At 43.5% G+C, this 144,179-nt stretch overlaps 5 protein-coding genes across 9 annotated transcripts; 2 read left to right on the top strand and 3 right to left on the bottom strand.

Annotated features, from left to right (window-relative positions):
• Window positions 1-6,580: 6,580 nt before the first annotated feature.
• On the top strand, window positions 6,581-30,577 carry LOC106574424 (gamma-aminobutyric acid receptor subunit gamma-3). Its single transcript, XM_082962861.1, has 6 exons — window positions 6,581-6,796; window positions 8,711-8,793; window positions 21,697-21,834; window positions 24,066-24,218; window positions 27,462-27,670; window positions 28,820-30,577. The coding sequence occupies exons 1-6, from the start codon at window positions 6,642-6,644 to the stop codon at window positions 29,099-29,101; spliced, it is 1,020 nt and encodes a 339-aa protein (XP_082818987.1). The 5' UTR covers window positions 6,581-6,641; the 3' UTR covers window positions 29,102-30,577.
• A 38,054-nt stretch (window positions 30,578-68,631) lies between these two features.
• Window positions 68,632-89,821, bottom strand: LOC106574426 (cilia- and flagella-associated protein 221-like). Of its 2 annotated transcripts, XM_082962860.1 has the most exons (22): window positions 89,435-89,821; window positions 88,865-89,017; window positions 87,915-88,010; window positions 87,535-87,636; window positions 86,478-86,581; window positions 85,509-85,668; window positions 83,193-83,325; window positions 82,798-82,930; window positions 78,836-78,947; window positions 75,206-75,295; window positions 74,960-75,055; window positions 74,341-74,428; window positions 74,047-74,144; window positions 73,809-73,889; window positions 73,523-73,630; window positions 72,528-72,689; window positions 71,806-71,965; window positions 71,495-71,595; window positions 70,171-70,266; window positions 69,963-70,082; window positions 69,340-69,399; window positions 68,632-69,097 (listed from the first exon to the last, which is right to left on the bottom strand). In XM_082962860.1, exons 9-17 carry the CDS (start codon window positions 78,836-78,838, stop codon window positions 71,909-71,911), a joined length of 783 nt encoding a protein of 260 aa, XP_082818986.1. In that variant the 5' UTR covers window positions 78,839-78,947; window positions 82,798-82,930; window positions 83,193-83,325; window positions 85,509-85,668; window positions 86,478-86,581; window positions 87,535-87,636; window positions 87,915-88,010; window positions 88,865-89,017; window positions 89,435-89,821; the 3' UTR covers window positions 68,632-69,097; window positions 69,340-69,399; window positions 69,963-70,082; window positions 70,171-70,266; window positions 71,495-71,595; window positions 71,806-71,908. The 2 variants fall into 2 exon arrangements, with proteins under 2 accessions (XP_082818986.1, XP_045553596.1); XM_045697640.2 differs by lacking the exons at window positions 87,915-88,010; window positions 88,865-89,017; window positions 89,435-89,821 and having other exon boundaries at window positions 87,535-87,904.
• Window positions 89,822-89,933: 112 nt separating this feature from the next.
• LOC106574429 (secretin receptor) lies at window positions 89,934-104,918 on the top strand. 2 transcript variants are annotated; one of them, XM_082962859.1, is made up of 13 exons: window positions 89,934-90,189; window positions 92,330-92,429; window positions 93,216-93,311; window positions 94,217-94,314; window positions 94,481-94,590; window positions 94,787-94,919; window positions 97,712-97,865; window positions 98,035-98,095; window positions 98,196-98,265; window positions 103,454-103,545; window positions 103,798-103,838; window positions 104,017-104,058; window positions 104,208-104,918. In XM_082962859.1, exons 1-13 carry the CDS (start codon window positions 90,124-90,126, stop codon window positions 104,396-104,398), a joined length of 1,254 nt encoding a protein of 417 aa, XP_082818985.1. In that variant the 5' UTR covers window positions 89,934-90,123; the 3' UTR covers window positions 104,399-104,918. The 2 variants fall into 2 exon arrangements, with proteins under 2 accessions (XP_082818985.1, XP_014005787.1); XM_014150312.3 differs by having other exon boundaries at window positions 103,798-103,936.
• Window positions 104,786-117,511, bottom strand: LOC106574430 (acyl-CoA-binding protein). The gene is made up of 4 exons (XM_014150316.3): window positions 117,395-117,511; window positions 116,662-116,779; window positions 105,525-105,587; window positions 104,786-105,423 (listed from the first exon to the last, which is right to left on the bottom strand). Exons 1-4 carry the CDS (start codon window positions 117,401-117,403, stop codon window positions 105,350-105,352), a joined length of 264 nt encoding a protein of 87 aa, XP_014005791.1. The 5' UTR covers window positions 117,404-117,511; the 3' UTR covers window positions 104,786-105,349.
• A 151-nt stretch (window positions 117,512-117,662) lies between these two features.
• Window positions 117,663-126,199, bottom strand: LOC106574427 (metalloreductase STEAP3). 3 transcript variants are annotated; one of them, XM_045697637.2, is made up of 6 exons: window positions 126,092-126,199; window positions 124,951-125,450; window positions 124,103-124,630; window positions 123,721-123,885; window positions 122,277-122,327; window positions 119,041-119,178 (listed from the first exon to the last, which is right to left on the bottom strand). In XM_045697637.2, exons 1-5 carry the CDS (start codon window positions 126,129-126,131, stop codon window positions 122,322-122,324), a joined length of 1,239 nt encoding a protein of 412 aa, XP_045553593.1. In that variant the 5' UTR covers window positions 126,132-126,199; the 3' UTR covers window positions 119,041-119,178; window positions 122,277-122,321. The 3 variants fall into 3 exon arrangements, with proteins under 3 accessions (XP_014005784.1, XP_014005785.1, XP_045553593.1); XM_014150309.3 differs by lacking the exon at window positions 122,277-122,327 and having other exon boundaries at window positions 117,663-119,178; XM_014150310.3 differs by lacking the exons at window positions 122,277-122,327; window positions 126,092-126,199 and adding an exon at window positions 125,904-126,085 and having other exon boundaries at window positions 117,663-119,178.
• Window positions 126,200-144,179: the final 17,980 nt, after the last annotated feature.

The raw sequence follows: 144,179 nt of genomic DNA, 5'->3' as shown, positions 1-144,179 counted from the left end.
TGCTTATTTACTTAATCAATCTTATATGTAATGTCCCTATGTTTTGTAATCAACTTCATGCTGGTCTTGGGTAGTATAGTGTGCTGTTATTTTTCATTGTTGTGCAGTTCATTCAGGGCATACAGCCATTTTTTGTTTAGAATCAACAGCTACACCTTCTAGTGAGTCACCAGACCATCACATAACTGAACGATGTTCACCCCACCTTGGATTTTTACCTGATTATTTCAGGTACACCGTGATTGGTGAGTCACACAGATCTCCACCACAATGTAACTTTGGCTAGACTACGATAGCCTATAGGAGCATCCAACACCCTCCCTTAGCCCCGCCCCTGTAACTGTTTGTCCTGGCAACATTACAAAGCCAGGAAGAAAAGAAAAACAACAGATTTCTTCAGCTCGGCTTGGCTGCAAAACCCCGTCACACTTCAGTGCACACCGAGCATCACTCTGTGAACTATGGAGTGATCTCCCATGCCTTGAATGTCCATTTAACGCATTTAGATCATCAGAACTCTGTTTCTGGAAGACGAAGCAGCAGGTCAAGTCGATGGGTTGTATGGAACAGGGCATCCATATTGATCATCTACTATAGTTGTTACTTGTTCATATACAGTAGTGTTAGTAGTCAGTGGACTCACCCAGGTATGATATTCTATGGACATAGTTAGTGATCTAAGAGAATGATAATATACTTGCTATAATTTGGAACTTTGTGTGATACCCATCCGTACAATAAGACAGTTGAAGTCAGAAGTTTACATACACTTAGGTTGGAGTCATTAAAACTCGTTTTTCAACCACTCCACAAATTTCTTGCTAACAAACTATAGTTTTGACAAATCAGTTAGGACATCTACTTTGTGCATGACACAAGTAATTCTTCCAACAATTGTTTACAGACAGATTATTTCACTGTATCAAAACTCCAGTGGGTCAGAAGTTTACATACACTAAGTTGACTGTGCCTTTAAACACCATGGAAAATTCCAGAAAATGATGTCATGGCTTTAGAAGCTTCTGATAGGCTAATTGACATCATTTGAGTCAATTGGAGATGCACCTGTGGATGTATTTCAAGGTCTACCTTCAAAGTCAGTGCCTCTTTGCTTGACATCATAGGAAAATGAAAAGAAATCATCCAAGACCTAATTGTAGACCTCCAGAAGTCTGTCTCATCCTTGGGAGCAATTTCCAAACGCCTGGAGGTACCACATTCATCTGTTCAAACAATAGTACGGAAGTATAAACACCATGGGACCACGCAGCCGTCATACCGCTCAGGAACGTACTTTTGTGTGAAATGTGCAAATCAATCCCAGAACAACAGCAAAGGACCTTGTGAAGATGCTGGAGGAAACAGTCACAAAAGTATCTATATCCACAGTAAAACAAGTCCTATATCGACATAACCTGAAAGGCCGCTCAGCAAGGAAGAAGCCACTGCTCCAAAACCGCCATAAAAAAGCCAGACTACAGTTTGCAACTGCACATGGGGACAAAGATTGTACTTTTTGGAGAACTGTCCTCTGGTCTGATGAGACAAAAATAGAACTGTTTGGCCATAATGACCATCGTTATGTTTGGAGGAAAATGGGGGACGCTTGCAAGCCGAAGAACACCATCCCAACCGTGAAGCACGGGGGTGGCAGCATCATGTTGTGGGGGTGCTTTGCTGCAGGAGGGACTGGTGCACTTCACAAAATAGATGGCATCATGAGGGAGGAAAATTATGTGGATATATTGAAGCAACATCTCAAGACATCAGTCAGGAAGTTAAAGCTTGGTTGCAAATGGGTCTTCCAAATGGACAATGACCCCAAGCATACTTCCAAAGTTGTGGCAAAATGGCTTAACGCCAACAAAGTCAAGGTATTGGAGTGGCTATCACAAAGCCCTGACCTCAATCCCATAGAACATTTGTGGGCAGAACTGAAAAAGCGTGTGCGAGCAAGGTGGCCTACAAACCTGACTCAGTTACACTAGCTCTGTCAGGAGGAATGGGCCAAAATTCACCCAACTTATTGTGGGAAGCTTGTGGAAGGCTACCCGAAACGTTTGACCCAAGTTAAGCAATTTAAAGGCAATGCTACCAAATACTAATTGAGTGTATGTAAACTTCTGAAATAAATCATTCTCTCTACTATTATTCTGACATTTGACATTCTTAAAATAAAGTGGTGATCCTAACTGACCTAAAACAGGAAATGTCAGAAATTGTGAAAAACTGAGTTTAAATGTATTTGGCTAAAGTGTATGTAAACTTCCGACTTCAACTGTATGTATTGGGTTTATATAGTCAATGAAGGCTACTCACTCAGACATGATATTCTATGTTTCTGGCATGTACTCTACCGTAATTGTTTTTGTTTAAGCCATATATACAGTATAAGCCTAGTGTGTAGTCACCCAGACCTGATGTTCCATCGGCATTGTTAGCGATCCAAAGAGAAGGAGAGTCTTTTTTTGCCATCGGGGAATGGTTAGGGTTTATTTACACCGACGGTACTGAGTGCTCGGATGAGTCAACGTCACTGAAGCAGATATTAATCTAGGACAGAGTGTGATGGGAGCGTGTCTGATTAAGTACCATTAACTCAGAGCGCGGTGGTCATAGTTGCTGGTGCTATGCAGAGAAGATAGCACGTCGAATTAGTTGACCAAAAGAGGACACTATGCCAGAGTAATCTCGGCCTACAGTCCATCAGTTAAAGATAATGGCTCTCTCTCCATGAGATCTCGCAATGCTACAGTGCTTCATGGGGTGCCATTGAAAAATGATGGATATATGATGTTATTTGGTGCATTTTTTGCTGAGTGAAAACAGATTGTGTTAATATGAGGAATCAATATTCTTCCACAGGGCATGGTTATTTTTATGTTCCACGGGATTAGTGCCAATAAAGACAGAAATAAGATCTTCAGAACCTGTCTGATTGTTTTCTCTCCTCAGAATGAAAATAGATTGATTGAGTCTGCCAAAATGTCTAGCCCAGATAACAACGGGTTACATAATGTTAACTAGTGAGGAGCCACCCCACAGAGAAGAAGAGAGAAGTTTGACGACGCCATGTTTAAAATGGAGTACATCTAAAATGTGACACCAGGTCTCAGGGGAACAACAGTGGATCGGTGGGTAGTCTTTACTCGACCAACAGAGAACTCATTCTATTAAGCAGTCTGTCCAACCTTCAGTTTCTGATAGATCTCTAAAGGATTGCATCATGACATCTGTCTTAATATCCATATGATACCACTTATATTGACATTTTAGTCATTTAGCAGACGCTCTTATCCAGAGTGATTTACAGTAGCATAAGGGTTAAGTGCCTTGCTCAAGGGCATAGACAGAGTTTCCACCTAATCGGCTTCAGGATTCAAACCAGCGACCTTTCAATTATTGGCCCAATGGTTTTAACAACTAATATTCCTAATTTGGTGTGTATTCTATGCGGTGTGCTAGTAGGAACTTTAGACTTTGTCTACTCTCCTCCAGATTCCAATACATCGTTATTGGATTATATGGGACAATAGGATTATATGAAGTCTACAGGCCCAGATCGTATCTCTCCTTTCTAATAATTGGTGTCATCATACCTTTGTCATCATAGAGCAATGAGCATAGGAAATATTTTGTGTGTTGGATTCCATTAGCTTTGGTATCCAATATCCATACACATACAGTTTCACAGCTGTCAGCTAGGATTTACAGTTACAATTAGTGTAAAAAATATATACATATTATTTTTATCGTTAGCCAACACAGGAATGCAATGGCTCCCTTGGACTAATCCAATACCATCACTATAGTACATATCAGAAAAGAAAAATGTGAGACATTTCAAAAATGTTCATTGTCTTGTTTTCAACAATTGTTTTCACAGATTCTCTAAGTATCCACACATTCTGAGTTTCTGGATTGTAGACTTCAGCCACAATGACACTTGTTTAATGACACTGGTTTCTTGACGTACTCGTTGAATTATTGACACATTTTGTTTGAAGGGACATCTTCACAATTTTCTGCGAAAGGAATTGCTATTTTTAGGCTATATCTGGGAGGCTCACTCTGTGTCCAAGGCAACAGGGCTACTCGTAGCAGAAGCCACAGCCAGCCATACACAACATGCAAAAGTTCAAAGCTCTCTACAAGCAAGCTGCCCATTGTTGGCCAACCTTTTACACTGACCTTTTGGTCCCTCTCTCAATGTAAGCCTTTCTAAAAAATAAAAAAAAATGCTAAAAAAAGTTTGGCTTGACAATGACAGCAATGGAGTTGGCAAGATCAAACAGATCTGGGACCAGGCTAAATAAACAATGTAGAATAGAAATGTGTGTGGAAGCAAGTGTAATGAATCATACACAAGGCTGTGAGTACTTCTAATGGGTTGATATTGTGGATTCACAGATTGTGGCATTGTACTGTAATGCTGTAAGTCCTTGGAGCATCTTTTTTTTCGCTCACTTGACCTTTCATAATGTGGCATTTGATATGCTCATTTTAGTGCCTGCTGTTGGACTCTAAATTCATGAGGGGCACTTAGTGTTTGCCTGGATGTCGAGCTGTGGAAGTAATTCTTAGCCTTGTAACGACGGACAGAGAGGCCAAGACACATTCATAAGTTACATGTTTAATTTGAACCCACGTTCATCGTGGTAGGACTGTTGCTTTGCCTTTTTCTCGTCTTGTAGCGTCAGTCATTAAAAGTGTGGGCGTGAGCTTTCGTAACGATTTCCATAATAGTTAATGACACAGAACGAGTAAAGAGGATGTGGTTTTTTTCCATCCCTACATTGATAAGCTGTTTGAGCACAGCGTGTATTTTAGAACCAAATATGAATCGCCAGAGTGATGATTTGAACAGTAGTAATCATATCCCATTCATATCCCGCTGCTTATGGCCCTCATCTGAGGAAGATAATAAGGCTTTTTCTAAATTCTTTACATTTAGTGTAGAGATGGAATAGACTCCAGGGTAGACTTAATTTGGAAAACGTAGTCCCCTACAGGCGTGTTAAGACCTTAATTAGAGACCTAGGCTACTCGTGATGAGTGCACATGCCTGGATTGATTAGCTCTTCCCTAATGTGCACATTTTGTACTGGGATCCTAGGGACGTCCAACTCTGACATCACCGCTTTGATGTTGAAATTTAAAATGGTTAAGGTAAGGGTTAGGGTTAGGGTAATGCTAGGGGTTAAGGTTAGGGTAGGGACGTCCCAAGGATTCCGCATAGCACTAACCCTTGCAAAAGAGACTTGGATCTCAGTGCGTCTTCGCCGTGTACATAAAGGTTAAATAAATAAAACGTATAAAAGATACCCTGAATTCCTGTCTGATGACATAGTAGCCTACTGTACACACCCTCATGATGTAAGGAAGCCAGGTTTAACAATGGTTTAGGAATCAAGTAATTTTCGTGTGTTAACAATTTTTCAAGACTATGAAATGTCATTGCAGTCTTAAGGTTGTAATGAATTTACTGAAGTGAAACTAATTGTGATGCTTCTGAGGACAATATCTATTCATATTTATACAGTTTATTAACCTTCATCTTACATTTAAAGGGTATTACAGGACTACACAGAGGCTGTTAGAGGGGGAGAGAGCGGAATAAATGCATACTTGGTATTTGGGTTTTTTAGATTTCCTTAGAGATTAATCATTGATTTCATATCACATTCATCTTCATAACTTAGCTAGTGAGAAACTCATGGGTGAAATAACATAGTAAAATGTTATATCAGCATTATTAATTCAAATGTAGTCATCAGTAGTTAACTGATCTACCTTATCTGTGATACTAGCTTGTCTGATCGAGCCGTTTCACTTTATTTCTCATACATTAATGTATGCCTTTTAGCAGATGCTGTTATCCAAAGCAACTTGCAGTCATGCATGCATACATTTTTCTTAGGGTTGCCCCAGCGGGAATCAAACCCATAAACCTGTGCTATGCGCTATGCTCTACCAACTGAGCCAAACAGGACCTTATATATTACAGTGGCTATTTTCTGTGAGGCTTGAGGAATACTCTTTAGACTGACGTGTTGTGTGATTGACTGTTCTTTTACTCCTTAAGGTCATGGTAACAGCTACAGTCGGGCTGCTCCCATCACACTCTAATTAGTGCTGTATTAAAGTCAGGTCCCATGTGCCTGTAAAAGTTTCCAAAAAGGTCACCCGTCAGAATCAAGATGCGGTTTCTGGGGGACGTCAACATAAGGGATTAGGAAAAGAGAAATGCTTCTATTTTTTAGCACTTTTAAATGTTAAGGCAATTTATAATTTATGCTTGTCTTATCATATAATCATTTATGGTATGTTTTGTCTAAGAGAATAATGGTCTTGTCTCGTCCTGTTCGGGTAGACCATCAACACAGCCGATCCGCAGCTTCTCTCAATTAAAAGAAAATGAACATCTTAAAGTTAAATATATAGCATGACTGTGGATTGTAGATCATTTTTTTCTGCCGGAGTTGGGACCAAAATGTATCATGAAAGATGTAATAATATATGAAATATGTATAATATATGTAGGTTAAAGGTCAGTTTCTTCTGTTTTGTTACAGGAATATGAAATTGACATCATTTTTGCACAGACGTGGATCGACAGCCGTCTGCAATACAACAGCACTATGAAGATCCTGACTCTCAACAGCAACATGGTGGGAATGATCTGGGTCCCTGACACCATCTTCAGAAACTCCAAGAACGCAGACTCGCATTGGATTACGATGCCCAATCAGCTTCTGCGTATTTGGAATGATGGGAAGATATTATACACGCTGAGGTAAAAATCAATGGCTTTTCTTTATCAGATATCACAGACATTGTTTTTTTGAACAGCCGACTATCGTTCCATCTTTGTTCAGAATTTACAACTCAGCAAACATTGGGTTTTCCCTTTCAAGGAAAGATAAATAGACAATATAAATGAAAACAGTGTCATTACTACCCGTCTTTGTACTGAAGATCACATCTAGAATATTCTAACTTCCTCAGAACTCAGGTGGAGTTCAACACAGTGTAAGAAGGTGGCACAAACACACTGACATCTGTGCCACATACTGATGCTACACCAATAACCAAAAATAAAAATCTGTCTATTCTACGATAAGACTAACATTGTTTTGTATCTTTCATCACTGCTCTGCTAAGTGGGTTAGCACACTTGGTACATTCGCGTTGCACACCGTAGTACACTGTCTTCGGGAGATCATGCTTTTTAGGGCGTAAATGTCATCCTTTCAGTCCTTTTTTGCTAAGTTTTCAACCGTGGATTCACCTCCGCTGAGAAAAAGAGAGACATCACCCTGCTGTTTGCATAACTGACTGAGGTATTCCCTTGGCAACAGGCAAAGCGCAGGACAAAGGAAAAGAATGTGTGGGCAGGTTAATTATTGTCAGGACTGACCTGGCTGGCTCCACAAGGTGGAATCATACAAGATCCGACATTATCAGCCATTCTCAGTGAGCTTTATCGGTTAGTGTATGATCTTTGAGCATTATTGTTTAGCATTATACAGTACATGGGCATTATCACTGAACATTATTGTTGAGCATTATCACAGAGCATTGTTAGTTAGCATCATATAATGCCCAATAATGTCTATACACACCATCATATACATATACATTTATTTTTTGGACTCTGACATTGCTCATTCTAATATTTCTATATTTCTTCATTCCTTTCTTTTGTTTTATTTAGATGTGTGTATTGTTAGGTATTACTGCATTGTTGGAGTTAGGAACATGCGCGTTTTGCTACACCCACAACATCTGCCAAATATGTGTACGTGACCAATAAAATGTGATTTGTTTTATCGGTGATGCCTATTGTTGAGCATTATAATTGAGCATTGTCAGTGAGCAATATCAGTTTGCATTATCAGTGAGCCTTTTCAGTAAGTATTCAGTTAGCATTATTCATCAGCGTTATCACTGAGCAGATCTATAAATCTTCTTGAGTGGCATCCTGGTCTGATTAAAACAATGGAGTGAATCTAAGCTCCCATTAATTCCTCTTCACTGTGAACTTCAGTCAAGCCAACGTAAACAAGAGTGACATTTTATCAGGGAGACAGAGGAAGAGGAGGAGGAGAAGAAGAGAAAGAAAAGAGGAGACGAATAGGGTGAAATTCGGTCCGATGACCTACATAACTCCGGGACGAGAGCATTTCTAAATCCGTTCATTTTTCTTAACTAGTCTGTCGGAGTTTGTTACTCAAGGAAAATACCAATTTGCAGGGCTCACCAGACTCGGAGGCGACCAGCCGGCCGGCTGACCCACAATCTCCAGCCCCCTGGCACTGGCAGTCATGTCAGGATAATAGGTGACCCATTAGGTCTCTCACAGGCATGCAACAAGGTGCCAGTTTGTTAACCCCGCAATCACTCATTCTTTTCACACCAACAGAAAAATGGAAACAACATAGCAGCGAAATTCAGCATTATGGCTATCTGTCTCTTTCTCAGCATGTGCAGCATGTGAGAACAACATCAAGAGCCAGGCTTCCCTTATTTCACACCCTATGCTGTCTTCATCAATAAATGACACGTTCACATCACCAGTGGTGTATGTGTTTAGCGCAGCGGCGGTGGTGGTTGTTGTTGTAGCACTGCTCTCTCAGAGCAGAGGTGAACTGCATGTGAGAAACGACGGCAATGCTCACTCACGGCCTCTCTCTGACTCGTGCTGTAGGTTGACCATCAATGCAGAGTGCCAGCTGCAGCTTCACAACTTCCCTATGGATGAGCACTCCTGTCCCCTGGTCTTCTCTAGCTGTGAGTATTGTACGGCCAGGCAATAATGTCACCCATTCATATGTCATATATTTTGTATAAACATATCAAAAAAAAGAAATGGGGAAATCATATATTTAATATATGAACAATACATCAGGAAACATCATATTTAATGTAGATGTATGAAAAATACATGAGAAGAAGTCATATATTTCATTTAGATTCAATAATTGGCACCGCAACATACAATTTAATAAAATAATCTAGGGTAACACAATGAAGCTTGAAAGCGTATTTCTGTTGTGATCCTTTTGAAGGGGGAAGGGGGGCGTGGGGGTGCAGGAAGGTTAGGCAGCAATGGTAGTGGCAACAAACAATGACAGACAAAATTGTTGTTTCATAAATTGAGAAAAATAGTACAGTTCCATTTCCTACTAAATATCGCTGGACAGGTGTATCTCCCTTGTCTCACATACTCCTAATATAAACAATCAATGTCTTATATATGCACAAGACAATCACAGGATGATACACAATAGACACCATAGTATCCCAGGCATTTTCTTCTCCCCCACGTACTGTAGTCTTACAACTCACTTTTATATAAACGATGGAGGTACCTGCAATGAACGCCATTGGTCACTACAGGTCCATTGTACTAGATCCAAATGATACCGTGTGTATTCTGTCACAGTAGGAGGTCGATGCACATAAAACTGTTTTGAGTAGGAGGCTTGTTGGGCAGATTCTCTGAAAGGTATATAGGTGTGTAGCCTGGAAGAGAAGGATTGTCTGCAGCTTTTCATGAGAATGCGTGAGTCACCAATGTGAAAGCTTGATGCAAAGCTACTCTGTACCTCTATACCGTTCTTTAAAGCCACATTGAAAACCAGGCTTTCTGGGCCGTCCATTAACAACACAACAACAGCACGTCACCTGCAATAAAATGGGACAAAATTCAGTTCAGGCAGAATGGCAAGTGAACATAGAGCATTATTGTTAAGTGAAATAGAACACTGAATTTCTACCCTTATTAAGGGTTGGTGGGAACAGGATGTGAAAGCCATGCACGCTGGAGCTAATGGATTTCCAGCTGTTTCCCAGATAAAGACCTTGATCTTACTTCTATTCAGTCTACAATAAATCACCCGCCCCCCCGTGTAGGTATGCCCCCTCCATTTCCCCACCCTTCCAATGCAACACCACTGCTTCTCCACCCACAGCCAATGTACATCCATACAGTAAGTCATCCTCAAGTGTCACCTTCAGAAAATAGTCCTATCATATTATTATGGTTTGAATGTTTTTTTGTTGTTGTAAGTTAAACATCTTGGTCTGATTGCCCAGACACAGATGGAGCGTAGTCCTGGGTTAAAAAGCATGCTCAATAGAGAATAGGCTTAATCTCTGTCCTGGAAACAGGGGGTCTGAAGAGTTAACTTAAGCAAAACGGGGAAACTCAATCCATTCCTCCACACCACCCACCCACTGGCGCAACAGAGCCAACAGACACATCCTCGCTGTTGGATATTTTCACTTACCCCAGGGAAAAGAACATTGGACATGTGGCGTGCTGTGTTCCCATGGCGATAATGACTGCAGGTAGCCTAGCGGTTAGAGCGTTGGGCCAGCAATCGAAAGTTGCTGGTTTGAATACCCGAGCCGACAAAGTGAACGATCTGCCGATGTGTCCTTGAGCAAAGCACATCATTTGTTCTAAGGGCACTGTACTGCTATGGCTGAACCTGTAAAACAACACATTTCACTCACAGGAGTTTGGTGGCATCTTAATTGGGGAGGACAGGCTCGTGGTAATGGCTGGAGCAGAATGAGTGGAATGGTATCAAAACACATGGTTTCTATGTATTTGATGCCATTCATGCTGTTCCAGCCATTATTATGAGCAGTCCTCCCCTCAGTAGCCTTCACTGATTTCACTGCACCTTTTATTAGTTAATCAATGAGGACTTTCTCACCTTTCAGATCTTTAAAGGGATAGTTATGAAATTACATATTTGTTTCCTTACCCTGTAAGCAGCCTAGAAATGACAGCAATCCATGCTTTGGTTTACCTTTCCTGGCACTGTTTCCAAATGCTCATGTTTTAACATGTGTGGCACAAATCCCATTCAAATCACGGGACCGATATTACACTTTTTTGTACATCGTCAAAATCATCGCAAAGTATCTTAAATGTATTGTGAAGCTCAACAAAGTCACGTGTAGATGATTTGAACATGAGTCACGAAAAATGCTAATATCGGTCCCATGACTTGAAAGGGATTTGTGCCACAAACGCTAAAACATTAGCATTAGGAAACAGTGCCAGGGAAACTAAACCAAAGCATGGATTGATATCATACCTTGTCCATATACTGCTTACAGGGTAAGGAAACCAATGTAATTTTGTAATTTGGGAGGAAGTGCATCGTGCCTCAATCTAACGAAAAAAAGAGAATCCCAGATAAGAGATGAGTCATTTCTGTCCATTGAAGTGTTTATATATACGACCAAACCTAGAGCACAGTGGATATAGGCTGCTATACAAGGATTCATAGACATCTGTCCCTTTTACATTCTCTTTGCTTTGACCCGAGCTATTATCTGTGCAGAGGAGGAGAGAGGAGTTTGGCTGGGCTGTCTACCAAGGCTCGTTTCTATGTAACCTACAGTACAGAGTGGGATATGTCAATAACTGACATTTACCAGTGAAGAGTCAATCCTACCTGTGCACTGACTGTACTCCTATCATCTTCATTTTTATTTTATTTAATTTCACCTTTATTTAACCAGGTAGGCTAGTTGAGAACAAGTTCTCATTTACAACTGCGACCTGGCCAAGATAAAGCAAAGCAGTGTGACACAGACAGCAACACAGAGTTACACATGGACTAAACAATAAACAAGCCAATAACACAGTAGAAAAAAAGAAAGTCTATATACAGTGTGTGCAAAAGGCATGAGGAGGTAGGCAATAAATAGGCCATAGGAGCGAATAATTGCAATTTAGCATTATTAACACTGGAGTGATAAATGAGCATATGATGATATGCAAGTCGAGATACTGGTGTGCAAAAGAGCAGAAAAGTAAATAAAAACAGTATGGGGATGAGGTAGGTATATTGGGTGGGCAATTTACAGATGGACTATGTACCACTGCAGCTATCGGTTAGCTGCTCAAATAGCTGATGTTTAAAGTTAGTGAGGGAAATAAAAGTCTCCAACTTCAGCGATTTTTGCAATTCGTTCCAGTCACTGGCAGCAGAGAACTGGAAGGAAAGGCGGCCAAATGAGGTGTTGGCTTTGGGGATGATCAGTAAGATATACCTGCTGGAACGTGTGCTACAGGTGGGTGTTGTTATCGTGACCAGTGAGCTGAGATAAGGCGGAGCTTTACCTAGCATAATGGAGATGGGAGAGTATGTGGTTTCAATTGTGTATTGGGTATAGTTGTTGTGGGCATTTTAAAGAGTGTGCACAGACACTCCCATATATAGCGTGTCTGACCCATAGGTGTAAAAGTTCAGTCACCTGCCAACATGGCGTTTATGTTTATTGCCTGCACCATGGAGTAAATAGCCTAAAGTGCCTTTCCGCCTCCTCGTTATTGGATTGTACTTTCACTATGTCACGGACATACAGTGAGGAAAAAAGTATTTGATCCCCTGCTGATTTTGTACGTTTGCCCACTGACAAAGAAATGATCAGTCTATAATTTTAATGGTAGGTTTATTTGAACAGTGAGAGACAGAATAACAACCCAAAAAATCCAGAAAAACGCATGTCAAAAATGTTATAAATTGATTTGCATTTTAATGAGGGAAATAAGTATTTGACCCCTCTGCAAAACATGACTTAGTACTTGGTGGAAAAACCCTTGTTGGCAATCACAGAGGTCAGACGTTTCTTGTAGTTGGCCACCAGGTTTGCACACATCTCAGGAGGGATTTTGTCCCACTCCTCTTTGCAGATCTTCTCCAAGTCATTAAGGTTTCGAGGCTGACGTTTGGCAACTCAAACCTTCAGCTCCCTCCACAGATGGGATTAAGGTCTGGAGACTGGCTAGGCCACTCCAGGACCTTAATGTGCTTCTTCTTGAGCCCACTCCTTTGTTGCCTTGGCCGTGTGTTTTGGGTCATTGTCATGCTGGAATACCCATCCACGATCCATTTTCAATGCCCTGGCTGAGGGAAGGAGGTTCTCACCCAAGATTTGACGGTACATGCCCCCGTCCATCGTCCCTTTGATGCGGTGAAGTTTTCCTATCCCCTTAGCAGAAAAACACCCCCAAAGCATAATGTTTCCACCTCCGTGTTTGACGGTGGGGATGGTGTTCTTGGGGTCATAGGCAGCATTCCTCCTCCTCCAAACACGGCGAGTTGAGTTGATGCCAAAGAGCTCCATTTTGGTCTCATCTGACCACAACACTTTCACCCAGTTATCCTCTGAATCATTCAGATGGCAATTGGCAAACTTCAGACGGGCATGTATATGTGCTTTCTTGAGCAGGGGGACCTTGCGGGCGCTGCAGGATTTCAGTCCTTCACGGCGTCGTGTGTTACCAATTGTTTTCTTGGTGACTATGGTCCCAGCTGCCTTGAGATCATTGACAAGATCCTCCCGTGTAGTTCCAGGCTGATTCCTCACCGTTCTCATGATCATTGCAACTCCACGAGGTGAGATCTTGCATGGAGCCCCAGGCCAAGGGAGATTGACAGTTCTTTTGTGTTTCTTCCATTTACGAATAATCGCACAAACTGTTGTCACCTTCTCACCAAGCTGCTTGGCGATGGTCTTGTAGCCCATTCCAGCCTTGTGTAGGTCTACAATCTTGTCCCTGACATCCTTGGAGAGCTCTTTGGTCTTGGCCATGGTGGAGAGTTTGAATCAGATTGATTGATTGCTTCTGTGGACAGGTGTCTTTTATACAGGTAACAAACTGAGGTTAGGAGCACTCCCTTTAAGAGTGTGCTCCTAATCTCAGCTCGTTACCTGTAAAAAAGACACCTGGGAGCCAGACATCTTTCTGATTGAGGGGGGGTCAAATACTTATTTCCCTCATTAAAATGCAAATCAATTTCTAACATTTTTGACATGTGTTTTTCTGGATTTTTTTGTTGTTATTCTGTCTCTCACTGTTCAAATAAACCTACCGTTAAAATTATAGAGTGATCATTTCTTTGTCAGTGGGCAAACATACAAAATCAGCAGGGGATCAAATACTTTTTTCCCTCACTGTAGTACTGAACACGAGGTGGATCCGAACTAGAATGTTTGTAGAGGATTCGTGAGTAAACATAAAATGGGCTCCCGAGTGGCGCAGCGGTCTAAGGCACTGCATGTCAGTGTTAGAGGCATCACTACAGACTCTGGTTTGATTCCAGGCTGTATCACAACCGGCCGTAATTGGGAGTCTCATAGGGGGGTGCATAATTGGCCCAGCGTTGTCCGGGTTAGAGTTTGGCCGGGGTAGGCCATCATTGTAAATAAGAATTTGTTCTTAACTGACTTGCCTAGCTGAATAAAGGATAAATAAAAGTGGATTTTCCTTTTCTGAGGTGATCATGGCTTTTTATGGGAAGATTAAGGAGTTTATTGATGAAATGCATAGCTCTTGGAAGGAGTATGTTGAAAGGCTGGAATGTTTTTTTGTTGCTAATGACATTGAAAATGACTAAAATAATTGCACTGTGCTGCTCTGTGTGTGCGGAACGGTGACGTATTCTACACTGAACAAAAATGCATCATATATACAAAGTATATATTTGAGCCACACCCGTTGCTGACAGGAGTATAACATTGAGCACACAGCCATGCAATCTCCATAGACAAACATTGGCAGTAGAATGGCCCGTACTGAAGAGCTCTGTTACTTTCAACATGGCAATGTCATAGGATGCCACCTTTCCAACAAGTCAATTCGTCAAATTTCTGCCCTGCTAGAGCTGCTGTAAGAACTGTAAGAGCTGTTATTGTGAAGTGGAATAGTCTCGGATCAACAATGGCTCAGCCGCAAAGAGTAGGCCACACAAGCTCACAGAACGGGACCGGCGAGTGCTGAAGCGTGTAGTGCATAAAAATCTTTGGTTGCAACACTCACTACTGAGTTCCAAACTGCCTCTGGAAGCAACCTCAGCACCAGAACTGTTTGTCAGGAGCTTCATGAAATGGGTTTCCATGTCCGAGCAGCTGCACACAAGCCCAAGATCAACATGCACAATGCCAAGTGTCGGCTGGAGCGGTGTAAAGCTCGCCACCATTGGACTCTGGAGTGATTAATCACGCTTCACCATCTGGCATTCCGATGGATGAATCTGGGTTTGGTAGATGCCAAGAGAACAGTTTGAGGAATGCCCTTTCCTGTTTCAGCATGACAATGCCCCCATGCACAAAGTGAGGTCCATACAGAAAGGGTTTGTCAAAATCGTTGTGGAAGAACTTGACTGGCCTGTGCAGAGCCCTGACCTCAACTCCATCGAACACCTTTGGGACGAATTCGAACGCTGACTGCGATCCAGACCTAATCGCCAAACATCAGTGTTCGACCTCACTAATGCTCTTGTGGTTGAATTGAAGCAATTCCCCGCAGCAATGTTCCAACATCTAGTGGAAAGCCTTTCCAGAAGAGTGGAGGCTGTTATAGCAGCAAAGGGGGGACCAACTCCATATTAATGCCAATGATTTTGGAATGAGAGGTTTGACGAGCAGGTGTCCACATACTTTTGGTCATGTACTGTATAAACTCAGCATTGGTTTCATGTTTCATGAGCTGAAATAAAAGATCTCAGAAATGTTCCATATGCACAAACAGCTCATTTCTCCCAAACAAATGTTCACACATTTCTTTATATCCCTGTTAGTAACCATTTCCCCTTTGCCAAGCTAATCCATCCACCTGACAGGTGTGGCATAGCAAGAATCTGATTAAACAACATTATTACAAAGGTGCACCTTGTACTGGAGACAATAAAAGGCCATTCTAAAATGTGCAGTTTTGTCACACAGCACAATGTCACAGATGTCTCACGTTTTGAGGGAGTGTGCAATTGGCATGCTGACTGCAGGAATGTCCACCAGAGCTGTTGCCAGAGAATGTAATGTTCATTTCTCTACCATAAGCCACCTCCAACGTTGTTTTGGCAGTACGTCCAACCGGCCTCACAACCACAGACCACGTGTAACCACGTTGCGGTGTGAGCGTGTAGTTTGCTGATGTCAACATTGTGAACAGAGTGCCCCATGGTGGCAGTGGGATTATAGTATGGGAAGGCATAAGCTACGGACAACAAACTGAATTGCATTTTATCGATGGCAATTTGAACGCACAGAGGTACTGTGAAGAGATCCTGAGGCCCATTGCAGTGCCATTCATCCGCCGCCATCACCTCATGTTTCAGCATGAAGATGCACGGCCCCATGTTGCAATGATATGTACACAATTCCTGGAAGCTGAAAATGTCTCAGTTCTTCCATGGCCTGCATACTCTCCAGACATTTCACTCATTGAGCATGTTTGGGATGCTCTGGATTGAACTGGATTGAGCTCCAGTTCCAGTTCCTGCCAATATCCAGCAACTTCGCACAGCCATTGGAGACGTGTGGGACACCATTCCTCAGGCCACAATCAACAGCCTGATCTGCTCTATGCGAAGGCGATGTGTTGCGCTGCATGAGGCAAGTGGTAGTCACACCAGATACTGACTGGTTTTCTGACCCACGCCCCTACCTTTTTTTAAGGTATCTGTATCTGTATTCCCAGTCATGTGAAATCCATAGATTAGGGCCTAATGAATTTATTTCAGTTGACAAATTTCCTTATATGAACTGTAACTCCGTAAAATCTTTGAAATTGTTGCATGTTGCGTTTATATTTTTGTTTATTGTACATTAGGTTCTCTACTTGCTCTGGCCCTGCCCACTGCAAAGAGTTATGATCACATAGTGGCATGTTTGAAGCGGCCTTTCAGCCCAGATCCGTCAGAAATTGTGCAGAGATTTTATTTTCATAATTGTAAACAAAATGCAAATCAGAATATCTCCAGTTTCATTGCTGGTCTGCGCAGCCTTTCGGTGCACCATAATTTTGGAGATCAGCTGGAGCCGATGCTGCTTGACAGAATTGTTAGATGAGTCTATTGGCTGAGCCCAATCTGATATTTAGAGTGGCTGAGGTAAAAGCCTTGGCAGCTGAGACTGCTGCAAATAATGCCTGCCTGCTTCCCCCTGAAAGACCAGGGGCCTAATTTATAAACGTTGAGTAGGCACAAAAGAAGGTGTACGCCACTTTCTAAGGAAACTTTGGGATTTATAAAAAACAAACTTGACGGGAAAATGTGCAAACTGCGACTCCGATGGCAGAAGGATGAAACTCGAGAAACGCTTTGAAATTGATACCATTGTGTAAAATAAATTGAAATATTACATCTCACGTATTATATATGAAGAGTTCCCTGGAGTGCACACAAAAAAACACACAAAAAACATGATTTAGGATAATAAATACAAATGGAGATATCTGTTTTTGAAAAAGAACCCCTCAAATATGTGGTACAGTTTAATCGGGAATCATATTTAATTGGATCTGTAATTATTAAACAATACTTGTATGTTATGAAATGTATTTTCATAAATAATAAGGTGAACAGTAGGACAACTTACGCTAAACTGATGCCGTTTTCGATGCCTTTGTCGGGCAGATACGAGTGCACAGTTTCATATATTGTTATCACATGTTCGTTGCGCAGAACTGTCTATGTGATTTTGGCCCAGTCATTGTCAATTACAATCAGGGTAATTACCACACCTGAAGGTGTTACGCAATTGGGTAGCTTTGACAATCAAATGGGTGGGTATAAAAAGGCATGCAATTACAATGCGTAATGACGCACAATGGCTGCTTTAGCACTGTTGGAAGATTTGGCGAATGAAAGAATTCGGAGAGAGCGAATTTTACTGGTCAATGATGATGAGTGGCTTATGAGCCGGTTCCGATTACCAAGAGATGTTCTCTTGCATCTCTGTGCTGTAGTGGGCCCAGCTTTACAGAGAAGCACCTGCAGAAACCAAGCCATGCCTATCCCACTTCAACTCCTAGGCAACCTCGTTAAAAGCGTCTATGGTGTCTATTTGCGTTTGCAGGACTGCATCTGTGAGGACACGGCTACTGGAGGGTTGTGACGCACGAGGTGCAGTGGAGATGCCGGGGGTGGGCACACTCAGCTCCTGCTCAGCTGCAGCACCGACCCCACTAGAACACGCAGCGACTAAAATAGATGTAAATTGTTTGTAAATAAATGTTTAAACACAACTTGAATCCATTTGGTTTACTCTTTTCAAACGAGGGAATACTAATTACATACCTGGATCATCCGGTGCGTCTTGCATGTCCATGTCTACCTCCGTCACTACTCCACTCTGGAGGGATTCCCCTATAATACTGGCCATCGCTCATCAAGGGGCTTGAGCTCCGCTGTCCCCTTTCCCCCGCCCGTGGCACGAACACTTTGTCTGTGTAAGGCAATGCGCCTTTCGGCCTCCACTTTAATGTTGGATAACGTCTTATTTCTGAGAGAGTCTGAACTTCTGAGCCAGCGGCATTCACAGCGTCCGCCACATGCTGCCACTCTAACGCATTTTTGGTATTTGTAATGCCCACACTGTGTCCACCAAACAATATATTTTTTCTTGCTTCAACCTCCCCTACGAGAACTTCCGTTTCACACTGGGTGAAATTTATTTTTTTAACCTTTCTGTCGGGATTTGTTGTCATGCAGTCAGTATGGATGAATATTAATTAGGGGCGTTTCACTGACTATCTATAGGCAACTATGGGCGTTAAAAGGGTAGGACAAGACGTTCGCTCACGTGGGCCAAATGTCGAGTTGATTGTGATTTATAAAGGGAAACTGGCGTGGGAAGTGCGTGCGCACTGTGTTTTAAATCAGAATATTTTTGTGCGTAAGCACTTTCTGTGTTTCGTCCGTACGCCACCTTTTGACGTGAATCCTCCGCACAGTTTTATAAATGAGGCCCCTGGTCCTCCAACTATGCCTGACATTCATCTCGCTAGAACGTAGTGGGCCGGTGCGCACGGAGGGGGGGCAGTCAGAGTCTAGAGTCTAGATAGGACTTCAGAGCCTGTTTCAGATGTGGAGGTGCCCATAATTCCAACAGCTGTAGGTTTAGTGTTGCAACCTGTCACTACTGTAAATGGAGGGGACATATAGCTTGACTTTGTTTGACAAAGGTCCCAGTCCCAGGCCTCAGGCAGCTCAGCCATGCCCACTAGGCCCGCACAACAGACACACTTGGTAAACTCTCACCCAGACACTGAGAAGTATGTTGTCTATAGTACTCATGGGAGGCCACAGCCTAAGAGGGAGAAGTAAATTTTTGCTGCCCCAGTGTTGAGTTCCGGAGGTTCCACATTGACAAGGATGGTGTGCGACCAACCCAGGATAAGGTAAAGGCCATAAAGGCCTTCTTCCCAGAACAAGTCTGAGCTCCAGTCGTTTCTGAGGCTTCTCAACTTTTACAACTGCTTCCTGCTTGATAAAGCTACAGCCCTGGCATTGCCTACTGGACCCGGGCCGCTCCCTGGAGTGGGAACGACACTCATGAAGAAGTCTATAAAGAGGCTAAGCAGCTGCTGCAAGCAGATGGGCTGCTAGCCCACTATGATGATAGAAAACCCCTGTTACTGGTCTGTGATGTATCTCCATATGGGCTCGGTGCCTTGTTTAGTCATGTGGAATCTGATGGTCGGGAGGCACCTGTGTGCTACGCATCTAGGACCCTAACTGTCGCTGAACAGTACTCTGCACAGCCGGATAAATAGGCCCTGGCGAACATTTTTGCTGTCAAGAAGTTCCATCAGTATTTGTGAGGTCGCCATTTTGTGGTCTACACCAACCACAAGCCCTTGCTGGGCGTGCTTCATCATATGAAGCCCATGCCCCAAAATTATTTTCACTTGCATGGTCAGATGGAGCCTGATACTGGGACCCCATAGTTATGAGCTCGGGTATCATCCAGGGAAGCAGTTGGTTAATGCAGATGCCCTGAGTTGCCTGCCACTCACTACCCCTTTGTCTGAGCTACCACCTCACTGGGAAGTGATGCTGTTGGAAATGGTGCCTAATGCCCTTCTCCATGCTTCTAGGATAGCCGCACTGACCTTCAAGGATCCTGTCCTGTCCCGAGTTCTTCGCTGGGTGCTGCATGGATGGGCCTCTGAAGTTCCTGGCAGAGAGTTTGGGCTTTAATGTTATCGTCGGAACGAGCTGTCGGTTCACAAGAATTGTGTGTTGTGGGGCAGTCGGGTTGTGGTACCTGGCCTGACGAGGGAGGGGGTCCTTTCCATGATGCATGATATGCATCCTGGAAAAGTGAGGATGAAGACACTGGCACAGAGCTATGTGTGGTGGCCAGGGAATTTAGGCTGTGGTGCGCAGCTGTGTCACCTGTCAGGAGTCACACCATGCTCACCCAAGGCTGCCTTGCACCCATGGGAGTGGACAACACAGAAATTGTCGTCTTCGTATAGACTTTTCTGGGCTATTCAAAGGAAAGACTTTTCTCGTCATGGTAGATTCCCTTTCAAAGTGCATGGACGTAGCCATGGTCATCTTGATGCCCTCTGGTGCTGTAATAAGCACCCTCCATTTGCTGTTTGCCATTCATGGGTTGTGTGACGTTCCTGGTGTCAGATAATGGAGCTGCCTTCACTTCTGCGGAGTTTAAGGTGTTCGCTGGGTGGAACTGAATCAGACATGTCACCACAGCCCCATAACATCCGTCCTCCAATGGCCAAGCTGAACACATGGATCAGACAACCAAGGAGGCTCTGTCTATGATCTCGGTGGGTGACTGGCAGGCCTGACTGTCAAGGTTCCTGCTGTCTCAACATGTTACGACGGCCTCTACTGGGAAGAGTCTACTGTAAAGTGGTTGTTCCACTGGATATCATAAGGTGAATGCACCAATTTGTAAGTCGCTCTGGATAAGAGCGTCTGCTAAATGACGTAAATGTAAATGTTAATGCCTGATGGTCAAGTGTACTGCCGCCATGTGGATCAGCTGCAGGGCCACGAAGCTGCAGCCCCCTTTGCTGCCCCCTCTCTCATTGGCCTGGATGCCCTGGACACCACGCCTTTAGGAGGAAGTGCCAACTCCAGAGCCAAACCCTGATATCCAACTTGCAGCTGAGCCCTAGCCTAAACGTACCTTTCTGCCTTCTCGTTATTGTGTTGTACTTTCACGGCATAATAGTTTCTAAGATATTGACATACACTCAGCACACTCCACATCATCTCACCAGCTTTCCTTTGTTGTAGCTTGTGCTAGTGTGAATAACATTGTCGCTTTGTGTGTGTGTGAGAGACACACCTCATAATAACATGTTAATGGGATACAGTTCACCTGCTTGAAATCATCAGAGCACAATGAAGTGATTCATTTCCATTGCATGGCTTTCAAATTAGATTTCACAGGCACACACACACTTCTGTGAAAAGTGAAGGTCAACTCTAGCATCAACACAATGCTCTCTCACAGTAACTCAAAGTATCCTATTACACTCTGTTGTGCCCCTTTTCATCTGCTCTTACACTACTTTACTATGGCCCTGTTTTTTACTTTTTAACGGTCTAATGGTGCTCTACTCTATACTGTGTGTCCGTGTGCTGTGTGTGTGTGTGTGTGTGTGTGTGTGTGTGTGTGTGTGTGTGTGTGTGTGTGTGTGTGTGTGTGCTGTTCCCATATTTAGGTATATTTAACAGTATGCAATTAGTAGGTTTTATAATACATACATAGGAATATGTCCAGTAAGACCCATCAAACAATAAAACATGTATTGGTCAGATTGAAGCGTAAATCTTGTTTTATTAGAATGAAATGCTACCATAGGGTCACAGGGTCACTGTGTATTTACTTGACTTACAGATGGTTACCCCAAGGATGAAATGATTTACAGATGGAAAAGGAACTCCATCGAAACCTCAGACCAGAAGTACTGGCGCCTCTACCAGTTTGACTTCATGGGCCTGCGGAATACCACAGACGTCCTAAAAACAACAGCAGGTACAGTAAATTAGTTATCGTACACTTAATACCCAAACAGCTGACTTTCTATTTTTCACAATCAATAAAATCAATCCTCATCACAGCACTTCATTGGCTCTGGTGTTTTCCATCCAATTTCTCTCTGAATTATTAGATACTGACTCATAAAAATTCCAAGGAAAAAGGACAAAGTGTTATTTTTAGCTGTTTTTTAATCAAATGGTCTACATTTACTCTAAATGATCGGTCATATTCTCCTGTCTATTAGCAGCGGGGGACAGCAGGCATTACCAGCTGGTGTCTTGAGGTCTGGTGCCACCACTCTGGCTTAAGTCAATTGCTTTTCCAGTCTTTGTAAGCTATCGCATTGCAAAGACAATTGCTTTGCCAGTTTTGCAAGATATTGCCAGAGAGCAAAGACAATGCCTTCTCTTGGAAGATGGTCAAGATAAGTAGTATTATAGTACCATGGAAATGATAAAGACAGCATTTGGCAGGGCAGAAAACAGGTTGAAATTGCACTTAGGAGTAGTACTCGGGTAGTAGACTTAGAAGTAGTAATTTGGTAGTGGATTTAGGAGTAGTACTTTGGTAGTACTGTGGTAGTAGACTTAGGAGTAGTACTGTGATAGTAGACTTAGGGGTAGTACTTTAGTAGTAGACGTAAGTGTAGTACTGTGGTAGTAGACTTAGGAGTAGACTTAGGAGTAGTACTTTGGTAGTAGACGTAAGAGTAGTACTGTGGTAGTAGATTTAGGAGTAGTACTGTGGTAGTAGACTTAGGAGTAGTATTTTGGTAGTAGACTTAGGGGTAGTACTTTGGTAGTAGACTTAAGAGTAGTGCTCAGTGAGTAGACGTTGTCTTTATGATTTACCGTGTAATAAAAAAGGGCACAATGAAAGTGCATTTACCTGTCTTCATAATTCATTGTGACATTTAACATATTGTTTCTCTGTAGATTGCTTGAAGCTCATCAGTAGTCCCCTCCGGTATAAAGGCAAACATATTTTTACACAAACCATCTGGATTAAAGATTGAAAATATTTAATTATTCACTTAAATGATTTTCAGAGGCCCAGGATGTGGTTTGGTTTTAATACTGAATTCTACATCTATTCATTTACAACAATCATTCCTTGCGACTAAGGTTGTGTATTACAAACAGCTATCTAATTAAACTCATGAGTGGTGCTTGCTGGAATTACTTTGTAATACATTTGTAACGCATTCATGAGAGCATTGACGATAATGTAGCAGCGTTTCAAGGGGCTGATAAATTGATCTCATGTATGAATCTTCAAGCTGTAATTAACCCATACTGACCCTATTCTCAAATTTCATAGTTGACATTGTTCATGCTGTACTTTATTTGTTTTGGAGACCGATGATTTCATCTCCATTTTGAAAATAAAGTCTTAAACTCAGGTGATCCTATAAATTATGTGTTCTACATATGGTGCACTGTGATACAAGTCCAAGTTCTGAGTAGAGAACTCATGAAAGCCAGAGTTCTTCCACAGATCTTCCTTCAGTTCTGTTCAAGGAAATTAGACGTTTCTTATCTTGTTTTCACTTTTTCCTGACTCCCAGCTTGCATCATGCTGCATGATGATTAGCTAGCTTGCTCCTGCAGCTAAAAATAGCATGTCATTAATTTACATCTCAACAAACTCTGGAAACAAAGCGTTAAATTTCTTCTTCTTGTTTTTCATCCAGCATGAAATGAATAGGTATTGTGCTGTAGCGTGGTAATGAGGACAGTGGCGAGTGGACAGTTCCCATGCCACCGTGCCATCGGGGACTTCTGATTCTACCGCTGTTATATCTGCCTCCTTTTTTTTTATTGTTACAGCATCCCTCTTCAAAACCCACCAAAGTGGACTCCCTGAAGCATTGTGTATGGTGCCTTGTTCTGTGGTTCCTCCTGATGCCAGCTCTCATGATTATCTCTCTCTCTCTCTTACTTTCCCTCCCTCCATCCCTCTCTCCCCATGCTGGCTTGTTCTTGTTCCACCTGACGCTCTGATTCTCCCTCAATCTCTCTCTGTCTTTCTCCCCCCCTCCCCCCCTCTCCCTCCCCACGCTGGCTTGTTCTTGTTCCACCTGACGCTCTGATTCTCCCTCAATCTCTTCTCTTTCTCCCTCCCTCCCTCCCTCCCTCCCTCTCTTCCTCCTTACCTCGCTCCCTCCCCCTCCTCGCCCCTCACTTCATATACACCCCCCCTCTTTATCCCCCTCCCTCTCGCAGGTGATTATGTGGTCATGACAGTGTACTTTGACCTGAGCAGGAGAATGGGTTATTTCACCATCCAGACCTACATCCCCTGTATCCTCACCGTGGTGCTCTCCTGGGTCTCCTTCTGGATCAATAGCGATGCCGCACCCGCCAGAACAGCGCTAGGTACCTGATCTGAAGAATACCACTTGGCAGGATATACACTGATATTATAATAAGTAGATGAAGAAAACCCAAGGGTTCAATCTAACCTGTTCCACCAGTGTTCATGTAGTGTACTGTATGTGTTCAGAAATGACTACCTCTGCATGTGTTATTCTGAAAGGAAAAAAATACATCTGAGTCTAGCTGGTTTGTTGAAAAGATGGTTACCAACTCTTGGTACCACAATGGAAGATTGCATGAAAAATCAATATTTTATTGTTTAGGCTAGAGAACAATCTGCATGTGTTTATGCAATGTTATGTTCTGCTTTCAAGATTCTTGTACCGTTTTATTTTGTTTATGCGATGTGCTTGTAATTTATCAAGGCTTAACAATGACCTTTTTGTTTACATTTGTAATTCATTCATGATTTTTCCCCCCGATGCATGCTTTCCATTAGTGCATGTACATTCGTCTGGATTATGTTGTTGAAGGTGATTTGGAGTTTGAGTTGAACGTTGCGGTAAGTATGATTCAATTCCTCCAGGCAGCTCTTGTAGTGGACCTTGACCAGGTCATTTTCTTTCTTCAAGATCAAATATATCACATTTAGTCCAAATTACAGTATTAGCATTATACGTGGCCTTTAAGTGACAACACAAGCACATTTGCAATGGTGGATAAACAAGTCAAAGCTTAAAGTGTATTAACGAGTCCGTTTCATCACCGAACCATCCTTGAACCACCACAATCACATCGAGTAGTCTCCCTCAACAGCCTTGACACCTGTTACGAGAAAGTACAAAGATAAGCCTGGAAACATGTTTGTCTTTCCCCTAGCTAACAGGTGAGGATGCTGACTGTAGCAGTAAAGATAAATATCCCATTCTCCTTGATAAAATACATTATTTAGTGTCTATTCTGGGACATGAAAGCGCAGCGTGGATTTTTCCGGGCCTTCCCGCTGATCAATAGCGGGTTGAAAGGAAAGAGGAGTGATAAGGAAAATGGGCTTTGACTGCAAAGAGCAGGAGATATGTCAGAGTGGCTGGTGGTGGTGGTGGTGGTGGTGGTAGGGGGCTAAGGAGGAGGCAGGTGCTGACATGCAGGTGCCCCCTGAGAGTGTAGTGTGGTTGGGGGGCAGTGACAGGGTGTAGTGGGTGACATTCCCAAAGAGTCAGGTTCACAAGGGCCACCACAGATGGTAATGACAATCAGGCTATACCTGACAGGAAGTAAGGGACAGGGATGCTCAGTTCAGTGACTCATATAGTGTGACCTCTCCCACTTTTTTGTCACTTTCTTTTCTCTCTCTCTCTCTCTCTGTCTTTATTTCTTTCTTTCTCTTTCTCTCTCTCTGAGTCACGACAGCACTGCAGACTGATATCTTTGTACAATGTTCTTTGTATCTGTATTATTTTCTATGTGTTGTATCTGTTCATATGACATCTATGGGTCTTTGTGTCCCTAATGTAGTGTAGGTGTACTGACATCTTTCTACATGCATTATTTGTATCTATTTTATTTTCTGTTCTATTTTGTGTTTTTACAACGATACCTTTTTCTCATTTATTACATTTCTGCCATTTTATTTGGAGGAACCAGTTAAAGTTGCTCTTACACCTTGCCTGTTTGAAAGTTATGAAGGACCTAAGTACCAAAGTTATGAAGGACCTAAATGCCAAAGTATGTATAGAAGGTAAGGGAAATAGGTGAAGGTAATCACCGTGGCCAGCAGAGTCTGAAGGAAGGAAGGAAGGAAGGGGGGATTGAGTATGAAATATCAGCTCAAAATAGATGGGCCTTCTTGTCTCCATGGTAACTGCTTGAAAACAGCACAACATTCAGTCATCAAATGAGAGGTTCCTGGTGATGTGCATAAAAGAGCGAGAGAGAGACTGTTTGTGTGTGTGTGTGTGTGTGTGTGTGTGTGTGTGTGTGTGTGTGGTGTGTGTGTGTGTGTGTGTGTGTGTGTGTGTGTGTGTGTGTGTGTGTGTGTGTGTGTGTGTGTGTGTGTGTGTCTGTACTGTATATAGTGTGTGTGTGTGTACTGTATATAGGGTGTGTGTGTGTGTGCATATGAGTGTGTGTGCGGGTCACACCCAGCATTTTATATCAAAGGCTCTATACATGCAAAATCTCAGCTGGTACATTCAGCTCACTTTTCAATATACACCAGAGCAAAAATATAAATGCAAAATGTTAAGGGTTGGTCTCATGTTTCATGAGCTGAAATAAAAGATCCCAGAAATGTTCCATAAGCACAAAAAGCTTATTTCTCTCAAATTTTGTGCACAAATGGGTTTACATCCCTGTTAGTGAGCATTTCTCCTTTGCCAAGATAATCCATCCACCTGAAAGGTGTGGCATATCAAGAAGCTGATTAAACAGCATGATCATTACACAGGTGCACCTTGTGCTGGGGAGAACAAAAGGCCACTTTTAAATGTGCACATATGTCTCAAGTTTTGAGGGAGATTGCAATTAGCATGCTGACTGCAGGCATGTCCACCAGAGCTGTTACCAGAGAATTTAATGTTAATTTCTCTACCATAAGCCACCTCCAACGTCGTTTTAGAGAATTTGGCAGTACGTCCAACCGGCCTCACAACCGCAGACCACGTGTAACCACGCCAGTCTAGGACCTCCACATCCAACTTCTTCACATCCATCCATCCTCTGAGGGGTGGTGCTGAGGAGTATTTCTGTCTGTAATAAAACCCTTCTGTGGGGAAAAGCTCATTCTGATTGGCTGTGCCTGGCTCCCCAGTGGGTGGGCCTGGCTGCCAAGTGTGTGGGCCTATGCTCTCCCAGGCCCACCTATGGCTGCACCCCTGCCGAGTCATGTTTAATCCATAGATTAGGGCCTAATGAATTTATTTCAATTGACTGATTTCCTCATATGAACTGTAACTCAGTAAAATCTTTGAAATTGTTGCATGTTGTGTTCATATTTTTGTTCAGTATATTTAAGCGCTGACAATGTATTCATGTAAACGTCCATTTATTTCTAAAGTTAAAACTACATAGAGACACAAACTACCCTCGGTAATTGAAAAAACATTTTTGCAAAATATATTCAGACTATTGGCAGAGAAAACTATTGCCGCCGTTTTGCCAAGAGAGGTATCAAACAGTTAGTACGGGGTGGCAGGTAGCCTAGAGGTTAAGAGCGTTAGGCCAGTAACCGAAAGGTTGCTGGTTTTATTCCCTGAGCCGACTAGGTGAAAAATCTGTGTTATGATGCTGACTTTGTCCTTTCAGGTATCACCACTGTGTTGACAATGACCACCCTTAGTACAGTGGCCAGGACGTCCCTACCCAGAGTCTCCTATGTGACAGCTATGGATCTCTTTGTCACTGTGTGCTTCTTGTTCGTCTTTGCGGCCATGATGGAGTACGCCATCCAAAACTACTACGCCTACAGGGCGCAGAAGCCCCGCTACAACAAGACAAACAAGACGCAGAGACTGGTGAGCTTTCCTCCGTACGATGTAATGGTGTACCTTTCCTCCGTACGATGTAATAGTGTACCTTTCCTCCGTACGATGTAATGGTGTACCTTTCCTCCGTACGATGTAATGTTGTACCTTTCCTCCGTACGATGTAATGGTGTACCTTTCCTCCGTACGATGTAATGGTGCACCTTTCCTCCGTACGATGTAATGGTGCACCTTTCCTCCGTACGATGTAATGGTGCACCTTTCCTCCGTACGATGTAATGGTGCACCTTTCCTCCGTACGATGTAATGGTGTACCTTTCCTCCGTATTACTAAATGGTGTAACTTTTCTCAATGCAGTGTAATGCTGTTATAGACATGAACCGAGGTTGTTTGTGTTGTCACAGTCAATAGTTCTAGCCAGGGTAGCGATTATGGTCTCAGTGGGTGGAGGTCTAGTCCATCCTTCATATCTCCATCCTCTTGCATCAGTCACACTGTGCATGGGCTGTGATAGTATTACAGTCAGTGGCTCTGACCTGCATGGTAGCAAATTGCGATGCCCCCCCCCCCCCAGTGAGGGTTGAGGTCTGGTCCATCCACCATCCTTCATATATCCATCCACTTGCACTGCCGACCGGTCACACAGTGTACTTGGTAAATGCCGTGTCATAGCGTGTCATGTCTTCATGTCAAGTCGTGTAGTGCTGTCGAGCCAGTGAGTGAGTCCCAGCTTCGGTAGAGCACTAAGCTGAGGGGTTCTATCTCATTGCCTGCCTGGGCTATGACAGCGTCCTGCTGGGTGTGGGAGGACACGGCCCGCTGCGGAGCTTTAATGCATGACAGCACAGCTCCACTCACAACGTATCAGATCTCTTTCTCTCTTCATCTCTTTCTGTCTGTCTCTTTTCATCTTTCCATCTGTCTTTCTCCCTTGTTTGCCCACATGTATTTCTTTTCTCCTGTCTGGCTTTTGTTGTCCACCCGCCCCCTCCCTGTTGCCTCACTCTCTCCCTCTCAGTATCTAATTATGAGGCCTTCCTTCCTCTGTCCCCTCATCACATTTCTTGCCCCCCCCACCCCCACCCTCACTCTCTCACCCTCTCTCACACTCCCTCTCTTTCTCTCCCTTTATCACTTACGCATCTAAGGAGATGGCCTTCCTCTGTCCCCTCCCACAGACCTACTCGATGCTAGACATGGGGCCCAGGTCCCCCACGACCGTGGTTCCGTTGAACAACAACTATTCATACTGGCAGGACTATGAGGACGTGTACGAGTGTCTGGACGGGAAGGACTGCCAGAGCTTCTTCTGCTGTTACGAGGAGTGCAAGGGGGGAGGGTGGAGGAAAGGACGCATCCATGTCGACATTAAGGAGCTGGACGCTTACTCGAGAGTCTTCTTCCCTACGTCGTTTCTCCTGTTCAACATCGTCTACTGGGTCTCTTATCTCTACCTTTAGCAGTTTCAGTTGGATTTGCTAGAATTCGTTTGGACAAATATGGAAAGACTCAAATGGGAAGAGGAGATGTCACAAGACATAAGATGTCACTCAGTGGCAGCTTTGTGCACGTTGACACTTGATTGGTTGGTGGGTTAGTGTAGCCAGCCAATAGACAGCTGTGAGACACTAACACCAGGATGCTAGCCAGATAAGAGGTAATGAAGCATCCACAGTGCCTTCTTCAGGAAGGGGCCATCACCTATACAGAGGTGCAATAAGGGGACTAGAAGCTTTGGGAGTTTTTCCTACATAGGTTATTCCACATACGTCATTTCAACGCATGCTATACTGTTCATTAAAAACAATGAAAAGCTAGGGTGGACTGCACTATGAAATTATTCTATTGTTGCTTTGTATTAATTAGTCAGTTGCATAGTCATTGCAAGCCATATGAAATATATAGAACCTCAATATGATTTATTTTAGGCATCAACAGGGTCTTAAATATTAGGTCATTGATAACATTGATTTGGTTTAGATTAATAGACATTTATATCATAAACATTTGAATGATGTTTTCTACCAAGGGTGATATACAACAAGAACATGCATAGTATACCTTACAACACACCATAACATAGTAATTTAAAGATGAAAATACTACTTTTGTAAAATACTGTATCTAATAAAGTTTTCTTTTGTAACATCTAGAGTTTTCCAGAAAGTATTAATAGACTATTTGATAATTCAATCAATTGTCTGAGGACAAGGTATGGTAAGGTTTCAAACTAAAGTGGTATGGAGGTAGAATATGTTGTTTAATTAATTTACAGAATCTGGACATACATTTATCTCCATACAGCAGGCCGACAATACATCATAGGCTGAGGGCCAGGGTAGCATTTGGGTCAGTACAGTACTGTATATATTGTGCTAGTATTCAGTACAGTACTAATAAAAAATGTATGGTTTCTCTCCAGCAACACTATTGCAATTTTCTTGAGCAAGAACATGTATAATTCATGTTACATCATACAGTAGCTGTTGTACCAAAACAGACAACAACATCACAAATAATTGTAAAAGGTGTGTTAATGGAGTTAAAATTAGTTTTATTTACTGTACTGTAAGTAACACTGTTGTTTCTGCGGTGGTTTGACTTAGAAGTATGGTAGTACCCTGTATTCTATGTTTTAAGAGAACGTGTATGTGAGAGATGTTTTCATGCTATTTTCATAGTTGAATGTAGATCATACTTAGACCAACAACAAATAGTGGTTTTCAACTCTGTATAACAATACAAATATTGCACTTTATAAGTGTCTTAGTTTGATATAATGTATTTACAATAAATCAAACACTATTTTCTAAGTCTGATGGAACGCACCCTTTTGTTACAGCAGATCTGAGAGAACCACTGTCTATGTACAGCTATGCTTTTTAGAGAATTCAGTCTGTGGTATTGCCTAAATTAATAAAACTATCTTTGCTTAAGGTCTGGTGTGTGTGTGTGTGTGTGTGTGTGTGTGTGTGTGTGTGTGTGTGTGTGTGTGTGTGTGTGTGTGTGTGTGTGTGTGTGTGTGTGTGTGTGTGTGTGTGTGTGTGTGTGTGTGTGTGTGTGTGTGTGTGTGTGTGTGTGTGTGTGTGTGTGTGTGTGTGTGTGTGTGTGTAGGTGCGTGTATGTAGGTGCTTGCATTCATATGTAGGTCATTTGAATCATTAGCAAACTGTGATCTTTCTTACACACATTAGAGTTATTTAGATAGAAATATATTTCAAAATGTAGGAATCATTTTGTCTCTGATGTGGTTTTGATAGCCCACTTCAAACCTCACACTGTGCATCCTGTTGTTTCGAGGTAAGGAAGCAAGTCAATGAAAACTCATTATATACAATAATCACAGTTACTAGGAAGTAGGCTAAGGAAATCCAAAACAGACCCTTTTATTCACACAGAAGGAAATTAACTCTACACATGATTCATGTCTATTGCAGAGTAGATCATTATACAATTAGCATCCCCATATAGAAATAACCAGATGTTATTGTTCAGGACCTGCATTCACAACATTTCAGAGTAGCAGTGTAGATCACATGAGATCATATACACAAGGGACACCTGATCCTAGATCAGCAGCTACTCTGAGATACTTTTTGAATGCGGTCCTGGAGCTCACCACAGAATATTGATACCCCTGGTATGTTGATACCCCTGGTATATTGATACCCCTGGTATGTTGATACCCCTGGTATGTTGATACTCCTGGTATATTGATACCCCTGGTATGTTGATACCCCTGGTATATTGATACCCCTGGTATGTTGATACCCCTGGTAGTTGATACCCCTGGTATATTGATACCCCTGGTATGTTGATACCCCTGGTATGTTGATACCCCTGGTATATTGATACCCCTGGTATGTTGATACCCCTGGTATATTGATACCCCTGGTATGTTGATACCCCTGGTATATTGATACCCCTGGTATGTTGATACCCCTGGTATATTGATACCCCTGGTATGTTGATACCCCTGGTATATTGATACCCCTGGTATGTTGATACTCCTGGTATATTGATACCCCTGGTATGTTGATACCCCTGGTATATTGATACCCCTGGTATGTTGATACCCCTGGTATGTTGATACCCCTGGGTGAGATCTGCAAAAGTGCGTCACTGTTAGACGGACTGTATATTTGCTGACCTAGATTGAGACAACACTGAGTATGATACAAAGAGAAGGAAATCAGTGGAACGCTATCAAAAAGTGGATGCAGTGCTGAGCGGGAACTCAATCAAAGAGCTGGAGGAGCACCTTGCCAAAATAGTAGCCTACAATAGAGAGATCCCATTCAACTGAAAGGGGGGGGGGGGGGGGGGTGTAAATATGCTCACATACAGTACTTAACAAATTAACTTAGTCATGCATACCATTTTCTGAGAGATAGGACACCTGGACAGGAAATCCCAGGGGTGTTTGTGTGAGTAGGGATATGAGATGATGGGGGTTGTGTGGGTGTTAAAGGTCCAGTGCAGTCAAAAATGTGATTTTCTAATGTTTATATATATTTCCACGCTATGAGATTGGAATAATACTGGGAAATTGTGAAAAGTACGAGAATTCCCTTAGTGTTAAAGCTGTTCGAAAAGACTGCCTGAAATTTCAGCCTGTTTTAGTGGGATGGAGTTTTGGCCTACAATGGTGACATCACAATGCGGTAAATTAGACCAATAAGAAAGAGAGTTTGAAACCTCTCTGCCAATAACAGCTAATTTCAGTTTCCCCTCCACACTCAGACAGTCCTATCAAAATTTCCCTTTGATAAGAAGCAATTTTTCTTTATTTTTGACCATTTAATTGAAAGAATCACAGTAAGGTATTTAATTGTCACCCAGAAATGATTTGATATCAAGATAAAAATGGCTGCGTTGGACATTTAAAGCTGGATCTGGAGACTAACTGGGGACGTACTCCTCCTACATTCTCCTGGAACAGCAGGCTCTCACAGATGCTACTGCTGACCTACTTTATGACATACAGCTATATACACTACCATTCCAAAGTTTGGGGTCACTTAGAAATGTCCTTGTTTTTGAAAGAAAAGTAAAAGAAATTGTCCATTAAAATAACATCAAATTGATCAGAAATACAGTGTAGACGTTGTAATGTTGTAAATGACTAATAGCTGATTTTTAATGAAATATCTACATAGGCATACAGAGGCCCATTATCAGCAACCATCACTCCTGTGTTCCAATGGCACGTTGTGTTAGAGTTCCTCTGTCCAGTGTCTGTGTTCTTTTGCCATTCTTAATCTTTTCCAGTCTGAGATATGGCTTTTTCTTTGCAACTCTGCCTAGAAGGCCAGCATCCCAGAGTCGTCTCTTCACTGTTGACATTGAGACTGGTGTTTTGCGGGTACTATTTAATGAAGCTGCCAGTTGAGGACTAGTGAGGCATCTGTTTCTCAAACTAAACACTCTAACGTACTTGTCCTCTTGCTCAGTTGTGCACCGGGGCCTCCCACTCTTCTTTCTATTCTGGTTAGAACCAGTTTGCGCTGTTCTGTGAAGGGAGTAGTAAACAGCATTGTACGAGATCTTCAGTTTCTTGGCAATTTCTCGCATGGAATAGCCTTCATTTCTCAGAACATGAATAGACTGATGAATTTCAGAAGGAAGTACTTTGTTTCTGGCCATTTTGAGCCTGTAATCAAACCTACATATGCTGATGCTCCAGAAACTCAACTAGTCTAAAGAAGGCCAGTTTTATTGCTTCTTTAATTAGAACAACAGTTTTCAGCTGTGCAAGCATAATTGCAAAATAGTTTTCTAATGATCAATTAGCCTTTTAAAATGATAAACTTGGATTAGCTAACACAAAAAACAGAAATACATCATTTTCATAAGTATTCGAAATAGTACTCGAAATTGAGCTCAGATGCATCCTGTGTCCATTGATAATCCTTGAGATGTTTCTACAACTTCATTAAAGTCCACCTGTGGTAATTTCGATTGGACATGATTTGAAAAGGCACACAGCTATCTATATAAGGTCCCAGAATTGACAGTGCATCTCAGAGCAAAAACAAAGCCATGAGGTAGAATGAATTGTCTGTAGAGCTCCGAGACAGGATTGTGTTGAAGCACAGATCTGGGGAAGGGTACCTAAAAATGTCTGCAGCATTGAAGGTCCCCAAGAACACAGTGGCCTCCATCATTCTTAAATGGAAGACATTTGAAACCTCCAAGACTCTTCCTAGAACTGTCCGCCCGCCCAAACTGAGCAATCGCGGGAGAAGGGCCTTGGTTAGGGAGGTGAACAAGAACCCAATGGTTACTCTGACAGAGCTCTAGAATTCTTCTGTGGAGATGGGAGAACCTTCCAGAAGGACAACCATCTCTGCAGCACTCCACCAATCAGGCAATTATGGTAGAGTGGCCAGACAGAAGCCACTGCTCAGTAAAAGGCACATGACAGCCCGCTTGGAGTTTGGCACCTAAAGACTCTCAGACCATGAGAAACAAGATTCTCTGGTCTGTTGAAACCAAGATTGAACTCTTTGGCCTGAATGTCAAGCATTACGTCTGGAGGAAACCTGGCACCATCCCTACGGTGAAGCATGGTGGTACCAGCATCATGCTGTGGGGATGTTTTTTCAGTGGCAAGGACTGGGACACTAGTCAGGATCGAGGGAAAGATGAACGGAGCAAAGTACAGAGAGATCCTTGAGGAAAACCTGCTTCAGAGCGCTCAGGACCTCAGACTGGGGCAAAGGTCCACCTTCCAACAGGACAACGACCCTAAGCACACAGCCAAGACAACGCAGGAGTGGCTTCGGGACAAGTCTCTGAATTTCCTTGAGTGGCCCAGCCAGAGCCTAGACTTGAACCCGATCGAACATCTCTGGAGAGACCTGAAAATAGCTGTGCAGCAATGTTCCCTATCCAACCTCACAGAGCTTGAAAGGATCTGCAGAGAATAATGCGTGAAACTACCCAAATACAGGTGTGCCAAGCTTGTAGCGTCATAACCAAAAGGACTAGAGGCTGTAATCGCTGCCAAATGAGCTTCAACAAAGTACTGAGTAAAGGGTCTGAATACTTATGTAAATGTGATATTTCAGTTGTTTATTTTCTATAATAATTTCTAAAAACCTGTTTTTGCTTTGTCATCATGGGGTATTGTGTGTAGATTGATTGTCACGTTCTGACCAGTAAAGGGGTCATTTGTTATTGTAGTTTGGTCAGGACGTGGCAGGGGGGTATTTGTTTTATGTGGTTCGGGGTGTGTGTTTATGTAGAGGGGTGTTTGTTTAGAGTTTCCGGGGTTTTGGTCTATGTTCTATGTTAGTGTATTTCTATGTTCAAGTCTAGTCTATCTATTTCTATGTTTACGTTATTGGGATTGGGCCTTCAATTGGAGGCAGCTGTTCCTCGTTGCCTCTGATTGAAGGTCCTATGTATAGGGGTGTGTTTGTTATGGGAATTGTGGGAGGTTGTTTGTGCATAGCTGTGTGTAGCCTGCATTACTGTTTGTCGTCCGTTCGTTTTCTTGTTTTGTTTGATAAATGTTCTAAATAAAGTTAAAATGAGCACTCAACCCGCTGCGCCTTGGTCCACTTCCTACGACGACCGTTACATTGATGAGGAAAAAAACTATTTAATCAATTTCAGAATAAGGCTGTAATGTAACAAAATGTTGAAAGGGCTCTGGATACTTTCCGAATGCACTGTACATATGAATCATTGTTTATACATTATTGCGTACAGATTTTGTTCCAGTCCATTGTGACTTTAATAAATTCAGTAGAAACTACCCATATGGATCACTAACATGTATTGTTCCCAAACACTGAATCATAACCAATGGAAAGCAAGAAAAACACAAATAATTTACATCCTGGAAAACCAGAAACAGGGCTGAGGGCACACTCACTAAAAAAAGTATACATTGGTCTATCGTGTTTTGCTCATATAACTGATTTGTAATTACAATTAGCAGTAAATTAAGGTCGCACAAAAGACTGTGCATTGCCTGGCTGCTCTCCCAAAAGGATTATGAGAATCCATGACCATGTTAGATGGGAAAAAGTGGCCCTGAGTCATACTTAATTACACCATAAGTGAATTTGTCCAAATACTTATGACTTCTTCACATGGGGGCGACTAGATACATTAAGTCAGTGGTAGGCAACCCTGTACCTGGAGTGTTGCAGGTACTGCAGGATTTTGTTCCAACTACGCACCACACCTGACCAACTGAGCTAATTGATAAGTTCAATGACTGCCTAAATTCAACACACCTGGTCTTCCAGGTCAGTTAAGTCAAAAACATGAAGGGCCTGCGACACTCCAGTATCCAGGAATGCCTACCCCTGCATTGAGTGCTTATCCTTAAACAGATATGTATGAAAATAAAAGGTGACATTCTGTACTGCTGCCTCATATGAAACATTTGAGCTCAAATCCAAAATGCTGGAGTGTAGAGCCAATCCCAACTTTTACTGTGTCGCCTACAGCAGGGGATCCCAAACTTTTTCCACTCGGGGCCCCCCCTTCCAGCATTGGGGAACATCCCGAGCCGCCCCCTGCACGCGTGTGCACGCACCACGTCTATTTCTATGGCCACAAGCACTGTTCATGACACAAACTGTTCACATCCCTCTTGTTGGTGGAGAGAATTCTGCAGGTTTAATGCTTATTTCCTGCAGTTCTACACATTTTGTCACGGGGTGCAAAGAACATTTTGCACTTTAAATGCACATTTTCTTGCAATTCTATACATTTTGCCATGTCTAATGTGTATTCATGTGATATTTGAGTGACAAAAAAATTACAACAATATCTATGGGCAAAAAAAAAAAACGAAATAAAAAACGTCAGCTGACATGGACTAGTTGATCTGGACATTTCTGACAAGTTATAAATAGCTCTCTAAGGTCTACAATGACTCACATGACAAGAGGAACTGTTGATGCACTACCCAATTTCGAAATGGCACCTTGTGCATTCTACCATTACAACTTTCAAGAGTAAGTTTAAAGCCGGACTGAGTTCTGCACCCACCCCCCTGCCGACCCCTCACGCCGCCCCCATTCAGAAACAGTCGTGTAGCAAGGTTGTCTAGATACGTCCCTCTTTATAACCTTCTGTTTCCTGAGGGCACCTGGGTACCCAAATGGCCACTGTGAGTGTGTTATTGAGTGGCCCTTTGCCTGTTGGAAAAAAAAGAGGCTGGGTATACTCCAACTTTGACGTGGCATAATGAAAACATAAAGGTTTAATACATAACTGCTCCAAAACAGAAATAAACAGAGAGAATGGCTGTATTTCACAATGTTACACACTTTACCAATTCCACACTTCAGTTAGATGTCTTGCAGCTCCAGAAAACGTGAATTCAAGCAACAAGTGTAACTCCAAGGCTGTCTACAACGCAACATTAAGCTGCAGAAATTAGATGCTGCACACCTGTCAGTCCACTAGAATCGGCCCCAGAACTCTGCTACTGTAGCTCTTCGTTAGCGAAGGTATATCTAGAATAATGCCATACCAGTCAGGCCGTTTTGTAAATTGTGTACACAAGCAGAAGTTGAGTAGAAGCACAGTGAGAACAACAAGCTGAAACAAACCCAGACTTGGAAGCCTCTCTCCTTTGTCCTCTCAAGAGACACAAGTGTAAATGTGGCACCATACGGTTCTCACCTCCAATCAATATTTTCCTCCTCACTTGTCGGAGTTGCTGCCTTTTGCAAATTGTTCTCCTGTTTGGCCACCTAATGTCTACTTGTGTACATGTCCCAAAAACATGCAGGCAGAGACTCATCATTTGTCAAAGTGTCATCGACTTTTGTGTGTGGGCCAACCTCCCACAGGCTTTCATTGGCCTTTCTGGCTTCTCTCAAATGTGTCTTCTTCTTGATGAACATTGTGACCAATTGTTTCTTGACAAATGTGACTTAACACCTCTTGAGGATACCCTAGGATAGGGGGCGCCACAGCGCATTTTGAAAAAAAATCGTTCCCATTTTCAACTGCCTACTAATCAAACTCAGAAGCTAGGGCATGCATATACTTATTATATATGGATAGAAAACACCCTAAAGTTTCTAAAACTGTTTGAATGGTATCTGTGAGTATAACAGAACTCAAATGGCAGTCAAAACCCCGAGACCGATTGAAACAGGAAGTGGAATTCAGAATTGTGGACTCGACTTCTCATCTTTCCCTATAAATCACACCGTTAACCATGGTTCAGTGAGCACTTCCTATTGCTTCCACTAGATGTCGCCAGTCTTTTCACAGTGGTTTGAGCCTTATACAGTCGAAACTCAGTGAATGAGACGCGTTGGAAATTGGTCACAGGGGATGGGCCATCACCATTATGACGCCGGCGGCCATGTCTACCCCCACCTTTGGAAACGGTTTTAAAGGCAATGAAATCATCCCCCTCGAGTCTTATTGGCTCTCTTGGTGTTACAGGCCCTGAAGATTAATGTTTTACAACGTTTGACATGTTTGAACGAACCTACAGGCGGGAGAATCTCATTTTATCCGGAACTTCAGCCCTGCGCTTGGAGAGAGCCATAGGACGCGCTACCAACAGCAGGCTAATGGAACGTGAAGTATGGACTTTTTGACCGAAAATACATCTGTTGTGGACCTGGGATGCTTTTTGATGAAGACAACTAAAGGTAGGCGATTATTGACAATATTATACAAGATGAGATGTGACATGCGATTGTTTCCAAGATGGCGCCGAGCTCTGTATATTAGCTCATTTTCTGAGTATCGCATTTCCTTTTATCGCAAAGTGTGATTACCCAGTAAAGTTAATTTAAAATCTGGTATGACAGGTGTTCTCAAGAGATATTCATCTATAAATGTTAGATTGACAATATAAATTTAAAAAATCGTTATCGGATAGTAATTTAGGGAATTGTAGCATTGTTTACCGGGACGCATTTGAGGGGAAATTATTTAGTCAACGTCAGATGCCGATGTAAAATGCTGTTTTTATATATAAATATGACCTTTATTGAACAAAAGAATGCATGCATTGTATAACATGATGTCCTAGGGGTGCCATCTGATGAAGTTTGTAAAAGGTTAGTGCTGCATTTAGCTGTTTTTTGATTATATGTGATGCAAGTGGTTGGTCGGAAAATGGCTATGAAGCTGCTTTTTACGATGGACTCATCTAACATAATCTAATGATTTGCTTTTCCTGTAAAACCTTTTTGAAATCGGACGACGTGGGTCGATTCAGGAGAGGTGTATCTATAAAAAAATATATATATTAATTTTTTTTTTTTTTTAAGTATGATTTTTTTTTTATGCTAATTGGCGATATGATTTTTCGCTGGATTTTGATCCCGCTGACGGGATGAGACGCTGGAGAGGTTTTAAGGTCAAATTCTTGACCTACAGTGGGGCCTCCATTCACCGAAATTCACCAACAGGTCTGAAATGTATGACCAAAGCTGACCCAGGCTTGCTACTGAGCTGCACGCATGGAAAAAGTATTCATTGTTGATGCTTCAATGGGAAGACTCCATAGATTTTTTTCCCCCAATCTCCAATGTGGGTCAACTAGTTACAAACCTTGACGTTGGTCTTACCTACATTCATTGACATTCACCGACTGAAGAGACTGAACTATCGACACTAAGGTTCTATGAAAACAAATCTGAAAAAATGTGAGAAGAACATGACAATTTTTTTTAACTTGCTCCAATGTGAGTATCTGTCAATAAAGGCAATATGTAGGTAGCACTTCAATTTACAGTACTGTTTTCAGCGGTATCTGCCTGATATCTACTACAAAAGTATGTGGTATCAATGCCCACATCAACCCACAGTCTGTCCATATACATAAACTATGCATCTGTGTAAACATTGATGTCCCTCTCAACACCAAACTAGTGAGAACCACACCAAACGGAGTATGTTGATATCTCTAAGGAGATTAGGTGCCCACAATGATTATTATCTCTAAATTGTATATGCCAATAAAGGGGAGAGTGTTGATGAAGAATGAACCATTAGCCCTGCATCTGTTATCACCCTGTTAGTTTTCTGGAATCTGTTGGAAGACCCGAGGCTATATCATCGCATGGACCAGCTGTTTCCTCAAAGGTCTTTCCTGGAATTGGAGATTCTAAGTGTGTGTGTGTGTTTGGTTGTACTATCCTTGTGGGGAACAGAAGTCTTCACAAGAATAGTAAAACAAGGAAAAGTTGGAACATTTCGCCAGTCCCCACAAGGAAAAAATGTTATTTTAGGCTTAGGGGTTAGGTGTAGGATTTAGGGTTATGGGTTTGGAGTTAAGGTTAGGGTTAGGTTTAGGGGGAAAAAAATATTTGGAATGGGAATCAATTGTTTGATAGTAAAACAAATGTGTGTGTGTGTTGTGTGCATACTGGTTCCTAGGAAGGACAGGGGAAGAAGAACAGGCGATACCTATAAAACCAGACAAAATAGCTAAACCAGGGATGCAAACTGGTGAGGGCCCAAAAAGGTGACACTTTTTTTTTCACTGAAAAATGTAAATAAAATCCTGCTAGGGGGAAATGCAGGTTTTAACTAATTAAACCACAAATAATATTATCTACATGAACAGTCTCTGTGTGTAAAATAAAAAGTGGTTAATGTAAACCTAACTCACAGCTAAAAAAAATTAAGAAAGCAATCCAATGTTATTTGTTGCCTAGACTTTACTGCAAATGACACTCAAGTCTTGAGAAAAAACAATACACTAACATTGTCACACCCTGATCTGTTTCACCTGTCTTTGTGCTTGTCTCCACCCCCTCCACGTGTTGCCCATCTTCCCAATTATCCCCTGTGTATTTATACCTGTGTTCTCTGTTTTTCTGTTGCCAGTTTGTTTTGTTCGTGAAACCTACCAGCGTTTGTTCCCCTGCTCCTGTCTGTTTCTTGCTCCTGTTTCCTAGTCCTTCCCGGTTTTGACCCTTCTGCCTGCCCTGATCCTGAGCCTTCCTGACGTTCTATACCTTGCCCCACCTCACTAGATTACTGACCCCTGCCTGCCTTTGACCTGTCGTTTGCCTGCCCCTGTATTATAAATAAAATTTTGTTTCTTCGACACTGTCTGCATCTGGGTCATACCTGAAACGTGATAAATATTACAGTTAGACATGACAGCCTTTGTAATAGAATGCTTGTGACCACACACATCTAAATATTGACCTTGGGGGGAAAAAAAACATCTTAAAGTAGAAATAGAATGAAACAAACAGGCATTCTATTTTTGCTCTATTTTAGTGGATCGATCAAGTGCACAAGGCTACATGTGTGCAAAAATAATGTTTAATGTAATAATCCCCACTCACTCACACACAAGTGTTACTGTCAAGTTCAACACAACAAAAGCAATATCTTTGGGCTACACTGCACATTATTACATTGTACACTTTCTGCCTGTGGACATCTGTTCTACAATGTGCCAGCAGAGCATGATACTCTTTGTTGGCATAATTTATCTCTTTCAGGCAGAGAGTACACCTGGCATACCTTTTTTTATCCACTGTATTGAAAAAGTGAGAAAGAGGGAAAGTGTGTGGTGTTCCTTTCACCTCTATAGTGGCATCCAGCTTAAGCCAGGCCCAGCCCATCTGATGTTGTAATGTTAGCTAGCTAACGTTAGCTGTCTGACTTCATTAGCCAGCTAATTTTCACACCATAAACTCAATTAGTTGATCAGTTAAGATGGCTAATGTTGCTCAACATTTATCTGGCTAGCTAATGAAGAATTCGATCCAGCTAGCAAGATACTTAACAATGCTAACAATACTTGTTCCACCACACTTTCTCCCTCACCTCAAACTTTCCTCCCTCACCTCAAATGTTTTATTTTTCGGTTAAAGCTCATGAAGTACGCTTCATCACCTTCTCACCCACGTCTCCATGGTCAAGCTTCTCACCTACCTCTTCGTTATTGTTCAGGGGACGTAACTGTAACTGCTGTAACTGGCAAACTGCCTTTCCACTCTCTGCTGTCTTTCCAGAGCGCCGCTGATGCTGTAAGTAGCAAATTGGTTGTCTCTTCTCTCTTCAGTCGCGTGCTGCATTCTGTTGTTATGTGAACAATTGGCTGAGCTTGATACAGCCAGGATTGCTCCAAACATGCATCACTTTTTGCTTACAGCCAGTAGTGATCCAAAGCCCCCTCCCCGACAAAAAAATAACCTTTTCTCATCAGATCTACAAGAATCACCTATTTCGGATTCAAAACAGCAAATTTTTCCAAAAGATGACTAGTTTGCATCTCTGTAAACACACACAGCTTATGTATCATAACTAAACACACACAGCATATGTATCATAACTAAACACACACAGCTTATGTATCATAGCTAAACACACACAGCTTATGAAACATAGCTAAACACACACAGCTTATGTATCATAGCTAAACACACACAGCTTATGTATCATAGCTAAACACACACCGCTTATGTATCATAGCTAAACACACACAGCTTATGTATCATAGCTAAACACACACAGCTTATGTATCATAACTAAACACCTACAGCTTATGTATCATAACTAAACACACACAGCTTATGTATCATAACTAAACACACACAGCGTATGTATCATAACTAAACACACACAGCTTATGTATCATAACTAAACACACACAGCTTATGTATCATAGCTAAACACACACAGCGTATGTATCATAACTAAACACCTACAGCTTATGTATCATAACTAAACACACACAGCTTATGTATCATAGCTAAACACACACAGCTTATGTATCATAACTAAACACACACAGCTTATGTATCATAGCTAAACACACACAGCTTATGTATCATAACTAAACACACACAGCTTATGTATCATAACTAAACACACACAGCTTATGTATCATAACTAAACACACACAGCTTATGTATCATAGCTAAACACACACAGCTTATGTATCATGCTTTATGTGTCGCATCATATCACGTGTCTTTGAACCACAGGTTTATAATATGGTCACGTCTCTCAGTTTGCAAATGAGATATCTAAAATGGGTAAGTCAATAGACACACTGTGCTAGCATTACCCCAGAACACAGTCATACTCAAAATAAAATGAATGCATTCATGGATTGTTGCTTCTCATGCTTGATCTCACTTAGAAGTGAGATCACTTCGGGCCTTCCGAGTGGCACAGAGGTAGGTCTAAGGCACTCCATGCATTACTAGAGGCGTCACTACAGACCTGGGTTTGATCCCGGGTCTGTGTGGCTGGGTTCGGGGTTAAGCGGGCGGGTGTTAAGAAGCTCGGTTAGGCGCGTCATGTTTCGGAGGATGTATGACTCGACCTTTGCCTCCCGAGCCCGTTGGGGAGTCGTAGCGATGAGACAAGATCGAAAATAGTCTACTGTATTCTTACTCAAAAGACTGTTACAGCGTATCTGGTAGGTAGAATAAGACATTTCTGTGTGACTCTGAACGCATACTGCTTTTACTCTACTTTTCTCTGTGCTTCAAAGGCGCTTCATGAGGCAGAGACCCCCGTCAAGACTATTTATAACTCAATCAGCCATGTATTTGTTCCTTTTACTCTTTTTCTAGTGGCACTGCTGATGCTACCAAAGCTGTGAAACCACAAGAGATCTGCCTCTGACGCCTGCATGAAAACAACAGCCGCAGGTGGCGGGGCTCAAAGGAGAATCAGCAGCGAAAATAGATATTTAGCTATACACATAAAGGACCAACTGGTTTGCTTGTCACTGCCCTGTAAAATTCTTTGTCTCGTGGCATTCATCAACGTTTTTCAAATCAAGCTGCCTTTGAGTGTCACCTGTGTAAAATCTCATTCGACACATATCAAAAGACAAGCTTGGCTGGCTCTACAGTATGTTGAATGGATTGGATTGATTTTCAGCTGCAAGCAATTTATATCAGTGATGTAGTAAAGTCACTAAACCTCGAGGCCGAGTCGAGTCCCAGGTCCCCAGTGTTCGAGTCCAAGTCCGAATCCTTTATACTCGAGTCAAGTCACGAGTCGAGTCCCAAGTCCCCAGTGTTCGAGTCCAAGTCCGAGTCCTTTATACTCGAGTCAAGTCACGAGTCGAGTCCCAAGTCCCCAGTGTTCGAGTCCAAGTCCGAGTCCTTTATACTCGAGATACGAGTCAAGTCCCAAGTCCCCAGTTTTCACTACAACACTGATTTATACTGTAGTTTACAGCGCCAGTATTATGTAAAAAAAGATACACAGGAGATGTTCACTGCATAAATTAGAGTGCAGTTATTTTTACAAAATATTTGTTCCATAGCCTGGTCCCAGATCTGTGTGTGCCGTATTGCCAACTCCTTCTCATTGTCATGCCAAACATTTGTTACGCAATTGTCATAGGAGTACAATACAAACAAATCTGGGACCGGGCTATTTGTTCCCCACTTTATGGTACAAATACCGACTTTGCACCTTCCGCAATATCCCTCCAGTGTAGAAATGTGACATGCCCTTTAGATATACCTGTGTAAACGTTTAGTTGGTGAGATTCCAGAGCGACCCTATAATAAGACTAAAATACGATGGGAACCCGTACCAGTCGCCGACAGCAAGGCAAGATGGTGCGGTCACACAAAGGGTCGATTGCTATGGTTTCCAGGCCTAAAGTGGGATGGATTTCAGATGCCTTAAACCTCAGTCTTTAGCCCGAGGGTACTGATGGCATGTTGACCAAACCATGCACAGACAGAAGTAATTTGTTGTTTTGCCACCTATACAATAAAGTGAGTTTCTGTTGAGTTTCATGCTACCTGGTATTGTGATTTGTGGTGGCAATTTTCCGATAGCATGGCCTTGGGTTACAGTGGCATATTGATTGGTTTGAGAGAAGATAAATGCATACAGCCCCACATCTCTTCGCGGTAGAGCTCCTTTACGGTGTCCATTTTAGGACACCCTCTGCCTCACTCGTCTTAAAATGGACACCGTACTAAATATCTCAGGAAAAGAGTCACACGGAAAAGCAATAGCAAAATTGCAATTCATTGCATTTTACTGAGCGATGCTCTATATTACTGATGGTGATTACAATTTATGCACTGACTGACAGCTGCATCTTCATCTGTGATTGGGATGAGTAAATCAATAGATTAAGAGAAAAACTCTTACAGAATTGGCAGTTATGAAAATATGTGTGGAATTAACTTGGTAGATTGGATAGGAGAACAGTTCCTAGACAGTGTTTTGTATTGTAGCTTGAAGGACCATCTGAAGGTCCAGCGTTGGAGGGCTGTCTAGGGAGATCAGAACTATGAGTGATGGATCGATTATAAAGAAAAGTCACAGAATGATCTTATGGTCACTATACTTTTGACACCCTCAATTCTCAAAGACATCCCCATATACACTATAACACTCTCTCCTTCACTCCTACAGATAAAACTCTTGAATTATATTGCTGAGTGATATCTGGAACGAAAATATGACCTCCTGTTCATAAACTCGCTAATAATTCAAGGCTGTGTGGTGGAGGCAGCGGTGAGAAAGTCGTAAAGCAAAGACTCTGGGACGTTTCAGTTACAGACAAACAGCATAAATCAGCGGATGGGAAATTACATTGAAATGAAAGGATGACACGGGGGAAATTGCTCCAAATGTTTGCACTCTCCCTGTAAATGCATACAGCATTCAATCAACATTGACCAAGACAGGACACTCAAAAATATGAGTTTTTCTCACCAACGGCCTATTTACACTATGAGTCGATAAGGTAAAGAATCGAAGTGGGCACATAGGAAAAAGGGAAGATAGGAGATAGAAACAATAGATGATAAAGCTTGCTTAGTGGAGAAATACCAAATTTTTGTAATTTGCAAAGTCAATAATATGCATTTTCATTTATTTCTGTTTATCTCCAACTCCTTAAAACTGTTTTTATGACATGAATATTGCATAAGGAAAATGATCCCTGACATATCCCCAAAACCTTGATCGATTTCATTTGGAATACTGAGATGTGCAGTTATAACCTATGACACCAGTTGGTAGCAGACTCCAGGCATTAAAGGGGAAGGACATATGATGAGCTTCCTGTTCCTGTACGGCTGACAATAATGAATATTAATGACAAATGAAAAATGCATTAGTCTGGGAGATGTTGGGTCTGCTATGTAATGTTTTTCCATGGGAGCTGAGAGGAGCCAAAGATGCCCTGTGGTAGTGGGGCAAAGAATAGAACATAAACCAAGGGGTGTCTTGTCTCCACCACTGTGTGGCTAGTCTGCTAGCAGGACAGGGTTTTAGATAATAATGTAGTCACAATGACCTAACACAACACTATCAGAATATTTCAGGATTATTCTTTTTTTTCCCCTTCATCATTTTACCAGTTTGTCCCACTGAGATAAAAAGGGGGATTTTTTTTAAGGACAAAAAGTGAATGTTTGAGACTAAACTGCTTTGAAACTGTAACGATGTGCGCTGAGAGTCGGGAAGCCAGTTCAGGAAGTGAGTGTTTTAATAAATAAATGAAACATAATACAAAACAAGAAACACGAACAACGCACAGACAGGAAACAGAAACAATGACGCCTGGGGAAGGAAACAAAGGGAGTGACAAACTCAGCAAAAAAATAAATGTCCCTTTTTCAGGACCCTGTCTTTCAAAGATAATTCGTAAAAATCCAAATAACTTCACAGATCTTCATTGTAAAGGGTTTAAATACTGTTTCCCATGCTTGTTCAATGAACCATAAACAATTAATGAACATGCACCTGTGGAATGGTCGTTAAGACACTAACAGCTTACAGACGGAAGGCAATTAAGGTCACAGTTATGAAAACTTAGGACACTAAAGAGGCCTTTCTACTGACTCAGAAAAACACCAAAAGAAAGATGCCCAGGGTCCCTGCTCCTCTGCGTGAACGTGCCTTTAGGCACGCTGCAAGGAGACATGAGGACTGCAGATGTGGCCAGGGCAATAAATTGCAATGTCCGTACTGTGAGACGCCTAAGACAGCACTACAGGGAGACAGGACGGACAGCTGATCCACCTCTGGCCTGCTGGCCCCCCTACCTCTGAGGAAGCACAGTTCCCGCTCAGCCCAGTCAAAACTGTTCGCTGCTCTGGCACCCCTATGGTGGAACAAGCTCCCTCACGACGCCAGGACAGCGGAGTCAATCACCACCTTCCGGAGACACCTGAAACCCCACCTCTTTAAGGAATACCTAGGATAGGATAAAGTAATCCTTCTAACCCCCCCCCCCCCCCCCCCCCCCTAAAAGATATAGATGTACTATTGTAAAGTGGTTGTTCCACTGGATATCATAAGGTGAATGCACCAATTTGTAAGTCGCTCTGGATAAGAGCGTCTGCTAAATGACTTAAATGTAATGTAAATGTAAATGTCCTCGCAGTGGCAGACCACGTGTAACAACACCTGCACAGGATCGGTACATCCAAACATAACACCTGCGAGACAGGTACAGGATGGCAACAACACCTGCCCGAGTTACACCCGGAACACACAATCCCTCCATCAGTGCTCAGACTGTCCGCAGAGAGGCTAGACTGAGGACTTGTAGGCCTGTTGTAAGGCAGGTCCTCACCAAACATCACTGGCAACATAGTCGCCTATGGGCACAAATCCACCGTCGCTGGACCAGACAGGACTGGCAAAAAGTGCTCTTCACTGACAAGTCGCGGTTATGTCTCACCAGGGATGATGGTCGGATTCGCGTTTATCGTCGAAGGAATGAGCGTTACACCGAGGCCTGTACTCTGGAGCGGGATCGATTTGGAGGTGGAGGATCCGCTATGTTCTGGGGCGGTATGTCACAGCATCATCGGACTGAGCTTGTTGTCATTGCAGGCAATCTCAACGCTGTGCGTTACAGGGAAGGCATCCTCCTCCCTCATGTGGTACCCTTCTTGCAGGCTCATCATGACCCTCCAGCATGACAATGCCACCAGCCATACTGCTTGTTCTGTACATGATTTCCTGCAAGACAGGAATGTCAGTGTTCTGCCATGGCCAGCAAAGAGCCCGGATCTCAATCCCATTGAGCACGTCTGGGACCTGTTGGATCGGAGGGTGAGGGCTAGGGCTATTCCCCCGAGAAATATCCGGGAACTTGGAGGTGCCTTGGTGGAAGAGTGGGGTAAGATCTCACAGCAAGAACTGGCAAATCTGGTGCAGTCCATGAGGAGGAGATGCACTGCAGTACTTAATGCAGCTGGTGGCCACACCAGATACTGACTGTGACTTTTGATTTTGACCCCCCCTTTGTTCAGGGACACATTATTCCATTTCTGTTAGTCACATGTCTGTGGAACTTGTTCAGTTTATGTCTCAGTTGTTGAATCTTGTTATGTTCATATAAATATTTACACATGTTAAGTTTGCTGAAAATAAACGCAGTTGACAGTGAGAGGACGTTTCTTTTTTTGCTGAGTTTATATAGGGCAGGTAATCAAGGAAGTGATGGAGTCCAGGTGAGTGATGACACGTGAGTGATGCGTGTAACGATGGTAACAGGTGTGCGCCATAACGAGCAGCGTGGTGACCAAGAGGCCGGAGAGGGAGCACACGTGACAGAAACGATCAGCAGTGTGGTGCTGCAGATTTGAATCATCAGTTAACCATCCACATAGCTTACATAGAGGTATTGTTTACCTATAGTAGTAATTCATGCATGCTTGTGTGAAGTGATTATTTAGCAGAGAGCATAGATCATTAGTGGTCTTTGAAAACTGAAAAACTCAGGGACTTAAAAGTGCCAATTAGCGGAATCAGATGATTAAATTGATACACCACTGACTAAGTGACTTATTTGTCATATAAACAAAGCCACAACCAATGCAATGTACTTTCTTCAAACCAAGTGTTTGATCTAAAATGCCACCAGCTATGCTTCGGAAGGTGAAGATTGAATCATCCAACACCCGTGGCGAGTGGAGCGAAGATTAGCCAATCGCCAAGCGGCACTGACAATTACAGACACCACCTGCGGATTTGGAGAGATGGGGGGGCGGCACGGAGAACAGAAGGCTACAGAGACTGGTAGAACTCCCCTTAGAAACAAACAGGGAAAATAAAGCCCACTAAACTCGATTGACTTTGAATTAACTCGTATGATAGACTCTGAGCCCCTACAGTGAAGTGTTTGATTGAGAACTGGGTGTGTTCTTTTTCATGAATACCAAATCAAGGACAAAAATACTCCCTCCTTAGTTTATAATTGGTTTGAATATGTGCATCATACTTGATGTGGGAAAATTGAATCCAAACTGATTGAATCAAATTCAACTCTCAGTTGGGTACTGTATGTTTCTGGATTAGCATTCAGAGTGGTTTGCCACAGGTACTGTAGGCTACCTGAAGAGTTTCTATTGTCAGATATACACTGTGTACAAAACATTAGCAACACCTTCCTAATATTGAGTTACACTCCCTTTTGCCTTTAGAACAGCCTCATTTCGTAGAGGCATGGACTCTACAAGGTGTCAAAAGTTCTTGACACACTCAAACCGGTGAGCTTGTCATCTACTACCGTACCCCGTTCAAAGGCACATAAATCTTTTGTCTTGCCCATTCTCCCTCTGAATGGCACACATACTCAATCCATGTCTCAATTATCTCAAGACTTGAAAATCATTTAACCTGTCTCCTCCCCTTCATCTACACAAGCATTTCGTTACACCCGCAGTAACATCTGCCAAGTATGTGTATGTGACCAATACATTTGATTTTATTTGATTTACACTGATTTAAGTGGATTTCACAAGTGACATCAATAAGGGATCATAGCTTTCACCTGGATTCAACTCGTCAGTCTATGGTATGGAGAGAGCAGGTGTTCCTAATGTTTTGTACACTCAGTGTGGAACACACAGACTACACCATTCAGGGTTGGGGCCAATTACATTTCCGTTTGGTCAATTCAGGAAGTAAACTGAAATTCTAATCTCAAAATTGAAACTTCCCTAATTGAAAATCACTTCCTCGTTCATAAAGAATTGACCCCCATCCCTGACCTCAACGCCAAATGACCATCGTCAGGGAGTTCACTATTAAGATTTGAAGCAAAATAGAAGGTTAAAACGTGTAGAGAGAGAGAGAGAGACATTCCGGATGAGGTACTACTGTATTGCATACACGATGGCACGAAAAAATGATTCCCTGTGCCAAACTTCATAGTAGTCCCTCGTGAACTACACGCTCAGCAGTCTAAATAAAAGATGATCCTCTTGAAAGGTTTGGTGCTCCAAGGGCGGGCTGTTCCCTCTGCCTTAGTAGTAACTTTCCTGCAGTTCTGTCCCAACAAGGAAACTTCATGTGCAGGACTCTCACTCCAAGACCCATAGTTATTTTCCACTGGAGGCACATGCAGGGAAATCTCCCGTAAAGACACAAGCAGCATACAAGCCTGATACTGTAACCTCCTTTTCATCCACTCTAATCCAGAGCTATCGCTGTGTGTGTGCAGACTGCAGAATTGTATCAGATTACGACTGTTGTAGTTAACACACACTAAACCAGTTCCTAATGTCTGTCTGTGTGTGTGTGTCTCTGTGTCTCTGTGTGTGTATGTGTGTCTGTGTGTGCGTGTGTGTTTGTGTGTGTGGAAATGCATTGTGCTGAGCTTTAATGGGAGGCAGGAATAGCTGAGAGGGCTTCCTATGTTTTCCTACTAACATTTCACACAAGGTTAATATGTTCCATTAGGGTTCATATGTTCCATTAGGTATAAAAAAAAATAAGAGAAAATATTGAAATAATAAATGGTGAAAAATAAATCATAAGGAATAAGGTTTTGAAGTGTATGTCCTATATCTAGACAGATATCTCTAGCTTAAATTGACCGATTTTTACAGGGATTTTTTTAATTATGTTACTTCGATTGATGCAAGGGTGTGTCAAGAGACTCTAGGGGGTTAAAAATATATTTTTTAAATTTTATTTATTTAACTAGGCAAGTCAGTTAAGGACAAATTCTTATTTATAATGACGGCCTACCCCAGCCGAACCCGGACGACACTGGGCCAATTGTGCGCCGCCCTATGGGACTCCCAAACACGTCCGGATGTGATACAGCCTGGAATCGAACCAGGGACAGTAATGACGCCTCTTGCACTGAGATGTAGTGCCTTAGACCGCTGCGCCACAATAAATGGATTTTCAACAAATTTGATGTGTACATTTCTATCAGGAAATGTTCACTACTTCCACTATCAGGAGCAGTAGTACAAATACAGTTAAGTGTGAACTCTAATCAGAAGTCACCACTTTCCCTTCTCCTTTGATTGGATGGTTGATATGCAATCACCAATCAGTCACAAAGGTTTGAAATTCCGTACCAAAATCACCTTGGGCCACATACGTGTCCTGGTAGTTGGGGTAAGTGGAAAGTGGTTTCATGAGCTACACAAAATACATACATACACAAAAGTAGAGACACTGATGCAAAGGGATCATATTTACATATGATACATACCTATAAGGAAAGCACCAATAATACTGTTCCCGCTATTATCCTAATGATGACTCTTTACAGCTAAATATCTGGAAGTAGAGGCTGGAAATTTGCCATTGTGATAACAAGTGGGTGTGTGGTGCACAACTCTACATTTCTATCTTTGGGAAATGGAAGAAAGCGTAGAAATAATTAAGGGGTGAGAAGCTCGTGTTAATTGCCTGCTTTGTGGGTGACACAGCTGTGTTGCCGAAAAGCTTGGTGTGTTTGGCAGCCAACCAGGTCTGTGTCGTGTTCATTATTGCACACCGTAGCAAAATGTTTTGCAATGGAAAACAAAAATACGTTTTTCTTATTGGACGAGTTCAGGTAGTCCCTCCCTGTTTCTTTTCTTTTTTTTCTTCTCGTTTGGTGCCTTGAATACGACCCTGGTTTTCCGTCCCCAGGAAACCTTATCGCTCATTCCTGTACGGCAGATAAATGAGCAAATCCTCTTCCACTGACACAAGGACACCGGGATATACACACGGTTCGATATAATGGAGGCATTTCAATTCTTCTGTTGTGAAGGAATGCGCCCGGTGAGAATTGCAGGCTTTGCCACCACAATGCTGTTAAAATGTGAATAAGTAATACACAGATGTAGGTGAAGACTGAAAAGAGGACAGTATGCGGGTGTGGAAACGTATTAAAGAGCATGGGTGGCTATTCTTCCTCCTAGGGAGCAGTACACTCCTGTTGGAGCTAGTTCCACCCCTACCATAACACACCTGATTCTACTGATCGGCTGCTCCTCAGCACATTGATTAGATGAATCAGGTGTATTATAGTAAAGATGGGGCAAAAACCTGCACAACCAGCTCTCCAGGAGAAGACTTGGTCGTCCCTGTTATAGGGTGACCTCTTTGGGTGAAATAAATACAGTAAGTATTTGAGTGGAGAGGGGTTGAAGTTATTGAGTGAATACATTACTGCTATTATCCCTGCAACTAGGATGTATACAGGCTTTTCACTCACTAATGATCCATTTGCTGCTAAGGGTTAAGTGAGAGAGAGGAGCTTAACACAAGGCTCATTATAGGGTGTTTCTTCTCACGCATGGTTTATATTTAACCAATAAGGCCCGAGGGGGTGTGGTAAATGACCAATCTACCACAGCTAAGGGCTGTTCTTAAGCGCGACGCAACGCGGAGTGCCTGGATACAGCCCTTAGCCATGCTATATTGGCCATATACCACACACCCCTGTGGTGCCGTATTACTATTATGAACAGGTTACTAACGTAATTAGAGCAGTAACAATAAATGTTTTGTCAAACCCGTGGTATACGGTCTGATATACCACGGCTGTCAGCCAATCAGCATTCAGAGTTTGAACCACCCAGTTTATGAAAACAATATAATCTTACCCAAAAGGTAAGATATATACATAATCAATGATCACTTAATGATCCCTTAATCTCTCCAGTTTCGTCAAACAGTCTAAACAACCTGGTTATCCATCCCGTGAATGCTTTTAGCCCTTAACTCAGCGTTTCCCTAACTCGGCCCTGGGGGCCCCCCTGGGTGCACGTTTTGATTTTAGCCCTAGCGCTTCACAGCTGATTTAAATAATGAACTCATCATCAAGCTTTGATTATTTGAATCAGCTGTGTAGCGCTAGGGAAAAACCTAAATGTGCACCACTTGCAGTCCCCAGGATCGAGTTTGGGAACTGTAGCTGTGTTCTTTATGTTTTTAATGATATGTGTTGCACCCCCACCGATGTGTTGTAAATATGTATTTTTCTTTTTCCGTTTATGAGTAGATTATTTTAAACGTTTTTTTTTTATTGTCTGCAACGTTGTCACTTGTCTGCTTGCAGCACAGTTCATTCCTCCATCTTGGTCAGGTCGTTATTGTAAAAGATAATGTATTCTCAATGACTGACTGTTTGTTGTAATTGTACGGAAGGTTCATCCCGTGCTGCATATAGCTAGTGGTTCAGTAACATAAATACCCAATGAGAGTGCAGGTACTGTACGTTGATGGAGTAGGCTAAATACAAGTCACAATGTTGAATGTTGTCACGGTTGCTCAGTTTCGGCTGTGATTGCATCACAACCACACAGGCTTGTGTTTGATCCATCCACCAAAATCTCCATGCCACCCCCATCCACTGTACCTTCACCACACCCTTCCTTAAACTGAGGCAACACATTTCTCCTCTGACAATCTAGCTTAGCACAAATAATGAATATCTGTCTCTACCAAAAAGGAGGACTAGAAATGAGGAATACCTCTCCCTGAAACAGACACGACTAAAACACAACAACTCTCCCTGCTCAAGTCCCTAAATATAGGGCTTTTATTTTGAAAGGTTTGCCTGGCTTACGTCTGAGAGGGGATGCAGGTTGTCAGACCACCACAATGGCTTCCCCTCCACCACGACAACAAACAACACTCCCTCCCCATATACCTGACAGCTAACCCTGAGCAAATATCAATATTACCTGGCTATGTCCTCCTGTCAACGTGAGGATAAATCACAGTTTACCACATAGTGCATAAAGGCAACGACAGGAACCATTAATGTTGAGTTTTTTTAGGCTCAGGTCACAGAGATGCATCGGAAAAATCTATAATTCCTCTGATCGGTAGTTTATCTGAATTTAGCGCACTCAACTGTAGTAGAAGTGAACCATAGAGATGGATAGAGGGCACACTTTCCACAAAAGACTGTGATGGTGTGATGGCATAGGCAACACCATGGAGGGCTTTCACCATTTTCAAAGAGTTAACTGGGTGGGATTTGCTATGGTTTCTGAGTGATCGGGCAATGATCAACGCATAGTATTCTTCCTCAAATGGGTTTGTCTATACTTTGTAAGAATTGAATCCAGGTCAGTAGGAGGGATCAGCCAATGAAGTATTCTCCTGTTAAAAAAACATTCCAGCGTGACTTGATGTCAGTATATTGCCAATGATGACTTTATGCTTGTTTGAAACACAAAACAAGACAATTGACTACTTTAATATGGAGATAGCCATTCATGGTGCTGCCCATGCTGTCACAGAGCGATTAATGGCAAAGATAAGATGTGCATAATCAATCAATCAACCAATCAAATGTATTTATAAAGCCCTTTTTACATCAGCAGATGTCACAAAGTGCTAAACAAAAATCTAGCCTAAAACCCCAAACAGCAAGCAATGCAAATGTAGAAGCACCATCTATCCATCTCTATGACGTGAGCAGTTAAAAAAAAACGTATAGAGGCAGAGGCCTGGTTTAAATCAGCAAGGGCTACCTGCAGGTCTACAGGTCAAGGTTTGTTGGCCAATCTTACAGTAGCAAGGATTTATAGAACACATCACTATTGAAGTCCCCTGTCAGTCATACCATCTATCAAATGATAATATGAAGATCGGTGTGTGCATTACAGAACAATGTTACTCTAAGCCCTTACATACGGCATCATACTGTACTGTCTTTACCCCATTAGCAAGACATGTATCAATAATGTGAGGAATATATCAAATGTAATATCTGCTGTAGCAGGTAATTCTCTGTTTATTGCATGTGGCAGCAGTGCCTGTGTCCACAATGTATGTACTGTATGGTCAACCAAGTGGGGATGGGTTGAGGGAATCACTTCTGGACACACCCACATATGCACAAACACATGGATAGCTACACACACAGGGCCATATATTTATAGTGTATATATGGCTCTGCACACACACACACACACACTTATTTACTGTGCGCAAAATGCTACGGGTGATAATCTTTTCCTACTCCCGGTCGGTTCCGCTCTATCGCTCCAGTCCGACGATGATCCTGAGAGGATTCTCCAACAGCTGTGCTGTTGTCACTGATATTTGGGCAGATTATGTCCAGGGGGCGTGTACACACACTAGTGTGCACGGTGGGAGTGTACGTCAGCACTCCTGATTAATAACCGACCAGGATGGTGGGTAAAACCCTTGTCTTGATGAGATTGTTTGGGAAATATGTGACTCGATTCATGGTGTCCACGGCACTCGAGCCATGCAACACGGGGCTGCCACGATGGGCATAGGTTAAGGACTTGTTGAGGTAGGAAATCAGAAATCACCACACGCCACACGTGAACTGTGCAGTAGCCAAACATTGTTAGATAAGCAGTAGCTTCATGCAATGGAACTAGTAGGTCATCGTTTAAACCAATTCCCTCAACCCATCAAATCTCTAAGTAGGGAGTTAATGGTACGCAGGCTACGTACAGTACACAGTATTACTAACACAGTATAATTTCCTGATTTAAACCTTATGAACATCCATCCAACCATGCACACTTCGCCATATGCATGTATTGTAAATACATTCCAGTCAAGGTATGAGGCGAGTGGACATGTCTGAAGTGAAGTAAATTATATGTAACACTAAGCACAAATGTCCCATTGGAGCATTATCATCTCTGTCATCCATGTGGGTGGGTTTGTGGGTAGCCTAGGCAAGCAGGGCAGGCTTTAGGAGAACACTGTAATCTGTAGCCAAGATTAAGCAGGTCCTATGTGCTTAATCCCTGAGCAGAGCACACTCTGATGAAACCCCAGCAGGCTAAATCAGGGCCAAATAATCCCACATCCCAATGAATGCATGTTTTAATTGAAAGGATTCTTTAGCTCCTGCTACTACTAAACTACGCTATCACTGGCTTGAGGCTGATAGATATAGAGAGAATATGAGCATAACATTAGAAAAGGCTATAGAGTACCACAGTATGAGTCATAATACCCATATAACCTAGAGGTCAAACAGGGAAATGGTTCCAATCATTTTTAGACCATTCATTTTTCCCATTGGGGATTTTAAAAACACTTAAAATAAGGGCTGTGTTTTGTGTAGGCTTACCCTGGCTTGACGTTTTTATAACCGTGTAAATCTCTCTAGGACAAGGTGACTTTTATCAATATATTTCAATGTTTTTACTCCCCCCAAAAGGAAATGCTAATTAGCTGTGTGTCTATCATAAAGAACTACAAATCCCATGATGATCTGGATGAGACTGCCCAATCAATGCTAAAGGAAGAACCTCTGGATTAACTATCTAATGTTAGCTAAATGTAGTCATGAATAAATAGGCTACATTTCTTTAAATAGACAATTCTATGAACTGTCTTGTGCAAGTTTTAAATTGACACAATACCTGTTAGCAAAGGTATCAGCTAGAGATGGCATGCAGGAGCTTGCAGGGATTCATAGTTTTGCATGATGTATACTTTGATGCTAATTAGCATTTTTTTTTAAATCTGAGAGTAAATAGAGCCAAATATATTGATAAAAGTCACCTTGTCCGAGAGAGATTTACATGGTTTTCAAAACGTCATGCGAGAGTAAGCCTACACGAAACACAGCCCTTTATTTTAAGTGTTTCTAAAATCCCCTATGTGAAAAATTAATGATGGAAAAACGATTGGAAACATTTCCCTGTTCGACCACTAGGTTTTATGGGTATTATGACTCCTCCACAGTGGGACTCTATAAACAAACGCTTTAAAATGATTAGTTTGGTGCTGCAATGCAACAGCGGGAACCAGCACTAATATAAATGCTACAGTTTCAAGAATGGAGTAATCTAAGAAAGGGAAAATTGTACATAATCCCAACTATAATCAGGATAGGCATACTTTAGGGTTGTTTTTATTACACAACGTTCTCTGTCTTCAGTTCCCTTGTGAAAAGCAATGATTGGGCACATCTGTGATTCTTATTGTTTCAATTTAACCTAATGAATGAAAGTGTCATCCAACTAATACATCAACAGCTGTCCTATTCTGATCTTTCTCCAAAATAATGAAGTGTTCCGCCAGCTAGCAGACAAAGCACCTGACCACTGTGCCCTGTGTGGGGCACAGTCATACAAGGCACCATCAGTTTAGCTGGTGATTCTCAATTGGGCTTTGGCGCCACTAGGTGGCCAGATACCGTAGTCCTTGTACATCTCTGAAGTTGCATGTCAGGGTTGTGTTCAATTGGGCACACCATAGTTAAACATTTTGCAACTGAACAAAAAAAAAATGTGTTCTTGTTGGATGAGTTCAGTTAGTAGCTCCACACTGAACACGCCACAGCTGTGAATGTGGGTTCCCCTTTTAAAATCATATATATTCTGCCTGTGCAGATGGATGGAGTGATTTGAGCGAGACAGAAGCATGCAGTGCCCCCATCTGCCAACCCAAGTTCACCGTCTGGCTTGGGTCACTCTGTGCCACACCACCAGAGGAATCATCTGTTCTCTGTTCTCATTTGATGTGATTAAAAAGAAAGATCGGAAATGACCTCAACCCCAGCCGGGCCCCCATGCCTTCCAAGTCTTTCAAACCTGTGTAAACAAAGTCCTAAAATAAAGGGCTATTTTTGTGTACTTCCTCTTAGGATAGGGGTGGCATAGGCACTAGTTTGAGGCTGTCAACACAATAACCATCAGTACAAAATCTACACAAAACCTGTTTGACTGCCAGATTGATTAATTATATTTCATCACCACTGTTCTACTCTTAATGCCAGTGTATTTTACATTTAATCACATCATATTTACGTAGTACAGTCAAACGGTTGAAGGATTTAACAGAAAACACAATTGTGTTGATGTACGCACTACTCCTCTTTAAATGGATGGAGTGATTTGAGCGAGACAGAAGCATGAGGTGCCGCCGAATACAAACAGTGTAGCTATTCCCTCCGCAAGGCAATCAAACAAGCTAAGCGTCAGTACAGAGACAAAGTGGAGTCGCAATTCAACGGCTCAGACACGAGAGGTATGTGGCAGGGTCTACAGTCAATCACGGATTACAAAAGAAAAACCAGCCCCGTCGCGGATCACGATGCCTTGCTCCCAGACAGACTAAACTACTTTTTTGCTCGCTTTGAGGACAATACAGCGCCCCTGACACGGCCCACGGCCCACTACCAAAACCGTCTCTCCTTCACTGTAGCCAACGTGAGTAAAACATTTAAACGTGTTAACCCTCGCAAGGCTGCAGGCCCAGATGGCATCCCCGGCCGCGTCCTCAGAGCATGCGCAGACCAGCTGGCTAGTGTGTTTACGGACATATTCAATCAATCCTTATACCAGTCTGCTGTCCCCACATGCTTCAAGAGGGCCACCATTGTTCCTGTTCCCAAGAAAGCTAAGGTAACTGAGCTAAATGACTACCGCCCTGTAGCACTCACTTCCGTCATCATGAAGTGCTTTGAGAGACTAGTCAAGGACCATATCACCTCCACCCTACCTGACACCCTAGACCCACTACAATTTGCTTACCGCCCCAATAGGTCCACAGACGACGCAATCGCCATCACACTGCACACTGCCCTAACCCATCTGGACAAGAGGAATACCTATGTAAGAATGCTGTTCATCGCTTACAGCTCAGCATTTAACACCATAGTACCCTCCAAACTCGTCATTAAGCTCGAGACCCTGGGTCTCGACCCCGCCCTGTGCAACTGGGTCCTGGACTTCCTGATGGGCCGCCCCCAGGTGGTGAGGGTAGGTAACAACATCTCCACCCCGCTGATCCTCAACACTGGGACCCCACAAGGGTGCATTCTCAGCCCTCTCCTGTACTCCCTGTTCACCCACGACTGCGTGGCCAAGGCACGCCTCCTACTCAATCATCAAGTTTGCAGACGACACTACGGTGGTTGGCTTGATTACCAACAACGACGAGACGGCCTACAGGGAGGAGGTGAGGCCCTCGTAGTGTGGTGTCAGGAAAATAACCTCACACTCAATGTCAACAAAACAAAGGAGATGATCGTGGACTTCAGGAAACAGCAGAGGGAGCAGCCCCCTATCTACATTGACGGGACAGTAGTGGAGAGGGTGGAGAGTTCCTCGGCGTACACATCACGGACAAACTGAAATGGTCCACCCACACAGACAGCGTGGTGAAGAAGGCACAGCAGCGCCTCTTCAACCTCAGGAGGCTGAAGAAATTCGGCTTGTCACCAAAAACACTCACAAACCTTTACAGATGCACAATCGAGAGCATCCTGTCGGGCTGTATCACCGCCTGGTACGGCAGCTGCTCCGCCCATAACCGGAAGGCTCTCCAGAGGGTAGTGAGGTCTGCACAACGCATCACCGGGTGCAAACTACCTGCCCTCCAGGACACCTACACCACCCGATGTCACAGGAAGGCCAAAAAGATAATCAAGGACAACAACCACCCAAGCCACTGCCAGTTCACCCCACTATCATCCAGAAGGCGAGGTCAGTACAGGTGCATCAAAGCGGGGACCGCTTCTATCTCAAGGCCATAAGACTGTTAAACAGCCATCACTAACATTGAGTGGCTGCTGCTAACACACTGACTCAACAACAGCCACTTTAATAATGGAAAAATGTATGTAATCACTTTATCACTAGCCACTTTATATTATATAATGTTTACTTACCCTACATTACTCATCTCATATGTATATACAGTACGCTATACCATCTACTGCATCTTGCCATCTTGATGCAATTAAATGTATCACTAGCCACTTTAAACAATGCCACTTTATATAATGTTCTCATACCCTACATTACTCATCTCATATGTATATACTGTACTCTATACCATCTACTGCATCTTGCCATCTTGATGTAATTGATGTAATGTACAAAAAAAATTACAGCTCATTGATATTCATATTCTGTGATGCATAAGGGTATGAGCTGTGTAGAATATGTGGTTTAGAGATCATAGACAACAGCACTCTACAGTCCCCAGGAGAGTGAAGGATTGTTGTATTGTATTGTTAATGCTTTTAGGCACAGATCCAAATACGCTGTCACTAAAAAAATGAGATATCAAATGATAAAGGGTTTAAAACGTGAAGTTGAGGGATTAAATCAAACTAATCTCCTGACATTTTGGGGGGGGGAGTGAATATCCTGAATAGTTCAACTAGCCAACTGACGTCAATTTAATTTGGTACATTTTATAATACATTTTCTTTTTTTTTTACAAAAAAGAGAGTTGATCATATTGCACATCTGGTCTATAGTATAAAAGACAAAGGGGAATAATTTAAGAACAACCATAACATTGAGACATACAGCGCATTTGGAAAATATTCAGACCCCTTCCCCTTTTCCACATTTTGTTACATTACAGCCTTATTCTAAAATTGATTCAATTGTTTTTTTCCCTCATCAATCTACACACAATACCCCATGATGACAAAGCAAAAACAGTTTTTTAAATTTTTTTATATTTGCTCATTTATATATAATTTTTTTTTTACATAAGTATTCAGACCCTTTCCTCAGTACTTTGTTGAAGCACCTTTGGCAGTGATTACAGCATTGCATCTTCTTGGGTATGATGCTACAAGCTTGGCACACCCTGTATTTGGGGAGTTTCTCCTATTCTTCTCTGCAGATCCTCTCAAGCTCTGTCAGGTTGGATGGGGAACGTTGCTGCACAGCTATTTTCAGGTCTCTCCAGAGACGTTCGATCAGGTTCAAGTCCGGGCTCTGGCTGGGCCACTCAAGGACATTCAGAGACTTGTCCAGAAGCCTCTCTGCGTTGTTTTGGCTGTATGCTTAGGGTCATTGTCCTGTTGGGAAGGTGAACCGTCGCCCCAGTCTGGGGTCCTGAGCACTCTAGAGCAGGTTTTCATCAAGGATCTCTCTGTACTTTGCTCCGTTCATCATTGTCTCGATCCTGACTAGTCTCCCAGTCCCCTGAAGCTGAAAAACATCTCCCAAGCATGATTCTGCCACCACCATGCTTCACCGTAGGGATACTGCCAGGTTTCCTCCAGATGTGACTCTTGGCATTCAGGTCAAAGAGTTCAACATTAGTTTCATCAGACCAGAGAATCTTGTTTCTCATGGTCCGAGTCTTTACAGTAGGTGCCTTTTGGCAAACTCCAAGCGGGCTGTCATGTGCCTTTTTACTGAGGAGTGGCTTCCCGTCTTGCCACTCTACCATAAAGGCCTGATTGGTGGAATGCTGCAGAGATGGTTATCCTTCTGGAAGGTTCTCCCATCTCCACAGAGGAACTCTAGAGCTCTGTCAGAGTGACCATCGGTTTCTTGGTTACCTCCCTGACCAAGGCCCTTCTCCCCCAATTGCTCAGTTTGGCCGGGTGGCCAGCTCTAGGAAGAGTCTTGGTGGTTCCAAGCTTCTTCCACTTAAGAATGATGGAGGCCACTGTGTTCTTGGGGACCTTCAATGCTGCAGAAATGTGGTACCCTTCCCCAGATCTGTGCCTCAACACAATCCTGTGGGACCTTATATAAACAGGTGTGTGCCTTTCCAAATCATGTTCAATCAATTGAATTTACCATAGGTGGACTCCAATCAAGTTGTAGAAATATCTCAAGGATGATTAATGGAAACAGGATGCACCTGAGCTCAACTTCAAGTCTCATAGCAAAGGGTCGGAATACTTATGTAAATAAGGTATTTCTGTTTTTAATTGTGAATACATTTGCAAAAATATCTAAAAACCTGTTTTCGCATGTAGATTGATGAGGATTTGATTTTTTTTTAATCCATTTTAGAATAAGGCTGTAACATAACAAAATGTCTAAAAAGTCAAGGGGTCTGAATACTTTCCGAAGGCAATGTAGAAACTGACTGTAGAGACTGTCTGTAATTATTTTCTGGCACAAGTAACAGAGAAATTAGAGTTATTTGCCTCTCCAACAGAGATAAAAAGCATAAGAAAGAATTATGAGACTTTTTATTAAATCACTTTTTACACAGAAAATTGATTAGATTGAGATTAAGGTGACGGTAAATGAATCCTCTCCAATGCAGTAGAGTACACAATTGATATGTTGACATGTTGTAAATGCTGTAATGGACAAAGAAATTGTGATGTAAGTGAGTAGATCATCATCATTACCCTCATAATCATCATCATTATCATCCTCATCCTCATCACGGTGCTCCTGTTTGGCTCAGTTAGTTGAGCATGGCTCTTGCCACGTAAGAATTGTGGGTTCAATACTTGCTGCCATACAAAAATGTATGCATGTACTGCTATGAATTGCTTAGGATGAAAGTGTCTGTGAAAGGGCATATATTATTAATATATATATATCATGTTGTTGATTTTATTGGCAGAGGTGAGACATCATGGAATATACAGTCTAGTTCATTGTCCAGAGATGGATCATTAAAAATGATAAGTGATATTGTCCCTCCTCCAGAGTTAAATTATGATATTGGCCCTCCTCCAGAGTTAAATGATATGATATTGGCCCTCCTCCAGCGTTAAATGATATAATATAGGCCCTCCCCCAGAGTTAAATGATATGATATTGGCCCTCCTCCAGCATTAAATGATATAATATAGGCCCTCCCCCAGAGTTAAATGATATGATATTGGCCCTCCTCCAGCGTTAAATGATATAATATAGGCCCTCCCACAGAGTTAAATGATAAGTGATATTGGCCCTCCTCCAGCGTTAAATTATATGATATTGGCCCTCCTCCAGAGTTAAATGAGTGAGGGACTTTGAGACTCATAAAAGCCTAAACGTTTTTAACTGCACTGCAACAAGAAGTGAAAATAGACGAGTGGTGCTGACAACAGCACTGCTAGTCATAACATGCCGTATACCGGACAATTGAATGACTGATTCTATCATCAACATTAACGAGATTAGAGGACTTTACTATTTGGAGGAAAGCGGGAGTGCAACAAAATGTGTGAACAGGACTGTGACAATCGTAAGCCTGCATTCGAATAAAAGTTTGTTTGGGTTGCATAATGTGTAGGCCTACAACATAGTAGACCTAATGTCACATTAACAGTGTTAATAGTCATATTTGGCAGGGTAGCTACAGTACAGTATATGGCTTTTTCTTGCCAGTAAGAAAATGTGATTTTTCAGATGTATGCACTGCATGTTAGCTGAAGGTAAAGTATGCCTGGGCCTGTATTCATAAAGCCTCTCAGAGTGCTGATCTAGGACCAGTTTTGACTTTTAGATCATAATGAATAATACCACATGGACCGGGGAGGAACTTATCCTAGATCTGTTCTACAGTCAGGAACCAAGGTCGTCTCTCAGAGCTGAGGATTGTCCTCGTGGGGAGCCGCTACTCTGGGAAGAGTTCAACAGGAAACACCATCCCAGGCCGAGAGGAGTTCGCCATCGGAGCCCGAACCGAGGAGTGTGTGAGGCGAGAAGTGGAAGTATTTGAGAGAAGGGTCACTGCGATGGACATCCTCGCCTGGACGGGGCGCTATATCCCCCTGGACTCCCTGGAGAGCGCTAAGCTGAGGTTGGCGTACAACGTGTCCATGTGTCCTCCAGGGGACCACACATTTTCCTGCTAGTCATGGACACGTTCAGGGGGAAGGAGTGGATGGTGGAAGAGAAGCTGGACTTTCCCATCGAAAGTATCTGGCGATACACCATCGTGCTGTTCACTGGGGGTGACGCTCTGAGGGAGGAGGACTCGAGGATAGAGCAGCTCTTGGAGAGAGAAGTCAGCTGGAAGCAGCTGGTGGAGAAACGCAATAACAGGTACCATGTGTTTGACAATGTGAGCAGGGACGATGATGGCACACAGGTCAGAAGGCTGCTGGAAAGGATAGAGGTGATGTCGGGAAACAATGGCAGATGCTTTGAAATCCATGGCAGTCTGGGAAAATGTTGAACACGAGGAGGGAGATTGAAAAAAGGGCAGATGATAGACACTCAGAGCTCTTCTTCACTCAGGTGAAAGACGGTCATTTCAACCAAACATACAGTACATATTTATAACAAACCACTGTATTTCGGTTAGTTTTGGATGAGATCTTGTGTCTCTCTGTCTCACTCATAGAAGCAACCCACAGACTGACAGAGCTAAGGATTTTGCTCCTAGGGGGGAAATATGATGGGAAAAGCTCTGTGGTAGCGTGGTTGACACTGGGCTGGGGCTGGCGCTCCGTGCAGGACAAGTCTGAGCGGGTGAAGCGGGAGGTGGTACACAGCGTTCATCTGTGTCCTCCGGATCCTCACGCCCTCCTCCTCGTGGTCTCGGGTGACGTGACCTTCACAGAGAGCGACAGGCAAGCTTTGGAGCTACATCTGGAGCTACTGGTCCTAGGGGTGTGAACCCTCACCCTGGTACTGTTCACCATGGGGGTCTGCTTCAGAAAGGTCACCCCTGAGGAGCACATCGAGAGCTGGGGTGCCTTCCGGTGGCTGGTGGAGAAAAGTGGGAACAGGTACCACGTCATGGAGAATGAAAACCCAGTGAATAGCCAACAGGTGGCTGAGCAGCTGGAGAAGATTGAGATGGTTGTAGGGTACGAAAGTGAGCTCCTTCTCACAATGTACCAGCAGGCGGAGGAAAGCAACCTGGAGCGAAAACTGTTATGTGAGGACAACCTAAGGACAATGGCGAGTATGAGGAAGTCTATCAAAGAGAGGGAGGAGAAAATAAAAGAGATGGAGGACATCTACAAGAACGAGATAGAACGGTTGAAAAGTGTCTAGAGAAAGACAAAGTCATCAAGTAGATGGAAACTTGTTTTAAAGCGGACAACAGTGGTGTATCCGTCACTGCATAGACAAATGCACAATAGCTGAAAAATTCTGTAAGCCAATAACTATTGTTTTGGCAATGGAGGTAAATATATAGATCCTTAACCAAAAACAGCCTGTAATGGGGTGGGGGGGATTGTTTTAAGATGGTCACACCATGAATCATTTAGCTATTTGGCCTTACTAGTATAGCCCATAGAAACACAATGAATAACACAATCATAAATGGCAAAAAAGACAGTCAGAAAATACATCATAAGGAATAAGGTTTTGAAGTGTTTGTCCTACAAATGGAGCTGGCTGAGGCTTAAACTGGTGATCGTAGATGGGTATAGGGATATTGTTATCCACGTCGGTTCCAGCGATGTTAGGATGAAACAGTCAGAGGTCACCAAGCGCAACATAACTTCAGCGTGTAACTTAGCTAGAAAGATGTGTTGGTATCGATTAATTGTCTCTGGCCCCCTCCCAGTTAGGGGGAGTGATGAGCTCTACAGCAGACTCGTACATCTCAATCGCTGGTTGAAAACTGTTTTCTGCCCTCCCAAAAGATAGAATTTGTAGATAGCTGGCCCTCTTTCTGGGACTCACCCACAAACAGGGCCAAGCCTGGCCTGCTGAGGAGTGACAGACTCCATCCAAGATGGAGGGGTGCTCTCATCTATCAACATAGACAGGGCTCTAACTCCTCTAGCTCCACAATGAGATAGGGTGCAGGCCAGGCAGCCTGCCAGCTTAGTGGAGTCTGCCGCTAGCACAGTCAGTGTAGTCAGCTCAGCTTTCCCCATTGAGACCGTGTCTGTGACTCGATCTAGGTCGGGAAAAACGAAACACGGCGGTGTTCGCTTTAGCAGTCTCACTGGAATAAAGACCTCCTCCATTCCTGTCAATATTGAAAGAGATTGTGATAATATCTCACATCTCAAAACAGAACTACTTCATGTTAGATCCCTCACTTCCAAGGCAGTCGTATTCAATGAACTAATCACTGATCATAATTCATAACCTTAATGTGATTGGCCTGACTGAAACATGGCTCAAGCCTGATGAATTTACTGTGTTAAATGAGGCCTCTCCTCCAGGTTACGCTAGTGACCATATCCCCTGTGCATCCCACAAAGGCGGAGGTGTTGCTAACATTTACGAAAGCACATTTTAATTTACAAAGGGAAAAAAATGACTGTGTTTTCATTATTGAGCTTCTAGTCATGAAATCTATGCAGCCTACTCAATCACTTTTTAAAGCTACTGTTTACAGGCCTCCTGGGCTGTATACGGCGTTCCTCACTGAGTTCCCTGAATTCTTATCGGACCTCGTAGTCATGGCAGATAATATTCACATTTTTGGTGACTTTAATATTCACGTGGATAAGTCGACAGAGCCAGTCCAAAAGGCTTTCAGAGCCATCATCGACTCAGTGGGTTTTGTCCAACATGTGTCCGGACCTACTCAATGCCACAGTCATACCCTGGATCTAGTTTTGTCCTGTGGAATAAATATTGTGGATCTAAATGTTTTTCCTCATAATTGGACCACAATTCTAGTATGTTTGAAATTGCAAAAAATAATCTGCTCAGACTCCAACCAAGGATTATCAAAAGCTGCACTGCAAATTCTCGGACAACCCAAAAATTCCTAGATGCCCTTCCAGACTTCCTCCACCTACCCAAGGACATCAACGTACAAAAATCAGTTAACCACCTAAACGAGGATCTATTTTTTTTTGCGTAATACCCTAGATGCAGTCGCACCTCTAAAAACATTTGTCTCAAGACAGTAGCTCCCTGGTATACAGAAAATACCCGAGCCCTGAAGCAAGCTTCCAGAAAATTGGAATGGAAATGGCGCTCCACCAAACTGGAAGTCTTCCAACTAGCTTGGAAAGACCATACCGTGCAATATCAAAGAGCCCTCACTGCTGCTCGATCAGCCTACGTTTCCAACCTGATTGAGGAGAATAAAAATAATTCAACATTTATTTTTTATGCTGTCAAAAAGCAGCACTCCCCAAGTGAGGGTGAAAAAATAAATGAACTTCTTCGACAAAAAGATAATGATCATTGGAAAGCAAATGACGGTCTCCTCTTGAATCTGCGTATTTTCCCAAAACTCAGTTTTCCTGAGTCTGCACAGAACTGCCAAGATCTAGGGTCAATGGAGACACTAGTGTTTGTTTATCCTGTATCTCTCGACACATTCACGAAAATGGTCATCATGGCCTCTAAACTTTCCACCTGCCTACTGGACCCTATTCCAACTAAACCACTAAAAGAGCTACTTCCTGTGTTTGGCCCTCTTATGTTGAACATAATAAACGGCTCCCTATCCTCTGGATGTGTTCCAAACTCACTAAAAGTGGCGGTAATAAAGCCTCTCCTGAAAAAGCCAAACCTTGACCCGGAAAATGTAAAAAAAACTATTGGCCTATATCGAATATCTAATTCCTCTCAATAAATGTTTTTAAAATCTTGTGAAGGTGGTACCTTTTAATGATGTCAGCCCAAGGTTCTGCATCTGTTCTAGTGCTCCTAGACCTTAGTACCGCTTTTTACACCATCGATCACTATATTCTTTTGGAGAAATTGGAAACCCTATTGGTGTACGCAGACAGGTTCTTGCCTGGTTTAGATCTTATCTGTCAGAAAGATATCAGTTTGTCTATCGAGCACTACATTCTTTTGGAGAGATTGGAAACCCTAATTGGTCTACACAGAAAAGTTCTTGCCTGGTTTCAGTCTTCCCTGTGGCTCAGTTGGTAGAGCATGGTGTTTGCAACGACAGCATGGTGTGTGCAACGCCAGGGTTGTGGGTTTGATTCCCACGGTGGGCCAGTACAAATATATATATATATTTATGAAATGTATGCATTCAAGTTGCTCTGGATAAGAGTGTCTGCTAAATGACTAAAATGTAAATGGTTTGATCTTATCTGTCGGAAAGATATCAGTTTTTCTCTATGGATGGTTTTTGCTCTGACAAATTAATGGTAAGTTTCGGTGTTCCTCAAAGTTCCGTTTTAGGACCACTAAATGTTCCTAAAATATGCATGTGTGCATGTGTGTGTTTTGTGTGTGTGAGCGTGAGTATGTAGTATGTGTGTGTGTGTGTGTGTGTGTGTGTGTGTGTGTTTGTGTGTGTGTGTGTGTGTTTGTGTGTGTGTTTGTGTGTTGGAGTGTCGGTGTGTTGGAGTGTCGGTGTAGTATGTGTGAGTGTGTGGGTAGAGTACATTGAGTGTGCATAGAACCTGAGCAAGAATGTCAGTGCAAAAACAAGGGGGGCAATGTAAATACTCCGGATAGCCATTTGATTAACTGTTCAGCAGTTATATCTTGGGGGTAGAAGCTGTTCAGGAGCCTATACTAAGCGGTGATGCAGCCAGTCAAGATATTCTCAATGGTACAGCTGTAGAACTATTTTCCAAATCTTTTCAGCCTCCTGAGAGGGAAGAGGAGTTGTCGTGCCCTCTTCACGACTGTGTTGGTGTGTTTGGACCACGATGTGTGATGTGTGGACACCGAGGCACTTGAATCGCTCGACCCGCTCTACCACAGCCCCGCCGATGTGAATAGAGGCGTGCTCAACCCTCCATTTCCTGTAGTCCATGCTCAGCTCCTTTGTCTTGCTGACGTTGAGGGAGAGGTTGTTGTCCTGGCACCACACTGCCAGGTCTCTGACCTCCTCCCTGTAGGCTGTCTCATCATCGTCAGTGATCAGGTCTACCACGGTCCCTCCTGTCATCGGCTAACTTAATGATGGTGTTTAAGTCGTACGTGGCCACGCAGTCATGGGTGAACAGGGAGTACAGGAGGAGACTAAGCAGGCACCCCTGTGTTGAGGTTCAGCATGGCGGATGTGTTGTCAGAAAGTCCAGGGTCCAGTTGCAGAGGGAGTTGTTTAATCCCAGGGTCCTTATCTTAGTGATGAGCTTGGAGTGCACTATGGTGTTGAACACTGAGCTGTAGTCAATGAACAGCATTCTCACGTAGGTGTTCCTTTTGTCCAGGTTGGAAAGAGCAGTGTAGAGTGCAATAGAGATTGCTTTAACTGTGGATCTGTGACATACAGGTATGAATTTGGAATCATTCCTTTATCAATTATTTTATTTGCGAGAAAGGCCTGTCATTATTTAAATAAAACAAGAAGCCGAACTTTTAAGTACATAAAGACTGTTTAAAATGAAAATGTCCTTGGCTGAATTGGCCAGCGTAAATGCAAGACAATGGGCACAGCATCAGTGGTGTGGCAACTGTACAATAGCGCTTAGCAGCTACAGTAATGATATATTTGACAGTAAAATATATTATAGGAAATATATCAGTCAATGTATGTTGGTACTGTAATCTGATATTTCCTGCATCAACCTTAGTGCCTCATACCAAATATAGCACTATTTATTCTCTGGTGTAGAGGGTGAATAAGCCTTGACCACAATATTCAGGTGGTTGAGTCGCGCCATCACCTTGGCACCAAGTCTTTTGGTCTGAGACTTCAGAAACATCTCCAGCTGCTGCTCTCTTGATTCCCTGTAGAAGTTATGAGTAAAAGTTATACACACATTAGTAATCATACCTATTGTTCTTGGTTTTGAAATCTTCCATTACATAAAAAAGAGATATGTCTTAGATAAGAAAAATAAAGAATCATAAAGTGTGTGTGTGTGTGTGTGTGTGTGTGTGTGTGTGTGTGTGTGTGTGTGTGTGTGTGATAGTCGTCGATGCTAACACCAGATGCTGAGTGGGAGGGAAAGGAACAGTGTTGTGTTCACCTGGAGGTGTTTGCTGTACTGACAGGCATCATCTGGGGAGTTTTACAGGGACACAGGGAACTAGTGGAGGAGAAGCAAAATGAGCTGTTGTCTCCACTTTTATCTAATCTTTATCTAACGTCCTCTTTTACAATCCCAACCTGGCCACAAGGGGGCAGTAGTACAGCAACATCATTAGCATTCTGTGTAGCTTGACTAATTGTGCATCATGCTGATGTAACGTCATTATTTTAGCCAAATTAGAAGAGATCATTTGATTACAATATGATTTTGACAAATCCAATTATAAACAATTAGCATGCCACACCATCAATAGAAGTACAGAGATAATGACAAACCAAACATGAAGGAATAAACAGAAAATGGAGTGCGTGACACAAATGCTAATTCAAGTCATTGATTGATGACAATTGGCAAGGACTGAAGGGAAGACACACTGATTGAGTTGTAGGCTAAATTAAATGCCAGTATTCCTCATAGGGATTAGAGGTTAATTTAGTGGAAACAGAAATGCATGATGCTTCCTAGTCCTGCAGTGTGTGTGTGTGTGTGTGTGTGTGTGTGTGTGTGTGTGTGTGTGTGTGTGTGTGTGTGTGTGTGTGTGTGTGTGGCGAACAGTATACCTGCTGTCATCTTTAGAGCTGTCGTCTTTCAGCTGTCTGGTAGTGGAAGGTACATTCTCTGGCAGGGGAAACTCGGCTCGGATCATCTCAGGCGTGAGAGATACTCCTGTACTTTCAGACCTGGTAAAACACATCAGTCACACGAACCTCTGAAACGGATTCCTGTTACTTTCAGTCCGTCTGTCTGTCAGCGTGTGTTAGTGCTTACCGTCCATCCAGTAGCTCCTCTGTCATATCTTCTGGAAGGCCATTCAGAGCTGTGGGCGCCATGGTGGGCAGAATGTTACTGTTGAAGGGGTCAGACCTGGTGGAACACACGGTCAGGTGATAGAGACTCGGAGGTCATTAAAGGCCCGGATTCATTGACTGACTCAATGACTCAACTGTATTTATAAAAGGTAACACAATTTCAGCCCATGTTGTACAGCTGAGTATAAACATACAGGCTAACATTCTGTTGATATTTGCATTATCTTCACGTCAGATGACTAGGCAGCCCTATGGTTTGTTGTAGAGGCCGACCTTAACTGATAGGCAACATTTCACTTGGACTTGTTTGGACACTACTTCAACAAAGCAGAGGATAGAGCGCTGGCTCTTAGTAACCCTGGTGTTGGAATGGATTCCAGAAAGGAGTCTGCACCATGGCCATAGATCTTAGACAAGGGAACAGAGCGCCGGTCCCCCCTCACCCTGTAAATATTAAGTAAATCACTGTGTTTCCATTCATAAGTCTGTCTGTGAGACTTGCACTGGTCTGGGCCTGTAGCTAACGTGCTACAGCTTAGCCTTAGCCATTCAAATGATCTGGAGGCTGAGAAGAAGCAAGCAAGAACATCCTTGGAAGAAGTGGACACGCACAAACACACTGAGCCAGCTGGAGGAAGTTTGTGGGTGGCCTATAACCTACAGTGTACTTCCTAAGGAGCAAAAGGGTTTTCCACGTTCGTCAAGTCAAAATGCTCTGAGGAAGGGTAGGAGGTTTTTTAAGTGAAACTTACTGGTTGCGTGCGGTGCCTTCATTGAAGCTCTATGCAATCAATGGAAAATCTGCATATAATAGCAAAACAATCCTAACTATCTCCCGCAGGAGCCTGCTGAGGAGAGAACGGCTCATTATAATGGCTGGAATGGAGCAAATGGAATGGCATCAAATGCCTGGACACCACGTGTTTGATGTATTTGATCCCATTCCACTCATTCTATTCCTGTAATTCCCACGAGCCTGTCCTCCCCAATTAAGGTGTCACCAACCTCCTGTGCTATCTACCTACCCATAGCATCCCAGTACCATGAAACCTCGGCTGTGAGCTGGTCAAACAAGATGATCAAACAAGATAAGCTCATTAATAAAAAAGTGTTCAGTTGTGTGTGAAAAACAACAGTCCATATGTTGCACTGTTATCTCAAGAACACATAGGATAGATGAGTTAGTACATCATGTACTGTTAAGACACTGTCACTTTAGCGGTCGCTTTATGCAGCTGTATGTGTGGTGTGAGCCCTGTAAAGCTGTGCTACTGGATCCTTACATGCGCGGGGCCCACCTACTGGTGAGTGTGGGACTGTTGGACAGAGAGGCCAGGGCAGCCGCTGGGAACTTCTAGCAGGTCATCACGCCTCGGATCACATCCTGCAATTTGATCAGAATAAAGAATTGTGTAATGGTTGTAAAAACGGCTTTGGCTTTAGTCTCAATTACCACAAATGTCCACATTGTGTGAGAAATCAAGGTATTCTATTATTTTTTAATTATATTGAAATTATATATAAATGCAATGCTAGTACACAAAAATGTAAGCGTTTTTGCTTAATAACTCCTCTTGATATGAAAGAGACTTACTGTTCGGTCTACAAATGTCTTCTGAGTGCTGGGGGTGTGCATTCCGAACACAGAGGGCTTTGGGATGGTGTACCGAGGCAGTGGACACAGGTGGAACTCCAGGTCACACTCTAGGTACAGGGGGTCCGCTTTGAAGGCATGGAGACCGGGGGGCTGGGTTCTACAGAGCAGAACAAAGTCCAACATGGAACATGAACAGTATAAATTATCAATGCAAAATGATTCACAATTATAGATAATCGCAGGCCCAGTGAAGGATTCCACTATTGAGAAGAGGAACAGCTGTTGTGGGAATCATCAGGACAGAGATTCTAACAAAACATTTCCAACACTATGCATGATAGCAAGACCAATCATTATGACTACATCTATTGTATACAGCCTTATAATGGACAACCAGGAGATATTTACTAGAGATATGACATAGACGTGGTCCATACTGTAGATATGCATGATGAACACATTTATTTATACAGCAGTGGAGGCTGGTGGGAGGAGCTATAGGAGGACGGGGTTGTTGTAATGGCTGGAATGAAATAGAATAATTGGAATGGAGTCAAACGTGGTTTCCATATGTTTGATGTGTTTCATACCGTTCCATTTATTCAATTCCAGCCATTACAATTAGCCCGTCCTCCTATAGCGCCTCCCACCAGCCTCCACTGATATACTGTAAATAAATAAATACATGTGTTCTATCATATTCTGTGATATTGCCTTACAAAGATTCTGAAGGGGTGTGCGTAGGGAGGCTTCAGCAGGGCGGTGGGGGCCGTGAAGCTCAGACTGGGACACTCGTCCTCCTGCTCCACATCCTCCTCGCCTTCTGGCTCGGCCACTGCACACCCCGAGGGAGAACGGATCACCCTGGGCGACAGTTCATCCTGAAAGACAGGGACACAACCACGTAAGCAACCAGTGCATTAGGAAACCAAACGAAAGACTGAAACAGGAGAGACGACCTGAACTTGTTCAATACCAAACACACATTTTTGTTTTCCGTTACAAAATGTTTTCCTACAGTGTTCCGTAATGAATATGACCCAGCAGAGAAAAAAATAAAATAAAGATTTATCAGTCTTGTATAACTGCCATGCTGGCAAGAGTAGAGATACACTATAAAAATCATATCAATGAGATCTATTAGAAACTCAAGTTCTGCAATTGCAAAAATCCTACTTGACGTTGTGCTAAAGTAAGATCAGATCTGACAGTTGTAGGATGTTTCTGTAATAAGTCATGTTGTGGTAAAGAGTTTGCTATGGAGAGCTGCCTGCAACTGAGTAAGTGTTTGTATGATGGGAGCTAAGTGGGGACCATGAGCTCTGGAGAAGGGTGATTAATGGTTGTCTTGTCACGGTCTTGTCAACCATGGGAAACTATAGGAACATTTTTAAAAGTAATGGTTTGATTACATAAACAATGAGGTTATTGCTGCATCAGTTTGAGCAAATACACACACGCTATTGGATGTCAGAGGAGCAGAGCAGATCCTAGTCTCTGACTGTGACCCCATTAAGTAATCAATCAAACCATTCAGAGTTCTCAGGGTTATTGCTGTTCTATTACATTGTTTATGTTATATCACTTGTACATCATCTCATAAAAGGCTTCAAAGATTGACTTTGATTTATTTGCTTTTGTATAAATGGATCTGTGTATTACACACCAGCTACGTGAACGTCCCACAGTGTTGGTGGTGAGTCTCTTGGCTCACCTGTGCCCCAGTGCATAGAGTCCCGGGCTGGGTTGGGGGAATGTAGCTAACTGCAGCCTCAAAGGCCGAAACAAGCTGGTACCCCATTAACTTGTAATGCTGGGGAACCTTGAAAAACAACACATGTAATGGGACAGAAGTGAGCATGTTACTGTACAATTTATAAGCAAAATCCCTGTCATCATCAGCAGTGACTGAAAGGCAAAAATAGCTAGTTGTTAGTGCTACAATGTACAAGCAACATCAACGATTCTTTATTCAGGCAAAGACCTCTCATAAAACGTACCTTCAGATTGAAGAATGGAGTGTGTCGTTTGACCAGGGCCTCAATAGGCCTAACAGGGACGGCACCCAATGCATTGGGAGCCTGGGCATACAGTACAAGTCCAACACTACGTTATGGTCATTTTCACTAAATCATTACAATGAATACAAGCTACTGGGCAAATTAAATCAGTGTTCCTTCTTTGCAAGTTATCCATGCAAGAACAAGATGGCTTTTTATCAAAGTGCACTGCACTTACCAGTTCATCAGACTGGTTAGGAAGAGAGAAGATAGGGAATGTGAAAGGAATCACGTTGTCTGGTGAGATCTTCGCTGGATGAAAAGTCTCCTCCTCAACTGAAACAGAAGAATGCATGCATCTTGCTTGCTTCCAACATCAAAATGACTTGGGGGTCAAATAACTTTAAGATAAAAAAATATATATTTTGGCACAACAAAAGTGTGTGCTGCATCGTTCAGGTATGTATTTTGATCATATGCCTGTGTCAAATAGAGAACACGTTTGCCCTGTGGGGTCTCAACAGTGCAATACCTCTTACTCCTGTGGACAGGCGCTTCAAGCTCTGAGTCAGCTGCCTCAACGAGACCAGTCTGTTGTTCACACGACATTGAATCACCACCTGAAACACATGGTGCACTCACTTAGAAGTCGTGTTGCTTTCGAAAGGTTATGCATGTTTATAAGTATAACCCTCTTCGTGCTGTATGACATCTGTTACGGTACATCTGTCTTGCTCAAATAGAGAATGATATAAATACAAAACCCCAAAATATTTTCAAGTATGAATTGGGAGAAATATGATATTAAAGAGAACCAGGACTTGGACATTGTCAGCTTTCCAACTGCCTATGAGGTATTGTATAACATACTGGTTTTACAGTTTGGCATTTGATTGAATGTAGGCTACATCATTAAATATAGCTGACCTTAGGAATTCCCCTCCCAGACATACTACAGGGACTACTACACCATCTTATGACATGGCTTAAGATCGTTATCATAGAGAGTATACACACCGTCTCACAGGGTTTTGGCTTGTGGTTTGTGAGTGAAACCATTGTGTTGAGTGGGCTGGGATGAGGCACTTGATGCCTTTAGGGCCTAATCTAAGGCCAATGGAGTGAAAGAGAGAGAGGGCTAAGTACTGTACCTTGCGGGCTGCCTGCTGGAAGAGCCTCAGAGCTCTTTGCCTGATCTCCAGATGACTGCTGGAGTACATGCGAAAGGAAGGCGTGCCCACCGGTGCCTGGAAGATACAAACAGAACAGACGCTTTGATTGTGAAAAAGAAAATGGATGAAAGCAGCTCTCATACTCGGGGGGGGGGGGAGCAATATGCATTCCATTTGATGCCAGTTTAGAGGCAAACAGGTCCATTTTGACTTCGACATGCTTACCTGTCCTGTGTTATGCAGGACCCGTCTGGTAGAGAGCTTAGGTTGGCCTGTAGCAAAGTCCCTCTCCTTCCTCACCTCTCCTTTTCTAACCTGGAATTAAGACGGGCATTTGTCATGTTCAGAATACGAGCAAGTGTGACTAACAGGGATCACGTGAGAATGCATTAGCCCACTAAGCCAAATCCTAGGCATTTGCTAGAGGAGCCATTGCAACTCTTCAAGTGTCAGGTAAGGTTACTGATCATCACACTAGCATGGTCACTAAACTACCTGTGTTACACAAACGTATGAAACACAGATGAGGACAAGGCATAGGGAAGAGGTGTAAAGGCTGTTTTGGTTCCTGGCCTGAGCTCCAGATTCCAGAGAAGACATATGAAAGGAGTTTATCTAATCACCAAGTGGAGTGATTGGCCTCTCTAAAAACAATGGTGGCCTGTAAAGAACAGAGTAAATACAGCCAATAAACAGAGAGAGGGGAGAGGAAGTGCTGTTAAGTGTCCTGGGAGAGATCTGTCATCTGTTCCCCTTTAGAAGAAACAGCAATAGCAGTAGCTCTTCCTGACATTACAGCGTCATGTTGTATATCTAATTTAAAGTCACTACGGTTGGCTTTATACATATACTGGCCGTTCTCAATAAAACTCAAATACAGTTGCACAGCCTGACTTCAAACCAAATCAAATCAAATTGTATTTGTCACATGGACCGAATACAACAGTGAAATGCTTACTTACAAGCCCTTAACCAGCAATGCAGTTCTAAGAAAAATAACTTAATACACTACATATACAGAAGTATGTGGACACCCCTTCAAATTAGCGGATTTGTCTATTTCAGCCCCACCCGTTGCTGACAGTTGTACAAAATTGAGCACACAGACATGCAATCTCCATAGACAAACATTGGCAGTAGAATGGCCTTCCTGAAGACCTCAGTGACTTTCAACGTGCCACCATCATAGGAGGCCACCTTTCCAACAAGTCAGTTCGTCAAATTTCTGCCCTGCTAGAGCTTCCCCGGTCAAACTGTAAATTCTGTTTTTGTGAAGTGTAAACGTCAAGGAGCCACAACGGCTCAGCCATGAAGTGGTAGGCCAGACAGAACGGGATCGCCGGGTGCTGAAGCGCGTAGCGTGGTAAACACTCACTACCGAGTTCCAAACTGCCTCTGGAAGCAAAGTCATCACAATAACTGTTCTTTGGGAGCTTCATGAAATGGGTTTCCATGGCCGAGCAGCCGCATGCAAGCCTAAGATTGCAATGCCAAGCGTTGGCTGGAGTGGTGTAAAGCCCACCACAAATGGACTCTGGAGCAGTGGAAACACATTCTCTGGAGTGATGAATCACACTTAAGCAGATGTTTATTTTAATTTTTTTTACCATGACAGCCTAGGAACAGTGGGTTAACTGCCTTGTACAGGGACAGAACGACAGAGTTTTACCTTGTCAGCTCAGGGACCCGATCTTGCAACTTTTTGGTTACTAGTCCAACACTCTAACCACTAGGCCACCTGCCACCCCCAGTTAAGAGTGATTCTGGGTTTGACGGACTAATCTGGGTTTGGCAGATGCCAAGTTTGGTGGAGGAGGAATAATGGTCTGGGGCTGTTTTTCATGGTTTGGGCTAGGCCCCTTAGTTCCAGTGAAGGGAAATGTTAATGCTACAGCATACAATGACATTCTAGATGATTCTGTGCTTCCAACTTTGTGGCAACAGTTTGGGGAAGGCCCTTTCCTGATTCAACATGACAATGCCCCCGCACACAAAGCGAGGTCCATACAGAAATGGTTTGTCGAGATCGGTGTGGAAGAACTTGACTGGTCTGCACAGAGCCCTGACCTCAACCCCATCCAACACCTTTGACTTGAATTGGAATGCCGACTGCAAGCCAGGCCTAATCGCAGCAATATTCCAACATCTAGTGGAACGCCTTCCAAAAAGAGTGGAGACTGTTATAGCAGCAAAGGGGGGACCAACTCCACATTAATGCCATGATTTTGGAATAAGAAGTTCGACGGGCAGGTGTCCACATACTTTTGGTCATGTTGTGTATATAAATCATAGTTACAATACGGTATGCAAACCGGAGAAAAACTGGTTGCCCAGATTGCTGCACAAGTGATGAGAAAACAAAGCCAGAGCAGAGGAAAACATGAAAAATGCTGGATATACAACATACAGCAACAGTGTTTTATGACTTTTATGACTATCATGAATAATTACAAATCTTACCATATATTCATAATCTGCAAAATCTCTCTCCTCCAAAACCTGTATTTTGGTCTGTGTCGAGACAGAGTCCTTCCCAAAGTGAACTTGCTTTTATCAAAAGAAATCCTTCAACGTTTATCTACAGTACAGTTTGAGTGACCTATGACATTTGGTACATAACCATAGATATGGTCATCTACAGTGCCTTGGGAAAGTATTCAGACCCCTTTACTTTTTCCACATTGTTACGTTACAGACTTATTCTAAAATGTAATTTTCCTCATCAATCTACACACCATACCCCATAATGACAAAGCAAAAACAGGTAATTAGAAATGTTTGCAAATTAACTTTAAAAAAATGTATAAATGAAATACCTTATTCAGGCACTTTGCTATGAGACTCGAAATTGATCTCAGGTGCATCCTGTTTCCATTGATCATCCTTGAGATGTTTCTACAACTTGATTGGAGTCCACCTGTGGTCAATTCAATTAATTGGACATGATTTGGAAAGGCACACACCTGTCTATATAAGGTCCCACAGTTGACAGCGCATGTCGGAGCAAAAACCAAGCCATGAGGTCGAAGGAATTGTCCGTAAAGCTCCGAGACATGATCGTTGCGAGCCACAGATCTGGGGAAGAGTACCACAAAATGTCTGCACCATTGAAGGTCCCCAAGAACACAGTTGCCTCCATCATTCTTAAATGGAAGAAGTTTGGAACCACCAAGACTCTTTCTAGAGCTGGCCGCCAGGCAAAACTGAAAAATCGTTGAAGAGGGGCATTGGTCAAGGAGGTGATTGAGGGAATGGAGCAAAGTACAGAGAGACCCTTGATGAAAACCTCAGACATTGGCGAAGGTTCACCTTCCAAGAGGACAATGACCCTAAGCACACAGCCAAGAAAACGCAGGAGTGGCTTCGGGACAAGTCTCTGAATGTCGTTGAGTGGACCAGCCAGAGCCCGGACTTGAACCCGATTGACCATCTCTGGAGAGACCTGAAAATAGCTGTGCAGCAATGCTCCCCATCCAACCTGACAGAGCTTGAGAGGATCGGCAGAGAAGAATGGGACAAACTCCCCAAATACAGGTGTGCCAAGCTTCTAGCGTCATACCCAAGAAAAATCAAGGCTGTAATTGCTGCCAAAGATGCTTCAACAAAGTACTGAGTAAAGGGTCTGAATACTTATGTAAATGTGATGTGTTTTTTTTTTATAGAATTGCAAAAAAATCTCAACCTGTTTTTGCTTTGTCATTATGGGGTATTGTGTGTAGATTGAAGAAAAAAAACAATTAACACATTTTAGAATAAGGCTGTAATGTAACAAAATGTGGAAAAAGTCAAGGGGTCTGAATACCTTCCGAATGCACTGTTTATGATTATTAATGTGAGTAAATTATGGTTCCTCACCATCTGAGATGATTGGCTCCCTCCTCCTGGATGTCCTGTCAAACCCTGGTCTCAAAGAATGCCTCCTTCATCTGTCTTGTCTGGAGGCCCAGCTGAGGTTGGGCCATCATGACTGAATTGTAAAAAAGAATGTTTTAAATAAAAAAAAAAAAAAAAAAAAAAATATATATATATATATATATATATATATATATATATATATATATATATATATATATATATATATATATATATATACATCCACAGTTGAAGTTTACATACACCTTAGCCAAATACATTTAAACACATTTTTTCACAATTCCTGACATTTAATCCAAGTAAAAATGCCCTGTCTTAGGTCAGTTAGGATCACCACTTTATTTTAAGAATGTGAAATGTCGGAATAATAGTAGAGAATGATTTATTTAAGCTTTTATTTATTTCATCACATTTCCAGTGGGTCAGAAGTTTACATACACTCAATTAGTATTTGGTAGCATTGCCTTTAAATTGTTTAACTTGGGTCAAACGTTTCGGGTAGCCTTTCACAAGCTTCCCACAATAAGTTGGGTGAATTTTGGCCCATTCCTCCTGACAGAGCTGGTGTAACTGAGTCAGGTTTGTAGGCCTCCTTGCTCGCACACACTTTATCAGTTCTGCCCACAAATTCTATAGGATTGAGGTCAGGGATTTGTGATGGCCACTCCAATACCTTGACTTTGCTGCCATTTTGCCACAACTTTGGAAGTATGCTTGGGGTCATTGTCCATTTGGAAGACCCATTTGCGACCAAGCTTTAACTTCCTGACTGATGTCTTGAGATGTTGCTTCAATATATCCACCTAATTTTCCTCCCTCATGATGCCATCTATTTTGTGAAGTGCACCAGTCCCTCCTGCAGCAAAGCACCCTCACAACATGATGCTGCCACCCCCGTGCTTCACGGTTGGGATGGTGTTCTTCGGCTTGCAAGCATCCCCCATTTTCCTCCAAACATAACGATGGTCATTATGACCAAACAGTTCTATTTTTGTTTCATCAGACCAGAGGACATTTCTCCAAAACGTACAATCTTTGTCCTCATGTTGTTACGGTTGTCTGAAGAATGGGACCAAGGCGCAGCGTGTGTATCGATCCACATTTTTATTAGAACTGTGAAACTATGCAAGACATACAAAACAACAAACCGTGACGAAGAGGTGCAACATACACTTACTCAAAATAATCTCCCACAAACCCAGGTGGGAAAAACAACCACTTAAATATGATCCCCAATTAGAGACAACGATGACTCTAATTGGAGATCATCCCAAAAAAACAACATAGAAATACAACAACTAGACAAAACCCCCAACATAGAAAAAAGAAACTAGAACCAACATAGACATAAATAAACTAGACAAAACCCTCTGTCACGCCCTGACCTACTCAACCATAGAAAAATAAAAGCTTTCTATGGTCAGGACGTGACAAATGTGCAGTTGCAAACCATAGTCAGTTTTTTTATGGCGGATTTGGAGTAGTGGCTTTTTCCTTGCTGAGCGGCCTTTCAGGTTATGTCGATATAGGACTCGTTTTACTGTGGATATAGATACTTTTGTACCTGTTTCCTCCAGCATCTCCACAAGGTCCTTTGCTGTTGTTCTGGGATTGATTTGCACTTTTCGGATCAAAGTACAGCGAGGGAAAAAAGTATTTGATCCCTTGCTGATTTTGTACGTTTGCCTACTGACAAAGAAAAGATAAGTCTATAATTTTAAACGTAGGTTTATTTGAACAGTGAGAGACAGAATAACAACAAAAAAATCCAGAAAAACGCATGTCAAAAATGTTATAAATTGATTTGCATTTTAATGAGGGAAATAAGTATTTGACCCCCTCTCAATCAGAAAGATTTCTGGCTCCCAGGTGTCTTTTATACAGGTAACGAGCTGAGATTAGGAGCACACTCTTAAAGGGAGTGCTCATAATCTCAGTTTGTTACCTGTATAAAAGACACCTGTCCACAGAAGCAATCAATCAATCAGATTCCAAACTCTCCACCATGGCCAAGACCAAAGAGCTCTCCAAGGATGTCAGGGACAAGATTGTAGACCTACACAAGGCTGGAATGGGCTACAAGACCATCGCCAAGCAGCTTGGTGAGAAGGTGACAACAGTTGGTGCGATTATTCGCAAATGGAAGAAACACAAAAGAACTGTCAATCTCCCTCGGCCTGGGGCTCCATGCAAGATCTCACCTCGTGGAGTTGCAATGATCATGAGAACGGTGAGGAATCAGCCCAGAACTACACGGGAGGATCTTGTCAATGATCTCAAGGCAGCTGGGACCATAGTCACCAAGAAAAGAATTGGTAACACACTTGGAGCTCTTTGGCATCAACTCAACTTGCCGTGTTTGGAGGAGGAGGAATGCTGCCTATGACCCCAAGAACACCATCCCCACCGTCAAACACGGAGGTGGAAACATTATGCTTTGGGGGGGGTTTCTGCGAAGGGGTCAGGACAACTTCACCGCATCAAAGGGACGATGGACGGGGCCATGTACCGTCAAATCTTGGGTGAGAGCCTCCTTCCCTCAGCCAGGGCATTGAAAATGGGTCGTGGATGGGTATTCCAGCATGACAATGACCCAAAACACACGGCCAAGTCAACAAAGGAGTGGCTCAAGAAGAAGCACATTAAGGTCCTGGAGTGGCCTAGCCAGTCTCCAGACCTTAATCCCATAGAAAATCTGTGGAGGGAGCTGAAGGTTCGAGTTGCCAAACGTCAGCCTCAAAACCTTAATGACTTGGAGATCTGCAAGGAGGAGTGGGACAACATCCCTCTTGAGATGTGTGCAAACCTGGTGGCCAACTACAAGAAACGTCTGACCTCTGTGATTGCCAACAAGGGTTTTGCCACCAAGTACTAAGTCATGTTTTGCAGAGGGGTCAAATACTTATTTCCCTCATTAAAATGCAAATTAATTTATAACATTTTTGAAATGCGTTTTTCTGGATTTTTTTGTTGTTATTCTGTCTCTCACTGTTCAAATAATCCTATCATTAAAAATATAGACTGATAATTTCTTTGTCAGTGGGCAAACGTACAAAATCAGCAGGGGATCAAATACTTTTTTCCCTCACTGTACAGTCATCTCTAGGAGACATAACACGTCTCCTTCCTGAGCGGTATGACGCCTGCGTGGTCCCGTGGTGTTTATACTTGCGTACAATTGTTTGTACAGATGAACGTGGTACCTTCAGGCGTTTGGAAATTGCTCCCAAGGATGGACCAGACTTCTGGAGGTCTACAATTTTTTTCTGAGGTCTTTGGCTGATTTCTTTTGATTTTCCCATGATGTCAAGCAAAGAGGCACTGAGTTTGAAGGTAGGCCTTGAAATACATCCACAGGTACACCTCCAATTGACTCAAATTATGTCAATTAGCCTATCAGAAGCTTCTAAAGCAATGACATCATTTTCTGAAATGTTCCAAGCTGTTTAAAGGCACAGTCAGCTTAGTGTATGTAAACTTCTGAGCCACTGGAATTGTGATACAGTGAATTATAAGTGAAATAATCTGTCTGCAAACAATTGTTGGAAAAATGACTTGTGTCATGCACAAAGTAAATGTCCTAACCGACTTGCCAAAACTATAGTTTGTTAACAAGAAATGTGTGGAGTGGTTGAAAAACGAGTTTTAATGACTCCAACCTAAGTGTATGTAAACTTCCGACTTCAACTGTATATCTGTAACTTAGTAACAGCAAATACAGTCTGCAGCAGACCCAAATGGCAATGAATTAAGCATTCCAGACTTTGAATCATCTGAGTTAGCTTTCAGTCATACTAGCAAACAAGTCATCCGACAAACCCGGTTTCTCCCCTCTTTACATTAAGTGAATAGTGAATGACACTCCTTCATCTCTTAGAGAAAATCTAATGTATGTTGATTACTGGTGTGAAAGTTGATTACGGGTGTAAAACTTGTCCAGCTACCTTCCCTCAGGTCTTTAGAGCTCAGTTTATCAGTCTGTTGTATCAGTATCTTGACCACTCCAGCTGGGGCGGACACATCAACTGCTGTCTTCAGGCTCAGCTTCACATCACTCTCTCTTCTCTCCCTTACAGTCTATTGAAATCAAACAATACCAATCACACACCAGATATGTTCATATTCATATGATAACCTCATTATCTACATCATAGTATAGTCTGCTAAATTAACTTGAGTGAGTCGCTCGAAAGCCCCGTAGCTAACATTGTCCTTTATTTCTAGTATGACTCTTATCTCTGTGCAGCTGGGTTTTCAGGATAAATAAGGTGTGATGTCAGCTAGAAGGCTTTCTGGAAACGCACCCGAAGGTACAGCAGGAGATTAATGGTTGCAGTACCTTTGACTTTTCAGGTGTCCGCATTGACCTCTGCTTGGTTTTGGTCAGAGGCTGTATCAAGGAGACAGGTGGAGGCCCTCGACTGTCAACAAACAAAACTTATTTTGCATGTCCCATGTCTTTCTCCTGTTGACTGGGTCAGAAACAACACCAATAAATGTATGTAGCACATTTCCTGCAGTCAAATGACCAAATTACCCTCTAGTGGCCTCATCTGTGGAATGTTACTCATATTTTCTTTTGTAATTTCATAATTAATAAACTTTTTTTTTTTAAATGCTGAAAATCCGATGTTTCTATGTCAAACGGTTTTGTGATATTTCAGTAATATTGGCACGCAAACTGAAAATGTAATACATTTTAACGCTATATCTGACATGGTACAGGTGTCTTCTTTTTTTAAGCCCATAACCATGTGTGTGAGGTGTAAACTTTTGTTTCACAGTAGATTTGTTTAAGACTACCAAGAAACACTCTGTGTGACCCTGATTTAGCCCACTGCAGTGAAATGTCAATAATAGTTTGTTTCCATCACTCTAGGCCTACGGCACAAACCTAATGCTAATGGAGTAAAAGAGAGAGCGCTAAGTACTGTATCTTGGGGACTGCCTGCTGGAAGACTTCCAGAGCTCAACATAGCTATAGTTGACTAATAACTTACCAGGCTTTATCTGCCATTAATAACTTAATTGTGTACTTAGCTAATAATTTGACTTTGATACTGTCATTGGGGCTGTTGGCATTGTAAGAGTAGATATATCCTATCAATATTTGCTGAACAAAATAAGCAATAATCTCCCCATGGTTTCAGTGTAGATGAAGGGGAGGAGACAGGTTAAAGAAGGATTTTGAAGCCTTGAGACAATTTAGACATGAATTGTATGTGTGCCATTGTAATGGGTGCGTGCTGGTGGCAGGGAAGTCAGGCGCAGGAGAGTGAACTTGGTATAAAAGGACCAACTTCGGCGGAAGTCGTGACAGCCATTCGGAGGATGAACGGGCAGGACAAAAGATGTAAGCGCCTTTGTATGGTAGTAGGTGCCAGGCGCACGGGTTTGATGGTGTCAAGAAATACAATGTTACTGGATTTTTCAAGCTCAACAGTTTCCCGTGTGTATCAAGAATAGTCCACCACCCAAAGGACATCCAGCCAACTTCAAATCAAATCAAATTGGCACAACGGTGGGAAGAATTGAACTCAACGTGGGCCAGCATCCCTGTGGAACGCTTTTGACACCTTGTAGTCATGTCTCGATGAATTGAGCCTGTTCTGAGGGCAAAAGAGGGTGCAACTCAATCCGCCAATTCTTCATTTAACTCATTCATATCTTATCTTCATATTTTTTATTGCGGGTCCAGGGAGAAGTAAACATGGGAATATTTGATCTGAAGCACACACATTGAATGGATTGGATACCGATGCATTTTGATATAACTGCAGTTCCCTTGCTTGATAAATCATTAACTTCTCTTAGTCATAACACAGGGGAGTAAAACTCGTCCACTGTCAGTGATGGAGTACACCCATTTTCTCATGGGAACTGAATCAAAAATGATATTTTATATACAGACTAGGAACAAGAATAACCTGTTTATCATTATAAGTGACTGTGCGTGGTTTTGAGTCTGTAGCTCAGGACTAAACAAAGAAGTTAGCCATGAACAGAAATCAATGAAACAAAAGGATATCATCATAACTAGAATCGTGCAGAAGAACCATATATGTGCATTTTCAAGAAATGTAGATAAACATGATACATCATTATAATTTTTTGGGGGGGGAGGAAATTATTAAAGTATCTATCAACCGTAAAATTCCTAATGTGTTATATACACACTTAGAAACAGAGAAACATTTGATTATATGAAAATGGAACAGTATGCACTTGTATGGTTCTTCGCTGCAAGAGTTCATTTTTTATCTCTCTAAATGTTTGTACAATTTCTATTTTCAAAGTTTGCAGACAGAAAGTTTCAATACGGTACATGTGCTGCACTTGGTCTCTCTCACAATAGCACTCGCTCTATGAAATGTGCGTAAGCATTGTTTACACAAGGATATTGTAACCACTTAACAATCACATATTTTCCAGTCTTATCAGTAAAGAAATATATTTGGCTCAGTGCATCAATTGACGGAACTCACAATGACACAAAATAACAAGCAATAACGTGACACAAACCAAGAAAACAGGAACATTGCTGACCATATATCAAATATGTATAAAATTTTAACTATGACCTGGTAAAAATTGCATAATTCAATATAGTATTTGATGAATTAACTTTTAACATTTCAAAATGGTTCTGGGATACCTGAGTGCCAGGTGGGGCGAGGAGGACCCGCTGAGGGTGCAGACGTAGGGTTTGGAGTTGAACTGGGAGATGACCACCTGTAGAGTGACCTGGGACGTGTCATACTGGAACGGCCTGAACGTGACGGTCACCTACACCTTCCCATTTGCTGGAATCACTCCTAGAATCAAACACAAACAAAGGATTATACCGGTCTTGACGAACTCAGAATTTTGACCTATAATGCATTTTTGAAAGGAAAACAATACGTAGGCCTACCTAAACTCAACACTTCGAACCCCTAAAACAACGGAAAACATAGAGATAGTCTTTCACATCTCTCTACCCAGTCTGAGTACTAGGCTATTTGCGTAACCCCGGAAATCCAGCATCACTCATTGTCTGGAAAGCATCACCATCAATGCCAGAGACAAAACAGCACAGTTCCCCCTGTGCTAGATGCACTGAGTCCCTGACTGCTTTATGTCAATGTGGCTGTTGCAGACCATGAGAATCTTTCCACAGTAATTCAGACAGAAGACATGATGGTGGTGTTGAGGAATCACAGGTCGGGGCTAGGTAATGAGCGAATAATATTACGTGAGTTCATAAGAGGTCAGTCTGGGTGTCAGCAAAAAATTTAAAAAAACTATTATGTGGTTCAAAGTTTAAACTAATCACCTCAAGGAACTAACACAAAAACATAGCCGGAACCTTATTGTGAACCAGAAATGATCCTACCGTCAAATACTTAAAAATAAATTGATACACATCTGGTAATGAGACACGTGGGCTAAATACATTAATCACAGAATATATACCAACTGTAGATAGAATAATACAGGTGTTATCCTCACTGTCTGTCTGGCTGAGCTGTTAAGATGTTGTTGCTATCTTGTTCTGTCATCAGGACTCTAACATAATGGTGTTATTACCACTTTATTCAGTGGCCTAATGTAAAGTGCTACCAAGTCTGTTGATTGGAGTTACCTGACAGGGGCTGGACAGAGAAGGCCTTGTGTGGCTGGATGATGTACACCTGGAACTCAAAGTCAATGGCACAGCTGCAGCTCAGAGGGATCACATGGCTGACACTGGAAGGTCAAAGACGAGTCAAAGGTCAAAGATAACAAGCATAGATATCGCACAGCCCCAGAGAGAAAGGGCAACAGCCTACATGTTCATTGAGACCTACAATGTAAAGCTAAATCAAATTCAGTCAGCCACTCAGTTCAAAAGACAATCATTTTCATCAAGAGACAAAAATACCCTCCGAAAAAAACATGGAAAGTGGATTGCGTCACAATCTGTAAAATGTAAACAATTATTATATCTCTAGGGCTCTACAAATGTTTATATTCTGATATTTGTAAAGTATTCTCTTTCCAAGCGTATTGTTTTAACTGATGATTGTTGAATATGCAAGACAAATACTACTGACCCTAGCATATACCCCAGCATAAGGCTTAGAGAACTAGGATTAGCTATCTACCTGTGCAAATGGACTCTAATATATTGACTTCTCACGGCATCATTAGTGTCAACAGAGATTATTAAAAACAAACGTTTATGATCCGTTACATGACCATAATAACACACTGAGTTTATTCCACAAACAAGCCTTTGTTGCCACTCATCATGTTTATCTGGCAGGCTAATTCAGAAACTGGTGCACTTAGCAAACACTTAGCAGACTAGGCTGTAGCTGTTGCCTATCCCTTACGGGAAAAACACATGAATTTCACATGTGAACACATGTGAAGTGTTCCAAAAACACATGTTTCCATGTGATCTTATGTGAAGTTAATGTGATAAAATGTGACAATTTAAAGCAACATGTGAGAACATGAAACTACACATGTGGAAACGTGATCATATGTGAAGTGTTCTAAAAACACATGATTTCACAAATGTGTTTTTTTCTGTAAGGGATATGAGTGGCCATGCAACTCATGTACAATCCTCTTGTAAAGTTTCATTGATGGGTTTAAAGACTATTCAAAAGGCAAAGATGCACAGAGAGACACAAATGTCCACTTCACCTCACCTTTTGGCCCAGTGGGACAGATGGTATGGTGATGTGTGTTGGGATGTGCAATTCATCGGTGATGAGGTAGGCATGGACTGGAACCTGTAAATTCTCTTCCCCCTGGAGAGAGATTGAGAGAGAATAACAACGCTCCCTGATGCAGATTTCCTGGAGTTCTAAGCAGGACGAAACCTTCTAGCAGTACACTGGTCAGTACACTTACCTTGCAGCAACTATGGAGAGAAACGTTGACAACAAACAACATGTGATGTATAAACACAGCAAATCCCTATTTTGATTGACAGTTGAATAGATTAGAAGTAGAAGTTGAAAATATCACTGTCAGGCATGACACCAAGCGAACTTGATTAGAAACTAACATAGCACTGGATTCCAACCTTGCAATGAACCCGAATACAGTCGTAGAAGTAGCGCCATTCGTCAGGACAGAAGTGTACTTTCACTGTGTAGGACAGCCCGGGGACGAGACGATGCTGCACAGAAAATCAAAATGGAGGAATTAAGCATCAACGCTAACACTCATACAAATCAAAGATTATAGACGGAATGCATAACATGACATCAAATAGTAATAAACAAATACCTTTTTTAAATATTTTGTTTTGAAAAGCTTTGTTTGGGTGTGGATAATGTGAATGTTGATCACTTCAGATGATATGTTGATAAGCTTCCGAGGAAGATTAAAACAAAGATGAATTAGATGATGCCTTGTATAAGAATGTACTGGTAGATGAAGTGCATATAACTGCACAATTTTATCTAAAGTCAGCGCTTTGTCTTTTGTTCAAATGGAACAGTCAACACACTGCTGAAGCTCATTGCTTCACTCACCAAGCTCCTCTGATAATCCTTCCCCAGTTTAAACCCACTGAAGTGAAGTGCTGAGGGTTCTGCTTGGATTGCACTGTTGCTCTTGAATTTGGTATACGTTTCGGGAAGGTATAAGTATAATATAAATGAGATATATGCATTCACCGTCTGCTTAGTCCCATGTGGCTCAATTGGTAGAGCATGGCGCTTGCAATGCCAGGGTTGTGGGTTTGATTCCCACGGGGGACCAGTACAAAAAAAGTTTGAAAATGTATGCACTCACTACTGTAAGTCGCTCTGGATAAGAACATCTGCTAAATGACTAAAATGGAAATATAAGAAACCAAAATGCCTGTGGAGCCACACACTGTATAATGTAGGCTACGGTAACTCAGATAGCATCATGAGCATGCTAGCCTAAGCACTCTGCTACAATAAACATATTCTTCTTGACTGAATATAGCCTGTTAAATATATGACTGAGGTGTATCAAATTGTTCAAGTGTAAGGGTCCTACGGTTCTCTAGTAGGTGATGAGGGACATTAGAGGGACTTCTTTTTCTGTCCTCCACCAGTTGGCACAGGGATAGAGGGGTCTTCTTCCTTTGACTGTCTGTGAATGTCTCTGATTCAGTGTGCCACTTCCATCACTTCTCCATTAAAAACAGGGCTGAAAGAAGATAGCAAACAATATCACAAATTATATCACATCAGATATGTAAATGCTTGCATTTCAAAGATGCAATGTTGTCCATATGGTAATGAGAAGAACCAAATGACACAAAGCTAGCAAGCCAACTTTGTGCATGTGCAGCTACAGTGGTTGACACTGGAAAGTAAGCAAACTAGCTAGGGACGGGTTAGCAAGAGAGAGTGGAAGCTGGCACAACAGAGAGGAGCAGCTAGCCAAGAGGAACAGCTCGCTACTATAGATTGTTATCAAACTACATGACAACCGTGCGACTTTCTGGATATATTAGTCTGTAAACTGATTTTTTTTTAGGTTCGATTTGGTAGCTCATAAACAACACACTTTTTTATTCGTTGCATGATGTCGGTGCTTTTCAGGGTTGAAAACGGCACGTACCTGTTGTTTCACCGACAGAACATCCACCAAACACTCTCGTCGCCATAGTAATGCTTCGGTGGGACGTGGTTAGTACTAGCAAAGAGTTTCTAAGCCCAGAGGCGCAACATCGCCAGACTTCTGGGAATGCTTGCAAAATAGACCCAGCATACAAAACCGGGTTTGGGGGTTTGAGAAGTGAATGAGAAAAGCAAAAAAATATTCTTTAGTCGTTAATTTATCTAAAGGCACAACCTAGATTCGAGCCAATGTATTAAGCAGTTGAACATGGTATTACTACAACCTCGTGAAAGTGAAAACAACGTTATATCGAAGGAGTGCTTTTGATATGACGGCATGCACATGCGCAGTACAGCGTGAGACGACCGTTAAACCCGATTACGTATTTCTGCGCATGAGTTTAGCGAGCCAACATCACCATGACTTCGCCTACAAGCGTTTTCGGGGATTTCTATTGGAGAAGCAGTTTCTGCCTATCTTCATACTGTATTGTCTTTGGTACTAGTATATTATAAAAACGTTAGGTGTAATAACCGCACAAACAGAACACATGCGGTTGGTTTGGACAAAGCCAGTGGATGCTGATTGATGACTTGCTGCTTTGAATAGGATGATTATTTCAGACTGTTAGTACCGAAAGTCAGTTTACAGTTTATTCAAGTCTATAATTAGGTTAAATTTTTTGGTAAATGATGCTTGTGACTGACAAAATGCACATTGGAATTATTGGAATCCTACTGGGCATGTACTTGAAGGTAAGAATGCACACGCGTGTTTGAAAAAGCTGGGCATGTTTGGCAAAGGTACATACATATACACTGAGTGTAAGAAAACATTAGGAACACCTTCATAATACTGAGTTGCAGTCCCTATTGCCCTCAGAACAGCCTCAGGTCGTCGGGACATGGACTATAAGGTGTCAAAAGCGTTCCAAAGGAATGCTGGCCCATGTTGAATCCAATGCTTCCCACAATTGTATCAAGTTAGCTGGATGTCTGTTGGACCATTCTTAATACACACGGGAAACTGTTGAACGTGGAAAAACCCAGCAGTGTTGCAGTTCTTGACACACTCAAACTACTACCATACCCTGTTCAAAGGCACTTAAATATTTTAACTTTCCCATTCACATTTGAATTGACACATATCACAATCCATGTCTCAAGGCTTCACAATCATTCTTTAACCTGTCTCCTCACCTTTATCTATACTGAGTTGAAGTGGATTTAACAGGTGACATCAATAATAGATCATAGCTTATACCTGGGCAGTCTACTATGTAATGGAAAGAGAATCTAGGTTGAAGGTTGTTTTTAGATTTCGAGAAAATTAGAAACTAAGGAATACTTATTTTTATGTTTTGTGCACTCAGTGCCTTCAGAAAATATTCACACTTAACCTTTTCCAAATTGTGTTGTTACAAAGTGGGATACATTTTTTTTTTTTAATTGTCAACGATGTACACAATACTTTAATATAAAAGTGGGGGGGAAAATCTAACATTTTGTAAAAAAAATATATATATATATATATATTAGGAAGGTGTTCCTAATGTTTGGTACACTCAGTCTATATTATTTTCACATTTAGTGGAGACTACAGCAGTGAGTCTTATCTGGGTATGTCTCTCTAAGAGTTTTCCACAGCAGGATTGTGAAACATTTGCACATTATTATTTTCAGAATTCTTCAAACTCTGTCAAATAGGTTGTTGATCATTGCTAGACAACCATTTTCAGATCTTGCCATAGGTTTTAAAGCAGATTTAAATCAAAACTGTAACTCGGCAACTCGGCAACTCAGGAACACTCCAGTGTAGATGTGGCCTTATGTTGTTTGTCATTGTCCTGCTGAAAGGTGAATTAATCTCCCAGTGTCTGGTGGAAAGCAGACATAACCAGGTTTTCTTCTAGGATTTTGCCTGTGCCCATTCCAACAATTACAAGCATACCCATAACATGATGCAGCCACCACTATGCTTGAAAATATGGAGTGGTACTCTCCATGTGTTGTGTTGAATTTCCCCCAAACATAACACTTTGTATTCAGGACAAAAAGTACATTGTTTGCAAAATTCTTTGCAGTATTACTTTAGTGCCTTGTTGCAAACAGGATGCATGTTTTGGAATATTTTTGTTCTGTACAGGCTTCTCTTTTTTCACTCTGTCAATTAAGTTAGTATTGTGGAGTAACTACAATGATGATCCATCCTCAGTTTTCTCCTATCACAGCCATTAAACTCTAACTGTTTTAAAGTCATCATTGGCCTCATGGCGAAATCCCAGAGTGGTTTCCTTCCTCTCCAGCAACTGAGTTTGGAAGGACACCTGTATATTTGTAGTCACTGGGTGTATTGATACGCCATCCAAAGTGTAATTAACTTCGCAATGCTCAAAAGGATATTCAATATCTGCTTTTTAACATTTTTACCCATCTACCAATAGGTGCCCTTCTTTGCGAGGCATTGGAAAACCTCCATGGTCTTTGTGGTTGAATCTGTGTTTGAAATTGACGAGTTGGGGCACCTTACAGATAATTGTATGTGTGGGGTACAGAGATGAGGTAGTCATAAAAAAAAAAATCAACATGCAACTTATTATGCGACTTGTTAACAAATGTTTACTCCTGAACTAATTTAGGCTAGCCATAACAAAGGGGTTGAATACTTATTGACTCAAGACATTTCAGCTTTTTATTAATTTGTAAACATAAAACAACAAAAAAATACATAATTCCTCTTAATTCCAGTGACCAAAAAACTAAATTTAATCCATTCTAAATACAGTCTAACAACAAAATGTGGAAAAGGTCAAGGGGTGTGAATACCTTCCGAAGGCACTGTAGGCTATGGGGAGATGACACATGCACCCATTCTTTTTGTTTTTAACTATGAAAGGTTCAAGCAGACTGTGAGCCGTACATCATTCTTATTAGAGAGGAGGAGCGGTGCCTTCATGAGTTGCGACTGCATAATGTGTCCAAAACTCCCCAACCAGGTGAGATGAGACCGTTTGTATTTTTCCCCTTAGAAATTCATACCCAGCATGGTTTGTCATCTTTTCCTAAGCTAAACAAATATAGGTTAACATGTTCCTTCTCTATTCCATGATAGTCAATGTTCTTAGAATTTGTTTATTTAATGGCATTATATGATATGCATGCAACATAAGAGTAAAATCATTTCCAGTCCCACAGGTATCAAAATCTGAAACAGCGCCACACATCAGCGCATCACTGGGAACCAGGCCAGTTTGACAGTGGACTAGGTTTCCCTCTAGTGGCAGTATAGAGTAGGTTACATCTCAACATACAGTATTATCGTTGTAGTTACTTACCCACTTTGAGTTCAACATTACTGTCACGTTGGTGAGAACAGTTCATCAGATTATCAGAACTGTTTGTCTTGCTCCTCTTGTTATTACTGGACTATGGGCGGCAGGTAGCCTAAGAGCCTTGGGCCAGTAACCAAAAAGTTTCCTGGTTCGAATCCCCGAGCCGACTAGGTGAAAAATCTGTTGATGTGCCCTTGAGCAAGGCACTTAACCCCAATTGCTCTTATAAGTCACTCTGGATAAGAGAGTATAAATGACTAAAATGTAAATAATTCACAATGACCAAACAAGGACTGCCGTTGTACTGTTTGCCTTATAATGCATGACAACAAACCACCAAACACATGTATAGATAGCCCCCCCAAAAAATGTTTTACAAATTATTTACACACTTTGATTATAATTTGAGAGATAAAAGAAAACAGTACCTGATTTGTTTTTCTTATTCAGACTGCCAGGGTATGTGGGACCACTTGAATTGCTGGTCTCCTGCTTTTGTAGGGGAAACTGCATCACAGAACTGTCCCAATTTCTTCAAATCAGAAGGTGAGAAACCCCCACCACATTTCAGGCTGTTACGATGTGTGTGTTAGACCCCCACCCCTGGCTGTTACGATGAGTTAGACCCCCAACCCACCCCTGGCTGTTATGTGTGTTAGACCCCCACCCCTGGCTGTTATGTGTGTTAGACCCCAACCCACCCCTGGCTGTTATGTGTGTTAGACCCCCCAACCCACCCCTGGCTGTTATGTGTGTTAGACCCCCCAACCCACCCCTGGCTGTTATGTGTGTTAGACCCCCAACCCACCCCTGGCTGTTATGTGTGTTAGACCCCCAACCCACCCCTGACTGTTATGTGTGTTAGACCCCCCAACCCACCCCTGGCTGTTATGTGTGTTAGACCCCCCAACCCACCCCTGGCTGTTATGTGTGTTAGACCCCCACCCCACCCCTGGCTGTTATGTGTGTTAGACCCCCAACCCACCCTTGGCTGTTATGTGTGTTAGACCCCCAACCCACCCCTGGCTGTTATGTGTGTTAGACCCCCACCCCACCCCTGGCTGTTATGTGTGTTAGACCCCCAACCCACCCCTGGCTGTTATGTGTGTTAGTTAGTTAATGATCCACCACCAAAATCATTTGTTTCCATTCAATACAAAAATGTTTGTCTTTCTACCATAAACTGTCGATTGATGCTCATACAGGCGATCGACTAAAAGGACAGAGGAGTAGTATAGAGTTCATAAAAGGTCTGCTTGTGGAAACAGCGGCATCGTGAAGTGATTTATGACAACCTTACATAACACAAATGAAGCCTGCAATAACTACTGCCTGCACTAAAATACCTGAGAGATTGAAACTGCGTACTATGTAGGTCTTAGAAAATCTCATACTTAGGTTATTTGAACAGTACAGTAAGTAAGTATTGATGAGGCTGTATGATTTTCCAGGTAAAGTGTACCGGAACTGCACAGACACGGGCTGGACGGACACATTCCCTCCTTACGAGCATGCATGTTTCAACGAAACCTTACACTTACTTGGAGAGGTGGGTACATGTGTACTTATAGTATGTGCTACATTACTGGTTTTGTCTTTGATTCAGGACAATTACTTAAAAATAAGGGAAAGCCATAAGTGTTGAGCATTGATTTAAAAATACATGGACAATTTATGTAAAACAATTCTTACCCCAGGCCTATTTTTCCTCCCAGTCACATGACTCCCACATGTACTTCCCCTACGTGAAGACCATGTACACCGCAGGCTACGCTCTCTCTCTAATCTCTCTCACCATCGCCATCACCATCCTCTGTCTCTTTAGGTGAGAAACAGAGAATCAAGTCTAAGAAACTGTTATGATAAGAAATATGATAATCCATTCGGGTACCCAATAAACTACGCTGTCATCAACATGCGTATCTTCATATTGGGTCTCAGTGGCAGATTAAACATACTACAAAAGCATGTTGGTCAGGGAGGACATTTCAAACTGCTTTTACACTTCTCCTGTTGTCTAGGAAACTGCACTGCACCAGAAACTACATCCACATCCAACTCTTCATTTCCTTCATCCTGCGTGCTACCTTCATCTTCATCAAAGATTCTGTGCTCTTCACCGATGAAGACTTCTACCACTGTGATGACTACCCAGTACGTATATACTGTACTTTGTAGTGACTGTCAATGCATGTGTGAATGGATGAACACATTGGTAGAGAAATTAGTATAGTGTGTGAAAGTGGAATATCTCACTTTTGTAACTATTGAAAATACACTGCTCAAAAAAATAAAGGGAACACTTAAACAACACAATGTAACTCCAAGTCAATCACACTTCTGTGAAATCAAACTGTCCACTTAGGAAGCAACACTGATTGACAATACATTTCACATGCTGTTGTGCAAATGGAATAGACAACAGGTGGAAATTATAGGCAATTAGCAAGACACCCCCAATAAAGGAGTGGTTCTGCAGGTGGGGACCACAGACCACTTCTCTGTTCCTATGCTTCCTGGCTGATGTTTTGGTCACTTTTGAATGCTGGCGGTGCATTCACTCTAGTGGTAGCATGAGACGGAGTCTACAACCCACACAGGTGGCTCAGGTAGTGCAGCTCATCCAGGATGGCACATCAATGCGAGCTGTGGCAAGAAGGTTTGCTGTGTCTGTCAGCGTAGTGTCCAGAGCATGGAGACGCTACCAGGAGACAGGCCAGTACATCAGGAGACGTGGAGGAGGCCGTAGGAGGGCAACAACCCAGCAGCAGAACCGCTACCTCCGCCTTTGTGCAAGGAGGAGCAGGAGAAGCACTGCCAGAGCCCTGCAAAATGACCTCCAGCAGGCCACAAATGTGCATGTGTCTGCTCAAACGGTCAGAAACAGACTCCATGAGGGTGGTATTAGGGCCCGACGTCCACAGCTGGGGGTTGTGCTTACAGCCCAACACCGTGCAGGACGTTTGGCATTTGCCAGAGAACACCAACATTGGCAAATTCGCCACTGGCGCCCTGTGCTCTTCACAGATGAAAGCAGGTTCACACTGAGCACGTGACAGACGTGACAGAGTCTGGAGACGCCGTGGAGAACGTTCTGCTGCCTGCAACATCCTCCAGCATGACCGGTTTGGTGGTGGGTCAGTCATGGTGTAGGGTGGCATTTCTTTGGGGGGCCGCACAGCCCTCCATGTGCTCGCCAGAGGTAGCCTGACTGCCATTAGGTACCGAGATGAGATCCTCAGACCCCTTGTGAGACCATATGCTGGTGCGGTTGGCCCTGGGTTCCTCCTAATGCAAGACAATGCTAGACCTCATGTGGCTGGAGTGTGTCAGCAGTTCCTGCAAGAGGAAGGCATTGATGCTATGGACCGCCCATTCCCCAGACCTGAATCCAATTCAGCACATCTGGGACATCATGTCTCGCTCCATTCACCAACGCCACGTTGCACCACAGACTGTCCAGGAGTTGGCGGATGCTTTAGTCCAGGTCTGGGAGGAGATCCCTCAGGAGACCATCCGCCACCTCTCCAGGAGCATGCCCAGGCGTTGTAGGGAGGTCATACAGGCACGTGGAGGCCACACACACTACTGAGCCTCATTTTGACTTGTTTAAAGGACATTACATCAAAGTTGGATCAGCCTGTAGTGTGGTTTTCCACTTTCATTTTGAGTGTGACTCCAAATCCAGACCTCCATGGGTTGATAAATTGGATTTCCATTGATTATTTTTGTGTGATTTTGTTGTAAGCACATTCAACTATGTAAAGAAAATAGTATTTAATAAGATTATTTCTTTCATTCAGATCTAGGATGTGTTGTTTAAGTGTTCCCTTTATTTTTTTGAGGAGTATATTTGTTTTGATAAAGGTTGTTCATCTTTCAACATGATATGGACATACTAAAATACCCATCCTATATACACACAAAAGTATGTGGACAACCCTTCAAATGAGTGGATTCGGCTATTTCAGCCACACCCGTTGCTTACAGGTGTATAAAATCGAGCACACAGCCATGGAATCTCCATAGAGAAACATTGGCAGTAGAATAGCCTTACTGAAGAGGTCTGTGACTTTCAACGTGGCACTGTCATAGGATGCCACCTTTCCAAGAAGTCAGTTCGTCAAATTTCTGCCCTGCTAGAGCTGCCCCGGTCAACTGTAGAAATTGTCTGTCCTCGGTTGCAACAATCACTACTGAGTTCCAAACTGCCTCTGGAAGCAGCGTCAGCACAACAACTGTTCGTCGGGAGCTTCATGAAATGGGTTTCAATGGCAGAGCAGGCGACTGCTCGGCTATTGACATGCGCAATGCCAAGCGTCGACTGGAGTGGTGTAAAGACCCCCGCCATTAGACTCTGGAGCAATGGAAACGTGTTCTCTGGAGTGCTGAATCACGCTTCACCATCTGGCAGTCCGACAGATGAATCTGGGTTTGGCGGATGCCAGGAGAACGCTACATGCCCCAATGCATAGTGCAAACTGTAAAGTTTGATAGAGGAGGAATAATGGTCTGGGGCTGTTTTTCATGGCCCCTTAGTTCCAGTGAACGGAATCTTAACGCTACAGCATACAATGACATTATAGACGATTCTGTACTTCCAACTTTGTGGCAACAGTTTGGGGAAGGCCCTTTCCTGTTTCAGCATGACAATGCCCCCATGCACAAGCGAGGACCATACAGAAATGGTTTGTCGAGATCGGTGTGGAAGAACTTGACTGCCCTGCATAGATCTCTGACCTCAACCCCATTGAACACCTTTGGGATAAATTGGAACACTGACTGCGAGCCTGGCCTAATCGCCCAACATCAGTGCCCGACCTCACTAATGGGGGGGTGCAACTCCATATTAATGCCCATGATTTTGGAATAAGATGTTTGACTAGCAGGTATCCACATATTTTTGGTCATGTAGTGTACATATCTTTTCTCATCATATCCTGTAGGTGGTGTGTAAGTTTGTGGTGATGTTCTCCAACTACTGCATCATGGCTAACTACAGCTGGCTGCTGGTGGAGGGACACTACCTCCACACCCTGGTCAGCCTCTCCTTCTTCTCCAAGAAGAAACACCTTTGGTGGTACATCATCCTGGGCTGGGGTACGGACCCCTGTCCACTCTTCATTACAACAAAACTACTGATACCATGTCATTGTCATCTAGCAATGTCAAGTCATTCCGATCTGTTAAGAGACAGACTTGATAGTGAACTATTAACTGAAATGAGAGGGATTGGATTTAACTAAACCATTTTTGTTTTTCTTCATAGGTTTGCCAATGATTGTCATTGTATCCTGGGGCTTGGCAAAATACTTCTATGAGGATGAAGGGTAAGATACAGATTAATGGGATGTCATAGACTATTTTAAACAGATGACAATTGCATCATCATAGTTCACATACATGAATATGTTTCCCTTTCTCCTCAAGCTGCTGGGAGACAAGGGTACATGACTGGGTTTGGTGGATTCTCAGATTACCAGTCCTGCTCTTCATAATCGTAAGTGCATCAATCGCTGTTGATAACTAATGATTAGGCCAATGCATTGTTCAAGATTGTTCAAGACGGAATACCAGGGCGCATTCTTAGAGCATGCACAGACCAGCTGGCAAGTGTCTTCACAGACATTTTCATCCTCTCCTTGTCCCAGATTATAATCCTAACATGTTTCAAGCTGACCACCATTGTACCTGTTCCCAGGAACTCCAAGGTAAACTGCCTAAATGACTATCACCTTGTAGCACATCACATCTGTAATTATGAAGTGTGTTGGAAGGCTGGTCATGTCACACATCAACACCATCATCCCAAACAACCTGGAACCACTCCAATTAGCATACTTCCCCAACAGATCCACAGATTATGCTCTCAATTGCATTTCACACTGCCCTTTCCCACCTGGACAAGAGAGGAAATAACTATGTGAGATTGCTGTTCATAAACTACAGCTCGGCGTTCAACACCATATTCCCCTCCAAACTCGGGACCATTGGACTGAACCTGGATCCTGGACTTCCTGACAGGCCGGCCCCAGATGGTGAGGGTAGGCAGCAACACCTCCGCCATGCTGACCCTCAACACGGGGGCCCTACAGGGGTGTGTGCTTAGTTCACCCACAACTCCAGTTTGCTGACGACAACGGTGGTAGGCCTGATCACCGATGGTGATGAGACAGCATACAAGGAGGAGGTAAGAGACTTGGCAGTGTGGTGCCAGGACAACAGCCTCTCCCTCAATGTCAGTAAGACCAAGGAGCTGAGCGTGGACTGCAGGAGAGAGGGGAGAGCATATCCCAATCCACAATGACGGAGCTGTAGTGGAGCAGGTTGAGTGTTTCAAGTTCCTTGGCGTCCACATCATTAAGAATTTAACATGGTGTAAACACACATCCACACAGTCGTGAAGAGAGCACAACAATGTCTCTTACCCCTTGGGCCGAAAAGATTTGGCATGGGCCCTCGGATCGTCAAAAAGTTCTACAGCTGCACCAGAGAGCATTTTGACTGGGTGCATGACCGCTTGGTATGGAAAATGCAACGACCCAGACCGCAAAGCGCTACAGCGGGTGGCGCGGAAGGCTTACTATTATACTGGGACCGAGCTCCCTGCCATCCATGGGCCGGATTCACAAAACCTTAAGAAGAGATTTCTTCTTAACTGCCATTTTTTCCTTAACTATAGACTTATGAAGAAAGTTAAGCAAAGTTGCTATTGCTCAAAGTTATTGGAAATGTAAATGTTTTCCCTATGTTTCTTCCTAATAAAAAAGTTTAGAAGAAATGGGATTCTTGGTCTTGAAAATAATGTTTTAGGATTTCTTCTTGTAAAAAAGTTAAGAAGAAATGATATTCTTCAAAATAATGTTTTAGGATTTCTTCTTGGAAATGTACTTAGCTTTAGGACAGCTAAACCCTTGTCTTCTGACGAATGGATACTTTTGTAACCATGAACGTTTTCTTGCGCCACTGCCACCGACACAGAAAATCTCCCCCCTTCCAGAATTCTCCCCACCTTCGCGTTCTTCATTGCTGTTCTGCTCTGCACTCCGTTGTGAGTTTAGACTACATTTCACTGATCTTAGTAGCAGAAAGCATTTTTGTCTGCAGTTTTCGGTTTGGCTATTTGATTCAAGTGTATGAGGCGGTTGTAGCTTGTATGGCGCCCTGGGCGAACCCCCCTCCAGTGCCCGCACCCGGGGGCGCCCTGTGCAGCCCACGGCAAGATGCCACCCTGGGCGTCTGCTCATGTCGTCCGTACCTAAATCCGCTACTGATTTGTATGAGTCTATAAATACATCTCTTCGCCAAAATTCGTCATCTCTCCCATGTCTTATTCGACGAGTGTTTTTGAAAGTGTAAGGATAATAATTCAGTCATAGCTGTTCTGAAATGTTTATTGCTTGCCAACATTTTATTCCCTCATCTATGTTTAATATAACACACATACATTCATTATTCATTTTGGTTGCCTATCCTGACGTGAAGTTTGTTCTATAGAAAGTATTTGACTCTTATGTGTGCTACAGAAAGTATTAGTCTCTAACCACAAAATTAAGGAAAATATAAGGGGGGGGTTCTGTCAGGGGGGAGATTTTTGGCACAACACCGGCCCCAGGACCTCCATATCAGGCAGTGTCAGAGGGAGGCCCGAAAAATTGTTAAAGACACCCACCAAAGTTCACTGTTCACTCTACTACAGTCCGGCAAGTGGTACCGGAGCATCATCTCTCCGACAGGCTCCGAGACAGCTTCTACCCCAAGCCATAAGACGGCTAAATAGCCATAAATAGTCCGGGTAACCATTTAATTAACTATTTGCATTGACCCTATCTTGCACTGACTCATTCAGTTGTTCTTTATTTTTACTATTTTCTGTGTTTACTCATTTAGTTTTTCTTTATTTTTTACTATTTTCTGTATTGTAGAATAATAGTGAAGACATCAAAAACACACATGAAAACACACATGTAGTAACCAAAAAATCGAATCAAAATATATTTTAGATTCTTCAAAGTAGCCACCCTTTGCCTTGATGACAGCTTTGCACACTCTTGGCATTCTCTCAACCAGCTTCACCTGGAATGCTTTTCCAACAGTCTAGAAAGGAGTTCCCACATATGCTGAGCACTTGTTAGCTGCTTTTTCTTTACTCTGTCGTCCAACTCATCCCAAACCATCTCAATTGGGTTGAGTTTGGGTGATTGTGGAGGCCAGGTCATCTGATGAAGCACTCCATCACTCTCCTTGGTCAAATAGCCCTTACACAGCTTGGAGGTGTGTTGGCTTATTGTCCTGTTGAAAAACAAATGACAGTCCCACTAAGCCCAAACCAGATGAGAGGCGTATTGCTGCAGAATGCTGTGGTAGCCATGCTGGTTAAGTGTGACTTGAATTCTAAATAAATCACTGACAGTGTCACCAGCAAAGCACCATCACACCACCTCCTCTATGCTTCATGGTGGGAACTACACATGCAGAGATAATCGGTTCACCTACTCTGAGTCTCACAAAGACACGGCAGTTGGAAACAAAAACCTCAAATTTGGACTCATCAGACCAACGGACAGATTTCCACCGGTCTGATGTCCATTACTTGTGTTTCTTGACCCAAACAAGTCTTCTTATTGGTGTCCTTTAGTAATGGTTTCTTTGCAGCAATTCAACCATGAAGGCCTGATTTATGCAGTCTCCTCTGAACAGTTGATGTTGAGATGTATGTGTTACTTGAAATCTGTGAAGCATTTATTTGGGCTGCAATCTGAGGTGAAGCTAACTCTAATGAACTTACCCTCTGAAGCAGAGGTAACTCTGGGTCCTCCTTTCCAGTGGGCATGGACTACAAGGTGTCAAAAGCGTTCCACAGGGATGCTGGCCCACGTTGACTCCAATGCTTCCCACAGTTGTGTCAAGTTAGCTGGATGTCCTTTGAGTGGTGGAGCGTTCTTGATACACAAAGGAAACTGTTGAGCATGAAAAACCCTGCAGCTTGCATTTCTTGACACATTCAAACCGGTGCACCTGGCACCTACTACCACTCCCCATTCAAAGGCACCTAAATCTTTTGTCTTGCCCATTCACCCTCTGAATAGCACACATACTCAATCCATTGTCTCCTCCCCTTCATCTACACTGATTGGAGTGGATTTAACAAGTGACATGAATAAGGGATCATAGCTTTCACCTGGTCGGTCTGTCATGGAAAGAGCAGGAGTTCTTAATGTTTTGTACACAAGAAAGACCATACACCATCATATGCTGCTACTCTGTGCTTTATTTATTACGTATCCTGATGCCTAATCACTTTACCCTGCCTGTGCCTCATACCCCTGCACATTGATCTGGTACTCCCTGCTACAGTGCATTCGGAAATTATTCAGACACCTTGACTTTTTCCACATTACAGCCTTATTCTAAAATAGATTCAATACATTTCTCTCATCAATCTACACACAATGAGGTCGAAGGAATTGCCCGTAGAGCTCCGAGACAGGGTTGTGTCGAGGCACAGATCTGGGGAAGGGTACAAACAAGTTTCTGCGGCATTGAAGGTCCCCAAGAACACAGTGGCCTCCATCATTCTGAAATGGAAGAAGTTTGGAACCACCAAGACTTCCTAGAGCTGGCCGCAGGGTCGAACTGAGCAATCAGGGGAAAAGGGCCTTGCTCAGGGAGATGGCCAAGAAACCGTTGGTCACTCTGACAGAGCTCTAGAATTCCTCTGTGGAGATGGGAGAACCTTCCAGAAGGACAACCATCTCTGCAGCACACCACCAATCAGGCCTTTATGGTAGAGTGGCCAGACGGAAGCCACTCCTAAGCACATGACAGTCCGCTTGGAGTTTGCCAAAAGGCACCTAAAGACTCTCAGACCATGGGAAACAAGATTGAACTCTTTGGCCTGAATGCCAAGTGTCACGTCTGGAGGAAACCTCGTGCCATTCCTACGGTGAAGCATGGTGGTGGCAGCATCATGCTGTGGGGATGTTTTCAGCGTCAGCGACTGGAAGACTAGTCAGGATCGAGGGAATGATGAATGAAGCAAAGTACAGAGACATCCTTGATGAAAATCTGCTCCAGAGCGCTCAGGACTTCAGACATTGGCGAAGGTTCACCATCCAACAGGACAACAACCTTAATCACACAGCCAAGACAACGCAGGAGTATCTGCAGAGAAGAATGGGAGAAACTCCCCAAATATAGGTGTGCCAAGCTTGTAGCGTCATACCCTAGAAGACTCGAGGCTGTAATCACTGCCAAAGGTGCTTCAAAGTACTGAGTAAAGGGTCTGAATACTTACGTAAATGTGATCAGTGAATTTTTTTTATACATTTGTAAACATTTCTAAAAACCTGTTTTTGCTTTGTCATTATGGGGTGATTGATGAGGGGGGGGGGGGGGGGGGGGGAATCTATTTAATCAATTTTTCTAAGGCGTGAAACGTAAAAGAAAAAGTCAAGCGTTCTGAATACTTTCCAAATGCACTGTAGCTTCATTCTTGTATTTTTTATATATATATATATATATATTTTACTGCATTGTTGGAAAAGGCTCGTAAGCAAGCATTTTCACTGTTAGTCTCCACCCATTGTATCCGGTGTAGGTGACATAAAAAACTAATTGTATGTAACTGATCATGTAAATATTAGTTTCACTCCCTATGGTAATCATTCGTTGCCATTTCATTGCAGATTAATTTGGTATTTTTTCTGAGTATCATAAGAATTCTGGTGGGGAAACTGCGGATGCCAGACATGCATGGAAATGAATTCAGCCAATACAAGTGAGTTGTCAACATGACCATACTGTACTAATACCAAAGGATTTCAAGGATGTTTATTCTGCAGGCTAAAATAATAACTTAATTGCTTACGAGTGTTACAGTACCTGTGCTAACTTTCTGTAAGCGTTGCCCTGTCAATCCTGAAAGACCAGCACAACGGCAAACTAATGGAATCTCTCAAAACATGTGTACAGTATTGATTCATGTCTTTTGTGTATTGTAAAATTGCATATTTTCCTTGGATATTTTCAGGAGACTTACCAAATCGACTTTTCTTTTGGTGACCCTCTTTGGTTTGTATTACATCCTCTTTGCCTTCTTACCCATCAAAGTCAGTGGTTTAACTTACAAAATATGGACCTTTGTTGAGCTGGCTCTTGCATCAACACAGGTAATTTTGACTTTGACTTTTCTTTTTTTACTTTGCGGGAATACTATTTGATGTCTAAATTCCCCTTTCTTCCTTTCCAGGGCTTTGGAGTTGCTGTTCTTTACTGTTTTCTAAATGGGGAGGTAGGTTTTTGTCCCATTTCTCAAAACTATTATGTAAGTTGAAATAAGTGGTATAAGTGCTATTGCTAATATTACGCAGCAGCCCTGATTAACTAGTGCTCGATGATACACTATCTCCATCCCCATCCCCTCCAAACCTCCACACACAGGTACAGTACGAGGTACAGAGGAGATGGCGCAGGTGGAGGCTGAAGCAGCATCTACACGGGGAGCCCAGACAGCATGGTTCCATGAGCCAAAGCGTCTCTCCCCTTACCCAGGTCTCCTTGCTTCCCTGTTCCGGACCGGCCAGCCTGGCATGACCTTTGACCCCCCTCTCAACCCACCAAATCACTGGTGATCTCCTAGACATACCGGTTAAAAACGCTTATATAGATGACTCTCTCAAGACATCAAATTAACTTAAGTTCTGAAACTTTCTTGAACTTGAGGAATGGTCCACAGAATCACTTGGCCACTCTTGAAGACTTGGACATGGCATGGGAAACAGCACTGTACTGTGATTTTGTGCCATTCCCTCAAGCTCAAGCAACATTTCTAGGACTATGGACAGTGGACTAGGCCTGAAGATCTAAGACATTTGGGTTCAGTGGAAATCCTAAGAAATAGGAACATATTCAAAAAGCGGAAGTAGGACTCAGATCTTCATCATCAACATGTGAAAGAGAAATCCTGGAAAGAGGTCTGGTTATGACCAGCCTTTTGTCCAGAGAATTTATCAACATGATTGAAAATTCTCACTTTTTATTATACTTTGAAGACAGATCTTTTAAGAAACATCATTTACTGTTCTTTAGCACCAATGTACTGTATTTTCCAAAAATTTGACATTTTCTGAAATAAATACTAAGATCAAGGGCTGCACTTTTTCAACAGGATAACAACAAATTGCTGGTGAGTGGTCTAAAACTGTGATCTTGGTTGTCTCTTGACACTTTACCCATGTAAATGTCAGATTTGGTCCCTCGTCTTGTTCATTGTAACTTATTATAAACTGGGTGGTTCGAGTCCTGAATGCTGATTGGCTGACAGCCATGGTATATCAGACCTTATACACCACGGGTATGACAACACATTTATTTGTACTGTTCTAATTACATTGGTAGCCAGTTTATAATAGCAATAAGGGACCTCTGGGATTTGTGGTATATGGCCAATATACCACGGCTAAAGAATGTTCTTAGGCACGACGCAAAGTGGAGGCCATATACCACACCCCCGTGGGCCTTATTGCTTAATTATAAAATGGTTCTTCTAAGAAAAATGTGCACTAATGTCTTTAAGATAACCTCTACATTGGGTACTTTGCTTTCATTTCTTCCACAAAGGCAATATATTCTTTTATGGCATCTTCTTTGGACTTTCCTATTGGATTGAAAATAGAAACAGGACACATTGAAGATTTGTGTTACATTGAAAACAGAGAGAGTGCAAAAGCAGAATAATACATTGTCCAAAATACTTACCTTCCTGTGCTTTCCAACCATCCCATTTAGATTTTCCTTGGAAGTCAAATATTCCCGGACGCTCTGTGGACACAACGCATACATCTTAAAGTTACTCTTACAACCAAAAATATTGCTTTAACTGGCAGGTATTGGCAGTCTGAAAGACACTTGCCCATCGGACAAGCCGGGAGTCTTTTTTTGGTTACCCGAAGATTATGATCACTTGATTGTTAATGTAAAAATAAGATGCACTGAATAGTAAAAAGCAACAATTTCTAAGAATTTACTGACTTACAGTGGGGGGAAAAAGTATTTAGTCAGCCACCAATTGTGCAAGTTCTCCCACTTAAAAAGACGAGAGAGGCCTGTAATTTTCATCATAGGTACACTTCAACGATGACAGACAAAATGAGAAAAAAAAATCCAGAAAATCACGTTGTAGGATTTTTAATGAATTTATTTGCAAATTATGGTGGAAAATAAGTATTTGGTCAATAACAAAAGTCTATCTCAATACTTTGTTATATACCCTTTGTTGGCAATGACACAGGTCAAATGTTTTCTGTAAGTCTTCACAAGGTTTTCACACACTGTTGCTGGTATTTTGGCCCATTCCCCTATGCAGATCTCCTCTAGAGCAGTGATGTTTTGGGGCTGTCGCTGGGCAACACTGACTTTCAACTCCCTCCAAAGATTTTCTATGGGGTTGAGATCTGGAGACTGGCTAGGCCACTCCAGGACCTTGAAATGCTTCTTACGAAGCCACTCCTTTGTTGCCCGGGCGGTGTGTTTGGGATCATTGTCATGCTGAAAGACCCAGCCATGTTTCATCTTCAATGCCCTTGCTGATGGAAGGAGGTTTTCACTCAAAATCTCACGATACATGGCCCCATTTATTCTTTCCTTTACATGGATAAGTCGTCCTGGTCCCTTTGCAGAAAAACAGCCACAAAGCATGATGTTTCCACCCCCATGCTTCACAGTAGGTATGGTGTTCTTTGGATGCAACTCAGCATCCTTTGTCCTCCAAACACGACGAGTTGAGTTTTTACCAAAAAGTTCTATTTTGGTTTCATCTGACCATATGACATTCTCCCAATCCTCTTCTGGATCATCCAAATGCTCTCTAGCAAACTTCAGACGGGCCTGGACATGTACTGGCTTAAGCAGGGGGACACGTCTGGCACTGCAGGATTTGAGTCCCTGGCGGCGTAGTGTGTTACTGATGGTAGGCTTTGTTACTTTGGTCCCAGGTCATTCACTAGGTCCCCCCGTGTGGTTCTGGGATTTCTGCTCACCGTTCTTGTGATAATTTTGACCCCACGGGGTGAGATCTTGCGTGGAGCCCCAGATCGAGGGAGATTATCAGTGGTCTTGTATGTCTTCCATTTCCTAATAATTGCTCCCACAGTTGATTTCTTCAAACCAAGCTGCTTACCTATTACAGATTCAGTCTTCCCAGCCTGGTGCAGGTCTACAATTTTGTTTCTGGTGTCCTTTGACAGCTCTTTGGTCTTGGCCATAGTGGAGTTTGGAGTGTGACTGTTTGAGGTTGTGGACAGGTGTCTTTTATACTGATAACAAGTTCAAACAGGTGCCATTAATACAGGTAACGAGTGGAGGACAGAGGAGCCTCTTAAAGAAGAAGTTACAGGTCTGTGAGAGCCAGAAATCTTGCTTGTTTGTAGGTGACCAAATACTTATTTTCCACCATAATTTGCAAATAAATTCATTAAAAATCCTACAATGTGATTATCTGGATTTTGTTTTCTCATTTTGTCTGTCATAGCTGACGTGTACCTATGATGAAAATTACAGGCCTCTCTCATCTTTTTAAGTGGGAGAACTTGCACAATTGGTGGCTGACTAAATACTTTTTTCCCCCACTGTATAGTTCATGTAAGAAAATCATTAAATTGAAAATAAATTCATTAGGCCCTAATCTATGGATTTCACATGACTGGGAATACAGATATGCATCTGTTGGTTACATATACCTTAAAAGAAAAAGTAGGGGCGTGGATCAGAAAACCAGTCAGTATCTGGTGTGACCACCATTTGCCTCATGCAGCCCGACACATCTTGCCATAGAGTTGATCAGGCAGTTGATTGTGGAATGTTGTCCGACTTGCCTTCAATGGCTGTGCGAAGTTGCTGTATTATGTCGTACACATCCATTCAGAGCTTCCCAAACATGCTCAATGGGTGACGTGTCTGGTGAGTATGCAGGTCATGGAAGAACTGGGACATTTTCAGCTTCCAGGAATTGTGTACAGATCCTTGCGACATGGGGCCGTGCATTATTATGATGAAACATGAGGCGATGACGGCGGACAAATGGTACGACAATGGGGCTCAGGATATCGTCACGGTACATCTACATTCAAATTGCCATCGATAAAATACAATTGTGTTCGTTGTCCGTAGCTTATGCCTGCCCATACCGTAACCCCACTGCCACAATGGGGCACTCTATTCACAATGTTGACATCAGCAAATCGCTCACCCACACATGCTGTCTGCCATCTGCCCGGTACAGTTGAAACCGGGATTCATACGTGAAGAGCACACTTCTCCAGTCTCCCTCAAAGGTGAGCATTTGCCTACTGAAGTCGGTTACAACGTCAAACTACAGTTGGGTCAAGACCCTGGTGAGGACGACTGGCACACAGATGAGCTTCCCTGAGATGGTTTCTAACAGTTTGTGCAGAAATTCTTTGGTTGTGCAAACCCAGTTTCATCAGCTGTCCTGGTGGCTTATCTCAGACCATCCTGCTTGTGAAGAAGCAAGATGTGGAGGTCCTGGGCTGGCGTGGTTACACGTGGTATGCGGTTTTTATGCCAGTTGGAAGTACTACCAAATTCTCTAAAATGACCTTGGAGACGGCTTATGATAGAGAAATGCAGATTAAATTCTCTGGCAACATCTCTGGTGTACATTCCTGCAGTCATCTTGCCAATTGCACATTCAGTAAAAACTTGAGGGACAAAACTGCACATTTTAGAGTGGTCTTTTGTTCCCAGCACAAGGTGCACCTATGTAACGATTATGCTGTTTAATCAGCTTCTTGATATGCCACACCTGTAAGGTGGATGGATTATCTGGGCAAAGGAGAAATGCTCACTAACAGGGATGTAAACAAATTTGTGCCCAACATTTGGGAGAAGTAAGCTTTTTGTGCATTTTTCCGGGATCTTTTATTTCTGCTCATGAAACATGGGACCAACACTTTATATGTAGCATTTTTTTTTCAGTATATTTACATGCAGAAGTGCCATATAGTAAATACATTCTCAGAGCAGGCTCAACTTGCCCGACTGCCATACATTGTCTGTCTTTCACAAAGATCAGTTTCAGGCTTACAGGAATTCTTTGCAATTTGGTTGTTTTCAAGTCTTAAATAACCTGCCCAATGGGGCAACCTCAGCATGCTCAACTGGTGCAACTGTTCAGGTCACTTGCCGCAGGAAATAGGGCAACCCTTCATGTCAATCCCTGAATGTTTTTAAACCTGTTTACTCACAGACAAAAAGGCAGCTAAACAATTGATATGTCAATACATTTCATAACTCTTGAGAAATGTACATCGAGACATAATTATAAGCCTTGTAATAAGACACTTTAAAAGGCTGATACCTGCTTATAAGTAGAGTCAGAGGTTTTGGGGCACTGAGGCACTACTTTTATTGGTATTTACTGCATCATCCACTAGCTCTGCTGCAGGTAGGAAATCCTAGGAAATATTCTGTAATTGACACAAGCTGTCTCCACATGTGTGTGTTTGGCAGGGGCATTGCCTAAGCCAGGGGATGCGTAGCTCTGCTGATCTTAAATCGCACAAAATCTATTATTTGGCAGGGAATACTGTTTGTAGATCAGTGACTCTAAACCTCACTTTGCTCAAACTGATCGTCCCCAACGGACTCCAAAGTTGTCAATTAGGGGCAGTTTAAGGGAGAGTCAATGAAACCAACCATAAAAGTGCTATACGTTGTAGCAAACTTCGGGGGTAGCCCCAACCGAGACTTGAACCTGTGAATGTCAAGCCAACACATGAACCGTTACGCCAAGAGCGTACAGTTAAGGTGTTGGCTTGACAGTCTCTGGATCCGGGTTCGAGTCCTTGTCGGGGCTTCTCCCCGAATACACTTCATTATACTTTCATGGTTGGTTTCAATGACTCTCCCATTTAACTGCCCTTAATTAAAACAATTTAGCTACAACTTCAAGTCCGTTGGAGAGGATAAGTTTGAGAAAAGTGAGGAGTACAAATAGTATTCCCTGCCAAATAATAGGCTTTGTGCGATTAAGATTCACAGAGCTACACCTCCCTTGGCTTAAGCGATCCCCGCGCCAAACAGACATAGATTGATTAAGTGGAGAAAGCTTGTGTCAATTGGAGAAGATTTCCTATCTGCAGCAGCACTAGTGGACAATGCTGGAAATATCGGTAAAAGCATAGTGCCTCAAAGTGCCCCAAAACTCCTGGCCACAAGTTGTAAGTACAGTGTATTCAGAAAGTATTCAGAACCCTTGACATTTTGTTACATTACAGACGTATTCTTAAATGGATTCAATTGTTGCTTTTCCTCAACAATCTACACACAGCACGAATGACGAAGCAAAATCAGCTTTAGAAATTCTTTCAAATGTATATAAAAAAAACAGAAATATTACATTTACATAAGTATTCAGACCCTTTACTCAGTACTTTGTTGAAGCATCTTTGGCAGTGATTACAGCTTCAAGTCTTCTTGGGTATGACGCTACAAGATGGCACACCTGTATTTAGGGAGTTTCTGCCATTCTTCTCTGCAGATCCTCTCAAGCTCTGTCAGATTGGATGGGGAGTGTTGCTGCACAGCTATTTTCAGGTCTCTCCAGAGATGTTAGGTTCAAGTCGGGGCTTGGATGGGCCACTCAAGGACATTCAGAGACTTTCCGAAGCCACTCCTGCGATGTCTTGGCTGTGTGCTTAGAGTCTTTGTTCTGTTGGAAGGTGAACCTTCGCCCCAGTCTGAGGTCCTGAGCACTCGGGAGAAAGGATCTCTCTGTACTTTGCTCCGTTTATCTTTCCCTCGATCGTGACTAGTCTCCCAGTCCTTAACGCTGAAAAACATCCCCACAGTATGATGCTGCCACCACCATACTTCACCGTAGAAATGCTGTCAGGTTTCCTCCAGATGTGACGCTTGGCATTCAGGCCAAGGAGTTCAATCTTGGTTTCATCATAACAGAGAATCTTGTTTCTCATGGTCTGAGTCCTTTAGGTGCTTTTTGGTAAACTCCAAGCGGGCTGTCATGTGCCTTTTACTGAGAAGTGGCTTCCATCTGGCCACTCTACCATAAAGACCTGATTGGTGGAGTGCTGCAGAGATGGTTGTCCTTCTGGAAGGTTCGCCAATCTCCAGAGAGGAACTCTGGAGCTCATTCAGAGTGACCATCGAGTTCTTGGTCACCTCCCTTACCAAGGCCCTTCTCCGGGGCAGTCCTCTTCTGGCTGTGCCGGGTGGAGATTATAAGTGTACACGGCCATTTAAGGCCAGATTGTTCTTCAAGATGTTCATAGATGACCAGCAAGGTCAAATAATAATCACATTAGTTGTAGGTCAGTACCTCAGGAGTAAATGTCAGTTGGCTTTTCATTGTCAAGCACTCAGAGGTCGAGACAGCAGATGCGGTAGAGAGAGAGTCGAAAACAGCAGTTACGGGACAAGGTAGCACGTCCGGTGAACAGGTCAGAGTTCCATAGCCACAAGCAGAACAGTTGAAACTTGAGCCGCAGAATGACCAGGTGAACTGGGGACAGCCAGGAGTCATCAGGACAGGTTGTCCTGAGGTAAGATCCTAGGGCTCAGGTCCTCCAGGAGGGGAGAGAGGGCGAGAGAGAGAATTAGAGAGAGCATACTTAAAAGTCACACAGGACACCAGATAAAACAGGAGAATTACACCAGATATAACAGACTGATCCTAGCCCACCGGCACATAGACTATTGCAGCATAGATAATGGAGACTGAGACAGGGGTGGGTCGGGGAACACTGTGGCCCCGTCCAACGATATCCCCGGACCGGGTCAACCAGGCAGGATATAACCCCACTCCCTTTGAGAAAGCACAGCCCCCACACCACTAGAGGAATATCAACAGACCACCAACTTACTACCCTGAGACAAGGCTGAGTATAGCCCACGAAGATCTCCTCCACCGCACGAGCCCGAGGGGGGCGCAAAACCGGACCGGAAGATCACGTCTGTGACTCAACCCACTCAAGTGACGCACCCCTCCTAGGGACAGCATGGAATAGCAATAGGGTCAGAGGCAGAGAATCGCAGTGGAGAAGGGGGAGCCGGCCAGTCAGAAACAGCAAGGGCAGTTCGTCGATCCAGTGCCTTGCCGTTCACCTTCACACCCCTGGGCCAGACTAAACTCAATCATAGGACCTACTGAAGAGATGAGTCTTCAGTAAGGACTTCAAGGTCGAGAATGCGTCTCTCACATGAATAAGCAGATCAATCCATAAAAATGGTGCTCTATAGGAGAAAGCCCTGCCTCCAGCTGTTTGCTTAGAAATTCTAGGGACAATAAGGAGGCCAGTGTCTTGTGACTGTAGCGTACGTATGTATGGCAAGACCAAATCGGAGAGATAGGTAGGAGCAAGCCCATGAAATGCTTTGTAGATTAGCAGTAAAACCTTGAAATCAAACCTAGCCTTAACAGGAAGCCAATGTAGAGAGGCTAACACTGGAGTAATATGATCGCATTTTTTGTTTCCAATCAGGATTCTAGCAGCCGTGTTTAGAACTAACTGAAGTTTATTTAGTGCTTTATCCAGGTAGCCGGAGAGTAGAGTATTGCAGTAGAATAATCTAGAAGTGACAAAAGCATGGATTAGCTTTTCTGCATCAGTTTTGGACAAAAAGTTAGATTTTTGCAATGTTACGGAGATAGAAAAAAGCTGTCCTTGAAATATTATTGATATGTTCGTCAAAAGAGAGATCCAGAGTAATGCCGAGGTCCTTCACAGTTTTATTTGTGACGACTTTACAACCTTCAAGAATAATTGTCAGATCCAACAGCAGATCTATTTCTTGGGACCTAGAACTAGCATCTGTTTTGTCTGAATTAAAAGTACAAAATATCCCACCCTCCACTTCCTTATGTCTAAAACAGGCTTCCAGGGTAGGCAATTTTGGGAATTCACCATGTTTCATCAAAATGGACAGCTGTGTGTCGTCCACATAGCAGTGAAAGTTGACATTGTGTTTCTGAAAGACACAACCAAGAGGTAAAATATATAGTGAAAACAATAGTGATCCTAAAATTTTACCTTGAGGAACCCTGAAACTTACAATTGATTTGTCAGAGGACAAACCATCCACAGAGACAAACTGATATCTATCCGACAGATAAGATCCAAACCAGGCAAGAACTTGTCCGTGTAGACCAATTAGGGTTTCTAATCTCTCCAAAAGAATCTGGTGATCAATGGTGTCAAAAGCAGCACTAAAGTCTATGAGCATGGGGACAGATGCAGAGCTTTGGTCTAACACTATTAAAAAAGGAAATTGACCACCTTCACGAGTGCAGTCTCAGTGCTATGATGGGGTCTAAAACCAGACTGAAGCAATTCGTATACATCATTTTTCTTCAGGAAGGCAGTGAGTTGCTGTGCAACAGCTTTTTCCCAAACATTTTTTTGGAGGAATGGGAGATTCGATATAGGCAGATCGTTATTTACATATTCTGGGTCACGGTTTGGCTTTTTCAAGAAAAGCTTTATTTCCATCACTTTTAGTGAGTTTGGTACACATCCAGTTGATAGGGAGCCATTTATTATGTTCAACATAGGAGGGCCAAGCACAGGAAGTAGCTCTTTCAGTGTTTAGTTGGAATAGGGTCCAGTAAGCAGCTGGAAGGTTTAGAGGCCATGACTATTGTCTCCATTGATCCTAGGTCCTGGCAGTTCTGTGCAAACTCAGGACAACTGAGCTTTGGAGAAATACGCAGATTCAAAGTGGAGTCCGTAATTTGCTTTCTAATGATCATGATCTTTTCATCGAAGAAGTTCATGAATTTATCACTGCTGAAGTGAAAGCTATCCTCTCTTGTTGAATGTTGCTTTTTAGTTAGCTTTGCAACAGTATCACATTTTTGGGGGGGATTGTTCTTATTCTCCTCAATTAGGTTGGAAACATAGCATGATCGAGTAGCAGTGAGGGCTCTTTGATATTGCACGGTACGGTCTTTCCAAGCTAGTTGGAAGCCTTCCAGTTTGGTGGAGCGCCATTTCCATTTCAACTTTCTGGAAGCTTGCTTCAGGGCTCGGGTATTTTCTGTATACAAGGGAGCAAATTTCTTGTGACAAATGTTTTTTGTTGTTAGGGGTGCGACTGCATCTAGGGTATTAAGCAAGGTTAAATTAAGATCTTCAGTTAGGTGGTTAACCGATTTTTGTAAACCTTGGGTAGGTGGAGGGAATCGAAGGGCATCTAGGAATCTTCGCGTTGTCCGAGAATTTATATCACAGCTTTTGATGATCCTTGGTTGGGGTCTGAGCAGATTATTTGTTGCGATTGCAAACGTAATAAAATGGTGGTCCGATAGTCCAGGATTATGAGGAAAAACATTTAGATCAACAATATTTACCCACGGGACAAAACTAGATCCAGGGTATTTCTGTGGCAATGAGTAGGTCCGGAGACATGTTGGACAAAATCCACTGAGTCGATGATGGCTTCAAAAGCCTTTTGGACTGGGTCTGTGGACTTTTCCGCGTAAATATTAAAGTCACCAAAAATTTGAATATTGTCTGCCATGACTACAAGGTCCGATAGGAATTCAGGGACCTCAGTGAGGAATGCTGTATACGGCCCAGGAGGCCTGTAAACAGTAGCTATAAAAAGTGATTGAGTAGGCTGCATAGATTTCATGACTCGAAGCTCAAAAGATGAAAACGCCGTCATTTTTGTTGTTGTTGTGAATTGAAATTTGCTCTCATAAATGTTAGCAACACCTCCACCTTTGAGGGATGAGCAGGGGATATAGTCACTTGTGTAACCAGGAGGAGAGGCCTCATTTAAAACAGTAAACTCATTAGGCTTGAGCCATGTTTTAGTCAGGCCATGGACATCAAGATTATGACAAGTGATTAGTTCATTGACTGACTGCCTTGGAAGTGAGGTATCTAACATTAAGTTGCCCTATTTTGAGATGTGAGATCTCACAATCTCTTTCGATAATGACAGGAATGGAGGAGGTCTTTATTCCAGTGAGATTGCTAAGGTGAACACCGCCATGTTTTGTTTTGCTCAACCTAGGTCGAGGCACAGGCACGGTCTTAATGGGGATAGCTGAGCTGACTACACTGACTGTGCTAGAGGCCGACTCCACTAAGCTGGCTGCCTGCACCCAACTCATTGTGGAGCTAGAGGAGTTAGAGCCCTGTCTAAGTTGAGGGATAAGATGAGAGCACCCCTCCAGCTAGGATGGAGTCCGTCACTCCTCAGCAGGCCAGGCTTGGACCTGTTTGTGGGTGAGTCCCAGAAAGAGGGACAGTTATCTACAAATTCTATCTTTTGGGAGGGGCAGAAAACAGTTTTCAACCAGCGATTGAGTTGTGAGACTGCTGATGAGCGAGGAAAAAAATGAAAAATTGGTAAATGTATTAAAAGTAAAAACCAAACATTTTGGCAGATAGCGAAGTAGCAACAAACAGCACGGAGACAAGTCTGGAAGATGAGGGCGGAACGATTGAGTCGGGTTTGTCCCCACAGAGGATGAAAGGGTCTGAATACTTATGTAAATAACTTTTTTTTTATATATATACATTTGCAACAATTTCTAAAAACCTGTTTTTGCTTTGTCATTATGGGGTAGTGTGTCTAGATTGATTAAAAAATATATATATATTTCACCTTTATTTAACCAGGTAGGCTAGTTGAGAACAAGTTCTCATTTGCAACTGCGACCTGGCCAAGATAAAGCAAAGCAGTTCGACACATACAACAACACAGAGTAACACATGGAATAAACAAACATACAATCAATAATACAGTAGAAAAATCTATATACAGCATGTACAAATGAGGTAGGATAAGAGAGGTAAGGCAATAAATAGGCCATGGTGGCAAAGTAATTACAATATAGCAATTAAACACAGGAGTGGTAGGATGTGCAAAGATGAATGTGCAAGTTGAGATACTGGGGTGCAAAGGAGCAAGATAAATACATAGATACAGTATGGGGATGAGGTAGATTGGATGGGCTATTTACAGATGTGCTATGTACAGGTGCAGTGATCTGTGAGCTGCTCTGACAGCTGGTGCTTAAAGCTAGTGAGGGAGGTAAGAGTCTCCAGCTTCAGAGATTTTTGCAGTTTGTTCCAGTCATTGGCAGAAGAGAACTGGAAGGAGAGGCGGCCAAAGGAAGAATTGGCTTTGGGGGTGACCAGTGAGATATACCTATTGGAGCGCATGCTACAGGTGGGTGCTGCTATGATGACAAGTGAGCTGAGATAAGGCGGGGCTTTACCTAGCAGAGACTTGTAGATGACCTGGAGCCGGTGGGTTTGGCGACGAGTATGAAGCGAGGGCCAGCCAACAAGAGCATACAGGTCGCAGTGGTGGGAAGTATATGAGGCTTTGGTGACAAAACGGATGGCACTGTGATAGACTGCATCCAATTTGTTGAGTAGAGTGTTGGAGGCTATTTTGTAAATGACATCGCCAAAGTCGAGGATCGGTAGGATGGTCAGTTTTACGAGGGTATGTTTGGCAGCACGAGTGGAGGATGCTTTGTTGCGAAATAGGAAGCCGATTCTAGATTTAATTTTGGATTGGAGATGTTTAATGTGAGTCTGGAAGGAGAGTTTACAGTCTAACCAGACACCTAGGTATTTGTAGTTGTCCACATATTCTAAGTCAGAGTCGAAAGCCTTAGCCAGGTTGATGAATACGGAAAATGTTTTATTTAATCCATTTTAGGACAAGGCTAACGTAACAAAATGTGGAAAAAGTCAAGGGGTCTGAATACTTTCCGAATGCACTTTATGTAATTATATCTTGATGCTTAAAGTGGTACCAGAAAGATTAGGCAATAATCAGGGATTTGGCTTTGAGGTGCAGCCTGTAGAACAGGTTGAACAGAATGACTCACTTGTGTTGACGTTGCCAAGTGTCGCCTGCTTGTACAAACCATATACTACTGCTAGTTCAGCGTAGCTAGGTTGTACCGTCAGCCTCCTCACCTCATCGGCAGCCTTTTCAAATTCAGCCTTTAGAAAAAAATACAAAAAATACATTGTTTTGTATTGCTATCTTTGTGGGGACCAAAGAATTGATTCCCATCCAAAATCCTATTTTCCCTAAACCTAACCATAACCCTAACCCCAAACCCTAAACCTAACATAGCATTTTTTGTTGTTGTGGGGACCGACAAAATGTTCCCACTTGTTAAAATTGTCCTTGTTTTACAATCCTTGTGAGGACTTCTGGTACCCAGAAGGTAAAAAAATATATACAAAAATCCATATATACAGACAATATGTATATAATAACTTAGCTTATGTCAAAGAAAATACTTGCACATCACATTGTGCCATGTGTTAACAATATTTGTATCCGACTGAAAATAGGATGAGTACCTTAACACAAAAAAAAATCTCACTATGACAAAGTCAAGCCTATGTGCCACACAGTGAAAATTAATACCTACACTAAGCTAAATGCAGTAGCTTCATAACAGATAAACTGCAACAAAAAATGTTTTTTAAAGAAATGCACAGTAGATTCAAGTATTAACACCTGGAAGGTATCAGTAACATTTTGACAGATGACTTTGGGTTAGATACTGCCCAAATAAAATAAAAAATAACTACATTTCTGCTTACCATAGACATGTTGTTCCCCAGAAAAAGACCCAGCTACTCCTTGCATGTGAAAATGCTCACTTCCGCGATTCGTCTTATCTTTCACCTTTGAGTAGGTGGTGGCATCTCAAATTCCATTGGAAATGCGGAAGAAATAGGGAGGTGACAAATGCAATAGCCTATAGCTACCACAAGAGGACAGCATGTGTCCACAGTCAATCTCCAGGTCAGTAAGGATAGTGAGTGGCAATTAAATACATTCATGAACTTCTGCATAACAAAGAATGGGTAAATTGTGGAAAATAGTGTGTTTATTCTGCCAATAAGCACTATCAGAATATACATGTCTTTGATTTAATTTTGTGGATAACCTATGGAACTTATTGCATTTAACAGAAGAAGAAATGTAACAGTCAGAATATAAAATAGCTCTTACAATTTCACATGTACCATAGAGTCACCATGACAGCAGGTTAGTTTGATTGTTCAATAAAATTAGTACATTTTATACAATGTCATCATATTTAATTATACCTATAACAGTGTAACTTCAACACAAAAACAAAACATGAGCCATCCTTGATTGGGTTTGGTGCCAGCAGCAATTTGGGACTCGATAGTACATTTTTACAATCTTCGACAATATATTTTCACAATCTTTGGTACACATTTGATCTTTGAAAGACTCTGACAAGGTAAAGCATAAACATTATAGTGCATTCATTGACGCATCAAAACAATGCAACAATAGCCTAAGGCAAAAATGATATAGGTCTATTTTTTTAACACATCGCCGATGCAGCAGTAAGAAGTGATTACACAGCAGAACCAGGCATGACACCACAACCGATGACATTGCTGTGAGGTGCAACATTTTAGCTCTGACTGACCATAGCATCAGGGCAGGCAAATCAGACAGCTGAGCCAGATTCAGCCGCGAGCAGGGCAGACAGACAGAACAGAGGCATCTAACAGCACTACAACTACAGTGTCGGATGCCCAGGCTTCCCTCACGTTGAAGTGAAAGCCTGAGACAGTACAAGGTTGTTGTTTTTTTACCTGATAGCATTGGATGCCCAGTATCTGACTGGCTAAGAAACCAGTAGAAAGACAATGACAATGTCTGGTTTCCAGTTTAGTTAAAGAGAGTAGTGGCAGCAAATTAAAAGTAGCACTATAATAGTAATCTCCAAAATGCATCACTGTACATGTGCCGGAGTCTTAGTGAGCAATAGAAACATAGTTAATTTCTCTTGATAAATATACCAAGTTAAATGGTAGTGCTATAGATGACATGTCTACCAAAAAAGAAGCACGTTCACTAGTATAACAAAGGCCAATGAAATCCCTAAATTACTTTTGATGCATAAGGTTACTGTTGGTGACATTACATCCCTTTATATGACACTGTCAGTACTTCTCTCCCATCTCCACTTGCCTGCGTGTGTGTGTGTGTGTGTTTTCCATGCTTCCTTCATTCAATCCTGCATGTAAGACTAAACCAAGCATCTCTCTCAAACATTACTGATGTCCTCCTGTGAAAGCCCGTTACGCTCGTCCTCAGGCAGTGTGAACCGTATGGCTCGGCTTTTCTCCCAACCTCTCCTGATACGACTCAGCCGGAGAGCCACGCACGGCAGGAACAGAGCCAGCCTCCCCAGCAGCACAGCCAGCGGCAGGGCCAGCACCAGCAAGAAGGTGGGAGGGAGGTAGAAGCGATACTGCTCCGGGTCCAAGCCCCGGTCCCAGCCGTAGGTCAGCGTGTGGAGGGTGGCCATCAACAGGGCCATGTAGCCCAGTCTGGACTGGAGGGGAGAAAGAGAGAGGACCATGATAATTAATAACTTTCTTGAGTTGAACTGAATCTGGGTGATAGCCGGCTTCAGATGTACTCACTACAAGTTAATTTGGTTTGAAATCCAGCTTTTTTATTCAATACAATGTCAGGTCGTGAGATCTGATGGTGATGGCCAATTTCAAATCAAACTTTGTCACATGCGCCGAATACAACAACTGTAGACCTTACCATGAAATGCTTACTTACAAACCCTTAACCAAAAGTGCAGTTCAAGAAATAGAGGTAAGAAAATATTTAACAAATAAACTAAAGTAGAAAATAATAAAAAGTAACACAATAACGAGGCTATATACAGGGGTACAGATTATCGAGTCAGTGTGCGGGGGTACAGATTAATTTGTACATGTAGGTAGGGGTGAAGTGACTATGCATAGATAATAAACAGCGAGTAGCAGCAGTGTACAAAACAAATGAAGGGGGGGGTCAATGTAATAGTCTGGTGGCCATTTGATTAATTGTTCAGCAGTCTTATGGCTTGGGGGTAGAAGCTGTTAAGGAGCCTTTTGGTCTTAGACCTGACGCTCTGGTATCGCTTGCTGTGCGGTAGCAGAGAAAACAGTCTATGACTTGGGTGACTGGAGTCTGATGATTTTATGGGCTTTCCTCTGATACCGCTTATTATATAGGTCCTGGATGGCAGGAAGCTTGGCCCCAGTGATATACTGGGCCGTACGCACTACACTCTGTAGCACCTTACATTCAAATCCCCAGCAGCTGCCATACCAGGCAGTAATGCAACCTGTCAGGATGCTCTCGATGGTGCAGCTGTAGAACCTTTTGAGGATCTGGGGACCCATGCCAAATCTTTTCAGTCTCCTGAGGGGGAGAAGGTTGTCGTGCCCTCTTCACGACTGTCTTGGTATGTTTGGTCCATGATAGATCGTTGATGATGTGGACACCAAGGAACTTGAAACTCTCAACCCGCTCCATACAGCCCCGTTGATGTTAATGGGGCCTGTTTGGCACGCCTTTTCCTGTAGTCCACGATCAGCTCCTTTGTCTTGCTCACATTGAAGAAGAGGTTATTGTCCTGGCACCACACTGACAGTTCTCTGACCTCCCTATAGGCTGTCTCATCGTTGTCGGTGATCAGGCCTACCACCGTTTTGTCAGCAAACTTAATGATGGTGTTGGAGTCGTGTTTGGCCACGCAGTCGTGGGTAAACAGGGTGTACAGGATGGGGCTAAGTACACACCCCTGAGGGGCCCCAGTGTTGAGGATCAGCGTGGTAGAGATGTTGTTGCCTACCCTTACCACCTGGGGGCGGTCAGGAAGTACAGGATCCAGTTGCAGAGGGAGGTGTTTAATCCCAGGGTCCTTAGCTTAGTGATGAGCCCATGGGCACTATGCTGTTGAACGCTGAGCTGTAGTCAATGAACAGCATTCTCACATAGGTGTTCCTTTTGTCCAGGTGGGAAAGGGCAGTGTGCAGTGCAATTGAGATTGTGTCATCTGTGGATCTGTTGGGGTGGTATGTGAATTGGAGTGGGTCTAGGGTATCCGGGAGGATGCTGTTGATGTGAGCCATGACCAGCCTTTCAAAGCACTTCATGGCTACCGACGTGAGTGCTACGGGGCGGTAATCAATTAGGCAGGTTACCTTTGCTTCCTTGGGCATAGGGACTATGGTGGTCTGCTTGAAACATGTAGTTATCACAGACTCAGTCAGGGAGAGGTTGAAAATGTCAGTGAAGACACTTGCCAGTTGGTCTGCGCATGCTTTGAGTACATGTCCTGGTAATCCATCTGGCCCCGCGGCTTTGTGAATGTTGACCTGTTTAAAGGTCTTGCTCACATCGGCTACTGAGAGCGTTATCACACAGTCATCCAGAACAGCTGGTGCTCTCATGCATGCTTCAGTGTTGCTTGCCTCGAAGCGAGCATGAAAGGCATTTAGCTCGTCTGGAAGGCTCGCGTCACTGGGCAGCTCGCTTCTGGGTTTCCCTTTGTAGTCCGTAATAGTTTTCAAGCCCTGCCACATCCGACGAGCGTCAGAGCCGGTGTAGTAGGATTCAATCTTATTCCTGTATTGATGCTTTGCTTGTTTGATGGTTTGTCTGGGGGCATAGCGGGATTTATTATAGGCGTACGGATTAGTGTCACAATCCTTGAAAGCGGCAGCTCTAACCTTTAGCTTGATGCGGATGTTGCCTGTAATCCATGGCTTTTGGTTGGGATATGTATGTACGGTCACTGTGGGGACGATGTCGTCGATGTACTTATTGATGAAGCCGATGACTGAGGCGGTATACTCCTCAATGCCATTGGATGAATCCCGGAACATATTCCAGTCTGTGGTAGCAAAACAGTCCTGTAGCGTAGCATCCGCTTAATCTGAACACTTCCATATTGAGCGAGTCACTGGTACTTCCTGCTTTAGTTTTTGCTTGTAAGCAGGAATCAGGAGGATAGAATTATGGTCGGATTTGCCAAATGGAGGGCGGGGGAGAGCTTTGTATGCATCTCTGTGTGTGGAGTAAAGGTGGTCTAGAGTTATTTTCTTCTGGTTAAGTTTGCCTGCATTAAAGTCCCCGGCCACTAGGAGCGCCACCTCTGGGTTATAAACTTTTTTCTTTTTTTTTGTCATTTAGCAGACGCTCTTATCCAGTGCAACTTAATAACTCTTGAAATTATTATAAACCCCCCCCCCCCCCCCCAATACATAGCCAATCAAACCCCTTTATGAAAGACTAAATGCAAATGAAGTTGGCGTACCCAGATGTACAGAACACCTGGGAGATGATTGTTGACCTTTGAACCTTCTACATAACCTTTTAATAACTCAACATCTTAGTGAGGTGAAAGGAAGTGGTGATTTGAGTGGTATATTATATGTGCAGTATATTAGCTCATCATGGAAGCACGAGTGTAGTAAAGAGGCCCAAGGGAACAGTATGACCTACAAGCTCAACATTTGTCCTTAATGAGCCCCTGTAGTCAGCGTGTGTGTGTGTGTGTGTGTGTGGCTGTGTCCGTGTGTGTGTGTTCCCTCTAATTATTAGCACAGTACAGGGCACTACAGAGAGCAGCTGAATTATAATTACCCTTGCCAGGTGGGAAGGTTCAGTCGTGACTCACCCATTTCATCCTCATCCCTAAATATACACGGAACAAAAATATAAACGCAACATGTAAAGTGTTGGTCCTAAGCTGAAATAAAAATTCCCAGAAAATGTCCATACACAAAAAAAGTGTATTTCTCTCAAATGTTGTGCACAAATTTGTTTACATTCCTGTTAGTGAGCATTTCTCCTTTGCCAAGATAATCCATCCACCTGGCAGGTGTGGCATATCAAGAAGCTGATTAAACAGCATGATTATTACACAGGTTCACCTTGTGCTGGGGGCAATAAAAGGCCACTTTAAAATGAGCAGTTTTATCACACAACACAATGCCACAGATGTCTCAAGTTGAGGGAGCGTGTAATTGGCATGCTGACTGCAGGAATGTCCACCAGAGCTGTTGCCAGATAATTTAATCTTAATTTCTATACCATAAACTGCCTCCAATGTCGTTTTAAAGAATTTGGCAGTACGTCCAACCGGCCTCACAACCGCAGACCACGTGTAACCACACCAGTCCAGAACCTCCACATCTTGCTTCTTCACCTGCGGGATCGTCTGAGGGGGGTGCATCTGCCTGTAATAATTTCCCTTTAGTGGAGAAAAACTCATTCTGATTGGCTGGGCCTTGCTCCCCAGTGGGTGGGCCTGGCTGCTAAGTGGGTGGTCCTACGCCCTCCCAGGCCCACCCATGGTTGCACTGCTGCCCAGTCATGTGAAATCCATAGATTAGGGCCTAATTAATTTATTTCAATTGACTGATTTCCTTATGAGAACTAACTCAGTAAAATCTTTTAAATTGTTGCGTTTATATTTTTGTACAGTATACGTGTATTACTTAAAATACTTAATGTATCTAATTTTACCAATAATTATACAAGGCTCTGTTAAGAGTCAGTGCGAGTTAACAGTTCCTAATACCAGCCTAACTCACTTAAAGCGACGGCCGTCTGTCGTCCGCACTACGAATCAGCCGGACTGAACACACTACACTGTCTGGCTCGCTGCAAGCTTAAGGGACTGCAGGACTGTAATCTTGATGGAGAATAATGCTCAAATGTTTTACTGCGGCTTCGGGCTGTAGGCAGACAGGCCATTCTGACAGGCCAAGCAGAACACAGGCCTTTTATCACACGGACTAGCAGCATGTGACTAATCTGGCGCCGACTGGATCAGCTTAGCATACATATGAAGGGAAAGTTCTAAACGCTCCAAAGAAGGACAAATCCCTGGAAAATGGAACCATAATAGTAAAGTTCCCCCTTTATGAATTCCGTGGCATGCGAGGAGAAGAGTTGACACACACAGCTCAGAGGTTGTCTTTCTACAGTAGGCTACAATGTTGATTTGTTTTGCCAGTCTTTGACTGCTTCATTGAACTACTGCTCATGTACACAGAAAAGGTGTCTGTGCAAATGTGCTGACCTGTACGAAGCTGAACTCCCTCCAGTTGAGCGAGTTGCCCACGGTGGGCAGTGAGGAGATAGCCAGCAGAGAGAGCAGGCCCAGGGCCAGGATGCCTATAGACAGATACAGCTCCATCCTCCACACCTCCTCCTCTACCCACGAGTCTTCCTGGCCTACCTTCACCTGCACAGTAAACACACATTGTTGCTTACTGTGATGTCAGGTGGTTACACTATGAATAAGCCATTACAAATGTTTTACCATATTGAAAACGTTCTAAATGCTGATGAGTTGTAATGTTTTTAAATGCTTTAGAACTATACATTTATAATTCAATACTAATTCATTAATAGTATGTAGGCTAAACTATTTAGAAATAGTTTACTGATGCTTTTCTCACCTGTTTGAAGGCAGTGTTGAGAAGATTGTAGCGAGCAGACCTGCGCATGGGCAAACACAGGCTGTAGACGGCGTGCAGCGCTGCGCAGAGGAAGGCACAGAGGCCCAACTGCTTCCGCTGCTGCAGCCAGCGATCCAACCAGTTGGGGAAACGCCTGTACTTGGTGCCCCACGACAGCTGCAGGAAGGCAGCCACAAGGCCGGGCAGGTAGACCAGAGCCAGGGTCACCAAGGCCACCGAGGGGAGTGTCACATTTACCATCTCCACCGGAATTTTGTAGAATTTGCTCTTCCCTGCCGTGGCGTACGGGTGGACGACGTCACGAAGGAAGTTGTAGGCATAGAAGAAGAAGAAGAGGCAGAGGGTGGAGAGACATGGGACGCGCCACGAGGGGAAGAGGTACAGGGGGGTGTTCTCTATCTCCTGGGCAGAGGAGAGGCGGCCCATGTCAACAGGGATGAAGCCAAGACTGCGGCAGATCTGGAGTACAGCGCTCTTGGCCCTACTACTGTCACTGCAAATCAGCACCTGGATAGTAAAGAGGCGAGTGTCACAGAAGAGTGTCAAGGAAGGGAACATTCACCAAGGAGAACCCAACTGAAGAGACACGATACTTTACCAATAGCCTACATCACATAGTTTAGCTACAATAACACCATATGACCAACACCTGTGATAATATGGTTGCAACATGAGAATGTGTGAAACATGTAACATTACATAAACTGTGGACATTGTCCGGTTTGGAGCAAAAAACTGGAAAACAGTACGTCCAAATGTAATTCAGAGTAGTAATGTCTGTCTGTCTTCTCTGGCACTGCTGTGTGTGCAGAGGACTTAGGCTTTACCTGTCTGCTGCCGTCCCTTGGCCCCGTCTGCAGGCTCCAGGCCGAGATCACATTGAAGGCCTTCACCACACTGCTCTCTGGGAAGATATTGGCCAGCTGCTCCGCGTAGGACTGCTTATCCCTGTTGATCTTAGTACCATTACTAACATCCACCAGAGTCTTCCCCACTAGCGGCTCCCTCAGCCCAGCCAGGGTGGAGTAGTGCTCGGGGAAGAGGGCCACGAACACCAGGTCGGCCTGGGTGGCAGCCTGGTGCTGGGTGGTCACCTCAGCCTCCTCGGGAAAGAGGGAGGCACAGCGCTTGGGGTTGCGGCTGCCCACCACCACCCGGTACCCAGAGGCTACCAGCCTGGTGGCTAAGGAGCGGGAGAAGTCACCTGTGCCCATGATGCCAACCAAGGGGGTACTTGGATCAGAAATTGAGGTTTTGAGGTGTCTGGGGCTGGCACCACCAAGTATAAGAGGCTTCTTCATCTCCTCCTGGGGCATCCTGTCCTGAGCTGAAAAAAACGAATGGTCGCTAACATTGTAAAATGTCTATCAACAGACAATTGTGTCTGTGCAGCATTCAATGTAAAGATGATTTGTTATTGACAAACTAACACTGATGTACTACTTGGTTCAACTGGCAAACTAGCTAGCTAATGCAACCTGCTTTATAACTGATTTATTAACTGGCTAGCGAACTTACTACTACTACTACTACTACTACTACTACTACTACTACTACTACTACTACTACTAGGCTAGCGGAGTTACTAGCTAGACATCCTTTATTTGTGTACACCTCAATACTTAGACATTGAGGTATTGAAGCCATGGCTGCGCATATTTATATTATAGCTAGCTAACGTTACTCCTGCACAAAGGAGAGCGAACGCTAATTTACTTAGCTAGCTAACAGTTAGAACTGTTAGCTAGCTAACAGTTAGCTAGCTGAGCAGGCTACCTACCTGTTCTTGCTTGATTGAACGCAATGCTAGCTAGCTAACTTTTTGCCCAAAAATACAGAACACGGAACTACCAACTTTTTTCGACAAACTTGGTCAACTTCTAAAAATGTCCTATGTATACTTTAACTAACTAGCTACAGCAAAACAGTAGCCACAAATTACTGTTGAATTCATGTTGTTTGGCTCACCTCCTTTCTTGACGTCTGTGTATTTTTGTCTTGCGCTCATAACTTTGTGACTCAGAAATCCGTCCCCGCCCCAACCGCCCCCTCTGTGTGAAGAAGATAAGTTCTTCCCCAAACTGACATGAGAGTTGGCCTACGGTAGGCTAGGCCATTCAGTTAACAGTCGCAACAGTATACGTTATTCCTATCAAGAAGACAGTAGTCAACCCATTGTTAACATGGTTCTAAAAAGCTCTGACTCTTATGTAAATTGATTGCAGTGTCTGTGGGTATTTAGGATTTTTCTTTCAATATGTTCTCTGTGGTGCATTCATTTTACATTGGATGTTTGGCTTGCTGTATCACAAGTTTATTTTCCATGGGGATCTTAAATGCTGTTGTTAAAAGTCAGCCCTGGGATTGATTTACTGTAAATTAAAAACATAGGCCCACTAAAAGTAAAAGGGATATTTGACTGCAGGTCAGAGGCTGTCAACACTTGTTCATCAGTCTGCCTTTGGCAGCTGTAGAAGGTTAAATGTATCCTTCAGGCTTACATGGTTTCACCTGTCTCTCTCTACTCACATAACCTACATTTGTCCATTTTCTATCCATTTGTAAATGGTGGTTATTGATGATAATTGATTAACATATTTTACCTATGACTATAACCTATGATGGAGATATTGTAATCTAATTTTGGAAAGTCATGTGACATTGATTGCGCAATATGTTTTGACATGAGTAGGCTACATCTAAATGTTATGTGACTCCATTGCCATGCCTCTCCTATGTCAGCCATCGCCATATATTGCTGCAGCATTTAAGGCCACTTTAAACTCTGACTTTACACTCTGAGATCCAATATGGCATCAGTGTTTGTGGTTAACTTTCATCTCAGCCGACAGCTCTATCTGGGCTCATGTTGGATGCCAGGCATGTCCGAACCATTTCCCTGCCTGCCTTGCTCCCAAGCCCTGGCTGCTCCGCCGCATTACTGTAACCTTCCCGGCTCCATCGGTCAAGATGAACGCGTAAAGCTGGGATTTCTTTGGAAAGCCTCAGCCTTGATCACAGAATCGCACAAATATATGACCATTGGCATCCTTTAACTCGTCCGTGACTGATTTTGAGTGTAATATCACACTAATCCATCTTGTAATCTATAAATCACAGAGCATTTGATGTGATTTATTGGAAATAAATGACTGTCTTTGATACAGGACCAAACATTTTTCATGAAGATTGTATACATATTTCATATACATTAACCTATGTTTCAGTCTATTTTAACATGTAATATTTCCCTTCATGCCACCAACTGTAAGAATGCATTTGCCTACCAGCAGCAGATAACCATTGCCACATTCAGTTTATTTACAGTGAGGGGTTAAGTTATTTCTCTTCTACAACATGTTTTAAGTGTATAATGTAAAGACTTGATTTGTAACAGAACAAGGGACTACCGGTCACTCTGTGACCTTTAGGGTCAAAGGTCAACAGAGATCCAGCCAAGTCTAAAAACCTTCGTCCACGTCATCCACTGGCACCACGTCACCCACTGCCCAAATCTGTCTCCCAAACTGAGGACATGTTGTCATTATGAGCTGGGCAGTGGGCGCTAATGCAGCCCAGGGGACCATGACCCTGTGAGTCAGTCTCACTGCATCAGATAACGCAGACTTGGCTGGAGAACTGGGTCAGGCTACAGTTGGAGCCTGGGAGCAGACATGTATAGCCAGCAGTAGCAACTCATGGTCAACGTATTGACAATGGAACACTTTGGTGCTTCAAAATTGGACACATAGACAGCGGCGCAGATCAACGTAAAATTCTGTGTTTACCTGGGATTTTGCTGATGATATTTACATTACATTACATTACATTTAAGTCATTTAGCAGACGCTCTTATCCAGAGCGACTTACAAATTGGTGCATTCACCTTATGATATCCAGTGGAACAACCACTTTACAATAGTGCATTTAAATCTTTTAAGGGGGGGGGGGGGGGGTTAGAAGGATTACTTTATCCTATCCTAGGTATTCCTTAAAGAGGTGGGGTTTCAGGTGTCTCCGGAAGGTGGTGATTGACTCCGCTGTCCTGGCGTCGTGAGGGAGCTTGTTCCACCATTGGGGTGCCAGAGCAGCGAACAGTTTTGACTGTATTATACTGATATATTTCAATGGGCATTGCTCATTTGAATCACATGATTTCAAAAACTCTATTGCATTGTACCCTATGTCAGTCTGCACGTTCCTAACTAAGGTTGGATATACTGTACTGGGCTATGTGACATTTGATTGAGTCCTCTACCTCCATTGGCCTCTGAAAACATAGCATCTTCCTAACGAGATGTGTGATTAGGAAAATTGTACCCTACGACTCTACCACAGGGCAGCGGTCGGTTCATTGCAATGACCTCCATAGCATGGATAGTGGTGCGCCCTGCCTCCCTCTTTCCATGGGTGTATTGTTCAAATCCCTGGTAAAGGTCACATCAGCAGCCATGTGAGTAATGAGGCAGTAAGCATTTATCCTTTGTTGGTGGAAACAAATGTGTTTATACTGAACTGGGTGGAGCACAGAGAGAGTTCGGTTTCACTTGTGCTATATGTGACAGGTCCAACTTAATATAAAATTGATCCTCACATTCGTTTTTCTTCAAGATCTACACAATCAAAAAAAAGCTCATAGATTTAACTTGTATACTTTTGTGAGTGGTGTATTTCTTTGATTGGTTGAAATGTAATGGATGCTATATATAAAAAACAGAGGGGAGTTTTGAGATCCATTATACACATTGTTGATCGTATAAGAACCAGTGTACCGGAGTTTCCTTTTCCTTTTCGAACACAACAGCCTGCCTTTTCTTTGGCCACTCAGAAACGTAGTTATGCAGTTACTCAGATGTGTGTAAACCATGTCCTGTTGTCCTTCTCTTTGAGGAACTGTTTCATCTTGACTTGAAATGACTAATACAAACCTACATACTTCGATGACCACTAATCTCTTTATGTGTATGTTTTCAGTGACCTGTTACTATATCATTTTGGATTATCGAGATTATAGAGATATTCAGACAGCTAAAGTGATAACATGAGATTGAATCTGTCTTGGAGATACCCAGGCCTGTTGATGATGAAATCATAGCTCAAATCCACCCACATCAGAAAAACGTTTTTCTGCCCCTCCCAAAAGATATAATTTGTAGATAATTGGCCCTCTTTCTGGCACTCACCCACAAACCAGACCAAGCCTGGCCTGTTGAGGAGTGATGGACTCCATCCAAGCTGGAGGGGTGCTCTCATCTTATCTACGAACATAGACAGGGCTCTAACTCCACTAGCTCCACAATGAGATAGGGTGCAGGCCAGGCAGCAGGCTGTTAGCCAGCCTGCCAGCTTAGTGGAGTCTGCCATTAGCACAGTCAGTGTAGTCAGCTCAGCTATCTCCATTGAGACCGTGTCTGTGCCTCGACTTAGGTTGGGCAAAACTAAACATGGCGGTGTTCGCCTTAGCAATCTCACTGGAATAAAGACCTCCTCCATTTCTGCCATTATTGAAAGAGATTGTGATACCTCATATCTCAAAATAGGGCTACTTAATGTTAGATCCCTCACTTCCAAGGCAGTTATAGTCAATGAACTAATCACTGATTATAATCTTGATGTGGTTGGCCTGACTGAAACATGGCTTAAGCCTGATGAATTTACTGTGTTAAATGAGGCCTCACCTCCTGGTTACACTAGTGACCATATCCCCTGCGCATCCCGCAAAGGCGGAGGTGTTGCTAACATTTATGATAGCAAATTTCAATTTACCAACAAAAAAACGACATTTTCGTCTTTTGAGCTTCTAGTCTTGAAATCTATGCAGCCTACTCAATCACTGTTTATAGCTACTGTTTACAGGCCTCCTGGGCCATATACAGCATTCCTCACGGAGTTCCCTGAATTCCTATCGGACCTTGTAGTCATGGCAGATAATATTCACATTTTTGGTGACTTTAATATTCACATGGAAAAGTCCACAGACCCATTCCAAAAGGCTTTCGGAGCCATCATCGACTCAGTGGGTTTTGTCCAACATGTCTTCGGACATACTCACTGCCACCGTCATACTCTGGACCTAGTTTTGTCCCGTGGAATAAATGTTGTGGATCTAAATGTTTTTCCTCATAATCCTGGAAGATGCCCTTCCAGACTCCCTCCGCCTACCCAAGGACGTCAAGGTACAAAAATCAGTTAACCACCTAACTGAGGAACTCAATTTAATAATACCCTAGATGCGCAATACCCTAGATGCAGTGGCACCCCTAAAAACAAAAGACATTTGTCATAAGAAACTAGCTCCCTGGTATACAGAAAATACCCTAGCTCTGAAGCAAGCTTCCAGAAAATTGTAACGGAAATGGCTCAACACCAAACTGGAAGTCTTCCGACTAGCTTGGAAAGACAGTACCGTGCAGTACCGAAGAGCCCTCACTGCTGCTCGATCATCCTATTTTTCCAACTTAATTGAGGAAAATAAGAGCAATCCTAAATGTATTTTTGATACTGTCGCAAAGCTAACTAAAAAGCACCATTCCCCAAGAGAGGATGGCTTTCACCTCTGCAGTAATAAATTCATGAACTTCGAGGAAAAGATCATGATCAGTAGAAAGCAAATTACAGACTCTTAAATCTGCATATTCCTCCAAAGTCCAGTTGTCCTGAGTCTGCACAACTCTGCCAGGACCTAGGATTAAGGGAGACACTCAAGTGTTTTAGTACTATATCTCTTGACACAATGATGAAAATAATCATGGCCTCTAAACCTTCAAGCTGCATACTGGACCCAATTCCAACTAAACTACTGAAAGAGCTGCTTCCTGTGCTTGGCCCTCCTATGTTGAAAATAATAAACGGCTCTCTATCCACTGGATGTGTACCAAACTCACTAAAAGTGGCAGTAATAAAGCCTCTATTGAAAAAGCCAAACCTTGACCCAGAAAATATAAAGAACTATCGGCCTATATCGAATCTTCCATTCCTCTCAAAAATATTTGAAAAAGCTGTTGCGCAGCAACTCACTGCCTTCCTGAAAACAAACAATGTATACGAAAAGCTTCAGTCTGGTTTTAGACCCCATCATAGCACTGAGACTGCACTTGTTAAGGTGGTAAATTACCTTTTAATGGCGTCAGACCAAGTCTCTGCATCTGTCCTCGTGCTCCTAGACCTTAGTGCTGCTTTTGATACTATCGATCACCACATTCTTTTGGAGAGATTGGTAACCCAAATTGGTCTACACGGACAAGTTCTGGCCTGGTTTAGATCTTATCTGTCGGAAATATATCAGTTTGTCTCTGTGGATGGTTTGTCTTCTGACAAATCAATTGTAAATTTCAGTGTTCCTCAAGGTTCCGTTTTAGGACCACTATTGTTTTCAATATATATTTTACCTCTTGGTGATGTCATTTGGAAACATAATATTAACTTTCACTGCTATGCAGATGACACACAGCTGTACATTTCGATGAAACATGGTGAAGCCCCAAAATTGCCCTCGCTGGAAGCCTGTGTTTCAGACATAAGGAAGTGGATGGCTGCAAATGTTCTACTTTTAAACTCAGACAAAACAGAGATGCTTGTTCTAGGTCCCAAAAAACAAAGAGATCTTCTGTTGAATCTGACAAATAATCTTGATGGTTGTACAGTCGTCTCAAATAAAACTGTGAAGGACCTCGGCGTTACTCTGGACCCTGATCTCTCTTTTGACGAACATATCAAGACTGTTTCAAGGACAGCTTTTTTCCATCTACGTAACATTGCAAAAATCTGAAACTTTCTGTCCAAAAATGATGCAGAAAAATGTATCCATGCCTTTGTCACTTCTAGGTTAGACAATTGCAATGCTCTAGTTTCTGGCTACCCGGATAAAGCACTAAATTAACTTCAGTTAGTGCTAAACACGGCTGCTAGAATCTTGACTAGAACCAAATAAATGTATCATATTACTCCAGTGTTAGCCTCTCTACACTGGCTTCCTGTTAAGGCAAGGGCTGATTTCAAAGTTTTACTGCTAACCTACAAAGCATTACATGGGCTTGCTCCTACCTATCTTTCCGATTTGGTCCTGCCTTACATACCTACACGTACGCTACGGTCACAAGACGCAGGCCTCCTTACTGTCCCTAGAATGTCTAAACAAACAGCTGGAGGTAGGGCTTTCTCCTATAGAGCTCCATTTCTATGGAATGGTCTGCCTACCCATATGAGAGACGCAGACTTGGTCTCAACCTTTAAGTCTTTATTGAAGACTCATCTCTTCAGTATGTCCTATGATTGTGTAGTATGGCCCAGGAGTGTGAAGGTGAACGGAAAGGCTCTGGAGCAACGAACCGCCCTTGCTGTCTCTGCCTGGCCGGTTCCCCTTTCTCCACTGGGATTCTCTGCCTCTAACCCTATTACAGGGGCCGAGTCACTGGCTTACTGGTGCTCTTCCATGCCGTCCCTGGGAGGGGTGCGTCACTTGAGTGGGTTGAGTCATTGACGTGATCTTCCTGTCTGGGTTGGCGCCCCCCCTTGGGTTGTGCCGTGGCGGAGATCTTTGTGGGCTATACTCGGCATTGTCTCAGGATGTTAGGTTGGTGGTTGAAGATATCCCTCTAGTGGTGTGGGGGCTGTGCATTGGCAAAGTGGGTGGGGTTATATCCTGCCTGTTTGGCCCTGTCCGGGGGTATCGTCGGATGGGGCTACAGAGTCTCCCGACCACTCCTGTCTCAGCCTCCAGTATTTATGCTGCAGTAGTTTATGTGTCGGGGAGCTAGGGCCAGTCTGTTATATCTGGAGTATTTCTCTTGTCTTATCCAGTGTCCTGTGTGAATTTAAGTATGCTCTCTCTAACTCTCCCTCTCTCTTTCTCGCTCTCGGAGGACCTGAGCCCTAGGACCATGCCTCAGGACTACCTTGCATGATGACTACTTGCTGTCCCCAGTCCACCTGGCCGTGCTGCTGCTCCAGTTTCAACTGTTCTGCCTGCGGCTATGGAATCCTGACCGGTTCACCGGACGTGCAACCTGTCCCCGACCTGCTGTTTTCAACTCTCTAGAGACAGCAGGAGATGTAGAGATACTCTGAAGGATCGTGTACTGAAAAGCCAATTGACATTTACTCCTGAGGTGCTGACCTGTTGCACCCTCGACATCCACTTTGACCCTGCTGGTCACCTATGAACATTTGAACATCTTGGCCATGTTCTGTTGTGTTGGTTTATTCCTCTTAGAAAAACCTACCAATGTCACAGCAATACAAACATCTAAACTGGCTACTGTTTCACACATCATTTTGGTATCTTTGGTATCCAACGGACTGATAGTGTGGGATTGCTAGGTTAAAATCTACTGTAGTTACAATGAATAAATAACAGGCCTAAGCAAACTTGGTCTCATTGGATTTTATTATGTAATATAAGACAATCGGGGTATGCTTGAGTTTATTTAAAAACAAATATGCTCTGCTCCACTGCGTCCTTTTTTCGGGCAAAACAGCTTATGGGAAAAAAGAGAAAGTTTGTGAGATCCCTTACCACAAACATACTTTACTGTTGAAAAGGTGCACTTACAGTATATCAACCTCTGGAATTACATTTACTGAAAAAGATTTGGATTGTTGTGTCAAAAAGGTGAGCTGGGTTAAGTCATGTAGTACCTTAAAGGACTTAAAAAAGGTCCAGCGGAAGAGTGAACCCATGTAGAAGGGAGTCCCAGGGGTGAACATGTGATCCCCAGCAGAGTCCCATCCACCATCATCTGAACACAATTCCGGAGAGCCTTAATCAATTGTTAAACTGAATGTAAACCATGTGCTACCAATTTTTGGGGGATTGAAGCCTGAACCCAGTTAGGTTTTAGAATAGTCAATGGTGAACATTATTTTGTTCACCAGCCCATTCAGGCTTGTTACGAGAGTAGAGAGGATATTTACTGTTCAAAAGGGCACTTACCTCCTGGCACGCACATCGGTGAGAGAGGTCTGAGCTTGTGAGCCAGGGCAGCGTCTGATATTCCAGGACCAGCTTTGGTAGTTGTACATGGATAACCTGGGTATTTGCCCATTGGAGCACCTTTAATAGAACTCAGTGTTATATAAGGTAAATGACTAGCTTCTCTCTGTGTGGTGTGTGTGTGTGTGTGTGTGTGTGTGTGTGTGTGTGTGTGTGTGTGAAATGTGAGCTAGCTAAAGCACAATCACCTGCTCTCATTGAATGTGGGTTAACTCCATTTTGGGCTGTTTGGCAGCCCTGTGGTGGAGGGAAAAAATCAAACTGGCAGGGAGGAAGTAGAGTAGTTCTGGCCTTTGGAACTGAAGTGTCTTTTTGTCTTTTTTTATGTTGCCGTGTCAGACCCTTCAGCAGTTCATTTTTCTGCGGTGGTGGGACAAACTGGGAAAGGATATAAACAAATAATATAAACATGAGAATTGCTGATTGCAGTTAAAATAGGACTTTTATTTACATATTAAAAAGGAACAGTTTGGAGTGAGTAGCCTACCTCAAATCTCTGAAGAGACTCAGCTACCACTGGACAGATGGGCAGCTCAAACATGGCGTGCTTCACTGGTGGAGAAATGGGCTGTTCATCCACGATGGGTTTCACTGGTGGAGCGATGGGCAGCTCAACCACGATGGGCTCCACTGGAGGGAAGAAATCCGATAGGGCGGGAGGAGGCTGAGTAGTTCTGGCCTGTGGAACTGAAGTTTCCACGTCTTTCTCTCTTTTTCTATGTCGCTGTGTCAGACCCTTCAGTGGCTTATTTTTCCGCGGTGGTGGAGCAAACTGGGAAAGGACATAAACAATTGAAATCGTATACGTTACATACGCTGAATACAACAAGTGTAGACCTTACCGTGAAATGCTTACTCACAAGCCCTTAACCAACAATGAAGTTAAGAAATTAATAGTTAAGAAAAGATTGACTAAATAAGTCAAATAAAAAAGCCTACATAAATGTGTGAATTGCTGATTGCAGTTAAACTAGGACCACGATTTACATATTAAAAGAGATAGTCTGGAGTGAGTAGCCTACCTCAAATCTCTGAAGTGACTCAGCTTCCACTGGAGCGATAGGCAGCTCAAACATGACGTGCTTCACTGGTGGAGAGATGGACAGCTCGACCACGATGGGCTCCACCGGTGGAGAGACGGGACGCTCGACCACGATGGGCTCCACTGGTGGAGAGATGGGACGCTCGACCACGATGGGCTCCACTGGTGGAGAGATGGGACGCTCGACCACGATGGGCTCCACTGGTGGAGAGATGGGACGCTCGACCACGATGGGCTTCACTAGTGGAGAAATAGGAAGCTCCACCACGATGGGTTTCACTGGTGGAAAGATGGGCAGCTCAAACGTGATGTGTTTCACTGGTGGAGAGATGGGCCGATCAACAACGATGGGCTTCAATGGTGGAGAGATGGGCAGCTCAAACACAATGAGCTCCACTGGTGGAGAGATGGGACGCTCGAACACGATGGGCTTCACTGAAGGAAAGATGGGCTATATATAGTGATATTAAAACAGAAGGTTAGTACAGAAACAACACGGATCAATTACAATGTAATTGACGCATGGCCTAAAACATACCTGTTCGCTTACTTATGAAAATGCAAACCATAATAATCATCCTCTCCCTCATCATCCATCCTAAACCATCAAATGAAGAAACGTACCTGTGCCCTACTCCGTGTGCACAACAGGGTAACACAACACCACATGAAGAACTTAGATTGGTACTCCTGACACTTCTGCCATGCAATCTCAATCATCTCCTTAAGAGTCCCAATGCTACAGGAGAGGAAACACACCAGCTTGTTTAGAATGGGTGGAAGGAGGCTTCACACCGTGGATATGAAACGGTCTTTAGATTTTAGACCTGAACTCAATCCGGGTACTCTGGGTAATCAAGGTAATCTGAAACTCCATTACATTGGTCCAAAATCTCAATCAACTTAACTGTAAAGGCAGTGTAATCAAAGCACTCTAAATCCAAACATGAATGTATCTGGAAGACAGTGTAGCTGTGCAGATGTCATTGATGTGTTAATGAACAAAGTACTTACTTTGCAAGAAGCCCATGGGACGCTGTGCAGACTCCAGGCTGCTCCTGTGGGCTCTGCTGAGGGAAATCAGAGGATGTAGGGAGGGGGAGATAGGCCGGAACATCGACAATCAGAGAAGAACCAGCCTCTATTCTCCAGTTGGCCCATTGATCAAGTTGATCCTGGTGGTTCACAGGTGGAGAGATGGGCAGCTCTACCACGATGGACTTCACTGGTGGAGAAGTGGGCAGCTCAACCAAGATAGGCTTCACTGGTGGAGAGATAGGAAGCTCCACAACGATGTGCTCTACTGGTGGAGAGATGGGCAGATCAACCACGATGGGCTTCACTGGTGGAGAGATGGAGTGCTCAGCAACAATGGGATCCGCTGGAGGTGTAGGGAAGAAATCCTGGGCCATTTGGCATGTCTTTGGTGTAGATGTAGGGAAATAATCCGATAGGGATGGAGGAGGCTGAGTAGTTCTGGCCTGTGGAACTGAAATTTCCACGTCTTTCTTTCTTTTTCTATGTTGCTGTGTCAGACCCTTCAGTGGAATATTTTTCCACGGTGGTGGGGCAAACTGGGAAAGGACATCAACAAATCCAATCAAATTGCATTTGTCACATGCACCGAATACAAGTGTAGACCTTACCGTGAAATGCTTACTCGAAATGAAGTTTAAGAAAATATTTACTAAATAAGCTAAAGTAAAAACAAAAGCCCATATTCAAAGGGGTTGGGTTAAATGAGAAAGACCCATTTCAGTTGAATGCATTCACATGTATTACTGACTAGGTATACCATTTTCCCTTTCCATATAAAACGTGAGCATTGCTGATTGCAGTTAAAATAGGACCATGATTTACAAATTGAAAGGGACAGTTGGGAGTGAGTAGCCTACCTCAAATCTCTGAAGCGACTCAGCTTCCAGTGGAGCGATAGACAGCTCAACCACAATGGGCTTCACTGGTGGAGAGATGGGCAGCTCAACTATGATGGGCTTCACTGGTGGAGAGGTGGGCAGCTCAACCATGATGGGCTCCACTGGTGGAGATATGGGCAACTCAGCCACGATGGGCTTCACTGGTGGAGAAATTGGCCATTCAATCATGATGGGCTTCACTGGTGGAGAGGTGGGCAGCTCAACCACAATGGGCTCCAGTGGTGGAGAGGTGGGCAGCTCAACCACGATGGGCTCCAGTGGTGGAGAGGTGGGCAGCTCAACCATGATGGGCTTCACTGGTGGAGAGGTGGGCAGCTCAACCACACTGGGCTCCACTGGTGGAGAGATGGGCAGCTCAACCATGATGGGCTCCACTGGTGGAGAGATGGGCAGCTCAACCACGATGGGCTCCACTGGTGGAGAGATGGGCAGCTCAACCACAATGGGATCCACTGGTGGAGAGACGGGCAGCTCAACCACAATGGGCTCCACTGGTGGAGAGACGGGCAGCTCAACCACGATGGGCTCCACTGGTGGAGAGACGGGCAGCTCAACCACGATGGGCTTCAGTGGTGGAGAGATGGGCAGCTCAACCACGATGGGCTTCACTGGTGGAGAGGTGGGCAGCTCAACCACAATGGGCTCCACTGGTGGAGAGATGGGCAGCTCAACCACAATGGGCTCCACTGGTGGAGAGATGGGCAGCTCAACCACAATGGGCTCCACTGGTGGAGAGGTGGGCAGCTCAACCACGATGGGCTTCACTGGTGGAGAAATGGGCAGCTCAACCACGATAGGCTTCACTGGTGAAGAAATGGGCAGCTCAGCTACAATGGGCTCCACTGGAGGTGGAGGGAAGAAATCCTGGGCCCTTTGGCATCTCTTTGGTGTAGGTGGAGGGAAATAATCCGATAGGGCGGGAGGAGGCTGAGTAGTTCTGGCCTGTGGAAATGAAGTTGCCATGTCTTTCTGTCTTTTTCTATGTCGCTGTGTCAGACCCTTCAGTGGCTTATTTTTCCACGGTGGTGGAGCAAAGTGGGAAAGGACATCAACAAATCAAATTGCATTTGTCACATGCACCGAATACAACAAGTGTAGACCTTACCGTGAAATGCTTACTCACAATGAAGTTTTAAGAAAACAAGAATTAAGAAAATATTTACTAAATAAGCTAAAGCAAAAACAAAAAGCCCATATTCAGAGGGGTTGGGTTAAATGAGGAAGACAGATTTCAGTTGAATGCATTCAGATGTACAACTGACCAGGTATACCCCTATACCCTTTCCATATAAACGTGAGATTTGCTGATTGCAGTTAAAATAGCACCATGATTTATGAAATGAAATGTATGAAATGTATGCATTCACAATTGTAAGTCGCTCTGGATAAGAACGTCTGCTAAATGACTAAAAGGTCATGTAAATGTAAGTTTGGAGTGAGTAGCCTACCTGAAATCTTTGAAGCGACTCAGCTTCCACTGGAGCGATAGGCAGCTCAACCACAATGGGATTCACTGGTGGAGAAATGGGTAGCTCAACCATGATGGGCTTCACTGGTGGAGAGATGAGCAGCTCAACAATGATGGGCTTCACTGGTGGAGAGATGGGCAGCTCAACCACAATGGGCTCCACTGGTGGAGAGATCGGTGGCTCAACCACGATGGGCTCCACTGGTGGAGAGATGGGCAGCTCAACCACGATGGGCTCCACTGGTGGAGAGGTGGGCAGCTCAACCACGATGGGCTCCACTGGTGGAGAGGTGGGCAGCTCAACCACAATGGGCTCCACTGGTGGAGAAATTGGCCATTCAATCATGATGGGCTTCACTGGTGGAGAGGTGGGCAGCTCAACCATGATGGGCTTCACTGGTGGAGAGATGGGCAGCTCAACTATGATGGGCTTCACTGGTGGAGAGGTGGGCAGCTCAACCATGATGGGCTCCACTGGTGGAGATTTGGGCAACTCAGCCACGATGGGCTTCACTGGTGGAGAAATTGGCCATTCAATCATGATGGGCTTCACTGGTGGAGAGGTGGGCAGCTCAACCACAATGGGCTCCAGTGGTGGAGAGGTGGGCAGCTCAACCACGATGGGCTCCAGTGGTGGAGAGGTGGGCAGCTCAACCATGATGGGCTTCACTGGTGGAGAGGTGGGCAGCTCAACCACACTGGGCTCCACTGGTGGAGAGATGGGCAGCTCAACCATGATGGGCTCCACTGGTGGAGAGATGGGCAGCTCAACCACGATGGGCTCCACTGGTGGAGAGATGGGCAGCTCAACCACGATGGGCTCCACTGGTGGAGAGACGGGCAGCTCAACCACAATGGGATCCACTGGTGGAGAGACGGGCAGCTCAACCACAATGGGATCCACTGGTGGAGAGACGGGCAGCTCAACCACAATGGGCTCCACTGGTGGAGAGACGGGCAGCTCAACCACGATGGGCTCCACTGGTGGAGAGACGGGCAGCTCAACCACGATGGGCTTCAGTGGTGGAGAGATGGGCAGCTCAACCACGATGGGCTCCACTGGTGGAGAGATGGGCAGCTCAACCACGATGGGCTCCACTGGTGGAGAGATGGGCAGCTCAACCACGATGGGCTCCACTGGTGGAGAGATGGGCAGCTCAACCACGATGGGCTCCACTGGTGGAGAGATGGGCAGCTCAACCACGATGGGCTCCACTGGTGGAGAGATGGGCAGCTCAACCACGATGGGCTCCACTGGTGGAGAGATGGGCAGCTCAACCACGATGGGCTCGACTGGTGGAAAGGTGGGCAGCTCAACCACGATGGGCTTCACTGGTGGAGAGGTGGGCAGCTCAACCACAATGGGCTCCACTGGTGGAGAGGTGGGCAGCTCAACCATGATGGGCTTCACTGGTGGAGAGACGGGCAGCTCAACCACGATGGGCTCCACTGGTGGAGAGACGGGCAGCTCAACCACGATGGGCTTCAGTGGTGGAGAGATGGGCAGCTCAACCACGATGGGCTCCACTGGTGGAGAGATGGGCAGCTCAACCACGATGGGCTCCACTGGTGGAGAGATGGGCAGCTCAACCACGATGGGCTCCACTGGTGGAGAGATGGGCAGCTCAACCACGATGGGCTCCACTGGTGGAGAGATGGGCAGCTCAACCACGATGGGCTCCACTGGTGGAGAGATGGGCAGCTCAACCACGATGGGCTCCACTGGTGGAGAGATGGGCAGCTCAACCACGATGGGCTCCACTGGTGGAAAGGTGGGCAGCTCAACCACGATGGGCTTCACTGGTGGAGAGGTGGGCAGCTCAACCACAATGGGCTCCACTGGTGGAGAGGTGGGCAGCTCAACCATGATGGGCTTCACTGGTGTAGAGATGGGCAGCTCAACCACGATGGGCTCTACTGGTGGAGAGGTGGGCAGCTCAACCATGATGGGCTTCACTGGTGGAGAGGTGGGCAATTCAACCATGATTGGCTTCACTGGTGGAGAGGTGGGCAGCTCAACCACGGTGGGCTTCACTGGTGGATAGGTGGGCAGCTCAACCACTATGGGCTTCACTGGTGGAGAGGTGGGCAGCTCAACCACGATGGGCTTCACTGGTGGAGAGGTGGGCAGCTCAACCACGATGGGCTTCACTGGTGGAGAGGTGGGCAGCTCAACCACAATGGGCTCCACTGGTGGAGAGATGGGCAGCTCAACCACAATGGGCTCCACTGGTGGAGAGATGGGCAGCTCAACCACAATGGGCTCCACTGGTGGAGAGGTGGGCAGCTCAACCACGATGGGCTTCACTGGTGGAGAAATGGGCAGCTCAACCACGATAGGCTTCACTGGTGAAGAAATGGGCAGCTCAGCTACAATGGGCTCCACTGGAGGTGGAGGGAAGAAGAAATCCTGGGCCCTTTGGCATCTCTTTGGTGTAGGTGGAGGGAAATAATCCGATAGGGCGGGAGGAGGCTGAGTAGTTCTGGCCTGTGGAAATGAAGTTGCCATGTCTTTCTGTCTTTTTCTATGTCGCTGTGTCAGACCCTTCAGTGGCTTATTTTTCCACGGTGGTGGAGCAAAGTGGGAAAGGACATCAACAAATCAAATTGCATTTGTCACATGCACCGAATACAACAAGTGTAGACCTTACCGTGAAATGCTTACTCACAATGAAGTTTTAAGAAAACAAGAATTAAGAAAATATTTACTAAATAAGCTAAAGCAAAAACAAAAGCCCATATTCAGAGGGGTTGGGTTAAATGAGGAAGACAGATTTCAGTTGAATGCATTCAGATGTACAATTGACCAGGTATACCCCTATACCCTTTCCATATAAACGTGAGATTTGCTGATTGCAGTTAAAATAGCACCATGATTTATGAAATGAAATGTATGAAATGTATGCATTCACAACTGTAAGTCGCTCTGGATAAGAACGTCTGCTAAATGACTAAAAGGTCATGTAAATGTAAGTTTGGAGTGAGTAGCCTACCTGAAATCTTTGAAGCGACTCAGCTTCCACTGGAGCGATAGGCAGCTCAACCACAATGGGATTCACTGGTGGAGAAATGGGTAGCTCAACCATGATGGGCTTCACTGGTGGAGAGATGAGCAGCTCAACAATGATGGGCTTCACTGGTGGAGAGATGGGCAGCTCAACCACAATGGGCTCCACTGGTGGAGAGATCGGTGGCTCAACCACGATGGGCTCCACTGGTGGAGAGATGGGCAGCTCAACCACGATGGGCTCCACTGGTGGAGAGGTGGGCAGCTCAACCACGATGGGCTTCACTGGTGGAGAGGTGGGCAGCTCAACCACAATGGTTTCCACTGGTGGAGAGGTGGGCAGCTCAACCATGATGGGCTTCACTGGTGGAGAGATGGGCAGCTCAACCACGATGGGCTCTACTGGTGGAGAGGTGGGCAGCTCAACCATGATGGGCTTCACTGGTGGAGAGATGGGCAGCTCAACTATGATGGGCTTCACTGGTGGAGAGGTGGGCAGCTCAACCATGATGGGCTCCACTGGTGGAGATATGGGCAACTCAGCCACGATGGGCTTCACTGGTGGAGAAATTGGCCATTCAATCATGATGGGCTTCACTGGTGGAGAGGTGGGCAGCTCAACCATGATGGGCTTCACTGGGGGAGAGGTGGGCAGCTCAACCACACTGGGCTCCACTGGTGGAGAGATGGGCAGCTCAACCATGATGGGCTCCACTGGTGGAGAGATGGGCAGCTCAACCACGATGGGCTCCACTGGTGGAGAGATGGGCAGCTCAACCACAATGGGATCCACTGGTGGAGAGACGGGCAGCTCAACCACAATGGGCTCCACTGGTGGAGAGACGGGCAGCTCAACCACAATGGGCTCCACTGGTGGAGAGACGGGCAGCTCAACCACAATGGGCTCCACTGGTGGAGAGATGGGCAGCTCAACCACGATGGGCTTCAGTGGTGGAGAGATGGGCAGCTCAACCACGATGGGCTCCACTGGTGGAAAGATGGGCAGCTCAACCACGATGGGCTCCACTGGTGGAGAGATGGGCAGCTCAACCACGATGGGCTCCACTGGTGGAGAGATGGGCAGCTCAACCACGATGGGCTCCACTGGTGGAGAGATGGGCAGCTCAACCACGATGGGCTTCACTGGTGGAGAAATTGGCCATTCAATCATGATGGGCTTCACTGGTGGAGAGGTGGGCAGCTCAACCACAATGGGCTCCAGTGGTGGAGAGGTGGGCAGCTCAACCACGATGGGCTCCAGTGGTGGAGAGGTGGGCAGCTCAACCATGATGGGCTTCACTGGTGGAGAGGTGGGCAGCTCAACCACACTGGGCTCCACTGGTGGAGAGATGGGCAGCTCAACCATGATGGGCTCCACTGGTGGAGAGATGGGCAGCTCAACCACGATGGGCTCCACTGGTGGAGAGATGGGCAGCTCAACCACAATGGGATCCACTGGTGGAGAGACGGGCAGCTCAACCACAATGGGCTCCACTGGTGGAGAGACGGGCAGCTCAACCACAATGGGCTCCACTGGTGGAGAGACGGGCAGCTCAACCACGATGGGCTTCAGTGGTGGAGAGATGGGCAGCTCAACCACGATGGGCTCCACTGGTGGAAAGATGGGCAGCTCAACCACGATGGGCTCCACTGGTGGAGAGATGGGCAGCTCAACCACGATGGGCTCCACTGGTGGAAAGATGGGCAGCTCAACCACGATGGGCTCCACTGGTGGAGAGATGGGCAGCTCAACCACGATGGGCTCCACTGGTGGAGAGATGGGCAGCTCAACCACGATGGGCTCCACTGGTGGAGAGATGGGCAGCTCAACCACGATGGGCTCCACTGGTGGAGAGGTGGGCAGCTCAACCACGATGGGCTTCACTGGTGGAGAGGTGGGCAGCTCAACCACAATGGGCTCCACTGGTGGAGAGGTGGGCAGCTCAACCATGATGGGCCTCACTGGTGGAGAGATGGGCAGCTCAACCACGATGGGCTCTACTGGTGGAGAGGTGGGCAGCTCAACCATGATGGGCTTCACTGGTGGAGAGGTGGGCAATTCAACCATGATTGGCTTCACTGGTGGAGAGGTGGGCAGCTCAACCACGGTGGGCTTCACTGGTGGATAGGTGGGCAGCTCAACCACTATCGGCTTCACTGGTGGAGAGGTGGGCAGCTCAACCACGATGGGCTTCACTGGTGGAGAGGTGGGCAGCTCAACCACGATGGGCTTCACTGGTGGAGAGGTGGGCAGCTCAACCACGATGGGCTTCACTGGTGGAGAGGTGGGCAGCTCAACCACAATTGGCTCCACTGGTGGAGAGATGGGCAGCTCAACCACAATGGGCTCCACTGGTGGAGAGATGGGCAGCTCAACCACAATGGGCTCCACTGGTGGAGAGGTGGGCAGCTCAACCACGATGGGCTTCACTGGTGGAGAAATGGGCAGCTCAACCACGATGGGCTTCACTGGTGAAGAAATGGGCAGCTCAGCTACAATGGGCTCCACTGGAGGTGGAGGGAAGAAATCCTGGGCCCTTTGGCATCTCTTTGGTGTAGGTGGAGGGAAATTATCCGATAGGGCGGGAGGAGGCTGAGTAGTTCTGGCCTG

The sequence above is a fragment of the Salmo salar genome, chromosome 16 (assembly GCF_965601325.2).
Source record: "Salmo salar chromosome 16, fSalSal1, whole genome shotgun sequence".
NCBI classification, from domain to species: domain Eukaryota; kingdom Metazoa; phylum Chordata; class Actinopteri; order Salmoniformes; family Salmonidae; genus Salmo; species Salmo salar.
This window is presented reverse-complemented; position numbering and strand designations above follow the sequence as displayed.

Coding starts and splice junctions, on each gene's coding strand:
- LOC106574424 (XM_082962861.1), top strand. CDS start 6,642: ATGAAGATCCTGACTCTCAACAGCAACATGGTGGGAATGATCTGGGTC. Junction 6,797..8,710: donor AAGATATTATACACGCTGAG/GTAAAAATCAAT, acceptor CTCGTGCTGTAG/GTTGACCATCAATGCAGAGT. Junction 27,671..28,819: donor CAAACAAGACGCAGAGACTG/GTGAGCTTTCCT, acceptor CCCCTCCCACAG/ACCTACTCGATGCTAGACAT.
- LOC106574426 (XM_082962860.1), bottom strand. Junction 75,056..75,205: donor TCCTGCATAACACAGGACAG/GTAAGCATGTCG, acceptor TGTATCTTCCAG/GCACCGGTGGGCACGCCTTC. Junction 74,429..74,959: donor TCCAGCAGGCAGCCCGCAAG/GTACAGTACTTA, acceptor CATGTGTTTCAG/GTGGTGATTCAATGTCGTGT.
- LOC106574429 (XM_014150312.3), top strand. CDS start 90,124: ATGATGCTTGTGACTGACAAAATGCACATTGGAATTATTGGAATCCTA. Junction 97,866..98,034: donor GTACATCATCCTGGGCTGGG/GTACGGACCCCT, acceptor TTTTCTTCATAG/GTTTGCCAATGATTGTCATT. Junction 98,096..98,195: donor TACTTCTATGAGGATGAAGG/GTAAGATACAGA, acceptor TTTCTCCTCAAG/CTGCTGGGAGACAAGGGTAC.
- LOC106574430 (XM_014150316.3), bottom strand. Junction 105,588..116,661: donor ACTTGGCAACGTCAACACAA/GTGAGTCATTCT, acceptor TTGTGTCCACAG/AGCGTCCGGGAATATTTGAC. Junction 105,424..105,524: donor TGGTTGGAAAGCACAGGAAG/GTAAGTATTTTG, acceptor TCAATCCAATAG/GAAAGTCCAAAGAAGATGCC.
- LOC106574427 (XM_014150309.3), bottom strand. CDS start 126,131: ATGAGCGCAAGACAAAAATACACAGACGTCAAGAAAGGAG. Junction 125,451..126,091: donor CACAGACGTCAAGAAAGGAG/GTGAGCCAAACA, acceptor CGTTTTTTTCAG/CTCAGGACAGGATGCCCCAG. Junction 124,631..124,950: donor CAAGGGACGGCAGCAGACAG/GTAAAGCCTAAG, acceptor TTTACTATCCAG/GTGCTGATTTGCAGTGACAG.